This window comes from Lithobates pipiens, unplaced genomic scaffold, assembly GCF_037356315.1.
Source record: "Lithobates pipiens isolate NorthernLeopardFrog02 unplaced genomic scaffold, aLitPip1_a1.2 Scaffold_13, whole genome shotgun sequence".
Lineage (NCBI taxonomy): Eukaryota > Metazoa > Chordata > Amphibia > Anura > Ranidae > Lithobates > Lithobates pipiens.
This window is the reverse complement of record NW_027507718.1, coordinates 69,130,629-69,274,807: the sequence shown is the minus strand read 5'-3', so window position 1 is coordinate 69,274,807 and position 144,179 is coordinate 69,130,629.

Here is a 144,179-nt window from a genome sequence, read left to right as displayed (position 1 = left end):
ATCTGGAATCTCTGGGTTGGATACTCAACCTAGAAAAATCCTCCTTAAAACCATCAAGGAGATTACAGTACTTGGGGCTGGTCAAAGATACAGTACAGAAGAAGGTATTCTTACCCCAGACAAGAATCATTTCTATTATAGGAATAATTCAACTTGTCAAAACTAGGGATGAGCCGAACACCCCCCCAGTTCGGTTCACACTTTCAAACAGACCAAAAATTCGTACGAACTTTAGAACCCCATTAAAGTCTATGGGACTCGAACGTTTAAAATCAAAAGTGCTAATTTTAATGGCTAATATGCAAGATATTGTCCTAAAAAGGGATTGGGGACCCGGCTCCTGCCCCCAGGGGACATGGATCAATGACAATTTTTTTTTTTTTTAAATAGCCGTTTTTTTCGGGAGCACTGATTTTAACCACTTAAGCCCCGGACCAATTGTCAGCCTAAGGACCAGAGGTCTTTTTACAATTTCGCACTGCACTGTTTTAACTGGTAATTGCGCGGTCATGCAATGTTGTACCCAAGCTAAATTTGCGTCCTTTTCTTCCCACAATTAGAGCTTTCTTTTGATGGTATTTGATTGCCTCTGCAATTTTTATTTTTTATGATATAAAAGGAAAAAGACCTAAAAATTTAAAAAAAAAAGATATTTTCTACTTTTGTTATAAGAAAAATCGAATAAACTCAATTTTAGTCATACATTTAGGCCAAAATGTATTCAGCCACATTTAGTAAAAAAAAAAGTCAATAAGTGTATATTTATTGGTTTGCGCAAAAGTTATAGCGTCTACAAACTAGAGTACATTTTCTGGAACACAGCTTTTAATTTATGACTGCCTATCTCATTTCTTGAGGTGCTAAAATGGCAGGGCAGTACAACCCCCCCCCCAGTGACCCCATTTTGGAAAGTAGACACCCCAAGGAAATTGCTGAGGGGCATGTTGAACCTATTGAATATTTTTTTTTTGTCCTAAGTGATTGAATAATGACAAAAAAAAAGTTTACAAAAAGTTGTCACTAAATGATATATTGCTCACACATGCCATAGTTATATGTGGAATTGCACCCCACAATATATTCTGCTGCTTCTCCTGAGTACAGGGATACCACGTGTGGGACTTTTTGGGAGTCTAGCCTATGGCCCGAAAACCAATCACTACCTTCAGGATTTCTAAGGGTGCAAATTTTTGATTTCACTCCTCACTACCTATCACAGTTTCGAAGGCCATAAAATGCCAAAATAGCACAAAACCCCCCCAAATGACCCCATTTTGGAAAGTAGACACCCCAAGCTATTTACTGAGAGGCATATTGAGTCCATGGAATATTTTATATTTTGCCACAAGTTGCGGGAATATTACAAACTTTTTTTTTTTTGCACAAAGTTGTCACTAAATGATATATTGCTCACACATGCTATGGGCATAAGTGAAATTACACCCCAAAATAAATTCTGCTGCTTCTCCTGAGTACAGGGATACCACATGTGGGGGACTTTTTGGGAGTCTAGCCACGTACGGCACCCCGAAAACCAATCACTGCCTTCAGGATTTAAATTTAAAACGCTACCAAAAAAACTGTTAGCGATCGCAGGGATCAGGCCTGACTCTGTGAACGCTGTAGTTATGTGTTTTGTAAGTGACAGTGATCGATCGATGCTGCCCTTGGGTGGGCTGGGCGGAGGGGCAAAACGCAGGTGCTAGCAGGTATCTGGGCTGATCCCGTTAACAATGCGTTTTTTTGGAACCCTAAACTGCTGGGGACGCTAGTATAGATCTGATCAGATCAGATATTGATCTGTTCAGATACTATACCACTATGGGAGGTGTATGCTTTGCGCGTGGGTGTTAGCGGTACTGGCACTAACCTAGCAACGCAGACCCTATCTGACCCTAAAACCTAATTGATATCACCCGCTGGGTGATCAGGGGGTAAACCTTTATTTTTTTTAATATATATTCTTTATTTTTCAATTTTAGATATGATTTATACAAGTAGCTTACTTTCAGAACATCTTCATACAATTATATTAGACATCCATTAAACAATCCTTTCCTAACCCCTGCCCCCTCCCCCCCCCAAAAAAAAACAAAAAAACAACAACACCCCATTACCTCCTCTTCTCTCACTCACCTCCCTCTCTGTCCATATTACCCTCCAACATTGCAAGATAATCCTTTTTCAAAAATGCCACCCATGGTTGCCATTTCCCTTGGTATTTTCGCCTTGTTTCCTCTAGTTTATGTATGGACTCTTCTATTGCCCTTATCTGTTCCACCTTCCTCACCCACTCTTTTCGTTTCAATGGTTTTTATTGTAGTTTTACAGAATAACAATAAGTATTGAACAGTGTCATACATCAGTAGATTGAAAATCGGTTTACCGATACATACTTGTTATCAGAATACAAACAGTTGCAAACAATTTCAACAGTGAAGCACAGTATAAATGCTGGGAGGAGGGCTGAGAACGTTGTCAGGCCGCTCCAGACACCCCATCTGGGAACTAACTGTGTCTGGAGGCGGCAGACAACCCCTCCCCAAGTGTGCAGGATAAGTCGGTGTAGGAAAAACATAGGACTTAAAGTGGTGCTCCGGCCAAAATTACACTTTTTAAATAAAAATACCCCTATAATACACAAGCTTAATGTATTCAGTAAAGTTGGTCTGTAAACTAAGGTCCGTTTTGTTAGATTATTACAGCATTTTGAAAGTTTATAAACTAGCAGCAGACCGTGGCCATCTTAAGTGTGGGCATCTGAAGCCAGACTGTATTTCTTCCTGGATTTCAGCCTTGCAGATCTCGCACATGCTCAATGCTGCACAAGCAGTGTAATAAGTTTCAGGTCAGGCTACCATGGCAAGGGCAGTGTTAGAGGAAGTTGCCACCCATATCTATGCAAACCCCTCCTCCCTCCAGGAACCAGTAAATATACTGCATGTACAAGGAATATTATTCAAGAAACACACACACTATATATATATATATATATATATATATATATATATATATATATATATATATATATATATATTGTGTTCTGTACATATATACACACACATATCTACACTCAGCGGATACTTTTTTCTGTACAGCTTTTCATTTAAAAAGAAAAAAAAAGCACATTGCATCACCCCCAACACTTCGAATTGCATCAGCACATCGAATCGCATCGCTCCAGCAAATCGAATCGCATCTCCCCCATCACATTGCATCTCCCCCAGCACATTGCATCACCCCCAGCGCATCGAAACGCCCAAAGCACATTGCATCACCTACAACACATCGAATCACATCAGCACATCAAATCGCTTCGCCCCACCATATTGCATCGAAATGCATCGCCCAAGCACATCGCATCACCACAGCACATCGAATCGCATCTCCCGCAGCACATCGAAACGCCCCAACACATCTCATCGCATCACCCAAAGCACATTGCATCACCCCAACACATCAAATCGCATTAGAACATCGAATCGCGCTGCCCCCAACACATCGCATTGAATCGCATCACCCAAGCACATCGCATTGAATCGCCCTAGCACATCGAATCGCATCACCCCAGCACATTGCATCACCCCCAACACTTCGAATTGCATCAGCACATCGAATCGCATTGCCCCAGCACATCGCATCGCCCCAGCAAATCGAATCGCATCTCCCTCAGCACATTGCATCTCCCAGCACATCGAATCGCCCCAGCACATCGAATCACCCAAAGCACATTGCATCACCCCCAAAACATCGAATCGCTTTTCCCCACCACATCGCATCAAAACGCATTGCCCAAGCACATCGCATCGCCCCAGCACATCGAAACGCATAACCACCAGCACATTGCATCACCCCAGCACATCGAATCGCATCACCCATCGCATCAAATCGCATCACCCAAGAACATCGCATTGAATCGCCCCAGCACATCGAAACGCATCTCCCCAGAACATCAAATCGCATCACCCAAGCGCATCGCATTGAATTGCCCCAGCACATCGAATCGCATCTCCCCCAGAACATCGAATTGCATCACCCCAGCTTGTTGCATCACCCCCAACACTTCGAATTGCATCAGCACATCGAATCGCATCGCCCCAGCACATCGCATCGCCTCAGCAAATCGAATCGCATCTCCCCCAGCACATTGCATCTCCCCAGCAAATTGCATCTCCCCAGCACATCGAATTGTCCAAAACACATTGCATCACCCCCAAAACATTGAATCACATCAGCACATCGAATCGCTTTGCCCCACCACATCGCATCGAAACGCATCACCCAAGCACATCGCATCGCCCCAGCACATCGAATCGCATCTCCCCAGAACATCGAATCACATAACCCCCAGCACATTGCATCACCCCAGCACATCAAATTGCATCAGCACATCACATTGCCCCCAGCACATCGAATCACATCTCCCCAGCACATCGAATCACATCTCCCCAGCACATCGAATCACCCCCAGCACATCGCATCTCCCAAAGCACATCGAATGGCATCAGCACATCGAATTGCTTCGCCCCAACACATCGAATCCCATCGCATCTCACCAGAACATCGAATCGCCCCAAAGCACATTGCATCACCCGCAACATATCAAATCGCATCGCCCCCAGCACATCGCATCGCATTGCCCCAGCTCATCGCATCTCCCCCAGCACATCAAATCGCATCACACCCAGCACATTGCATCACCCCCAGCACATCGAATCACATCGTGCAAAGCACATTGCATCACCCCCAACATATCAAATCGCATCAACATATCGAATTGCATCGCCCACAGCAGGTGGGATGGGATGAGGTGAGGTGGGATGGGATGAGGTGAGGTGGGGTGGGATGAGGTGAGGTGGGGTGGGATGAGGTGGGATGGGATGAGATGGGATGGCGTGGGATGGGATGGCATGAGGTGGGGTGGGATGGGATGGCATGAGATGAGGTGAGGTGGGATGGGATGAGATTGAATGGGATGGCATGAGGTGGAATGGGATGAGGTGAGGTGGGGTGGGATGAGGTGGGATGAGATGGGATGGGATGGGATGAGGTGAGGTAGGATGGGGTGGGATGGGATGAGATGGGATGGGGTGGGATGGGGTGGGATGGGATGGCATGAGGTGGGGTGGAATGGGATGGGATAAGGTGAGGTGGGGTGGGATGAGGTGGGGTGGGATGAAATGGGGTGGGGTGGGATGGGATGGCGTGAGGTGGGGTGAGATGAGATGAGGTGGGGTGGGATGAGATGGGGTGGGATGGGATGGCATGAGGTGGCGTGGAATGGGATGGGATAAGGTGAGGTGGGGTGGGATGAGGTGGGGTGGGATGAAATGGGGTGGGGTGGGATGGGATGGCGTGAGGTGGGGTGGGATGAGATAGGGTGGGATGGGATGGCGTGAGGTGGGGTGGGATGGGATGGCATGAGGTGGGATGCGATGGGATGGCATGAGATGAGGTGAGGTGGGATGGGATGAGGTGGAGTGGGATGAGGTGGAGTGGGATGGGGTGGAGTGGGATGGGGTGGGATGGGGTGGGATGGGATGAGGTGGAGTGGGGTGGGATGGGATGAGGTGGAGTGGGATGGGGTGGGATGGGATGAGGTGGAATGGGATGAGGTGAGATGGGATGAGGTGGAGTGGGATGGGGTGGGATGGGATGAGGTGGAATGGGATGAGGTGAGATGGGGTGGGATGAGATGGGGTGGGATGGCATGAGGTGGGATGAGATGAGGTGGGATGAGATGAGGTGGGATGAGATGGGGTGGGATGGGGTGGGGTGGGATGGGATGGCATGAGGTGGGGTGGGATGGGATGGGATGAGGTGAGGTGGGGTGGGGTGAGATGAGCTGGGATGGGATGGGATGAGGTGAGGTGGGGTGGGATGAGATGGGGTGGGATGGGATGAGGTGAGGTGGGGTGGGATGAGATGGGGTGGAATGGGATGGGATGAGGTGGGGTGGGGTGGGATGGGATGGCGTGAGGTGGGGTGGGATGAGATGAGGTGGGATGAGATGAGGTGGGGTGGGATGAGATGGGGTGGGATGAGATGGGGTGGGATGGGATGGGATGGCATGAGGTGGGGTGGGATGGCATGAGGTGGGATGGGGTGGGATGGGATGGCATGAGGTGAGGTGGGGTGGGATGGCATGAGGTGGGGTGGGATGGGATGAGGTGAGGTGGGGTGGGATGAGATGAGATGGGGTGGGATGGGATGGGATGGCGTGAGGTGGGGTGGGATGAGATGAGGTGGGGTGGGATGAGATGAGGTGGGGTGGGATGAGATGGGGTGGGATGAGATGGGGTGGGATGGGATGGCATGAGGTGAGGTGGGGTGGGGTGGGATGGCATGAGGTGGGGTGGGATGGGATGAGGTGGGATGGGATGAGGTGGGATGAGATGGGGTGGGATGGGATGGCATGAGGTGAGGTGGGGTGGGAACGGGATGGCATGAGGTGGGGTGGGATGGGATGGGATGAGATGGGGTGGGATGGCATGAGGTGGGGTGGGATGGCATGAGGTGGGGTGGGATGGGATGAGGTGGGATGAGATGGGGTGGGGTGGGATGGCATGAGGTGAGGTGGGGTGGGATGGGATGGCATGAGGTGGGGTGGGATGGGATGAGATGGGGTGGGATGGGATGACATGAGGTGAGGTGGGGTGGGATGGCATGAGGTGAGGTGGGGTGGGATGGGATGGCATGAGGTGGGGTGGGATGGGATGAGATGAGGTGGGGTGGGATGGGATGAGGTGGGATGAGATGGCATGAGGTGAGGTGGGGTGGGATGGGATGGCATGAGGTGGGGTGGGATGGGATTGGTGTGTGTGGAATTCCTGCAGATCTCACTCATGGCCAATAGAGTAAGTGTCCCTGCTCCAAACCCTCTATCCATCTGTTACTGTGTGTTTTCTTTCACAGACCTGCTCGGTGATAAGACTCTCCACTGCCAGACCTCCCCCACCTCCTGTTCACTGCATCGCCAGATGCTTCTTTCTTTGCAGTGTACGGGGAGCGCTTGTACCTGCAAGGGAAGCTTGGGTAACAATGGCAACAAAAGCCTGGTTGCCCTTGTGTAAAATGGCGCCGGGCGTCGCCGTGCATCGCGTCATTTCCGGTTTTGAAATAACGCGATGCTACGGCCCAGCCCACACCTATTGCCTCCTGGGATTGATAAAAAACATCTCCCAGGAGGCATAGCAGATGGGGATGACGCACTCAGGCCGCGGCCGGAAGCAGGAAGTGAAGAAGAAATTTATTAATAAAACGGTGAGTTTAGAAAAAAATAAAAAAAATATGCCAAATGTGTTTAAGGGGACAGAGAAGCAGGGGATGCAAAGGACTTCCAAAAGAGGGTGGAGCTCCACTTTAACTGAAAGAAGGGAGGAAATAAAAAAAAAAAAAATAAAGCTACAAACATAGGTCCCTATGACTGCAGTTTTTAGGGTCGACAGTACATCACAGTTTATTACATAAGACTTAGAACCCGATGTTGGGTGCTTCCGCACAGTTGTTTGCAGGTAATTTGAAATACTATCCTGCTAATACAAGGGGGTGCAATGGGTTACATTAGGGGGTGCAGGAAGCCTACGTATTGTATGACCGAGAAGTCATTCTAGCTCTATGCTTCTGGGATCCTTGACCCAGGACTCTGCTTTTGTAAAATTTTCCTGTAGTCATGTGGGCCTTGGCGAAACTGTATTCCAATTTAAAATTATCGTTTAGAATTGCGATCACTTCCTGAGTGGAAGGAGGAGATGGTTTCTTCCAATTTCTGGCAAGTGCCAATCTTGCAGCTATGAGTATATGGGTGGCTACAGTTTGGCCTCACCCACTCTTTTATTGTCGGAACCTGCAGGGTTTTCCAATGGTGTGGAATCAGGGTTTTATCTGCGTTCAACAGATATGGGGTTATTGTACCTTTATATTGTGTTACCCCTTTCTCTGTGTCGTGGAACAAGCATACCCATGGATGTTTTTCAATGCTTTCCCCTGTTACCAAAAATATAATTTCTGTTATTTTCTCCCAGTAAGGTATTATTTTAGGACAGTCCCACCATAGATGTTTAAAGGACCCCAGTGCATTACATTCCCTCCGACAGGTTGACAGAACCTCTCCTCTAATCCTCTGCACTCTTTGAGGGGTCATATACCACCTCGCTAGTAGTTTGTAGGACATTTCAATCTTCTGTACATCTCTTGGGAGTGAATGAGTTATTTTAATTATTTTTTCCCTATGCTCATCATTTCTTAATGGGCCTATCTCCCTTTCCCATTTTCCCAGATAGGTCGGGAACTCGGAGTCTGCCTCCCGCCTTAATATTTTATATATTTTGGATATCCTTTTCTCTAAACATTGCGCTACCTTAAGCAATTTCTTTAATGGTCTAAGAAGTGTCATTCCTCTTAGTGGCTGGGGCAACCCTTGAGTAACATGTGATATTTGAGTATGTCTCCATCTGTCTAGTGGCTTGTGGCCCCATTCTTGTGTGATTTCCCTATAAGTGCTTATCCTATTCCCTTTTATTACTTCCGATAGTGTTATTTCCTCTCTATTTGCCCACCTACTAAAACGCTCCTCCTTTCATGGTAAAAAACTATTTGTATCCAAAAGTGACATTAGTGGGGAGTTATAATTCCAGTTGTGTCTCTTGTTAATTTTATCACAAATTTTTAATGTGTGCATTGTTAAAGTGCTAGTGCTTACTCTTAAATCCCTAAAGTGAGGTGGTATCCATATCATCTTTGCTATATCCGCCCTACTCAGCATGGTTTCCAACTCTACCCAGCTCTTCTCTTTCTTATTATGGAGCCAGTCAGCTACTCTTGAAATCACTATTGCTTCGTAGTATTTTTTAAAATCTGGCAGTGCCACTCCTCCTCTATCTTTCTCCTTCACCAAAACATTGTAAGCAATACGGGGGATTTTATGTGCCCATATAAACGTCACTGAAGGGAATGTAGATTGTCTAGAAGTGATTTTTAACCCCTTCATGTCTGTCAAAGTGTGATGTCCAATCACCCACACAGGCCTGGGAGATTAGCCCATTGAGACAATGACACAAAACAACAAAGTCTCTCCGAGCAAATCTAATCTTTATTCTTTGGTGTGAATATTTAAAGGGGGCTTTCAGAAAGTACCGCCCTTTGAACGTGTCATACAGATTATCCAATCATATACAAGTACAAGTACAGCCTACAATAAAAGTGAAACTAATGATTCCTCAAAATCATGTGCTTTCCAAGAAACAAAACAACTGAAAGAAGATAACAGTAACATGAGAAACGAAACTAGATTAGCAGAACTTGAGCATGTCTATTTGTGAAGTGGATGTTAGAGAGACACAAAATGGAAACCATATTTCTTAAAGAATGAAAGTGGTTAAGCTAAATATCCCTTCAATCCCCTCTTAGATCATATAAGATGATATCTACATTCTGTGTTGTGTTTTAATACTTCTTTGGGATTGTGGCATTGATTGCCTGATGACTCTTCGTGTATGTCATGTAGGATAGAACCTTATCAGGAGATTGAAGGCCTGCATCTATGCAAGTGCAACACTTAAAGCAGAGGTAAAGAATCAGAGCAAGGATAAATATCATAACAATAACAAGGACAATGTCTTTTAACCATGAAAATATACCTCCAAGCCCAAATCCTGCATTGGCAAATGGGCTCCATGTTTTAGCAATGTCCCTAGCTTCCTGCTGGAGCTGACCTCTAAGGGATGTCCCCTTTTATCATCCCCTACCACTCCCATGACAGGTACCAAGGATGAAAGGTAACACCATCCCTTAACATGAAGGGGCACCCAGGGATAACACACTTTCCCACAATATACATAGATACTTTTGTCCTAGTGCAAAAGGTCTCTTATCGACAATCTCATCAGTGTACTTGTCCTGTGTCACGATAAATTGTTGCAATATTTCACCTACATTTTTAGGGAAAGAAGAAAAGTTATGCAAGGAACGGTTTAGCCCTGGGTCAGATACTTAAAACAGTAGGTAGGGGCATAGACCCTGGATTCCCACATTGAGATATTAAATATTGATCTGCTGCAGAAAGAAGGGTTAGTCTGTGTCTCATTCCCTAAATTAAAACACCAATCGGGGGAATGACTTCTACCTGCTATTGGAAAGTTATTTATGTACAGAGTGGATATGTTAGTCAGGCATACAGAAGGAGTCTCGTTGAGAAAGGTGGAAATATTTAAAGGTACAGACAAAAGGGGAATTCAGGCAGTGCTAGGATGTAATTTGTTACATATCCTACATTCTTCATACCCTGATTTTTCACGAGCATAAGCGTACTTAAATTTTAGCAAAAGCATCTTATCAGTAAAACTATCTCCAGTCTCTCTCTTGATTCTAGCTTGTGTCACTGTAATGTTCTCTTGTGTGTATGTGTGTGCGTGTTCCCACAGATACTTTTAATTGCAAATCTTCAGGGTGGTAGATACAGTTAGTGATGATTCAAGTGGGTAGGAACACTGTCAGTTCAGAATCAGGAGGCAAAATGTCTTGCTAGAAGTCTGTGGTGAAAAAAGGAGGTCATCTTCTCTGGCGGGACCTGCTTTCCCAGGAACTCCTCCTTCCTCTGCTTGGACTTCTGCTTGAGGGCCTCCTGTATCCAAGATCTCCTTCCTGCTCTTGGGGCTTTGGGCAACCTTTTTCACTCTTTTGGCATGGATCCAGGACTGGCAATTTTCCACTAGGATGGCTGTTCTGGTCACTGCAACCACTGTGGTAGGAGGTCCAAAGGGATACTCTTGCTTCTTACTTCTGTTCAGCTATTGGACCACCATGGTGTCTCCCACCTTAAAGAGGTGATTAGCTTCCTGTGAATAAAAAGGAGAGGTGCGAGCAACATTTCTCTCAACTGTATCCAATGTTTCAACCAATTTCCTTACATATTCTTCCTGTATTAGGTCTAAATCTCCCTTTTCTATCATTAAAGGTGCTCTAGCCCATGGGATGGGGAAAGGTAGACCCATCAAGACTTCAAAAGGTGAATACCCTGTTCTCTTGGAAGGGGTCATTCTGTTTTTCTGCCAGGACTGCTGGGAGGACCTTCTTCCAGTTGGCAAAGGTTTCTCCTGTGGCCTTTCTTATTTTGTCTTTTTAATTGTTCTGTTCATTCTTTATATTATCCCTGAGCTTTGAGGGTGGTAGGGAATTTGAAACTTCCATTCTATCTTGAGAGTTTTTACCAAGTCCTGGCAGACCCTTGATACAAATGTAGGTCCATTGTCTCAGTTTATTTGAAGTGGGCATCCCCATCGAGGAATGATTTCCTGGATGAGGATCCTCACTATTTTTTGTGCATCTTCTTTTGTGGTTACAAAAAGTTCAACTCATCTTGAGAACATGTTCACAATTACCAAAAGATATTTCTGACTTTTGCCTAGTTTGGGCATGTGTGTGAAGTCAATCTGCAAATGTGTAAAAGGAGTGTTTGGCCTTGTGTGAGTTGCTCCTGATACATGTGATGCATCTTGTTACATAATTTTTAACCCTCCAGGAAATAAAAAGTGATGCACTAGCTACTGGTATACATGGCTTCCCCTCTTTGCAGAGAAATCCAGTTTTTGGATCTTTCTGCACACCTATTTGTCCCAATCGCTGAGATCAGCTTCTTCTGCACATCTCTGCAAATGTGAAAGAACCTGATCAAAAAAGGGCAATTTTGGGGCTAGCATGGGCATTTGGATCTATGCATTTTGTGAAATAGCAGCTTGTTTAGCAGCTAAACCAGCCAGAGCATTTCCCTTGGCTATATGTTTGTTTGCCTGTGTGTGCTCTGCAGTGCTGTGTAAGATAAATCAGACCTGGGTGATGTGTCTTGGTGAATGAGGTTTATGCAATCATGTTGTGGCACAACCTCATCCTGTTCTCATTTTAACCCTAAAGGGCATTTAAGATTGGTGCTAGTCCTGCAGTGGGAGAAGCATATTTGATGTACAATTTTGGATTAGACAGCACGATCACCTCATAGCCACTCAAACTCTGAGCAGACGTGCTGTGTATGTACATTTTTCAATAGGATTGATACATTATTGGTGGCGTGAAGTGTGGTGTCATGCCCCAGAATGAAAGAAGTGGTCATCTGAACCATCACTGCACAGGACGCGAGAGCTCTGAGACACACAGGCATGCCCTGAACCTGCACCGGAACCATCTTTGAGAAAAAAAACAATAGGGCGCAACTTGCCTCCATGCTCCTGAGCGAGGACACCTGACAAAGTCTTACAATTTTCCCTTGAAAACAAATGAAACATTTTTCCATAATTAGGGAGGCCGAGCCCTGGAGCCATTACCATAGCATTTTTCAAATACACAAAAGCATTGCACATTTTATACAGTCTGGCATGTCTGAATCTGTAGCTTGTCTCAGGAGATTGTCATAGTAGGAACAGTCAGGTATTCATTGGCGGCAGTAACCAATAATACCAAGAAAGGTAAGCATGTCTTTCTTAGTAAGTGGGCGGGGCAGACCCACAAGAACCATAGTTCTTTTGTGATTGACTTTCCTTTTTCCTTTTGAGAGTACACAACCAAGATATGCAACCATTTCCTGACACCATTGCAATTATTTCTTTGACACTTTGTGACCACTTTCAAAAAAACATTTAAAAAGATCCCTCCCATCCTCCAGGGTGGCCACCAAGTAGAACTGCAGATGAGGAGCCACATACTGCAGCAGTAATGAACAGTGTCCTGGTATCCAAGTTCTTAGAGTAGTTTGGAGGACAATAGACTGCAGAGGAGTCTACATAGCCCTGGGGCATTCTACACCATGTTAGTTAGAAAGCAAAGATTGGCTGTGTCTCCCCATCCACAGGGACGGAAATAAAAATGCATTCAATAAATCAATCACAGTAAAATACTCTGCATCCTGTGGTATGGCAGTATTGGTGACACATCAGGCACTATTGGGGCAATCGGTACCATTAGGCTATTGATGGCCCTTAGGTCTTGTACAAACCTATAGTCACCATTTGCCTTCTTACTGGGTTAATGTTAATGTAGGGTGAGACAATTTCCCTCTTTGTTGTCTCTGTGTGTAACCCCCTCTTTGTCCTTGCCCCCTCCCTTTTTTATAAAAGTTTCTCCTTTTATTTCCTGAGAAATCATTTTGATAATGTGTCTACACTGGTGTTTGCTTAAGGATGTCAAAACATCCTGCAGCATCCTTCGCTATCAGTTATTGTGCTTGTAGCCCACTCTGATATTTGCTTTGTGTCCTCATGTAATGAAGTCTTTTGTGAAACTCTTTTATCTGGTTGTGGAATGTAAGGGCGAGGAGGCAGGGCGCATGGTACAGGCATAGAGAACGTTGATTTAACCCTTAAATCCACACTCTCATGTCTCTGTTAAACCCATCGTGGACAATGTTTTGGCTAGGATGCTATAGGGAGCATCGGTCCAGCCGGGGATCTCCACAGCATGTTTATTTTCATCCTTATTTTTCCTTTCTAAACATTCTGATTTTTATTTCCTTTTACTTTTTTTTTTCTCTTGGCAAAATGCCAATTAGCACTCCTTATGGCCAGAGGTTCCCCTGATCACAAGCAAGCTTTGTGCGCTATTACTTTTCTTATTTTTATAACCAAACAATTTTTATTTATATTTCAATTTTTTTGTCAGAGTGCCAACAGGTTCAAACAGTACTTTCAATTGCTGTAGTACCAATGCCGCAAACAATTCCTCACTATCTGTTATGGTCAGTGAGATATTAGCACTAGAACCTGGAAGTTAAATGACTCACTGATCCAGGATCAGGAAATTATCAATAATATCGAAATAGGAGTTGACGACTTTTTTTGAGCTAAATGACACGGCAGAAACCTCCAAAGCTATTCTCTGGGAAACACACAAGGTAGTTATAAGAGGGATCCTGATTGGGATCGGAGCAGGGAAAAAGAAGGAAAGGGAGAAACAGAAGGCCCAACTATATAGGGAGATTAATGAACTAGAGCAAAAAACTAGACCTAAGGGGCGGCAGGAAAGGCAGGAGTTAATAGAAAAAAAAAAGAGAACTGGAGGAGTACTTAGAACAAGAAAGGAAATCAGCATTTCACAATATTAATAAGGAAAGATACCAGTGAGGAAATAGGTCAGGTAAATGGATGGCGAAAAGATTAAAGGAATATAAAAATAGGACCCATAGTCCAATGATCAGGGACAGAAGGGGTGAGATGCAGATCGCCACCCCAGAAATCGCTGAGAATTTCCATGCCTACTATAGTGCGCTGTACAGTATAGGGGGAAGAGGGGGAGATAAGGCAAAAAGGAAAGGAGCAATAGGGGAGTATCTAAGAGAGTATCAAGCTTTGAATCTAGGATCCAATTCAAGTCCCCTGCTATGATCAGTTTGCCTGCTCTAAAACCCTCCAGTCTTTTTAAAACTTTCGTTAAAAATTTGTCCGGGTTTCTGTTTGGTGCGTATACATTTACTATCTTACATTTCATATCCAACAATTTACCCTTTATAAATAAGTACCTTCCCTCTGGGTCAGCCAAACGCACCTCTACTTCAAACCTGGACATTCTGTCTAAACCAATAGCCACTCCTCTTGAATGAGCTGATGGGGTGTCCCCATAAAACCAGAGTGGAAATTGGAATGATACCAGTTTTATCCCTGATGCGTTGGTAATGTATGTCTCTTGGAGGCATACTACATTCCCCCCCAGGAATTGGAGTTCTTTATTAATTTTATACCTTTTTTCCTTCGTATTTAATCCCCTCACATTATACGATATTACGTTAATTGCAACCATCAATTACTATTTCAGAAAATAGTAGGTCCTCGTAGGCTGACCCAGAGGGCCTCTTACTGTGGGACAGAGAGGGAGTGAGGAAAAAACCCCAAAGCAAAACCCACCCACCCCCTTCCCACCCATCTCCACAACAATACCTCTAAAAAGGTTGGTCGGAGAGTCCCCCTTTGCTTGTTGATTATATGGACTAGACACATCTCGTTGGTGTCTTCTCCTTTCCATATTTACCCAGGGGCCCGCACCGGCGACCCTCTGGGGACCCCCTCCCGATCCCCTACCCCCCCTCACTCCCACGCCTTTTTATGCCCTAGGACCCCTCTACCCCCCTGTCTTACTTACTTTCTGAGACTATTTTTTGTCGCACCCCCTTCATTAGTGTCCACTCCTCTCCCTCTCTTCCATCTTAACTTCCTTTGTATGGGCCTGACTTCCTTTTCCTCTCCCCACCCCGGTAATTGGGGGGGGGGGGGATATGTCTAGCCTCTCACATAACCCTCTCAAGTCCTCGGGGAAGCGCAGAACTGCAGTGCATCAATCTTTTTTCCCTTTCAAGCAGGCTGTGAAACCCCATTGATAGGATATTCCTGAGGCAGCCATCCGTTCATTTAAGGGTTTTAATAATCTACTTCTCATTAGTGTTTCTGATGCTAAATCTGAGAACACCTGCAGATCTGCACCCTCAAAGGACACCCCTGGTAGTGTCCTCAGTTTCCCCATTATTTGCCCTTTCTCCTGCATAATGCAACCTCACAATCGCATCTCTTGGGGACTCGTCCCTTACTGCCATCTGCCGTGTAATCCTTTGCACTCTATCTATCTTTAGGGTTTCAGTGGGCTCTCTTTCTAATAACGGGTTGAATAACTGCTGCACTATGCTTCCGAGTTCCCCACTGCTATATTTCTCCAGGAGACCTTTAATACAGACATTCTTCCTTCTGCCCCGATTCTCTTGGTCCTCCAGTTTATACTGGAGGTTTCTATTCACTCTCTGAAGAGTTAGAATTTGTTCTGTTATCTCATCCAGCCTTTGATCCTGATTGTCTAATCTTTCCTCTATCTCCTCTACCCTCTCTAGGACCAAGCCTATATCTGCCCTTACTCCTACTATTTCAGCTTTTAAGGACTCCTCCATTTTAGCGAACATCTCCACCAGCATCTCCTTTATTGAGGGGGCTTCTTCTCCCTGAGGTGCAAGTTGCGAACTTCCTTCCCCTCTAATTTCCTCTTCTACCACTCTTGTCTCCTTTCCTGGTGTACTTTGGCACTACTCTGCGGGGGATTACTTACATCTTTCACCCCCCCGTCTTAGCACCGTTTACCTTCCCCCTTTACTTTCTTCTAATATCTTCTGCCTATTCAAGCCTGATCTCTGCGATGTTCCTGACTTGGGGCTGCTTTGTCCATCTTCTGTTATGCTGGTGTTGCTTGCTGAATACCTCCTGGGCTGGGTACCGACGGTATATTTTTACCCCGTTTTTGCTTTCCCTCTCATTCTTCTCTTTAGCTCCTCCCAATTCTTATCGATTCCTCTCCCCCTCGTCTCTCCTTCCCTCCCTTCTCACCCCTCCCCTCTTACCCCTCCCTTCTTACCCCTCCCTTCTTAACTTTCTGAAGGGGTCCCAGAACTTCTCACTTCCTTCCTCCAGCCTCCCACTTCTCCTCAGTCCGCCAGAGTGGCATGAGGGGTAAGGGGTCAGTAAGGGGGCAGAGAGCGGGGCGGTCACAACCTCTACCGACCCACTGGCATACAGGACACCCTCCCAATTCACCGCCCACTCCTCCCACCTGGTGTTATCCTCCCTTCTCTCTAGTCCGAGGGGGAAAGGGGGGAGAAGAAGGAAGAAAAAAAGGAAAACAATAAGTGGGGAGATAACCGCTGCTCTGGCAAAAATCTACAATGTTCTTACTGCCCGCGTCTCTTCCTCCCACTCCAGCATCCCCTTACTTAAGTATTCTACTCAGATCATTTAATACAGTAGTTAGATACACACAGGACCAAATAAATATTAGCATAATAAATTATGAAAGTTATCCTAAAGTGTCTTTGTCCATATAACTAACTTCTATCACGGGTTTGTCCTTTATCTTCCTTCCTTTGGCTTTGAAACAGAGATTCTCCAAGTGTTGCCGCGTTGCCTACTGCAGTCTCTTTGTTACAGTTCTACTACCCATCATTCAGGGCGCACTCAAGGCGCTAACAATTTGTACAATAATGTAACAGAACAGTGCTGGAAGCAGCGGCGATAATATGGATGCTGTTTCCAGGCCCTTATTTACCATAATTGACGGCCTCAACACTTTAGCCCCATAGCATTCACCCTTTCTAGATTCAACACTTGGGCTGACCATATACTTTTACAAGATGGATAATGATATGGAGAACCTTTCTTTGCTTCAATGTCTGCGTTGTCCACTGCCGTAATCTAGGGTGCCGTAATATCAGTAATGTCCCTGTTGGTGCAAACTGAACGGCTACCTCCAATCCAATGTTTATGGGGGGCTTCTAGGCTTTAACTTTAATACTCTATAACATTCCCCTCCCCACCTCATAGAATTCCTTCCGTGGCTCCTCAAGACAAACTCCTCCGTTGTTGAATACACAGGCGGTATGGCAGTATGGAGCTAATAGTTTGGGGTTGACATATGAAGTATAATGGAAGTAGAGTGATTAATTAAATTTACCAGGCTACTCTCTGGGGTATTGTCTATTACACTTTAACAGCGAGCGTAGTAGTTAAACAGAGGTGCTATTATAGCAATGATAATGCTTGAGAGTCCTTTAAGAGAGGGGGAGCTTAACAATTTCATAGAACCGCTCCTCAGATGCTATTGGAGTTTTCATTATATTAACTTGCTTAGAAAGACTTGAAGATGCTTAAGATTGGGTCTGGCTTGTAGCAGTTGCTATAATGACTGAACACATTTGCGTGCAACAAAATTTACAGCTCAGGCAATCCACTCACCGCTCCAAGCCCTATCGCAAACAGATTCTCCTCCATCCATGCATTAACTAACGTCTTGTTGATTGTAGACTCACAGTCCAGCTGCATCCAGCCTCACACGCCGGGTACACTCCCACTCTCACTGGGAATAGATGTCACTCTCCTGGCTGTATGTGGGATCTCCAGTGTGCTGTTCTGTGCTGTGCAGGAGGGTCAGGCGGACCCTGAGTAGAGCAGGGCTACCACTCCTCTGTGCGTGCGGTGGGCTCACCCCCAGGCCACTCTACCCGCTGAACCCTCGGACTGGACACCTGTCCCGGCAGCAGAGGAGGAGCCCGCCGCTGGATCCAAAGCCGCTCACTCCCACTGAGCTGAGCGGCATGCGGTGGGGGCGGTAAGAGTGGTGGTAAGCTCTCCTCCACAGGGTCCTTCAGCGTGGCATGGCTGTCAGTGCCGCTCTCCGCTCGTCATGTTCCGCTGTCACGTGGGGATTCCAGGAGGCAGGGCTGACAGGAGGACGCCCAGAGATCAGAGCGTGTCTACCTCATGGTGCTCCGCCCCACGTTAAACCTTTATTGGGTAATAAAGGTGGGTGCCCTGATGCTATAAAAAGCAAACTAACTAACCAGCGTCACCCGTAACACTTATACGGTGATCACTGGTGAAAGGGTTAACTACGGGCAATCAGGGGGTTAAAACCTTTATTCGTTATTTAGGTTCCCCGTCAGGTTTTTATATAGTGTCAGGGACCCCCATATACTACCTAACTGGCTATCCAGTGTCACCAGTGACACTTATACGGTGATCGCTGGTGAAAGGGTTAACTCTAGGGGCAATCAGGGGGTTAAAATCTTTATTAGGTAGTATATGGGGGTACCTAACACTATAAAAACCTGGCGGTGAACCTAAAAAATAACTAGCTACCTAGCAGCACTAGTGACACTAATGCAACGATCAGAAAAACGATTGATTAGTGACACTGGCAAAAGGGGGGTGAAAGGGTTACATGGGGGCAATCAGGGGGTTAAAACCTTTATTAGGTAGTATATGGGGTCCCTGACGCTATATAAAAACCTGACGGGGAACCTAAATAACTAACCAGCGTCACCAGTGACACTTATACAGTGATCGCTGGTGAAAGGGTTAACTCTAGGGGCAATCAGGGGGTTAAAACCTTTATTGGGTAGTATATGGGGGTACCTAATGCTATAAAAACCTGGCGGTGAACCTAAAAAATAACTAGCTACCTAGCGGAACCAGTGACACTAATGCAGCGATCAGAAAAACGATCGCTTAGAGACACTGGCAAAAGGGGGTGAAAGGGTTAACTCTAGGGGCAATCAGGGTGTTAAAACCTTTATTAGGTAGTATATGGGGGTCCCTGACGCTATATAAAAACCTGACGGGGAACCTAAAAAACTAAATAACTAACTGGCTAACCAGCATCACCAGTAACACTTATACAATGATCACTGGTGAAAGGGTTAACGCAAGGAGCAATCAGGGGGTTAAACCTTTATTAGGGGGTGTAGGGGGCTACCCTGGACCTAACACTAACTGCCCTGACCGTTTTTACAGTCACAACTGACACTAAATGCAGTGATCAGTAAATAAATGATCACTGCAATCAGTGACACTGGGGGGGGGGATGGGCGGGGGGTGATCAGGGGGTGACAGTGTGCCTATGTGTACCTACATGTCAGTGTAGTGTTGGTGCACTTACTATGTCTTCTCTCCTCGCAGTCCGGGCAAAAAGACCGCCCCGAGGAGAGTGACAACACTTCCTCCTGCCTGTGTTTACACTATACATGCAGGGGAAGCTTCTCATTCGCCAGGAGCGATCGAGAGGGGATGGCCAGAAACCAATGGCCATCCCCTCATCCCGGATCACTCCTGAAGCAAAACGGACCACCATAGCCAGCGGGAGGGAGTCTGATCGAACCCCCCACCCGCTGGAAGGTAGGCACGTACGGGTACGTGCATGTGCCTGTCCGTGCCATTGTGCTGAAGTATTTTTACATGTGGCGGTTCTTAAGTGATTAATGACGATTAAAGTGAAAAAAAGTGAAATATTCCTTTAAATATTGTGCCTGGGGGGTGTCTATAGTATGCCTGTGAAGTGGCACGCGTTTCCCGTGTTTAGATCAGTCCCTGCACAAAATGACATTTAACAGAAAAAAAGTCATTTAAAACTGCTTGCGGTTTTAATGTCATGTCTGGTTCCGGCAATACGGATGAAAATCATTGAGAAAAATTGCATGGGTAGCCCCCCTGCCCATTACCAGCCCCTTTGGGTCTTGTACGGATATTAAGGGGAACCCCGTACCCAAATTAAAAAAGGAAAGGCATGGGGCCCCCAGGCCCTATATACTCAGAACAGCAGTATACAGGCGGTGCAAACAAGACAGGGAAAGTGTAGCTCTAGTCAAAAAATCTATTTTTAAGCTTTATGGAAAACATAGAGAAGGGTTATCACCCCTGTATAAGTTTTTGGGCCGTCTGTCTTTTTTCATCTCCCTTCCTGTTGTCTCCTTCTGTTTGCAAGTAGGAGACATTTGTAAGTTGGATGTTTGAAAGTAGGGGCCTGCCCTATATGCTCTGCAGAAATGTGGGCCTAAGGTGTTGGTGTTGCCACAACACTGTAAGCCCTCAAAGCGACTTTTGGTGGGCGCTGGAGCGCCCTGCTGTGAATGATTATATCAAGAATTGTAATTACATGCCATTATTGAACAGTGGTAGAAAAATTGGTCCTTTGGTGGTTGTGATGGTGGTGGTGGTGCTGGTGCCACAACACTATAAGTCCTCACAGTTACTCTCGGTGGGTGCAGGAACGGGCCCTGCTGTGAAATATCATAGCAAGAATTGTAATTATATGCCCCTGTTAAACAGGGGCTGAAAAATTGGGCCTTAGGCACTGGTGCTGGTGCCACGACACTGCAACCTCTCCCAGATACTCTAGTTGGAGTGCAGGAATGAGCCCTGCTGCAAAGCATTGCATCAAAAATTGTAATTACATGCCCCTGTTGAACAGGGGCTGAAAAATTGGGCCTTAGGCACTGGTGCTGGTGCCACGACACTGCAACCTCTCCCAGATACTCTAGTTGGAGTGCAGGAATGAGCCCTGCTGCAAAGCATTGCATCAAAAATTGTAATTACATGCCCCTGTTAAACAGGGGCTGAAAAATTGGGCCTTAGGCACTGGTGCCACGACCCTGCTACCTCTCACAGATACTTTAATTGGAGTGCAGGAATGCGCCCTGCTGCAAAGCATTGCATCAAAAATTGTAATTACATGCCCCTGTTAAACAAGGGCTGAAAAATTAGGCCTTAGCCACTGGTGGCATCACCCAGAACCAAAAATGTTTTACAAGCTATCAGCAGGATCATTGAGGAGGAAGAGGATAGTCAGTCAACATAACAGGACAGTCACTCAGCATCAGCATATGCAGTCTTGAAGGGATGTGACATTTCAAAAAAAATTATTCGATTACATCAGCTTCCAGTGCTTGGTAGCTGGTGGTGATCCAAGACCGATTCATCTTTATGAATCACCCTGTAATTGGTCACAAAGCCTCCAGCAGCACTGAAGGTGCGTTCCGAAAGAACGCTGGATGCAGGACAGGCCAGTAGCTCAATTGCATACTGTGCAAGCTCTGGCCAGTGATCCATCCTTAAGACCCAGTAAGCCAGAGGATTTTCGGGATAGGTGTCCAAGTCTCACCTTGCCCCTAGGTATTCCTGCACCATGTAAATCAGAGGCTGGCGATGGTTGCTGGAACCAATCATACCTTGGGGCTGCGGACTTAAAAATTGTCTGAACGCATCGGTCAGACGGCCACCTTCTCCACCACTCCTGTGACTGACCGAAGCCTCAGAGTTTATAACCTCCCAGTCTCTGGGAACCCGTTGCACAGACCTTTCTGCAAGGCCTCCCAGAGATGTCTCATCCTCTGCGACGACAAGATGAGGTTCGCAACCTTACCCTTGTACCGTGGATCAAGGAGAGTGGCCAGCCAGTAATGATTCCTCTCCTTGATCCGAAGAATACGAGGATCCTTTCGCAGGCTTTGCAGGATCAGGGAGGCCATGCAGTGTAGGTTAGCTGAGGCATTCGGTGCATTCGGAGTCCTCTGGGTCACTAAGGACAACATGATCCACAGCCACCACCTCCCAGCCACGTACGTAAGTTGGGTTTCTTTAGACTATAAATCATCCCTAAAAGACTGCTGATGCTGAGTGCCAGGCTCCACCTCTATGCTGACACAATCCTCCTCCTCCGCCTCATCCTCTTCCTGTGTGATGGGTGGGACAGCAGGAATACTGTCTGGATAAAGAGGGCCTTGAGAGGCAAGGAAGTCCTCCTCTTCCTGCCTCTGTTCTGCCTCAAGTGCCCTGTCCATTATTATACGCAATGTATGCTCCAACAGATGGACAAGAGGTACAGTGTCACTGATGCATGCACTGTCACTGCTCACCATCCTCATGGCCTGCTCAAATGGGACAGGACAGTGCATGCATCCTTGATCATGCCCCACTGGCGTGGTGAAAAAAAACGAGCTCCCCTGACCCTGTCCTGATGCCGTAGTCACACAGGTACTCATTGATGGCCTTCTGCTGTGTGTGCAGCCACTGCAGCATGGCCAGCGTTGAGTTCCACCTGGTGGGCATGTCACATATAAGGCGGTTCTTGGGCAGGTTCAACTCCTTTTGGAGCTCAGCCAGCTGAGCACTGGCATTATATGATCAGCGGAAATGCACACAGACTTTCCTGGCCTGCCTCAGGACATCCTGTAAGCCCGGGTACCTGTCCAAGAACCGCTGCACACCAGCTTAAGGACATGAGCCACACAGGGCACATGGGTCAGTTGGCGGAGAGGAGGTTGGTGCCATTGTCACAAAACCACCATTCCTGGCTTAAGCTGGTGTGGCGTCAACCACCTCTCAGCCTGCCCCTGCAGAGCTGACAAAATATCTGCCCCAGTGTGGCTCCTGTCCCCCAAACAAACCAGCGCAAGCATGGCATGGCATCTTTTTGCCTGCGTATTTGCGTAGCCCCTTGAACGCCTATGGAGCACCGCTGGTTCTGAGGACAAAGCACTGGAAGAGGCCATGGAGGAAGAAGAAGAGGAGGGGGTGGAGGAGAGAGGTGTGTCACAACCAGTAGTAGCATTTTGGAGGCATGGTGGCGGAACAACCTCCAACACTACTGCACCTTGTCCTGCATCCTTCCCAGCTGCCAGAAGAGTGACCCAATGGGCCGTGAAAGATAGGTAACGTCACTGTCCATGCCTGCTGGACCACGAGTCAGCGGTAATATGCACCTTACCGCTCACCGCCCTGTCCAGCGAGGCATGGACATTACCTTCCCCATGCCGGTAGAGAGCCGGAATCGCCTTGCATGAGAAAAAGTGGCATTTGGGAACCTGCCACTGAGGAACCGCACATTGTACAAGCTCACGGAAGGTGACCGAGTCTATCAACTGAAAAGGTAGCAGTTGAAGTGCTATCAATTTAGCCAAGCTAGCATTCAACTGCTGTGCATGTGGATGGCTGGGAGTGAACTTCTTTCGACGGTCCGGCAGCTGGGGCAGGGAAATTTGCCTGCTACAATCGGACATTAGTGTACTGCTAGCAGAGTGCCCACAAGTACTTGGCTGTGACACACCTAATTCTACACCTTCATTCCTCTCAGTGCAGGTTTCAGAGAGGACTGAAGGTCTAGTGGGGTTGGAGATCCCAGCTGATGAGGAGCAAGGAGAGGTCTGCTTTGTTCTTTGGTGTGGGTCTTTAAGGTACGCTTGCCAACGAGCTGCATGGCAGGTCAACATATGTCTGGTCAAGCATGTGGTGCCCAAGCGGCTGATGTTTTGGCCACGCGAGATACGCTTGAGACATATGTTGCAAATAACAGTGGTGCGATTTGATGCACTCGTCTCAAAAAAGGCCCACACCAAATAACTTTTGGAATAACGCACAGAGGCAGCACGCTGCACAGGCGGAGCTCTGCGGTGTGATTCAGTCGGTGTGCTGCCCCTAAGCTGGCCCCTGGAGAGCATCCTGTCTCGTTGGAGATGTGCCTCCTCTTCCTCTCTCCTATCAGGCACCCACGTGGACTCAGTGACCTCATCATCCACTCCCTCTTCATCACTGGAGCAAACCTGGCAGTATGCTGCAGCTGATGGAACATGACTGCCAGATTGCTCTCCTTCTTGAGCATCCCCTCTCTCTGCACTCACGCTACTGCCTTCCTCTAGCTGGGTATCATCATCAGAGCCTTCAAAATGCTGGGCATCCCCTGGAGCATGTACCCAACACTGTGTTCAAACAGATTCGGGGACTCCTCAGGAGGACATGGTGGGTCTAGGGAAGGAGTGACCGATGACATTGAGACGAAGGAAGAGGACGCATTGGCAGCTGCTTTGCTAGTACCCTGAGCCTGGGTGAGAGAGGATGAGGAGGGCTTGGTCATCCACTCTACCAAGTCTTCGGCATGATGCGGCTCAACACATCCATCTGCCAAAAATAAGGACAAGCGTGTCCCATGGCCACGTGCTGATGATGATGCACCGCGTTCACGACCAGCACCGTTATCTCTAGACACAGAGTCGGCTTGCCCTCTTTTATTGGTTCGAGACTGTCTGCCTTTCCTTGTTGGCCTTCCAGACATAGTAATGGCCTGCAGGGAGATGGGAAAACCAATTGGGTAGCTTTAGGTGCACACTGAGCAGATGGCACACAACAGCCACTTTCACTGCTGCAGATGCCTGTATTACAGAAACAGAACACCAGCAATGAGGGGTATCTTCAGGTGTATACTGTGCAGGATGCACACAACACCCACTGTAAATGCTGCAGATGCCTGTATTACAGAAACAGAACACCAGCAATAAGGGGTATCTTCAGGTTTATACTGTTCAGGAGGCACACAACACCCACTCTAACTTATGTAGATGCCTGTATTACGGAAACTGAACACCAGTAATAAAGGGGTAGCTTCAGGTGTATACTGTGCAGGATGCACACAACACCCACTTTAACTGCTGCAGATGCCTGTATTTCAGAAACAGAACACCAGCAATAAGGGGTATCTTCAGGTGTATACTGTGCAGGATGCACACAACACCCACTGTAAATGCTGCAGATGCCTGTATTACAGAAAGAGAACACCAGCAATAGGGGGTATCTTCAGGTGTATACTGTGCAGGAGGCACACAACACCCACTCTAACTTCTGCACTGCAGATGCCTGTATTACAGAAACAGAACACCAGTAATAAAGGGTAGCTTCAGGTGTATATTATGCAGGAGGCACACAACACCCACTGTAACAGCTCTAGGTTCCCAAGCAGTAAAGACACTGTCCCTGCCTGAGTGGGAAGTAGCTTGGTAAGGTGTTTCTTTGCTGTGTGTGAGGTCTGTAGGTTTTTTTCTTTTTTTTTTCTTTTTATGGCAAGTGTAAAATTCTGCTCCTTCAATGTAAGGTCTTAACTCCCCCTCGAAAAGAAATCAAATATTACATTTCCTTCATAAGCAAAAAATAGACATTGTTTTACTTCAAGAACCTCATTTTCGTTCAGATCACATACCAAAAATAAATAATAGGAATTATACTACATGGATACATGACACATTTTCATATTCCAAATCAAAGGGAGTATCGATTGCGTTTCATAGGGACCTGCCATGTCAAATAGTACAAAAACATAAAGGTAAAGATGGAAGGTCCTTAATAATAAAAGTGATGCTGTATGGCAAAAAATTTACAATAATCAATCTTTACCTACCTAATTATGGGCAAATAGAGGCTGGAGTGAAAGCCCTAACGGACGCTATGGAGAAAGCGGAGGGAACAATAGTTGTGGGTGGAGATTTAAATGTTATAATGGATGTAAAAATGAATACTACTAACACTCAAATCCAAAGGAAAAATAATATTAAAATAAAGGAATTTAAAAACCTACTTGGGAAGTATCAATTAACTGACATATGGAGGGTTCAGCATCAAACGGAAAAAAATTATACATACTATTCAAATATTCATAATTCCTATCACAGACTAGATTACTTCTTTGTGAATCAATCTGGTCTGATGATGAAGCTAATAACAGAGATTGTTTTTTTTATGGTTGGACCATGCCCCAATATTTGTAGAACTTAAAATAATTGAAATAAAGAATATGAAAAGATAAAAAATGTGAAATGGAGATTCAACAAACAATAAAGGAGTTCTTAATAATCCATGAAAAAGATGAAACCTCACCTTCAATTCAATGGGAAGCATTAAAGTGTGTACTGAGGGGAATATTCGTCAAGCACGGATCAAGAATTAATAAACAGAGTATGAACTCAGCTGATAGAAAAAGATTAAAGGAAAAACAAATGGAGCTGCAATCGGTGCTTGACAAAGAGTCCCTTCGGATAAGAGATAAAAATAGAGCACAGTGGTATAAATTTGGAAATAAATCCGGAAAAATACTGGCCAAATCATTAAAAATACAGCAGTACCTGAGCCATATAGCAAAAATCTTAAAACCAAATGGGGAAATGACATATGACCCAGTAGAAATAGCTGAAACTTTCAACACTTATTATTCTAAATTATATAATATAAAAGAGCAGCAGGAATATAAGGAAAAAGGTGGTAAGGGAGAAGAGATACGAAAATATGTATAGAAAACGGCCATATCTAAATTCCCAAAAGAAAGAGTAGAGGATTTGGAGGAAGAAATCCCAATGGAAGAGATTCAACTAGCAATTACAGAGTTAGCTTTGGGGAAAAGTCCAGGCCCAGATGGGTATACTGCTAGATTCTATAAGGCATTCAAAAACCTAATTATACCTATACTTAAAAAAACATATAATTATATATCTGAAATACAACCATTTGCGGTACTAAGCACAGAGGCTCATATTGTATTGATACCAAAACCTGAAAAGATCATACATTATGCAAGAACTATAGACCTATATCTCTGACAAATATAGATATAAGAATATATTCAAAGATTATATCTAAAAGAATAACAGCGATTATATCAGAGCATATAAATTTGGAACAAACAGGATTCATGAAAGGGAGAGAAACAAGGGACAACATCATCAAAACCTGTACGCTGATGGAATACGCTCAGAGAAACGCCATCCCAGCATGCCTCCTTGCTAAAGATGCTGAGATAAGGACATCAGCTTGTGGATGAAGTTGATGACGGCGGCGAGGGCTCCCAACCAGTTTTTTCAGCAAGGGGTCGGAGGTTCAGCTACCCCAGGACAGCCGACCGAGAAGCGATGGGGCTATTGCTGGCAGTTCAACGAGGGCACCTGTAAATTTGGATCCACCTGCTGTTTCAAGCACTTGTGCTCGGGTTGCGGTGGGTCCCACCCCTTCGCCAAGTGTTTTAAGAAAGGAAAAGGGCACACTGGAGATTCTGTCCCGAAGAGGGACGACTCCAGTGCGGGTGGAAAGGATGCGGCCTTTTCTCAGTAGATATCCGGACAGGGTGGGGGCACAAGTTCTGGAGGAGGATTTTACTTTCGGTTTTCGGATCCCTTGTTCAATGTCTCTCGTGGCCAAAAATTTGAAGTCTGCATTGCAACACCCGGAGGTGGTGGCGGACAAGTTGAGCAAGGAGGTCGCGTTGGGCCGCATGGCGGGCCTATTCCTGGACTCACCCCTCCCCCACCTGGTGGTTTCGCCGTTGGGGGTAGTCCCCAAAAAGGAGCCCAACAAGTTCCGGTTGATCCATCACCTGTCCTTTCCAAAAGGGGGCTCGGTGAACGACGCCATCTCGCCGGAGGATTGTGCAGTGACGTACACCTCCTTTGATGCGGCGGTGTCCTGGGTGAGGAGGTATGGACGAGGGGCCTTAATGGCGAAGTCGGATATCAAATCTGCATTCCGGCTTTTGCCAGTACATCCGGATAGCTTTTGGCTCCTTGGGTGCTGTTGGGGTGGGAGGTTTTACGTTGATCGTTGCCTGCCCATGGGTTGTTCCATTTCATGCGCATTGTTCGAACATTTCAGTTCCTTTTTGGAATGGGCCATGCGGGACATGTCGGGCATCAACTCGGTCATCCACTACTTGGATGATTTCTTGTGCGTTGGCCCGGCCGGCTTGAATGTTTGCGCAGTCCTCTTGGGGACGTTGCAGCACTTGGCGGGCCGCTTTGGGGTCCCCCTGGCGCCGGAGAAGACGGAAGGGCCCACAGCCTGCATTACGTTTTTAGGGATTGTGATCGACTCGGACAGGATGGAATGCAGGTTGCCTCGGGACAAACTGGAGTCGTTGCAGGAGGAAGTCCGGGCGACCATCGGGGTTCGCAAACTGCAATTGCGGCAGTTGCAATCTTTATTGGGCAAGCTCAATTTCGCGTGTCGGATCATTCCGAAGGGGATCGAGTTTTCAGCCGCAGGTTGGCCTCGGCTACGGCGGGGGTCCGGTCACCTATTCATTTTGTGACTCTGAAACAGGAGCGCAAGGAGGATCTCGAGGTGTGGCAGGCATTTTTGGCCTCGTTTAACGGACGGGCCCTATGGATGTCGGGTCCCATTAGCAATTGGGATCTGGAGTTGTTTACCGACGCGGCTGGGTCATCGGGTTTCGGCGCTTACTTCAAAGGTCAGTGGTGCGCGGCACCATGGCCTACGGAGTGGGCCGTGGCCGGGCTCCTGAAGAACCTGGTGTTGTTGGAACTGTTTCCCATTGTTGTGGCCTTGGAAATTTGGGGGGAGTCTTTTAGGAATCTGAAGGTACGCTTTAATTGCAACAACTTGGGGGTGGTGCACGTGGTTAATCGGCTGACGGCGGCCTCTGGGCCGGTGTTCAGGCTTGTACGCCACCTAGTGTTGCGTTGTTTGCAGGTTAATGCTTTCGTCTATGCTGTGCATCTGCCAGGGGTGGAGAACAAGTTGGCTGACGCTCTGTCTCGTTTTCAGTGGGACAGGTTTCGGGGTCTGGCACCGGAGGCAGAGCGTCACGGGATCGCCTGCCCGGCTTGGATGTGGAGCATAGTGGTGGAGTTGCAGCATGGTTGATTGAGATGTCAGTGTGTAAGTCGACATGGAGGGCATATTCAAAGGTTTGGCAGGAATGGTCGGAATGCCTAACGGCGATCGGCACGGCCCCGGGTGAGGCGGGCATGGCTCAGGCTGTTTTTTACTTTATTTGCAAGGATATGGACAGGGGGGTTTCGGCGGCTTCCATAGACAGAAAGCTGGCTGGGTTGGCCTTCTTGTTTAAATGGGAAGGGCGTCGGGATTTTACCAAAGAGTTTTGGCTGCGGCAAGCATTAAAGGGTTACCGGAAGGCACATAGACAGAGGGATGGGCGGCGTCCGGTTTCCTTTCAGATGCTCCGGGGCCTGTGCACGGCGGTGGAGGTGGTTTGCGGTTCCTCTTACGAACAAAGCCTCTTTAGGGTGGCTTTTTCTTTGTCATTTTTTGGGGCATTCAGGATTGGCGAGCTGTTCTGCCCGGCCAGGTCTTGGATCGGGGGGTTGGATGCGGGTGATGTGGAGCTGGGTCAGGATGGGGTGAGAATTTGGTTGCGCAGGTCTAAGATGGATCAAGAGGGGAGAGGGGTTCTGGTGGAAGTGGCCCCCATTGCGGAGAGCGATATATGCCCGGTGGGGGCGGTGGTGGCTTTCTTGGGTATACGGCCACGGGTGGCGGGCCCCTTTTTTATGCATGGGGATGGTTCTTTTTTGTCCAAGTTCCAGTTCACTGCCATTTTTAAGAAGTATATGGGTATATGGGCTGGTATGATATTTATTATTTATATATATATATATATATATATATTTTTTTTTTTTGGTTTAACTGGATGGACTTGTGTCTTTTTTCAATCTGACTAACTATGTAACTATGTAACTATGTAAGTGTGTGGCGGCTGCGGGGTTTGACCCGGGGAATTTTTCATCGCACTCTTTCCACATAGGGGCGGCTACTGAGGCGTCTAGGGCCGGGCTGAGTGCTGAGGCGGTGAAGAGAATAGGAAGGTGGGAATCGGGGAGGTTTCGGCTGTACGTTCGTCCTCATTTACTGCGTTAGGACTGGGCACGCGGGGGGGGGGGGGGGGGGGATATGTACAAGTACGGGACGACTGTTGCTTGGTCTTGTGTATTTAATGGTTTTTGTTTACAGGTTATGAAGTTGGTTTGGTCTGGATTCTGGGCCATTCATACGTTATCTGGGGTTCGAAAAGAGACGACGTTCGTCCAAACGGGAGACAGCTTCGGATTCCCAGACAAGAAGCACAGGTTCGATGCATAGGGGTCCCTGGTATGCGGCGGAACAGGGTGCTGGGTGAGGTCCATAGATTCTCTCGCTTGGACCGGCCGCCTGATGTGCTGATCTTGCATGTGGGGGGCAATGACATGGGAGTCAGGTCCATGAGGGACCTCATACGTGACATTAAGTGTGATGTTCTTCGGTTGAAGGCTGCCTACCCTGGCATGGTCTTGGTATGGTCGGATATGGTCAGCAGGATGTCGTGGAGGTGGGCACAGTCTGACAAGAAGGTGAACAGGGCCCGGATAAAAGTTAACAAGGAAGTGAGCAGGTTTTTTGTTAGGAATGGGGAATTGGCAATTAGGCATCAGGAATTGGAGTTTGAGACCTGGAGATACTTGAGAAGTGACGGGGTGCATTTAAATGAGGTTGGGACAGACTTGTGGGCGTTAGGCCTGCATGAGGGGATTCAGAGGGGTCTGTGCGTGTGGCGGTGCTCGAAAGGGTAAGGCCTTACCACCTTTCGAGCTGTGGCAGGTTGTTTGGGGGGTCAGTTTAGAAGGGTAAGTGGTGCAGGTGGTAATTAGGTTGTACCCATCTATGGGGATGGGGATGGTTGGTGATGTACTTCCTGGTTACAAAGGGGTAACCGGAGGAGAAAAGGGGTAGGTCACTGCATTAGTTTGGGTATAGCCTCCGAGACAGGGGATGCCGTCTGGAGGTCAAGAGGTCGAATATATGGTGCAGTGACCAGTAGGGTCTTGGATATGCTAATGACCCATGTTCCAGTGTTAAAGGAAAGTTTACAAGTTATTATTATTAAAAGTTATTTATTGAAAGTTTATATTTTATATTTTTACATATTTTGGTTAATAAATCAAGGCCTTTGGCCCTTTACTCCAAACACAGTCTGGTCTGGTTTAATGGGGTGTGAAGGGGTTTGGAGGAAAGGGGGAAGTTGGGGGGTATGTGGCAAAATGTGGGGGGGGAAGTGTCAGACAATACAAATGTCATGGAAACAGGATGCAATTAAATATTTTGGAATTTACATTCCAAAAGATTTAAAGCATTTACAAGATCTGAATTACAATACAGCAGTATATAAGATAATTTTTTTTTTAAATATGATAAAATAACATATTCATGGTTAGGAAAAATAAGTATTGTAAAGATGGAGATACTACCAATTATGTTGTATATTTTTCAAACAGTACCTATTATACCATCAAAAAAGCTAGTGGAAAGTTTTATATGGTCCCATAAGGTTCCTAGAGTAGATAGAGAAATATTAATCAGAACAAAAAAAAAATGGAGGATTAGCACTACCTGATTTTTCTAAATATTTGCAAGCAGCCTCACTAATGAGAATAATAGACTGGCAGCATAATGCGAAAAATAAACAATGGGTTAATTTAGAGGAAGATATGATAGGGATGAAAATAAAATACCTACCATGGATAAAACCTAATTTAAGACCAAACGAGAAGGAGCTACCTATCTTTGTAAAAACTACATTAAAAACCTGGGATGTTATAATAAAAAAAGGAAACATATCTTCTATGATAGGACCTATGACCCCATTATTTTCTAATCCTGAATTTGAGCCAGCATTAAAAATTACAAAATACCTAAAATGGAATATGGATGAGCATGAACGGGTAATACAAATTCTGGTTGATGGGAAAATGCCCTGCCTCATTTCTTTGGTAAAAATAACTGAAATTAGTGTATATTATTTAGTTTGTGTGAAAACACACGTATTAACATTTAAACAAAGAATATAAGATAAATAAAATTTGTGCAAAAAGTCCTTTTCTATGCAAAAAAAGTCCCAAGTGATAAATCTAATATTAAAAATTGATGAAAGATGAATAGACCACCAGATCCACCAGATCCAAGGATGCGACGTATAGCAACCAGTGTGACAGCACCACCACCTCTGCAGTTATAGGCTTACCAAATCACTCGGACCCCCTAGAACAGTGATGGCGAACCTTGGCACCCCAGATGTTTTGGAACTACATTTCCCATAATGCTCTGGCACTCTGCAGTGTACTGGAGCATCATGGGAAATGTAGTTCCAAAACATCTGGGGTGCCAAGGTTCGCCATCACTGCCCTAGAACATACGTTCTGTGAGTCTTATACGCTGTGTAATATCCGTAGGCAACTTTGGCATCTGACATTGCGTCTCTAAATTTCTGAAATATCACTCTCCAGTAAATAATGTCAGGTTCCAATCATAGGAAAGCAGCATAAAGAGAGAGAACCATATAGCGTAATTCCGTATAACCAGTGTTGTTTATTAAAAAGTAGTATCACACTTACATTTTAAAAGAAATTTCAAGCGCTCAGTAGACTTCAAAGGGGATTAGAAATAAAGCTGGCCTTGAGTACTATCAAGGGCCAGATCTCGGCCTTGTCAGTATTTTTTCAATGGCCTCTTGCTTCTCACTCTCTGATGCATAGTTTTATTCAGGGGGGTAACACAGATTAATTCCCCTATCAAGGCACCTCTAAATCCTTGGGATTTAAATTTGGTCTTGTCGGCTTTACGGAATCAGCCCTTTGAGCCGTTACGGGAATCTTTTGACAAGAAAAATTGTCTTTTTGGTTGCCATTTCTTCTGCTAGAAGAGTATCAAAACTAGCGACTGTCTTGTAAAGAGCCATATTTGATCATTTATAAGGATAAGGTGGTTTTGTGTCCTCATCCTGAATTTATACCAAAAGTGGTGACAGGTTTTCATATAGTATATGTTCACACTGCAGCGATGCGGGAACGCTGCGAATCCGCTGTGGGTTCCCGCATCGCATGCTTCCCGGCGGCAGTTCACACTGCCCTATGCAAACTGCTGGGAGTGTCAGTGAAACGTTAATGACACCCCCAGATCAGTTCGCATATCGCAGTGTGATCTGCAAACTCGGACAGGAATCCGATTCTGCTGCCGACCAAAAAAAAGGGTCCTGTGCAAGTTTGGGTCAGATGTGATGCAAATTCAGCCATACTATCTGTATGGCTGAACTCGCATTGCACAGAGATCGGATGTGATTTGCACTGCAGTGCGGTGCAAATCAAATCCGATTCTCGTCACCGCAGCAGTGTGAACCCAGCCTTAAACCAGGATATTATTCTTCCTTCTTTCTTCCCAGAGCCTCAATGTAGGAAAGAGAAGGCACTACATTCCCTTGATGTAGTAAAAAGGATTACAGTCTATTGAAAGGCGGCCGCTCAGGTTCGCAAAACAGATATTTTGTTGTACTGCCAGAAAGTCCAAAAAGGCGACAGGCAGCATCAAAATCTACTATTTCCAAATGGATTAGTCAAGTGATTGTTCAAGCTTACGGCTTAAAGAAGAAAATTCCTCCTTTTCATGTTAAAACACACTTAACCAGGGTGATCAGTGCCTCTTGGGCAGTGCATCATCAGGCCTCTACGGCTCAGATCTGTAAGGCCGCAACTTGGTCTTCAGTTCATACATTTACCAGATTTTATCAAATCGATGTTAAAGGTCATGAGGATATTGCCTTTGGGTGTAGTGTACTGCAGGCTGCAGTATGAGTCCTCTAGACTCTTTTTTGCCCTACTTTTTTGTTGTCTCCCTCCCTTCAGTTGCCATTGCTATGGGACATCCCACATAGTAACTACTATGGCTCTGTGTCCCCTAATGTATGAAAAGAAAACAGGATTTTTAAAATAGCTTACCTGTAAAATCCTTTTCTTTGATGTACATCAGGGGACACAGAGGTCCTTCCCTTCTTGGTACACCCTTGTATTGCTTGGCTACAAAACCAAGGCACTCCCAGTAATGGGAAGGATTATATATGGAGTGCACTTCTAGTCTTATGGCATGCCAGTGTCCATCACCCATTGGTGGCCTATTAACCCACATAGTAACTACTATTTCTCTGTGTCCCTTGATGTACATCAAAGAAAAGAATTTTACAGGTAAGCTGTTTTAAAAATCCTGTTTTTTTCACACAAATATGGCTTTCCTTTAGTGGTATTTAATCACCACTGTTTTTTTTTTGCTATATAAACTGCTGCAAACCAGTAATCTTTCTTCATAAATTTAGGTCAAAATGTGGCCTGCCTCATTTCTTTGGTAAAAATAACCGAAATCAGTGTATATTATTTAGTTTGTGTGAAAGTTCTAGAACCTAAGTGTATATAGACTTACCGTCCACTTTATTAGATACACCTGTTCAATTGCTTGGTAACACAAACTGCTAATCAGCCAATAATATGGTTGCAACTCAATGCATTTAGGCATCTGGACAAGGTGAAGATGACTCGCTGAAGTTCAAACCGAGCATCAGAATGAGGAAGAAAGGGGATTTAACCACTTCAGCCCTGGAGGATTTGGCTGCTCAACAACCAGAGCACTTTACAATTTGGCACTGCGCTGATTTAACTGGTAATTGCGCAGTCATGCAATTCTGTACCCAAGCGAAATTTATGTCCTTTTTTTTTCCCACAAATAGAGCTTTATTTTGATGTTATTTGATTGCTTCTGTGATGTTTATTTTTTGCGATATAAACCGAAAAAGACAGCAAATTTCGAAAAAAAATTATATTTTCTACTTTTTGTTAAAAAATTTTTTTAATAAACTAAATTTTAGACATACATTTAGGCCTTTAGGCCAAAATTTATTCAGCCACATGTATTCAAAATGTATTCAGCCACATGTCTTTGGTAAAAAAAAAATGTCAATAAGCATATATTTATTGGTTTGCTCAAAAGTTATAGTGTCTACAAACTAGGGTAATTCAAGGGGAAAGGAGGTAGATTGAAAATTGTGAAGGTAGGGGAGATGTGATAAAGAGCTCCCTATACCAATTCCAAATTCAATCATACCAAAAGCATGTTGGACTATACCGGTACTTAATTCGATACATAAAACTCAGAAAATATATAATAAAATAGTACAAATTTTAATACAAGGAAAGAATTTTTTCACAAACAAAAAACAATATATTGATACAGCGAAACATATTATATTTAAAAAGCTAGTGTATCCCAGATTTCTTGTGTACAGTTACTCATAATCGAGTTCCGTTCTAGGAGTACATTTTGGAGATTGCTCGACTAGTTTCGCAGAATTTTATCCGCTTCATCTGGAGGTAGTCTAAGAATTAAAATATACATTAGAGAATTCATACAGTCATATAGATATACATCGCAAAATAAGCAAAATCAAAAGGAATATACAATTAAATTTACAAAAAAGAAGGGATTGTAGGGGAATTTTTTACGAAGAACAAAGGGGGAAATAAAAAAAATAAAAAAAATAAAAACACATATAATGTAAAAATTGTATTATATAACCATAAATTAAGAAAGTGAAGTTAATCAAGACTATATAGCTGTACCTGACAAGGAAAATGTCTCAATCAAGGATCGCCATCTTGAGCGTTTATGTTATCTGTAATTGCAGGGTATAGAGACTAATATATTCCCCAACTGTGCAAGGTTGGTCAGTGGGGATAAATGCTCCTCAGTTTCAGCAGTTCAAAGGCAGGCAAAATATTCCTGCAATAAGTATAAAAATTAAGTATATTATAAATGGACACATCAAGGAGCCACATACAATATGGATAGGTAGTGAGGTAAACCCTAATAGATCCAATAAGTGATCACATACCTGGTTTGCAGATGTCCTGAGTAAAACTGAGGAGTAGCAAATTTCAATCCACCATATAGAGTGCAGACCCATAACTAGCGGTCAATCCAGACCGCTGTTATATGGGATCCCCAACAGGATGTGATGTCAGACAATCAACACCCTGTCAACACCTCCACACTGAACAGGTGGACTCCAGGAAGGCGTCACACAGGAAGTGTGCTAGGGAAGGGCGGAAGACAACAGATGTACTGATGTCTAGCCCTTAGAACCTGCAAGCCAAAAGGGGAAAGAAACAAAGGTAACTGCCCCTCCTGGCCAGGAGGTGTACATGTCCGCCAGGGGGAGAAAAAGGAAGGAAACGAACGGCTCAAAACAGAGTAAATAAATTTTTTTTTTTCTCTATATCCGATTTTACCATGTTCCATCATGTGCACTATATCCCCCATGCCCGCCGGGGTGAGAAAATTTGAGGGGACTCGGACGTCTGCTTTGCTTTTTTTTTTTCCTTTCCCCCTTTGTTCTTCGTAACAAATTCCCCTACAATCCCTTCTTTTTTGTAAATTTAATTGTATATTCCTTTTGATTTTGCTTATTTTGCGATATATATCTATATGACTGTATAAGTATATGAATAGGTATGAATTCTCTAATGTATATTTTAATTCTTAGACTATCTCCAGATGAAGCGGATAAAATTCCGTGAAACTAGTCGAGGAATCTCCAAAATGTACTCCTAAAACGGAACTCGATTATGAGTAACTGTACACAAGAAATCTGGAATACACTAGCTTTTTAAATATAATATGTTTCGCTGTATCAATATATTGTTTTTTGTTTGTGAAAAAATTCTTTCCTGACAGACTCCATGGCAGCCTATGTATGGGTTAACCCCGCCTCTCCTACCTCATAGGACCCCACTCCCATAAATCTTTGCTTCTAGTCAGAGACCACGTTCCTTTTTTGTCCTCCTCCTAGGACCAAGGTTTTACCTTATGAAGTTGGATCCAGGCCGGCTGGTTTGTGCACGAATTTCAGGATGGCGGTTCTTTCTGGAGCCCAATTCCCCAGCTATTAGCAGGGTGGGCACGGGCAATTTGATGCAATGCCATGAAGAGCTTACTAACCAGCCATTGGCTGGCAAGCGGCAGTTTGGCCAAACGTCCTTGCTATTAGCGGGAGGCCCCCCCATTTATGATGCCCCGGGTGCACTATGAGTACTTCAAGCTCCCAGTACCAGGTCGGATCAGGTGTTGTGCGGGATTGGTAATGTATACACAGTTTATCTATGGCAGCAGTTTTTGTGTGTTTGTACCGTTTCTGTCTATGTCTTCCTGGTTATGGCGCTGGGACGCTCCTGCGTTCCATCTCGCTGCTTCCTGCTTCGATCTGCGCAGCTGGCGAGTCTCGATTGAGATCGAGGCTTGGTTTGCGCAGGCGCGGTCGGGGCAAGATGGCGGCGGCCGCGCATGCGCGCGGGCGTTGTACGGCGGCGTCAGTCTCGGCGCAAGTACGCTGTGGGCGCGATGATGTCATCACTCGGCGGCAGATTCAAATAGCTGTCAGAGACAGCTGTTTGATTGGGATGCTTTTGAGCTCAGGCTGTGATCCCGGTGTTTGCTCTCTGCTTTCCCAAGGTATGTCTCCCTTTTCTCTCATGGTCAATTTGTTCTACACTGTTTTATTATACTCTGCAAGCACTGTATTTGTTTTTATTGCCTAGCTGTTTGAATCTGCTGCTATGGACGTATCGCCGCCCCCCAGTGGCCAACCCTTATGCCGCAGGTAGGAATGAATCTTTTTCTTTTCATTCTGCCTGTATTGCTTGGGTTAGGATCAGGATGACTTTGTTTTACATGTTTTCTTCTTTCCAGCCCTTCCAGGTCTGAACCGCAGTTATCAGCACATAAAGATTCACATCACCATTCCACGTCAAGTTCTAGACATATTAGGTCACCATCCAGACACCGTAAAGAAAGGTCTAAGTCTGAGTCTGGTCGCCATTCTCACCGCCATGCCAGCCGCTCAGAGACAAGAGCCTGCTGGGGATGTAATGCTCAGGTCCCAGAGGGTAAATCCCTCTGTGAGCTATGTTATGGAAGAGCCATGAAGGAAAGAGGAGCTGGGGACCAGAGCGGTCAGGAGAGTAGTTCAGGAATCACTGAATAAAGCAGATTCTGTTCAACCGTTTATCCCTCCTTCCGGTACGGCTCTAGCCACTGATGTTTTTGGATACAGAGGTTCCTGGTCCCTCTCGTCATAGTCCCTCATTTTCTGGTTCTTCCAACAGTGAAACTGAAGGCTTGGAACCTGGTGCCGGCTTTGACTTTTCCTTAGTTCCGCAGTTGGTCAGGGCGGTCAAGGAGACATTGAGATGGGAAGATCCTGTAGAAGCTCCCTCTAAGCAGAGGAAATACTTTAAACATCTCAAAAAAGGAGCGCCCAAACTTGCCCTTCCTGGGTGAACTTGGCGAAATTATCATGGACGAATGGAGTAAAGTTGAGAGGAAAAACTCCTTGATTTCAAAAATTTCAAAAATGTACCCATTTAAGAGCAATGAGGTGAAACATCTAGAGTCGGCCCCTCTCATTGATGCAGCCTTGATGAGGCTAGTGAGACATGTTACACTTCCTCTGGAAGATACTGTGTCCTTCAGGGATGGCCTAGAAAGAAAGATTGATACGGACTTGAAATGTATTTATATAACAGCAGGTATGGCTTGTAAACCAGCCTTAGCCCTGGCAGCATTATCAAAAGCTATGGAGGCCTGGACGGATGAAATTGGCACAACCCTGGGCAGTATGTCCGAAGAGTTGGTCAGGAGATCACCAATACATGAGCTGAGACTCGCTTCGGTTTTCCTGGGGGAGGTGTCCCTTGATATTATTCGCCTTGTAACACGTGTTATGCTTTCCTCTGTTACGGCAAAACGTGCCCTATGGCTTCGCCCCTGGGTTGCTGATCCTGCCTCCAAACAGGCATGGTGCAGAATTCCCTTTGAGGGATCTTCCCTTTTTGGGAATAAATTGGATTCTGCCATTACACGCGCTACAGGTGGTAAGTCAGGGTTCTTACCCCAGGATAGCCGTCTCCTGGGTCAGAGGAAATCTCAATATAAAAGTCAGATCCAGAACGCGCTAGAGATGCCCGTCGCTACAGGCCTGGTCGCGAATTTAGAAAAAATTGGAGGAGAAATCAGCCCTCTGGCCAGAAGTCCTCAAAGTCAGCTACATCTGGGGGACGGGAGCCTTCCAAGTCTTTTTGATATAGAGCCTGTCCAGGCGGAGCGGGTTGGGGCCCGGTTACTCCTTTTCCAGCATGTCTGGGCAGCCTCAGTCAAAGACTATTGGACAATCAAAACAGTCTCAGTGGGCCATTCCTGGGTCTTCAACAGCCCGCCCATACACCGGTTCGTTCCGACAGTTCTGCCACACTCAGAGGAAAAGAGACAAATTCTCCTGTCGTATACAGAATCCCTGTTGGCCCAAGGAGCCACCATTCGGGTTCCAACCGAGGAAAGGTTCAAAGGCATTTACTCCCCCCTTTTCATGGTCCTCAAAAAGAGTGGTTCCTGGAGGCCGGTCATCGACCTGACACACCTGAACACATTTATAAAGAAAGAAAGGTTCAAGATGGAGACATTGCTAACAATACGCCAGACGATCCAACCAGGCGATTGGCTTATTTCCATAGACCTGAAAGACGCTTACTTTCATGTCCCTATCGCAAGGGAGTTTCAGAAGTATCTCCGCTTTGCAGTGGGTCAAACACACCTTCAGTTTACATGTCTCCCATTCGGGCTTACAACATCGCCTCAAGTGTTTTCCAAGCTCTTACTGGCTATCGTGGCTCTAATCCGGGTCAGAGGGATTCGTTTGCACCATTACTTGGACGATCTGCTCTTACTCTCTCAAAACAGAGACCATCTCTTGGCACATCGAGATCAGGTCATTTCTACCCTGATGGAGTTCGGGTGGCTATTGAACAAGGAGAAAAGTCATCTGATCCCAACTCAGTCCTTAACGTTTCTTGGAGCCCGATTCAACACAGTAAAGAGTACAATCTCCTTACCTCTAGAGAAGATTCCGGTGATTCGTGACAGAATCTATCTTGCAATGTCATCTCCCCTTCTCAGGGCCTCACAGTGTCTGATGATAATAGGTACCATGGTGGCCACAGCTCCAATGGTGAAGTGGGCGCAATGGAGAATGCGACCCTTTCAGAGGGGTTTTCTCCAACAGTGGGATCCGAACTCCCGAGATCATCTGGTTCGGATAACCCCTTCAACGAGGGAGAGTCTTCCTTGGTGGTTACAGCAGAAGAACCTTCTGAATTGCCATTCAATAGCCCCTGTCTCCTGGGTAACGGTGACAACGGATGCCAGCAGCAGAGGTTGGGGTGCTCTATGCTTGTCGGAAGTAGCCCAAGGCATGTGGGACTTCCCATCCCAGAAGGTAGTCTCAAATGTGCTGGAACTCCGGGCCGCCTTCCGTGCTTTACAGGCTTTTCTCCACCTGACATCAGGATCCTCAGTCCTTCTAAGGATGGACAATACGACGGCTGTTTCTTACATCAAAAGACAAGGGGGCACCCGCAGTCTTTCCTTGCTGAGGGAAGTAAAGCCAATCATGGCTTGGGCCCAGTCAAATCTGTTGAATCTAACGGCAGTCTATCTTCCGGGAATTCAAAATGTCCAGGCGGACTTTCTGTCAAGGTTTTCCCTGGACAACAACGAGTGGTCTCTCCACATCAAGGTGTTCAACTGGGTTCTGTCTCTGGGAGTTCTGCCAGAGGTGGACCTGTTTGCCTCCCCATGCTACTTCAAGCTGGGGAAGTATTACACAAGGTGTCGTTGTCCTCAGGCCTTCGGAGTGGATGCACTGACGGATCAGTGGAGGTTCCACAAGGCTTATGCCTTTCCCCCGGTTCCAGTCATTCTCCGATTTCTGTCCAGTCTCAGATGGGAAGAAGTCGAAGTAGTAGCGGTTGTTCCATACTGGCACAACAGACCATGGTTCCCTCTCTTATTACAACTCAGCTACCGGGATCCAGTTCCGCTCCCTCTCAGGCCGGACCTCTTGTCACAGGGAACAACCTATCACCCTTGCCCATCTCAGCTCCATCTGATGGCTTGGTTTTTGAAAGGGAAAGGCTGGAGGCACTAGGCTGTCCTGATACAGCCATTTCTACTCTACTAAATGCCAGAAGACCAGGTACCAACAAAGTTTATCAGAGGATTTGGGCAAAATTTGCGGACTATGTGTCTACATCCAACGGCTCGTGTAGAGACCCGAAGATATGGGACGTTATTGGTTTTCTACAAAAGGGTCTAGACTTGTCCCTATCTGTAAGTTCCTTGCGGGTTCAGGTCTCTACGATCTCTGCATTTTCAGGTATCTCATGGGCCAAGCATCCTCTCACTAGGCAGTTCTTCAAAGGGGCAAGAAGACTCAGACCTCAGAGAAAGCCAAGGTTTCCAAAATGGGATCTTCCTTTTGTTTTGGATTTTTTCTCAGAAATGCATATGGGACAAGCATCTATTAAGGATCTCTCTCTTAAGACTTCTTTTCTTGTGGCCATAACATCGGCCAAAAGGGTCTCTGAGATTAGTTCCCTAGGCTGCAAGGAGCCATTTCTCACCTTTTTCCCAGATCGGGCAGTCCTGATTCCTATGTTAGGTTCAAATCCGAAGGTAACAACCGTTTTTCACGAAAATCAGGAAATTGTCCTTCCAATTTTCCAGGCAGATGAAGACTCCAATATTCATCCTCTAGATGTTGGAGAAGTCTTAAAGCAATACCTAGAAGCCACAGCTCCTTTCCGGAATTCTGACCACTAATTCATCTACTTTTATGGGAAGAATAGAGGTTTACGTGCTTCTTCAAGAACTATAGCATCTTGGATTGTCCAAGTCATCCAAAGGGCGTATAAGGCTAAGGGTCTGGCTCCCCCAGAATCGGTTACTGCTCATTCTACCAGGAGTGTTTCTACATCGTGGGCAGCTTCCCGTCATGTTTCTCTGGAAGTGATCTGTAAAGCGGCCTCATGGTCGTCGATTAATACTTTTATGACACACTATTGTGTAGAAGCGGCTTCCTTGTCTTCAGTTAATTTTGGTTTGAATGTCTTATCTGTTGACGGTGCCAATTAAACCTTCTTTTCTTTAACCAGCAATTGCCCACCCGGGTGTGTATGGCTAGTCATTTCCCATACGTAGGCTGCCATGGAGTCTGTCAGGAAAACGGAAAATTTATATCATATACTTACCGTAATTTTCCTTTCCTGATGGACTCCATGGCAGCAGGAGTTCCCTCCCATTGCTGGAGTAGGCTAAGTTACGGAACGTGGTCTCTGACTAGAAGCAAAGATTTATGGGAGTGGGGTCCTATGAGGTAGGAGAGGCGGGGTTAACCCATACGTAGGCTGCCATGGAGTCCATCAGGAAAGGGAAATTACGGTAAGTATATGATATAAATTTTCCGTTTTCCTTGTATTAAAATTTGTACTATTTTATTATATATTTTCTGAGTTTTATGTATCGAATTAAGTACCGGTATAGTCCAACATGCTTTTGGTATGATTGAATTTGGAATTGGTATAGGCATCTCTCCTACCTTCACAATTTTCAATCTACCTCCTTTCCCCTTGAATTATTACTGGATGATGGTACTTTCTATATGAATAGTTATTATATGGAGGCTATACTTCATTATTTTTTGGCCATTACTATTAGGGTGGCTAACACACCCCTTCTTTTGTAGATCTTTACTGGTGGTTTCAGTAGGGATTTCTACTAGTAAAGAATTGAAGTGCCTCTTACTAACACTTATTAAACGTTGTTTCTTTGTTTTTACCATGAATGTTATTACATGTTTATGATATCTGGGACGATCCAGGAGGAAAAACACTGGTTTGTTAGATTGTTTTTTCCTTTTTCCCCCCCTTCCCCTTTTTTTTTTTCCTTACTCTTCACCATGGAATCTCAAAGGATGGAATGGACGAGCTTTATGACCAATATACAAACTACTTGCTTGAATGAATATAAGATTCAAGACGACATAAAAACATATTTCTATAAACAATATGGTCTACTGAAACATAAGTCCCATTTATATTGGCATATTGAATATCTGAAATTATATGTTACTAATTCCATCTGCCCAATGGGCCTACGGAATCAAACCTTCCCCACTATTAAAAACCCATCGGGGAATTTAAAAAAGCTTGGGAAACTATCCTTACCAACTGCAGTCTTGACTTGATGAGGACCCTTATCGAACAATATAATTCAGATATGATCTTATTAGATCAAGAAATTGAAAGGTTGAATAATAATTATTTACACCTAAAAGATATTCCAACATTTGAACCCAAATGGGTCGAATTGAAAACTCGCTTAGAAGCACTAAACAAGTCCATTATTATCAAGAAACAGATCAAATTCGGTAAGGACAAGACGGCATTTGGGGATGGATATGCATACCAATGGTTGGGAACAAGAGGTAGGGGTAGAAAGTTTTTACCTATACCTGATAATATAACCATTAATACAGGGACCGAAATTGAATCAGACTCTTCCTTGTCATCTACATATTCGACACAAGGTAATGCAAGACAGGAGACAAATGCACCCAGGAAAAGATTACGTTATACTGGAGCAACCCCTCCAGCTGACACTAAAAAGGATAAAAAAGCCCCTAAGACACCAAAGAATGCTCGTACACCTACTACACAAACCTGTAGTGACACACATATAGTGGAGGCTTCCACTAATCAACCTACTTTACACAGCACTATCCCCAAATTACTTAATTCCTCCCTTATAACAAATAAACAGACCAAAATTAATGAGGATCAAATTTTTTTAGATTTGAGAAAACACCAAGCCAACCTGGATTCATATATGCTAAAACCCCCACAAACCCCACTACACACTCCCAATCTAACACCAACCATAATATTGTAAACCTTACTCATTCATTCTCTAAAGATGAACTATCAGTACTTCACCTGGGTCTGGGCTTTTGCCCTTTAGACCGTCTTAAAATCACTGAGACTATTAAAGACCTACACCTATTTGCACGCAATCTCACATTCGAATTCATGTTTAGTAAAGATCACACTAATTCTAATTTGGAACGACAACTCACTGAAAGCACCAAACACTTCACTATAGCTGAATTTAGGGCACTTCGCAACCTCATGCTCCTATATGATGAGGGCAATACGGAGGATTCTCCTTCCCTACTGTCGTCATCTTCCCAATTTCCTGATGTATCACACCCCAATTCCCCTCATAACCCCAGCGCTATTTCCAAAAAATTTTGTTTACGTTCACGCCGATTCCCTGATCTCACTACATGCCCAGCTATTTGGACATTTCTCCAAACCACGATTAAGGACCTAAAAAAACAACAGTGGCAAAAAGTCCATCCCAATTTGGACCCCCAACAACTCAAGGCACTCAGATCTCTACAGAGACATCCAGATTTAATAGTGAAGCCATCCGATAAAGGTGGGAACATCGTTTTAATGAGTTCCTGATACCTAGATCCCCTATTGCTCCGACATTTTATGCCCCCCCGAAAACGCACAAAAACCTTGAATGCCCCCCAGGGAGACCCATTGTCTCTAGTAGGGGCTCTTTAACAGACAATGCTAGCAAACTTGTTGATGCATACTTAATGCCACATGTACGCAGGTTACCATCGTACATTAAGGACACTACCGACCTACTACAACATCTTGATGGGATCCAGGTACCTCCGGACGCCCTCCTCATGGCGATAGATATCGAGGCTTTATACTCGAGTATCCCCCATGAGTTGGGCGTCCGGACGACTGGATCCTTCTTGGACGAACAAGACCTTAACACATGGCCGTTCAATAAATTTATTTTGTCTTTATTACAATTTATCCTTACAAATTTTTTTTTATTATTTGATACTCAGTACTATCTACAGATCCAAGGGGTCGCAATGGGCACATCATGTACACCAGCGTATGCAAATTTATTTTTAGGAGGTTGGGAGAGATATGTCCACTCTTGTGACCAACTAAGCTCCTTCTTATATGATGTTCTACTCTGGTATCGCTATCTAGATGACCTGTTCCTGGTTTGGACAGGCACTAGGGAAATTTTTTTACAATTTATACAAACCTTAGGTAACAATCAATTTAATCTAAAATTTACATTCCACTTAGATCTTGAAAAAATCTCCTTTTTGGACCTTCTAATTTTAAAACATCCTGATTGTACCTTATACATGGATCTTTACCGTAAACCCACAGCAGGAAATACACTTCTCTATGCCACCAGTGCCCACCCAAGCTTTTAATAGAGTTAACCAACACTCCCGTAATACACTTTTACATCATCGCCCTAAGTCTAATGAGAATGAATCTGTTAGATTCATAACTACATATTCGGCTCACCACTCTGACCTTCGCGACATTTTAAGCAAGAATTGGTACCTACTCACAGATCATCATATACTATCTAAATTGATCCGCCCGACTCCGGAGCTAGTCTTCCGTAGAGCACGATCCCTTAGAGATCATCTCACCAAAAGCCACTATACTGCACCATCATCACTGGGACAGAATCCCCGTGGTACCTTTAGATGTAATGAATGTCCCCGCTGCCCATGGATAAAGGAGGGCTACAAGTTTGGGCTACCTAACGGTGAAACATTATATTCACGTACTTTCTCTGATTGTAACACTAAAGGTATTATTTACATGATGACTTGCCGTTGCAGAGCATTCTACATCGGCAAAACAATCCGTTAGTTCAGACAGCGTATTGGTGACCACTTATATGACTCAGGTAATGGGAAGCTGACCACGATTGGGAGACACATTGGTCTTTACCACCGGTTCGACAACTCTGTCGTCCACTTTTTTGTATTGGAGGTGGTCCCTCCCAGCCCTAGGGGTAGTGATTGGGATCGGGCTATCCTCCAGAGGGAAACCCTCTGGATTGAGCGCCTGAATGCCACCCACCCCCCTGGACTGAACGAAACCATTTCATATAAATATTTTTTATAGATTCTATTATTGAGAATAAATATAAGAATTTTTTTTTTCTTTTTTTTTTTTCTGTTCTCCTCCTGGATCGCCCCCCCCCCCTTGTTGATATCGTTGACAACCCCTAATTTGTAACAATGTAAAAGAAAAAAATTTCTTCTTTTTTTTCATCCATTATATATATATATATGTATATGAGTTATACAATTTGGTTATTATGTTGTTTATTATATTTTTTGCTTAATTATAATTGTATTTTTGGAGTCTTTGTTACGTAGACTTTTTCAATATATTTTTCCTTTTTTTTTTTTATTAATTTTTTTATTTACTCTGTTTTGAGCCGTTCGTTTCCTTCCTCTTTCTCCCCCTGGCGGACATGTACACCTCCTGGCCAGGAGGGGCAGTTACCTTTGTTTCTTTCCTCTTTTGGCTTGCAGGTTCTAAGGGCTAGACATCAGTACATCTGTTGTCTTCCGCCCTTCCCTAGCACACTTCCTGTGTGACGCCTTCCTGGAGTCCACCTGTTCAGTGTGGAGGTGTTGACAGGGTGTTGATTGTCTGACATCACATCCTGTTGGGGATCCCATATAACAGCGGTCTGGATTGACCGCTAGTTATGGGTCTGCACTCTATATGGTGGATTGAAATTTGCTACGCCTCAGTTTTACTCAGGACATCTGCAAACCAGGTATGTGATCACTTATTGGATCTATTAGGGTTTACCTCACTACCTATCCATATTGTATGTGGCTCCTTGATGTGTCCATTTATAATATACTTAATTTTTATACTTATTGCAGGAATATTTTGCCTGCCTTTGAACTGCTGAAACTGAGGAGCATTTATCCCCACTGACCAACCTTGCACAGTTGGGGAATATATTAGTCTCTATACCCTGCAATTACAGATAGCATAAACCCTCAAGATGGCGATCCACACACTGCCAATTTCTTGATTGAGACATTTTCCTTGTCAGGTACAGCTATATAGTCTTGATTAACTTCACTTTCTTAATTTATGGTTATATAATACAATTTTTACATTATATGTGTTTTTTTTTTTTTTTTTTCTCTATATCCGATTTTTACCATGTTCCATCATGTGCACTATATCCCCCCTGCCCGCCGGGGTGAGAAAATTTGAGGGGACTCGGACATCTGCTTTCCTTTTTTTTTTTCTTTTTTTTTTTTTTTCTTTCCCCTTTTGTTTTTCGTAACAAATTCCCCTACAATCCCTTCTTTTTTGTAAATTTAATTGTATATTCCTTTTGATTTTGCTTATTTTGCGATATATATCTATATGACTGTATAAGTATATGAATAGGTATGAATTCTCTAATGTATATTTTAATTCTTAGACTACCTCCAGATGAAGCGGATAAAATTCTGCGAAACTAGTCGAGGAATCTCCAAAATGTACTCCTAGAACGGAACTCGATTATGAGTAACTGTACACAAGAAATCTGGGATACACTAGCTTTTTAAATATAATATGTTTTGCTGTATCAATATATTGTTTTTTGTTTGTGAAAAAATTCTTTCCTTGTATTAAAATTTGTACTATTTTATTATATATTTTCTGAGTTTTATGTATCGAATTAAGTACCGGTATAGTCCAACATGCTTTTGGTATGATTGAATTTGGAATTGGTATAGGGAGCTCTTTATCACATCTCCCCTACCTTCACAATTTTCAATCTACCTCCTTTCCCCTTGAATTATTACTGGATGATGGTACTTTCTATATGAATAGTTATTATATGGAGGCTATACTTCATTATTTTTTGGCCATTACAAACTAGGGTACATTTTCTGGAATTTACGCAGCTTTTAGTTTAGGACTACTTATCTCATTTATTGAGGTGCTAAAATGGCATGGCAGTACAAACCTTCCCCAAATGACCCCATTTTGGAAAGTAGACACGCCAAGGAAATTGCTGAGAGGCATGTTGAGCCCATTGAATATTTTTTTTTTTGTCATAAGTGATTGAAAAATAACAAAAAATAAATAATTACACAAAGTTGTCGCTAAATGATATATTGCTCATGCGTGCCATGGTTATATGTGGAATTCCACCCCAAAATACATTCTACTACTTCTGAGGACAGGGATACCTCATGTGTGAGACTTTTTGGGAGCTTAGCTGCGTACAGGACCCCGAAAACCAATGCCAAGATAGCACAACCCCCCCCCCAAATGACCCCATTTTGGAAAGTAGACACCCCAAGCTATTTGTTGTTAGGCATGTTGAGTCCATGGAATATTTTATATTTTATAAGTTGCAGGAAAATTAAAAAATTTATTTTTTGCACAAAGTTGTCACTAAATCATATATTTTTTTTTTCCATAATAGTTTTTATTAATATTTTCAACAAAATTACACAATCCTCCTAAAGACATTTTACATGAAAGCTGAACAGGACTGTACAATTGGTCTCTGGACAATACAGAGTGAACAGAAGTCGACATATTGCTATGTATTTGTAAATCGGAGCCCACTGCTTTGGGACTTCTGGCTAGGCTGCTTTGAGCTAACTTTCATAAGATGGGTTAGTACAAATGCTTCTCAGGCCAGGTAGGATAAGCCTTCGCCAGAAGCAATGCAAATGAGAGAGGTCTAGCTTCTAGCATGGGAGGCCTAATCTTACATCTGTTGAGAAAGGTGACGTCCCGACTGAAGATTATTCCGCCGTCAGGTCCAGTCTAGACAGTGTATTTCGTATTAGGACAGTCAAGTCATCACGCTCCATTGCACAATATTGCTATTGATTGGTGGTGGGGAATGATGGATTGTATTGTAGTCTGTGTAAAGCCTCATACACACGATAGGACTTTGTACAAACTTTCCCTTGGATTTTTGTACAAAGGGCGTCGTCCCTGAACTTGTATTGCATACACACAGCAGGACTTTTTCAGCCAACTTTCACCAAATCATGTGTTTTTTCTGCTCTTTACCGCCACCTTTTGTCAACTTCTGTATTGTTGTCTGATCTTTTGCATTGGTTCTGAGAATGCCTGTTTGTACTTTGTACAAAAGTCCTATGGTTTTCTGTACACACGATCAGACTTTGCTCCATCGGACTTTTGTTGCCAGAAAGTTTGTCCATTCGCACAGCCAACAAAAGTCCGATGAAAACCAAAAAAGTTTGTCCGATGGAGCGTACACACGGTCTGATGTTGCTTCAAAACAGCTAATTTGCATGTTTGTTGTCAAAAAGTCTGATCGTGTGTATGGGCCTTAAGAATATAGGGGGGCAGAGAGAAAATCATATATTGCTCAAATATGCCTCCTTCTATAGTACTGGTTATTGACTGAGAAGTCGGCCCAGTCCTCCAGGAACCCAAACCCCCCCCCCCCCCCCCCTTACTACACCAGCTCTTCAGCTACTTGTTTACTTCCCTAATTTCTTTCTGTCTTTCTGGTGTGGCTCGATGTACCGGTAGTATTCCTGAGAATACTATCTTGGAGGTCCTTTTCCTCAATTTAGCTCCCAAGTCCCTAAAATCGTTCTTTAGGACACTCCATCTGCCTCTGACTTTGTCATTGGTACCAATGTACACCATGACAGTTGGGTCTTCCCCAGCCCCTCCCAGTAATCTGTCCACCAGATCCGCGATGTGCCGAACCTGAGCACCCGGTAGACAACATACAGTTCGGCGCTTCAGGTCTTTGGAAGAGTTCTTCCCCGGCAGCTAGGAGAGTCCCTCAGCTCCAGCAGTGCTGGTCCCTGACTGGTTTCACCAATGTCACTCAATGGAGCATACTTATTGGGATGCGCCAGCCCTCGATAGGCCTCCCTAGCACTTCCCTCTCTATCCTTCCTGACTGTCACCCATCTACTATTTTCTAGTGCCTTCACCTCTTTGTCTCCACCCACCTGTGGGCTGGCCCCTGCAGGCACCTGCCGTGTACGTTCCTGGCTCTCCTTTAGTGTGGAGGGTTATCTCAGTGCTTCCCCAGATTCAGAACCTGGGCTTCCAGGGAAACCATGTGCTTACATTTTGCACAGCAGTAATCACCCTCGATCAGAGGATCAAGGAACGCATACATGCCTCAAGATGTACACCGAGTCACCTCTCCACACCTGCCAGGCATCGTACCTATTAACCACTTGCCGACCGCCGCACGACGATATACGTCGGCAGAATGGCACGGGCAGGCATATGGGCGTATATATAAGTCCCTGCCTTCCCACGGGTGGGGGGCCCGATCGGGCCCCCCCGGTGCCTGCGGCGGTCGTTATTCGTTCGGGAGCGATCCGGGATGAGGGGGTGGCCATTCATTCATGGCCACCCCCTCGCGATCGCTCCCGACGAATAAAAATGCTCCGTGACATCACTTCCTCTCCTGTAATGTAAACACAGGAGAGGAAGTGATGTAATCTCTCCTCCGTGTCGGTATTTTTCGTTCCGGCACCGAGGAGAGAGGATCGGTGAGTTGCACCAACACACCACACGTACAGTAGAACATGCCAGGCACACTCACACCCCCCCTTTACCCCCCGATCACCCCCCCAATTACCCCTGCCCCCCCCCCCCAGTCACAGTGACACCAATTGCATTTATTTATTTATTTATTTATTTTTTTTTATTTTTTTTGCATTGGTGTCATTTGTGACTATAATAACTGTTAGGGCAGTTAGGGTTAGCCCCCTTTAGTTCTAATGTGCCCCCCTAACCCCCCCAATAAAGGTTTAACCCCGTGATCACCCCCCGTCGCCAGTGTCACTAAGGCTGGGTTCACATTGCAGCGGTTTATGAGAACGAATGTGATTCGCACCGCACTGCAGTGCAAATCACATCCGATCTCTGTGCGATTCGAGTTCAGCCATACAGATAGTATGGCTGAATTCGCGCCGCACCCGCCGCAAATTCGCACGGGACCCTTTTTTTGGTCCGCAGCAGAATCGGATCGCATGGGTGTTCACACCATGCGATCCGAGTTTGCAGATCGCACTGCGATATGCGAACTGATCTGGGGGTGTCATTAACATTTCACTGACACTTCCAGCAGTTCGCATAGGGCAGTGTGAACTGTCGCCGGGAGGCATGCGATGCGGGAACCCGCCGCGGATTCGTGGCGTTCCCGCATCGCTCCAGTGTGAACCCAGCCTAATAAGCGATCATTTTTCTGATCGCTGTATTAGTGTCACAGGTGACGCTAGTTAGGCAGGTAGGTATTTAGGTTCGCCGCAACTTTTTATAGCGCCAGGGACCCCCATATACTACCGCATAAAGCCCCCTGATTGCCCCCTAGTTAACCCTTTCACCAGTGATCACCATATAACGGTTACAGGTGACGCTGGTTGGTTAGTTATTTTTTTATAGTTTCAGGGCACCCGCCATTTATTACCTAGTCTCACTAGTGTACCCCTAAATTTAGGGGTGTCTACTTTCCAAAATGGGGTCATTTGGGGGGCTATTGTGCCATCTTGGCATTTTATGGCCTTCAAAACTGTAACGCCCTTAGAAAGCCTGAAGGCGGTGCTTGGTTTTCGGGGCCCCGTACGCGGCTAGGCTCCAAAAAAGTCCCACATATGTGGTACCCCCGTACTCAGGAGAAGCAGCAGAATTTATTTTGGGGTGTCATTTCACATATGCCCATGGCATGTGTGAGCAATATATCATTTAGTGACAACTTTGTGAAAAAAAAATAAAAAAAAATTAAAGTTTGTAATTTTCCCGCAACTTGTGGCAAAATATAAAATATTCCATGGACTCAACATGCCTCTCAGCAAATAGCTTGGGGTGTCTACTTTCTAAAATGGGGTCATTTGTGGGGGTTTTGTGCCATCTTGGCATTTTATGGCCTTCAAAACTGTAATAGGTAGTGAGGAGTGAAGTCAAATATTTACGCCCTTAGAAAACCTGAAGGCGGTTCTTGGCTTTTGGGGCCCCGTACGCGGCTAGGCTCCCAAAAAATCCCAAACATGTGGTATCCCCGTACTCAGGAGAAGCAGCAGAATTTATTTTGGGGTGTCATTTCACATATGCCCATAGCATGTGTGAGCAATATATCATTTAGTGACAACTTTGTGTAAAAAAAAAAATACATTATTTTTTTGTCATTATTCAATCGCTTGAGGCAAAAAAATAAAATATTCAATGGGCTCAATTTCCTTAGGGGGTCTACTTTCCAAAATGGGGTCATTTGGGGGGGTTTTGTACTGCCCTGCCATTTTAGCACCTCAAGAAATGAGATAGGCAGTCGTAAACTAAAGGCTGCGTAAATTCCAGAAAACGCACCTTAGTTTGTAGATGTGACAACTTTTGCGCAAACCAATAAATATACAGTTATTGACTTTTTTTTTTACCAAAGACATGTGGCTGAATACATTTTGGCCTAAATGTATGACTAAAATTGAGTTTATTGGATTTTTCTAATAACAAAAAGTAGAAAATATCATTTTTTAAAAAAAATTTGCGGTCTTTTTCCATTTATATCGCAAAAAATAAAAATCGCAGAGGCAATCAAATACCATCAAAAGAAAGCTCTATTTGTGGGAAGAAAAGGTCGCAAATTTTGTTTGGGTACAACATTGCATGACCGCGCAATTACCAGTTAAAGCAGCACAGTGCCAAATTGTAAAAAGACCTCTGGTCATTTACCAGCAAAATGGTCCGGTCTGAAAGTGGTTAATTTAATGAGGATTAGAGGTTATACCCAGTTCAATTTAGCTAACAACTAGCTTCCTGACATTAATACTCAACAAGACAGTACACAGGTACTCAACAAGAAAATACACAGGTACTCACAGACCAGCGTGCACCCACAATACACAAGTACTAACGATCCAAACACACTACTCAGACAACACTCAGGTACTCACACTACACAGGTACTATGACCCCTGTTATAACCTCCTGTTTTCAACTCCTGGTTTTACCTCACCACTTAGACCAGTTCCACTAGCACAGAGTTCCAGCAGACTCAAAGATGAACAGGCTCACAATGAGTTAGACAAAAAGTTATATAGGCCTCAAGCACCTGTGACCTATTAACCACTCCCCTTGATTAGTAGGCTGAAGGAAGCACGGAAAAAAACTGTTTAAAAGGTGTCAAAAAGCTACAAGGAAAAGCTCCTAAAAATGCAAACCAGTAATCACCAGGAGTCAAAAGCAAGACTTGTTCACTCTCCACTCAAGGTCCCCCACTGTTTAGCTTCCAACCAGCAGTTTGGCAATTTCACATGTGCTCTACACAAGATTATATAGGCCTCAAGCACCTGTGACCAATTAACCACTCCCCTTAATTAGTAGGCTGAAGGAAGCAAGGAAAAAAAACGGTTTAAAAGGTGTCTGAAAGGGGGGGTGTGGCTTGACACTGCATGGGGTAGTATGTGCTGATCAGAGCTCCAGCTATTAATCCTGCAAATTACTCCTGTGGCACCTGAATAGATCACTACATCGCCTGTAAAGGTACCTGGTCATCTTCATCATCTCCCAGCTAACTGTCGGAGGTCCTTGGTTTATCGGCGACCCGTGCGGAGCGGCAATCTCCTGCTCCTAGGAAAGTCCCCGGCTTTGGCCTACTCCTAGAGCTGGCGGCCATCTTGGTACACCCAAATCACCGGACGATGCTGTATTCTGGCCCTGCAGCCTACAGGACCACTCTGCATGTGATTGGTGTAAGGGTTAATCCTGTGTCTAGGGTGGTCCCTTCAACCTCTCAGACCTTAGATCCAATGTATTGTATAAATTCAGATATATCTGGAATCAATTCTCAAAGGACAAATAAAACCACACACACACCATGGCGTCCTTCGAGAACTAATTGTATTGAGTTATTACAAAGCAATTGATATAGGATATTAGACATGTGCATTCGTTTTCGTCCGAATGCATTTTCGTCCGAATTTCAGCTATTTTTGTTTTCGTTTTGACAAACGATAACGAAAGCACAAAATCCGAAAAACGAAAGATCCGACATAAATAAATGCTTTATTTTCGTTTTCATTGTTACAACAGTTCGATATAGAATAGGAGATTCGACATGACTCTGACAACAATCTGTGTCTATAGAACCTGTGTTCGAATGTGCCTAACCTTACCTCTATTAGTCCAAGATTATATAGAGAAAATATTCGACAGAGAAAAAAGATTTGACAGAGAGAAAAGATTCTGCAAGTTACTGTCCTAAAAAAGTGTTTGGGGACCCGGGTCCTGCCCCAGGGGACATGTATCAATGCAAAAAAAAAGTTTTAAAAACGGCCGTTTTTTCGGGAGCAGTGATTTTAATAATGATTAAAGTGAAACAATAAAAGTGTAATATTCCTTTAAATTTCGTAGGGGGGGGTTGTCTATAGTATGCCTGTGAAGGGGCGCATGTTTCCCGTGCTTAGAATTGTCCCTGCACAAAGTGTCATTTATGCAGGAAAAAAAGTCCTTTAAAATCACTCGCAGCTATAATGAATTGTCGGCTCCGTAATACAGAGAACACTCATTGAAAGTCATTGATAAAAAAATAAATAAATAAATAAATAAAAAGCGTGGGGGTCCCCCAAATTCAATTACCAGGCCCTTCAGGTCTGGTATGGATATTAAGGGGAACCCTGCCTCAAATTTAAGAAAAAATTTGACGTGGGGTTCCCCCTAAATATCCATAACCAGACCCTTCAGGTCTGGTATGGATATTAAGGGGAACCCCGCGTCAAATTCAAAAAAAAATTGACGTGGGGTTCCCCCTAAAAATCCATACCAGACCCTTTATCCGAGCACGCAACCTGGCAGGCCGCAGGAAAAGAGGGGGGGACGAGAGAGCGGCCCCCCCTCCCTCCTGAACCGTACCAGGCCACATGCCCTCAACATTGGGAGGATGCTTTGGGGGTCTGTGACCCCTCAAAGCACCTTGTCCCCATGTTGATGAGGACAAGGGCCTCATCCCCACAACCCTGGCCGGTGGTTGTGGAGGTCTGCGGGCGGGGGGCTTATCAGAATCTGGAAGCCCCCTTTAATAAGGGGACCCCCAGATCCCGGCCCCCCCCCTGTTTGAAATGGTAAGGGGGTACAAAAGTACCCCTACCATTTCACAAAGAAAGTGTAAAAAATGTTTAAATAAAACAAACACACTTTTGAAAAATTCCTTTATTAAAAATAAAAAAAAGATTCCAGCGGCGGTAATCCACTCTTGCTATCCATCGACGGACGGTCATCTCTCCAGCGATGTCTAATATCATCCAGCGCAGCGCAGCATCCTTCTTCTGTCTCCGTGGAGGAGACACTACAGACATTCCGGCGGCTGACGTTTGTTATATACGGAGGGCGGGGCCACCCGTCACCTGACCCCGCCCCCCTCTGACGCAAGGGGAAACCCGGGGTTCCCTGTGACGTAGGGGTGACCCGCACCCCTCTGATGTAACACAGGCAGGTTTCCGTTACATCAGAGGGGGGCGGGGTCACCCCTACGTCACGGGGAACCCCGGGTTTCCCCTTGCGTCAGAGGGGGGCGGGGTCAGGTGACGGGTGGCCCCGCCCTCCATATATAACAAACGTCAGCCGCCGGAATGCCTGTAGTGTCTCCTCCACGGAGACAGAAGAAGGATGCTGCGCTGCGCTGGATGAGATGAGACATCGCTGGAGATATGACCGTCCGTCGATGGATAGCAAGAGTGGATTACCGCCGCTGGAATCTTTTTTTTATTTTTTTATTTTTAATAAAGGAATTTTTCAAAAGTGTGTTTGTTTTATTTAAACATTTTTTACACTTTCTTTGTGAAATGGTAGGGGTACTTTTGTACCCCCTTACCATTTCAAACAGGGGGGGGGCCGGGATCTGGGGGTCCCCTTATTAAAGGGGGCTTCCAGATTCTGATAAGCCCCCCGCCCGCAGACCTCCACAACCACCGGCCAGGGTTGTGGGGATGAGGCCCTTGTCTTCATCAACATGGGGACAAGGTGCTTTGAGGGGTCACAGACCCCCAAAGCATCCTCCCAATGTTGAGGGCATGTGGCCTGGTACGGTTCAGGAGGGAGGGGGGGCCGCTCTCTCGTCCCCCCCTCTTTTCCTGCGGCCTGCCAGGTTGCGTGCTCGGATAAAGGGTCTGGTATGGATTTTTAGGGGGAACCCCACGTCAATTTTTTTTAAAATTTGACGCGGGGTTCCCCTTAATATCCATACCAGACCTGAAGGGTCTGGTTATGGATATTTAGGGGGAACCCCACGTCAAATTTTTTCTTAAATTTGAGGCAGGGTTCCCCTTAATATCCATACCAGACCTGAAGGGCCTGGTAATTGAATTTGGGGGACCCCCACGCTTTTTTTTTTTTTTATTTATTTATTTTTTTATCAATGACTTTCAATGAGTGTTTTCTGTATTACGGGAGCCGACAATTCATAATAGCTGCGAGTGATTTTAAAGGACTTTTTTTCCTGCATAAATGACACTTTGTGCAGGGACAATTCTAAGCACGGGAAACATGCGCCCCTTCACAGGCATACTATAGACAACCCCCCCCTACGAAATTTAAAGGAATATTACACTTTTATTGTTTCACTTTAATCATTATTAAAATCACTGCTCCCGAAAAAACGGCCGTTTTTAAAACTTTTTTTTGCATTGATCCATGTCCCCTGGGGCAGGACCCAGGTCCCCAAACACTTTTTAGGACAGTAACTTGCAAATTAGCCTTTAAAATGAGCACTTTAGATTTTGAACGTTGGAGTCCCATAGACTTTAATAGGGTTCTAAAGTATGCTATATACTAGCTCCGTCGAATCTTCTTTATACATTCGACAGACACCATAAGCCTTCAAAGACAGATTCGACCGTGATTCATGTGGATTTTCGGACGAATGCAATTTTTGAACGAAAAATGAAATAAATAAAAACGAATTTCGGGAGTAACTAAATAAATTAAGTTTTCAGACGAAAACGAAATTCCGAAACGAAATATTTTACTCTGCACATGTCTATAGGATATTTCACGTCATACAGAATAAGACATGCGCAGTAGACATCAAGACGATTACAGCTGCTCAAGACAAAAACGCTATTGTTCTTTGTTCTAAGCTAGCTGAATTAATATAAGAAAAGATACATAATTCCTTCTGTAGCTAAAAGATGCTGAGAAACAGTGTGAAGGTTATAGATAAGTGTGTGAGAACACACGAGTTAGAAGAATCTCATGTTGAGACAGTTATCTGAGAAGTTAAAGGGGTGTTCAAACTGTACATATTGTGAAATGGAAGTTTGTGAATATTAAGATGGCTGACAGAAACAAGATGGATGCTTAACATAACCTTTCAACCCCCTCTTAAGTCATGGAATGACTTCTACAGATCCGCAGCCTCCTGAAATCTACGGTTCTTGCTATGTTTGTTATATTCATTTACATAAAGCTGCAGATATTGTGTATATGCGTGAGAAGGTTGGTCTGGTGTAGTACACTTGCTAATACAAAGTAGAATAAGCTTGAAAATCAGGTAGCCTATCAATCCTAACAATAGTACTATGATAATCATAATCACTATGTCCTTTAACCATGAAAACATTCCACCTAAACCCAAATTAGAAAAGGGGTTCCATCCATAATTACCTATGTCCCTTGCTTGTTTCATTAATTCATTTACCTGTGTTCGGTGTTGACTAATAACATCATAGTAGTCTGGAATTTCCAGGCTGATATTGTGAAACCATGTACAACATTCATAATCTTGGGTCATTTCGCATAAACCTGTCAGAGCTGCACTCATGCTTTCAATAGCCAATTCGTGTAACTCTAGTTGTCTTCTAATTGCTTTGAGCTCGACATTGAGTAGTCCTATATCTTGGGAGTTTTTTTCCATAACATCATTTATTAAACTAGTGTAGTTATTTAATTTGTCCATCATGGTTATGCCCCATCCTGTCCAGGATGGAAACCATGTCCATGACTTATCTGAAGTAGAAAACATAGGTGGGGTTTCTCTCTTGTATTTATAAGTTAACCTATGTACTGGACTTGAAGTAACTTGTATGTGATGTTCCTGATTCTGGCCTAGGGCTGACATGACTGGTACCAACTGTGCTAAATAACACCATCCTTTCACTCCTGCGGGGATCCATGGGTAACAAATTTTAGCACAGCATACATATGTATTGTTTCCCAATGAAAAACTTCTTAGAGAACTACGTTGGGGCTCAGTTCCAGCCTCAAATGCAGCACTAACAAGTTTACTCACAAGTATCCCAGAGGTTGTGTTCCTGTATGTAGTAAGTTCACTAATGGTGTTGTTAAGGGATTGATTTTTGTAACTACACATATGACCTATGATAATGTTACTGGTGTGGAAGGGAATACCCTTTGAAATGTTAAATACAGACTTGGAACACATACCTATTCCGTTGGATGTATTGCCTAACTGAACACACCACTCAGGTTCATGTGTCTTTCCTAAAGTGTAAAACATAATACTCTGATTGCGGTACCCTTCCGAGACATTCTTAATACTTAAGACTAGAGTATTTTCCAATAATGACTTGAGGTTCAGAGGGACAGCTAAGAGTGGGATTTTAGCAGTTTCTGGGTGCAACTTACTACAAATCCAGCATTTTTCATATCCTGACTTTCTAGCGTAAGCATATTTAAATTTTAACAGTAACATTTTTCCAGAAAAACTTGTTTCTTTGATCAATTCATTAGAGACATCTCTTTTACTGCGATTTCTGAGGTGAAAGTCAGTATGGTTGGTGTGTATTTCGCTTTTACCACATATGAGTTTCAAGGCACCTAAGTCTTCAGGATGAAAAATACAGTTAGTTATTATCCACACTGGGACAAAGATCAGAAGTAGAAACATCACCAGAAGGCAAAAGGCCTTCCCAGAAGTCTGTGGTGAAATGAGTGACATCACTGTCCTTTATGTCTGTGCTTGTCTTTTGAGGACTTAAAACACCTGCTTCACCTCTTTTCAGCCTTTCTTGAATTCCTGGGCTTAGATCAACCTTCTTTACTCTGCTGGCATGGATCCAAGTAGGACTTTCCTCTGTAAGGATGGCGGTCCTGGTGACGGCTACCACTTTGGTCACTGGTCCGAATGGAACCTCTTGCGGCTTTCGACCTTTCTGAAGCCTCTGGACCACAACTTGATCACCGACCTGGAACGGGTGGGATGGTACCTGTGAAGAAGAAGGAGAGGTGCGAGCAACTCTTCTTTCGACAATATCAAGAGTTCCAATCAGTTTGTTTACATATTCCTCCTGTATTTGTTCCAAATCACCTTTCTCTACCATCAAGGGATGATTAGCCCACGGTGTGGCGAATGGCCTACCCATGAGTACCTCAAAGGGGGAATAACCCGTCACACTGTGAGGGGTCATTCTGATTTCAGCTAATACAGCTGGGAGAACTTTTTTCCACTTGCCAAAATTCCCACCCGTAGCTTTCCTTATCCTGTCTTTAATTGTTCTATTCATTTTTTCTACAATTCCTGAACTCTGTGGATGGTAGGGGAGGTGAAATTTCCAGTCTATTTTTAGTACTTTTACAAGATCTTGGCATATTTTAGCTGTGAAAGCTGGGCCATTGTCTGAATTTATTTGCAATGGACACCCCCATCTAGGAATAATTTCCTGTGTGAGGATCTTCACTACAGTTTGTTGGTGACAAAAATTTCGGCCCAGCGTGACATTATGTCCACGATAACCAAAAGATATTGTTGTTTCTTTCCTTCTTTGGGCATATGTGTAAAGTCTATCTGTAAATGGGTAAACGGTGTTGTTGGGTACTCAAGATGTTCATGCTTTGATTTCTTTGGGTTTGTTGGATTGTTCCTAATGCAAGTGACACATCTCCTTACAAAAGCTTTGACTAGATTAGGTAATCCTGCAATGAAAAAATCTGCATCTAGAAGTTCACATGTGGCATGCCATCCCTTGTGACCCAGTCCATGGTATTGTGCAATGAACAGGGGGGCGCTAGCAACAGGAATACACGGCTTCCCCTCTTTGCAGATTAATCCTGTTTTAGGATCCTTTTGTACCATCCCATCACAGTTCCATTGCGCAATATCATCAGGGGTGGCAAAAGCCTGTAGTTCCGTGAGCCAATGTGTCTCTTTCAGGGAACATGGCTGAGGTGTTAGCATGGGCATTTGAATGTTTGCCTTTTGTGTAGATGCAGCTTCTTTAGCTATTCTGTCAGCTAGTGCATTACCTTTGGCTATATCAGTCATTTGGCCTGTATGTGCCTTACAGTGCATGATAGCTAGCTTTGAAGGCAACTGAATTGCATCTAGTAATGCTGTGACTAGGTCAGAGTGTGAGATGCTCTTTCCATCTGCTGCCACATATCCTCTGCGAAGCCATATTACACCCTGGTCCCAAACCACACCATGAGCATACCTGGAATCAGTGTAAATGTTTACTTCTTTTCCTGCAAACAGCTGGCATGCACGGGTTAATGCTATCAATTCAGCAGCTTGTGCAGACTGATAGGGTATTGGATTGGCCTCGAGGACAGTATCCGGCAGTTGGACAACAGCATATCCTGCATGATAGACATTATCACTTGGTCTGCTGCAAGAGCCATCAACAAAAACTGTTTGTGCAGTAGGAATTGGTACTGAAAGCATATCTGCTCTAGGTGAAGTGTCCTGATGTATTGATTGTATACAGTCATGAGGTGGTGGTAAGTCATCCTGTTCTCCTTTAAGACCTAATAAGGCATTCAAAATTGGAGCTGGGCCAGAGTTTATGTTTGAACTTTTTATTTTCAGGTTTGGATTGGACAGGAGGATGACTTCATACCCACTCAATCTTTGTGCTGACATATGCTGAGTATGTAAAGTTTTGAGGAGTGTGGTAACGCTGTGTGAGGTGTATAAAGTAGTGTTATGGTCCAAGGTAAATGGTGCTGCCAACTCTGCTACCATAGAACAAGAAGCCAACGCTCTAAGACAAGCAGGCATGCCTTGCACCTGTACTGGAACCACCTTTGAGAAAAAAGCTACAGGGCGCAGTCTCCCACCATGTTCCTGGGCCAGTACTCCTGCCATGGTTCTGCAATTTTCCCTTGCAAACAAGTGAAACATTTTGCTAAAATCAGGGAGGCCGAGGCTCGGGCTGGTAACCATTGCACATTTCAACATGGCAAAAGCATTTAACATTTCATCAGACCATTTTACAATATCAGACATTTCAGAGAGTGTTGCTTGTCTCAATATATTGTCATAGAAAGATCAGTCAGGTATCCATTGGCGGCAGTAACCAATCATTCCAAGAAAGGTTAGCAGGTCTTTCTTGGTAAGTGGGCGGGGCAGACCCACTATAGCAACAATTCTTTTGTGACTGACTTTCCTAACTCCCGGAGACAGCACAAACCCTAGGTACTCAACCTCCTGTTTACACCATTGTAATTTTTTCTTAGACACTTTGTGACCACACGTATGTAACCATTTCAATAAGGATAGGCTATCAGCTCGGCAGTCCTCCTCTGAAGAACTACAAATCAAAAGATCATCAACATATTGCAACAGTACAGAACCATGAGGGGCAGTCCAAGGCCTGAGGGTGGCTTGGAGTACTATAGAATAGACCACAGGTGAGTCTATATATCCCTGGGGCATTCTACACCAGGTAAACTGGCGATTGTGTTGGTCAATCGACACAGTAAAAGCAAAGAGTGGCCTTGTCTCCTTGTCTACAAGGACAGAGAAAAAAGCATTCTTTAAATCAATCACAGTAAAACATTTGGCTGTTGCTGGAATGGAGGACAGTAGAGATGGAACATCAGGTACAATGGGTGCTATTGGGACTATGAGGTCATTTATGGCCCTCAAGTCCTGTACAAATCTGAAGGAGCCATCCGGCTTCTTTACAGGGTTAACAGGTGTGTTGTATGGAGAAATAATTTCCTCCAGGATTCCATCCTGCAGAAACTTTTTCACCATTGGCACTATGCCATCCATCTTTTCTTTAGAGAGTGGATACTGTTTGTGATAGATAGGAAATGCACCTTCTTTGAGAGTGGCCTTGTATGGTGTGCATGAAACAAGTCCTACATCCAGATCTGATGTAGACCAGACCTGGGGGTCTATATCCTCAAAATCTTCTTCACTATTTTGTTGTGACAGCATCAATGAACCTGGTTTGCATGCTACTATAGTGATTTTATCTGAGGAAATGTCTAGACCTCCTTCTGAGTTGGTTCTAATTGTGATTCCTAGTGGCCCAAACAAGTCTCTTCCCAACAAATTTACAGGACACCTTGGTATTATCCTGAAAGAATGTGTGCATATGGTGTACCCTTCATCATCTTCTATTGGTAGGGGTGGAGTCCTATATGTTTTTGTCAGTATCCCATTAATTCCCAAAGAGGGTTCCGCTGGTTCCCATTTGCCTCTGAAATGATCTTCACAAATAGTACTCCTAGTGGCCCCGCTATCAACGAGATAGGGGAGGAGTCTCCCATTTATTGAAATAGCAACCATTGGACTGTCAGTGAAATCATCTGAGACAAAAGGAAAAGCTGGGACACTACCCTCCGGGCCCCATCATTGTTGTTGATTTCCCCATTTGATTGGAAATGTTGGACCTTGTTGGATGGATGCCTGTGGTTGTTGTGTCTGGTTAGGGACAGAGCTGGAATCGGGAGTCTGAGAAGGGGTGCGGTGAGGACACTGACTCACCCAGTGATCCTCAGCACCGCAATTGAAACATCCATTGTTTCTAGAGCGACTCATCCCTCTTCCATTTCTGCCTTTAAATCTGCCTCTAAAATTTCCTCTGCCTCTAAAGTTCCCCTTCGTATTCCCTTGGAAATGTTGTGTGGAGACATCTTTCTGTGAAAGAGCTTTGCCAAAGTCAGTTCTAGAAAGTGTTGACCATTCAGTAATCATTTGTTTGACTGGGACCACTAAATGGGGTTTGAGATTACCCAGGAAAGTCTGGATCAATAATGGATCCATAGTTGGCACAACACCCAAACCGGCTTTCTGTCCATCCTGCCATATCATCCACCCAAGGGTTAACTAGATATTGCTCCGTACATTTAATTTTCCTATGAAAACAAAACAATTTACCATGCTTGACTGCCACCTAGCGGTGCAGACAATCAGACAACGGTGTGAATCAGACAATTAGACAATACCTCAACCTAGATTCCTTTACCAAAAAGAAATCAGTACTGTCCGTGATAATTTTTTGTACTAATACAGCTACAATCACTTCAAGACTGTAACAGAATACATTTGGAACAAGTTCAAGAGTATTTCAGACATACAATAAACGCACAATCTTGCTCATGGAGCTGCTGTTTTGTTTCAGACAAATTTAAATCACAGATGAATTTAACGTTGCAATGTACATTAATCTGTTTACCTTTCACAAAATAGCTTTACCCAAATTGTAACTTTATAACCTTCAGGAATACTACTCACCAAGTATGCCTTTTGGTTCTGGAAACAAAATAGCAGTTCACATATACACACTCAGCGCAATTCATTCAGCGTGATACATTTAAAGCAAAGCAGTTATACAATCATACACAAAGTTTACACAATACATTGATCATTAGTCACCAGTTCTGTCCCGAACAGAACTAAAACTCTAGAGTACTCTGTAAATTTTTCTAAGGTTCCCAAAACCTATTCTTCTAAGATCGCCAAGATCTTTTCTTTTAAGGTCACCAAAACCTTTACAAGTGTCCCCAAAACACTATATGACCTCCAAGGTCATGACCGGTCAACTTATGTATACTTATGAGAGGTTCTATAACCCAACAGCAATCTCTGTGGGATGGAAGCCAAGTCACACACCCGGACCCCGGCAAGTCAATTTCACTCAATAAGAATAGAATTCACTTACCGAGCCGTTAAAGGTAGCTGCTTTCCACGTCCATTAAGGGTAAATAAACATCCATCCCGGGACGAGCCCCCAGTTCTGTAAGGGTTAATCCTGTGTCTAGGGTGGTCCCTTCAACCTCTCAGACCTTAGATCCAATGTATTGTATAAATTCAGATATATCTGGAATCAATTCTCAAAGGACAAATAAAACCACACACACACCATGGCGTCCTTCGAGAACTAATTGTATTGAGTTATTACAAAGCAATTGATATAGGATATTTCACGTCATACAGAATAAGACATGCGCAGTAGACATCAAGACGATTACAGCTGGTCAAGACAAAAACGCTATTGTTCTTTGTTCTAAGCTAGCTGAATTAATATAAGAAAAGATACATAATTCCTTCTGTAGCTAAAAGATGCTGAGAAACAGTGTGAAGGTTATAGATAAGTGTGTGAGAACACACGAGTTAGAAGAATCTCATGTTGAGACAGTTATCTGAGAAGTTAAAGGGGTGTTCAAACTGTACATATTGTGAAATGGAAGTTTGTGAATATTAAGATGGCTGACAGAAACAAGATGGATGCTTAACATAACCTTTCAATTGGCATTGATTGCAGAGTCACCTTAGACCCCTAAGGTATGTCACCAACGAAATCGCAAAAGGCAGCAGCGGCAACACTAGATCAATTTCGCAGACAGGAAAAGAGTGCTATGGAGGCCGAGGACACTTCACAAAAGGTGAGGGGAACTGTTGGAAGCAATTACTTTATGCAGAACCTCACTTACAGCGCAAATTGAGGAGGTGAAAATGAATATTTTCCTCATTAGGCAAGACTTTCAAAAGCTCAGAGACCGGGTGACGGAGACAGAAACCAGACTGAGCATAGTGGAGGACGCTGTTCCGCCCTTGCAGTCATCCTCCAACCGCATGCAACAACAGATCCACCAACTCCAGGCTAAGCAGGATGACATGGAGAACAGGCTGAGAAGATGCAATTTACGTTTCATTGGCCTGCCAGAGGGGACTGAGGGGAGGGACACTACAACGTTCCTGGAAGAGCTCCTTATTACTGCCTACGGGCGGGAATCCTTCTCCCCATGTTTGCAGTGGAGCGGGTGCGCCGCATGCCAGCCAGACCCCCACTGCAGGGGCCCCTCCCCGCACCTTTGTAGCTAAACTCCTCAACTATAAAGACTATAAAGCAATATTCCAGTGGGCAATGTTAAAGTGGGCATTTTCCTGGACTTTGCAGCAGAGATACAACGCTACAATGTTCAGAGATTTTTTTGCTGATCTTTATAGGACAACAGCTCCCGCTGAGACAGATTCGATGTCTCTTTTTTTTAGGGATATTGATCTCCAACAGCTCTCAAATGAACAGGCTGACCTCCTGGAGGCACCCATCACTATGGATGAAATAGCGACAACCATTGCTAGCTTTGCTAGATCTAAATCCCTGGGGTCGGACGGTCTCCCGATTGAATTCTACTCCCAATATAGCGACACCCTTATTCCTAAATTACTGGCATTGTATAACCACCTCTTTGAGTCACAAGAACTGCCTTCGTCCATGACAGAGGCAACAATAGTCCTCATCCCTAAGCCAGGGAAAGACCCAGGGTACCCAGAATCTTACCACCCCATATCCTTGCTACAGATGGACATCAAAATACTAGCCAAAGTCTTGGCTCTTAGGCTCAATCAGGTCATCCTCTCCTTGATCCACGCAGATCAAGCAGGCTTCATGCTGGGTAGCAACACCTCATTCAATCTTAGGAAGTTATTTATCAACATGCAAGCCACACATGTACATGTACGTAATATAACTGGGTACTAAAATTTATAGGTAAAGTTGATCCGGGGAAAATCCGATTGCCTCTCGGGGGGTCAGGAAGGAATTTTTTCCCCTGCTTTAGCAAATTGGATCATGCTCTGCTGGGGTTTTTTGCCTTCCTCTGGATCAACTGTGGATATAGAATTGGGTATATGGGCTGGTATATTTATTATATATATATTTTTTTTTTGAACTGAATGGACTTGTGTCTTTTTTCAACCTGACTAACTATGTAACTATGTAACATGAAGAGGTGGGAACGCGGGTGGTGGTGACCCTAGATACGGCAAAAGCGTTCGACTCAATGGAGTGGAGATATCTCTGGAGATGCTTGGAGGGCTATGGCTTTGGTCCCAAATATATCCGGTGGGTTCAATTACTGTATTGGGCACCCACGGCTAAAGTGGTGGCCAATGGGTGGCAGTCTCGAATGTTTGACCTCAGTAGAGGCACGAGACAGGGCTGCCCATTGTCCCCATTACTTTATGCACTAGTGGCAGAACCCCTTGCAATATCCATCCGATCAGACCCAGAGATTAGAGGACTGAGAGTGGGCTCCTTGATTGAAAAAATTAGCATGTATGCAGATGACATGCTATTATACCTGGCCGATTCGGACCTGTCCCTACAGACTGCACTCTGCACAATCGAGCGATTCGGTCTGTTCTCGGGGTTAAAAATTAACTGGGATAAGTCACAAATCCTACCCCTCGACAGCTTCCTGCCCTCGGAACTCTAAGCCAACTTACCACTACAAAGAGTCAATGTCATCAAATACTTAGGGATACAAATCTCTAGGTCCCTCGCAGATTATATTTCTCTCAACATAGAACCCCTCATCTCCCTAGTTAAAACTAAAGTGAGGATTTAGTCTCGGCTTCCACTTGGGGTTTGGGGTTTGGGGTCCCAAGCTTCTCTGTGTACTATGGAATACCCCCGTATTTCTCACCCTGAAATACATTAAGTCTTTGGAGGCCCTGTTAAAACCTTTTGTGTGGGGTACCAATAGACACAAACTAGCGTGGCAGACCCTTAAAAATCCAACTGAGCTGGGAGGCACGGCTCTACCTGATTTCAATTTATATTATGTGGCATCCCAGCTATCGCAGCTATTCCACATTGACAAGACCGATAGTCAGAGATTTGTAACCCTTCTATGTCCTGGGTGGGCGCAGCACACCAAAGACCCACTGTGTGTGATCGCAGTGGGTGCACAGGTGTTGGAGCGAGGGGAACATAAACACACAACATTATATCAATACAGGAGAATATAGGACCTAGCCTCTTCTAAACTTGACATCCCACGACATAATGATTACACGTTGCTGTGGCACAACAAACACCTACCCGAATTAGCCAAACTGCAAGACACAAGTTTATGGGCCAGAAAGGGAGTGTTCTATTTACATCATATACTAAAAGATGGACACCTTAAAACTTTTGATTTGCTCAAAGAGGAATTTACCCTCAAAACCTAATGTTCTTTAGATTCCTGCAACTCCGCCATGCAATAAAGTCGCAGTTTCCTGACTCAATCCCAGAATCTGCCCCTAATGCCGTCATGGCAGTGATTAAGGCCCCCATAAGTTAATTTCGGCATTTTATAACATGCTCTCCACCCCCATATCTACCAAAATTGCATATAACTTGAAACCCAGGTGGGAGAGGGAGGTGGGCTTAATGACAGATGAGGAGTGGGGGGAGGCGTTGGAGACATGCAGGACAGTATCCCCTAAATTGTCAGACCGTTTGTCACAGCTTTATATTCTGCACAGAGCGTATCTTACACCCCTCAGGGTGGCAAGGTACAAACAAACTCAGTCCACAATGTGCTTGCTGTGTGGACTGGAAACAGGCATTTTTTCCATCTGATTTGGGCCTGTCCCAAGATCCAGGGACTATGGAAGCAAGTAGTAACATTCCTTCATGACACTATTGGCTCACCCCTAGCACTTGACCCAAAACAGTGCTTCCTTGGAATCCTTCCTGATACCATTGACAAGTACAGCAAAATCTTTCTGCATGAGACACTATTCTCAGCTAGGAAAATAATAGCCAAAAAATGTATTAGACAATCACCCCCAAGGATGGTAGAGTGGAAACTTGAAGTGAATACTACTTTACCGTACAAAAAATGTATATACATTAACAGAGGCTGCCCCGATAAGTACAATAAGATATGGGATCGCTGGTTACAAGAGTCTGATACCTATGTGTAGCGTAGTAAAATCACAGTAAATTGAAGCAACTACTATGCCATGTACAGTTGAATGTGATGCTCCATTTATTGTAATATATGCTTTTATAGAACTCATCCTTATAACTTATCTGAACTATGCAATGCAAAATATTCTTTGAGTATGTATATGATGTCAATATACCATGTATGCACCGTATGTTTAATAAAAACCTATGTTTAACGTTAAAAAAAAGGTGTCTGAAAAAAGGTGTTAAAAAGCTACAAGGAAAACCTCCAAAAATAACCTAAAAATGCAAACCAGTAATCACCAGGAGTCAAAAGCAAAACTTGTTCACTCTCCACTTCCAACCAGCAGTTTGGCCATTTGGGCATTCTATGTATTTAATGTTTGCTAATGTATTGTATTTATTTCATCATTCTCTAATTACCACGATTGGAATATATTGTGAATGTCCTCTTTATCCTCATGCATGCTGTAAGCTTTTAATGCTCTTTTTTGGCCTTCATGCATGTTTGCCTTCACTAACCTCCCCAGCATGCTATCCTGGGCCCATATAAACCTATAGCCTAGTCCCTTAACAATGTATTTTGTCAGCTCCATTGTAGTGCTTTGCCCAAAACACCCCCTAAAATGTGTACAAATGTTATGTGTGTCCTTAAAGTGGTTGTAAACCCTTACAAACCACTTTGACCTACAGGTAAGCCTAGATTAAGGCTTACCTGTAGGTCCAAGAAATATCTCCTAAACCTATAGGGTTTAGGAGATATTTGCCCGAAGACAGGCACCGCTGTCTACGGTGCATGCGCCGTAGACAGCGGCGTGCAGGCGCACTGAGTGCGGCATCATCAATGACGAGGATTCCGCGCGTGTCGGCTCCCGTGCACATGCGCCCGAGTGACGTCATCGCGGCTTCGCCGAATGACAGTGGTGGAGCTGCGAGACCCCACCAAGAAGATGGATGCGCCGGACTACAGGGGACAGCGGTGACTTCGCTGGCTCCTGTGTCAGGTAAGTGACACATAATGGACTACTATGCGATGCATAGTAGTCCATTATGCTTTGCCTTTGCAGGGAATGAAAGAGGAAGTAAACCCATCAGGGTTTACTTCCTCTTTAAATTCAGTCAGAGTGCTGGAGGCATTTTTTGGCTCCCAAAGTCAACTCAACCCCCCCCCTAAAAATTTTACAATGGGCCATGGGGGGGGGGGATATGATATAAGTGGACCTTAGATTTTTGTCTTGTAATACTCCTTTAAAAAATGTTATACTGATGCACCAACGTCTCCAGACTGGTGACCTGGCATTGCCACCTGATGTGGACAACGTGGAGGGACTCCCCTTCATCTTTCTTGCTGATGAAGCGTATGGTCTGGGCGAGAACCTGATGAGGCCATTCCCCCAAAGGACCCTCCCCGGAGAGGAGTGTTTTTAACTACCGGCTAGCCAGAGCAAGAAGAGTTGTTGAGAATACCTTTGGGATAATGGCCAGCCAGATCCGCCTGTTTCTGACAACAATCCATATACAAAATCAACAATATCGTCCTATCCTGCTGCATATTTCAGAATTTTTTAAGGAAAAATTCCCAAAACTATATTGCCTCATTTGGGCCTGAGGCCAGACTTCCTATTAATCCCCTGATGGCCTTAAAACTGGTTGATGACCAAAGTTTTTACTCTGTGCACATTCACACATGTGTGTTTTCAAAATGTAGGGTAAAAAATTTGTTTCTGTATTTTTCTATTTTTTTTTAGTTTTTTTCTTCAAAATAGGCATGTTTAATAACATATATCATACAAAACTCTGGAACTTACAAAGTGCAATGTAGAAAACCATAAGGCAATATGAGACATTATAGTATGTCCTAAATGTCTGGATATTGCCTTCATCAGATAGGCTGATGTCACCCCAAATTTTGAAGATGCACAGATAACGTGTGTTATCTGCCATAATGGGGGATCAATGGATGTGTTTTTGGGGTGCAACCCCTTCCTCTCACCTACTTAATTTGGAAGGAAGGGGTTGCAACCACAAAACACGTACATTGAAATCCCCTGATGGCAGATAGCCCATGTTGACACACTGTGTGCATCTTCAAAATTTGGCTTTTACTAATTACAAAAAGAAGTTGGTTTGGAACAATACTAAAAATGTTTGCATTTCAAGAACTTTTAAATTCTCCCCAACACATCAATCATGTTCTTCATTTGTTGTTCAAGAAAATTTAGTTTCTTATGATGTCGATTTCACAATTCCATATCATGATGTCCTGGAGTTGTGCACTTGCACTTTTGAATTTGGAGCGTGCTCTTCTACAACCAGCAAATCACCTAAAATTTTTGGGAAAAACATGTATTATAAAGATGCAGGCATGCATATATTACCTGAAGCTGGGGTGTCAGACACTCACCTGTTGTGGTGACACGCTCGCCCACTTACTCCACCGCTCCTCCCTCCAGATCCTCGGGGTGTGGTTTTATTTTTGGGAGTTCCCCTTCTTTGTTAGGTGGGGGGTTCCCGGTGTCCTCTGTTGAGAGGTGTCCTCCAAGTCTTTGGTCCCCTATGAGAATGAAACAAAAGGTATACTTTAGCACACAAATATTTAAGCATGACCAAATGTACTAATAAAAAGGATGCTCTTTTGCCGAGAACATTGACACCAAACACGACATGCTTTAAAATTGCGCACAAACGCGCAACTGCGACAAACTACATACATTTTTAAGCCTTTAAAAGCCATTACAGGTTACCATTTATTTAGATGTCTACTGCTAAAATTACTGCCCTTGAACTGACCTTCGTGGTGATACCTCACATGTATGGTGCAATTGCATGCAAAAACAGACCGATGCTTGCATTCGCCCTTGCACGTGAGCACGGGGGACAGGGGCACTTTTTTTTTTATTATTTATTTTGATTTTTTATTATATTTTTAATCTGTTCCTTTCAGGGTTTTTTTTTTTTTTTTTTACTGTTATCTAAGGGAATGTAAATATCCCCTATGATAGCAATAGGTAGTGACAGGTACTCTTTTTTGAAAACAATTGGGGTCTATTAGACCCTAGATCTCTCCTCTGCCCTCAACGCATCTAACCATACCAAGATCGGAGTGATAAAATGCTTTGTCAATTTCCCAATGGCGCTGTTTATATCCGGGCGAAAAACCTAAGTCATGAAATGCTCATAGCTTCTGGTTTCTTAGGCCATAGAGATGATTGGAGCCGTTCTGGTCTCTGATCAGCTCTATGGTAAGCTAGCGGAACCACTGGCTGCATTCTTGGGTACCCTGTTGGGACAGGAGAGCCCAAGAAAACCATGGAAGACAGAGGAAGGGGGGAACATTTCCCTCCCACTGTCTAGAGGCTAATTAGCAACTAGGATTGCTTTTGCATGAAAGCCGACCGCTGGCTGAAAAGAATGATACCAAGATGATACCTAAACCTGCAGGTATCATTCTGGCATAACCACTCAAAGTCTAGCAACATACCAGTAAGTTGCTGGCCCTTGTTGGGCATACATTGTAATGTTCTTTTTTTCATGCAGCCTGTGGGCTGAACAAAAAAAAAAAGACTGATCGGTGAATATGCCCACCATTAAAATACCGCCCTTCAGCCACCCACTTCTAATGATGGCCATACATGCACCATTTTCTTTTAACTGTGGTGGTGAAATCACCTCCTACAGCTCCGTAGTCGCTGATTTACTTATCGTGGGAGCAAATGATGTGGCTATCAAGATAAATAAATCAGTGCTGCAGCTTAATGGTGTACCTCCTAAGCATATAATGGTTAACAATAAAACAAAGTAACATTACAGTATAACAGTAATGCTTTGTACACACGGTCGGACTTTCCGACGGAAAATGTGCGATATGATCATGTTGTCGGAAAATCCGACCGTGTGTGGGCTCCATCTGACTTTTTCCATTGGAATTTCCGACGCACAAAGTTTGAGAGCTGGATCTCAAATTTTCTAAAAACATGATCCGATCGCATCAATTCCGATCGTGTGTAGCCTAGTCCGACGCACAAAGTGCCACACATGCTCAGAATAAATTATGAGATGGAAGCGCTCAGTCAGGTAAAACTAGCATTTGTAATGGATATAGCACATTTGTCACGCTGCAATGTTAAAAAATTGATGCAGCACAATCTCTTTTTCTTTATAATGCTAGAAGAATGAAGTTGTTTTGCTGCTCATATTCACAGACTTCTTCAAAACGTATTTCTTTATTCTTTTTCCTGATTTCATGAATAGAATATTTTTATTCGTCAGATCTCCCAAATCATTTTGTTTTTTTATCTTTTAATTTGTGTTGAAATTTTGTAGTTGCTTTTTTAATTAAGATCTCCTTTTTTAAAAATGTTGATTGTCTTTGTAATTTTTTTGGTGTGTTTTGTGTGTCAACTTACCACAACACCATTATTATCTTTTTATTTTATTTTTTAATCTCGAGGAGGTTGTTTGGTGTTGGTGCCCCTTGTTAATTTGACTATGAATTTTTGAAATGTACCTGCCTACTCACAAATAAACTGTCCTTTTTGAAGTAAAACACATAGGCAAGTATTTCTTTAACCAAAAAAAAGTTTATTAGGAGTCATAATCAAATAAAGAGGGAGGCAACACTGGAGAAACGTTATTAGGAGTCATAATCAAATAAAGAGGGAAGCAACACTGGAGAAACTGGTGAAATTGGCCAATCCTTTGGCCCCCAGGGCACACATCAAATATCAGCAGATGACATCTATGTCCCCAGGCTGTGGTCATACAAGAGCCTGCATCTTCCGGCAGACCAGACTGAACCCAGGTCATCACTCTCTGGTCTTCCTCCCACGCTTCCTTCCAGGCTCTGGCTGTGGCGTTGGAGGTGTGGCAGAAGGAGGAGGAGTATGGTCCAAATCACACAGGTGTGTTTTTGGTGTGATTTTGCCCTTCAACCCCTTGTTTAGTGTGAGGTAAATTATTTCCTCACACAAGAGGCATTGCCCCTCCTCCATTTTCTCAAGTTTGCAGGCACCTAAGGTGGCAAAGGCCTCTTGGTGAGTGGGGGTGGCTTTGAGGGCCGCAGAAGCCTCCCCAATCAGCCTGAGCGCTGACTCCTCCATGTTCCCCCCCTTTCTGGCCCTTTTGGTTGGAAGGCAGAGGGGAGGGACCTGGGATTCTGTCAGGCTCCTAGGCCTGCCCACCTCCTGGCTGCCACTAACCTCTGCCTCCTCCTGGCTGCCACATTCCACAGCCACCTTCTGGCTGCCACATTCCATGCCCTCCTCCTGGCTGAGGTCTTCCTGTGTATGAAAAAGGGACATACTTTTAGTTTTTGGTTCATCAATCACACACAATTTTCAGCTCATGACTGTTGCAAATTGAATGTTAACAAATAGAAAAGACAATCATTCTGAGCACAGCATTTTTCATTCTTGTCCCAAATATTTTGGCCACTACTGTCTATTGATATGTAAAACACTTAATGGGGCTCCTGAGCTCCTCCACTTCTTCCTGGCTGGAAGGCCCAGGTTGGGAGTTGGAAGCCTCAGCAGGGGTGGAACGAAGCGTGGAAGGAAGAGTGGAGAGTGATTCCCTGACCTCAGTCTGTTCTGACAGAAAATGCAGCCTGTCATAGTACCACAGCCTGGGGACATAAACGTCATCTGCTGCAGCTCCAGATCTCATGGACTCCTGAACCTTCTTGCGCTCTCTCAGATATGTACTCCTCAGGTCACCAATTTTCGCTTTTAAATAGGTGATTTCTGCCCTGTGGACCACCGGCTTCACCAACTCCAGTAGTTTCTCCAGCACTGCCTGCCTCTTTAATTTGTTGCTATAATGTGGGTGTTTAATTTGCCATAGACAGGGCAGCTCCCTGTACTTGTCTATGAATAGGGGGAGGAAACTGTGATTGTTGAACCCATCCATATTCTCTGCAAGACACAACACAAGACAAACCCTAATGTCAGGCTAAACTCTCCTAATCTTGTCCCAATATAAGCATCAATCTAGAAGCAGTATTGGCTAGTGATGTACCAAGTTAAAATTGTACCATAGTTCGAACAATCAGCGCTTCAGTTCCTCCTTCCTTCGCTCACAGATCGCACGTACGACACACGCATGTTACGTTTTATATACAGTGCGTATGCGTGAAACTCTGCATGCCCCTGACGTTCTTTCTAGTCTATTCCCCACCCCTTCTCTTTTGGTGCAGTGGGGAGAGCAAATGGCGGAGACACAGCAAGTGTGCGCATTATTCCAGTAACGAGGAGGAGTTACTGTGTGTCCTAGTCTGTGCAGTGCTGTACCCTACGCTAAAACTCCACACAACATTTTCTTTGGGGGGCTCGTTAGGTAGGGGTACCAGGGAGGACATTGGATAGGGGTACCAGGTAGGATTTATTTATTTATTTATGTTTACACTTTTTTTTTGTAACTGTAAGGCCTCTTTCACACGGGCGGATCAGTAATGATCCGCCCCGTGAAGATCTGCTTGCTCAGCGGGGATCGCTCCGTTGTCCCCGCTGAGCTGGCTGTGGACAGGGCGGTCTCTGCACACTGAGCAGGGACTGCCCTGTCAGCTCTCCATTCTCCTCTATGGGGATCGGACGAGCACGGACCGTCTGTCCGTGTTCGTCCGATCCGCTCTGCAGACGGATAGAAAAATAGGATTTTCCTCCGTCTGCAGAATCGGACTGTTGCGGAGGCGGACGAAATCGGGTGTCTGCGAATGCTCATCCGCAGACACCCGCTATCCCATAGGGATGAATGTATGTCCGTGTTTCATCCGCAAACGGATGGATGAAATACGGACATACCATCCGCATGTGGGCATAAAATTGGGTATCTGGATTGTACGATTATTTTTTATTTTATTTATTTGTTTTTAAGGTTGAACTGGATGGACTTGTGTCTTTTTTCAACCTGACTAACTATGTAACTATGTAACTATGTAACTATGTGTGAAAGGGGCCTAAGGGTTATAGTGGTTGTAACTGTAACGATTTCAGGTTTGGGTCTCCCAAAATGTGATTGCATCTTTGGAGACCCTGTGTGTGTCCTAGTCTGTGCAGTGCTGTACCCTATGCTAAAACTCCACACAACATTTTCTTTGGGGGGCTCGTTGGGTAGGGGTACCAGGGAGGACATTGGGTAGGGGTACCAGGTAGGATTTATTTATTTATTTATTTATGTTTACACTCTTTTTTTGTAACTGTAACGGTTGTAGTGGTTGTAACTGTAGAGATTTCAGGTTTTGGTCTCCAAAAATGTGATGGCATCTTTGGAGACCCTGTGTATGTCTTAGTCTGTGCAGTGCTGTACCCTACGCTAAAACTCCACACACCATTTTCTTTGGGGGGCTCATTGGGTACCAGGGAAGACATAAGGAAAATGCCTCCCATGCAGCCGGCTTACTGCATTTGCGTTGGGAAGTTGGGCCACAGCACCGTCTGGAAACAGAAGGGCTGTGATGATCTCTTCCTGGAATTTAAGGAGGGATCCAGTTCGTCCTGAAGCTTTGTATAGCACATAAGCATTCAGCAGAGCCAATTGAAATAAGTATACAGACACTTTTTTGTACCAGCGTCTGGCCTTACGGGGCATTAGATACGGCACCAACAACTGGTCGTTGAGGTCCACGCCTCCCATATTAAGGTTATATTCATGGACACAGAGGGGTTTCTCCACAACACCAGTCGCCGTAGGAATTTGGACCATCCTGTCTGCGGGAAGGGAGAACAGAACGAAAACATTCTTATCCCTCCACAGCGAGCAAGCTATTACACTTCAAGCAGGCTCTCTCCCCCAGCCTAAGATGGGAATCTAAGAGCCGCTGGGGTAAGCCCCAGCTATTAGATCGCATGGTGCCACATGCTCCAATTTGTTGATCAAACAAGTGACTAAAAATTGTCACTCTCGTGTAATAATGTCCACATACAAGTGGTACCCCTTTCCAAATAAGGGTGACACTAAGTCCCACACAATCTTACCAGCGCTCCCTATGTATTCGGGGCAGTTTCCAGCTCTACGACTATCTCTTCCCTCGTAAACCATAAAAATATATGTATAGCCTGCGGCCCTGTCACAGAGCTTATACATCTTGACCCCATATCTGGCACGCTTGCTGGGAGGATAGTGTTTGAAAGACAAGTGGCCAGGGGGGGCGAGTTTTGTAGAGACGATAAAATTCAGGGTCACCCCGAGGACTACAGCGTTCATTGTCGTTGAAGTGCATGAACCGCAAGATCTGCTCGTATCGTGCCCTGGCTATGGAAGCACACAGGCGTATAGTGAATTGGGTCAGTGGACCAATATGACCGCAACTCACTCTTTTTTTAGTTAAGCCCATGAGGAGGGATAGGCCCAGATAGGTCTTAAATTTGGAAACCGTAATTGGTTTCCATTCTCTGGCAAGGGTCAGCTGGGGATTAGTGGCAATGAATTGACTAGAATACAAATTGCTTGGTCCACAATAGATCTATAGCAGTGATGGTGAACCTTGGCACCCCAGATGTTTTGGAACTACATTTCCTATGATGCTCAACTACACTGCAGAGTGCAAGAGCATCATGGGAAATGTAGTTCTAAAACATCTGGGGTGTCAAGGTTCGCCATCACTGATCTATAGAGATCTTTGGTGAAAAACAGCAAACAAAAATCAAGTGATGTAAAATCAACTGTTTCCACCTGAATTCTGGGTTGGCCAGTGAATGGGGGAAGTACGGGTGCTGTAGAAGTGGTGGGTTCCCAATTAGGATTGGCGAATGCAACAGGAAGGGCACTATGGGTAAGACGGGCCTGTCTTTGTCCTGCTGGTGGCAGCGAGACACTACTCATGCTTGCAACCTCGCCAGCTTGAACTGCACTTATTGGACTCGCCACATCACCACTTGATACTGCAGTGCTGGATGTACGACCAGGGTGTACTAGGCCACTGGTGCTTGCCAGTTTACCAGAAGGATGAGCGGTAATATTACTGGCTCTCTGCTCCATATGAGAGCTCTGCTGTTGTTGCACCTCAACGACAGCAGAAGAATGGGGTCTGGTACGCCTGACCTTGGCAAGGACCACAACTTCATCGTTAGAGCTATCTGTCAGGGTGCCGCTGCTGTCTATGGGTTCATATTCTGAGCCTGAATCTGACAGATGAGTGACTTTCTCTTCCACTATCTGTCATGCTCAGAAACGTGTAGGCCTCTTCACTACTGCACCTTTGACTTGACATTTTGGTCTCTAAACGTAATAGTACACTAGTGAGACTCACAGGTAAAAAAGCTCCTGACTGTCAGCAACTGATTCAAACGCTACCAAAAAAAACTGTTAGCGTTCACAGGGATCTGGCCTGACTCTGTGAACTCTGCAGTTATGTGTGTTGTGTTTTGTAAGTGACAGTGATACTGCACTTGGGTGGGCTGGGTGGAGGGGCTAAACGCAGGTGCTAGCAGGTATCTGGGCTGATCCCACTAGCACTGCATTTTTGGGAACCCTAAACTGCTGGAGACGCCAGTATAGATGTGATCAGATCAGGTATTGATCCATTCAAATACTATACTACTAAGGGAGGTGTAAGGTGCGTGCATGGGTGTTACCGCTACGGGCACTAAACTAATGCTGCCTGGGGCGACGCAGACCCTGACTGACACTAAAACCTAACTTATATGATCAGAGGGTTAAACCTTTATTGGGTAATAACTATCATTCGTAACACTAATATGGTGATCACTGGTGACAGGGGGTGAAAGGGTTAACTAGGGAGCAATCAGGGGGTTAAAACCTTTATTAGGCAATATTCAAAAATTATTGGATACGGGTCTGTTCTCATTATACATATTGCAGTACCAACATCCCAAATAAACTAATAAATATAATAGGCTTGGAGGTAGGGGACTTTGCGGTACCAATTACAAATATAAGACACAATACAATTAGAAAAATAAATGTATTTATACATGATAAAAACACAAGCCCATGGAACCTACCATTGTTTCTATTCCTTACAGTCTATACATACAGCCTGCTCCAAGAAAACAAACAGTATTCCACCATATAAAAAGACATTATATTCTCCATCCAAATTCATTCAACATGTTTCGCCTGAGCGGCTTCTTCAGGAACAAGGGACTCGGAGTGTTCAATCCAAATAGAAAGAAGCATATTGCATTTTAAACTGTTGCATATAAAAAAGAAAACAACAATCAATAAATTAAATTGCATATAATGTTAAAGAAATATAAACAATATACAAAAAATGTACAAAAAATTTCTGCAAACATGTGGCTCAAAACCCCATGCAGAGAAAGGGCCTTATGGACAGGCCCCCCCCCCCCTGCTTTCATACGAAGCTAAATATCGCATATTACCCTTACCTCCAAAAAGGTAAAATAAGCAACCGAGGGGTAAACACCCATCAACTCAACTCCCAAATGCTCTCATCCCCCGTAGTGCCAAAAGTGGTCCAGTATAAGGCCAGATAACCCATAGAAAGGGGTGAAGTTGCTAAACTTATTTCTGAAAGATATAAATTCATACCTGGAATAGCATCAAATAGCTCAAAATCGATATTAAAGTAAGCAAATAAAGGGAAACAGAGGACGAGACCCAAGACCAGGTTAAAACTCAGGGACTATACCTACCTCTCACTCTGGAGCTTGAACTTGACAAAAAATTTTGATCACGGAACTCGGGTGAAAGGCTAAAGGCCTAAGGTTGATAATAGGCACCAAAGTCTATAAACAGAAAAATATGAATAATAATAAAGAATGATAAAATGCAAAAACTGCACCAATTAAATTGAAGGCACGCAGGGAAAAATACAGTACAGACACAGCGTCCTGAATGTTCCTCCAATACGCAAAGGGCATCCCAAAGAACCCCAAAAGTATGACCTCTCACCTGCTAAAACGCTGGGTTGCTAGTGCAGTGTGCCTCAGAGCTTCCCCAAGGGGGAGTCAGCCCCCCCTAGACGGCCACACACACCCCCAAGGGATACGAACATGAGTCCACAAGGAGAACACCATCTCCCTGCTGACACCTCCTAGACAAGGAAACTAGACCAGAAGGTGGGAAATAGCTGTAACAAGGCTGCGTACAAGCTTCGGAGAACTATATCTCATAGGGGACGTCCAAAATGGGCCCATAAGGAGGCTTACCATCCCCAAATGCGAGGAACAGTGCCCCTCCCCAAAATGGACCCTCGGGCGTCCGTACGGGCAGTTTTTGCTTTTTATCATTCTTTATTATTATTCATATTTTTCTGTTTATAAACTTTGGTGCCTATTATCAACCTTAGGCATTTAGCCTTTCACTCGAGCTCCGTGATCTAAATTTTTTGTCAAGTTCAAACTCCAGAGTGGGAGGTAGGTGTAGTCCCTGAGTTTTAACCTGGTCTTGGGTCTCTTCCTCTGTTTCCCTCTCTTTATTTGCTTACTTTAATATGGATTTTGAGCTATTTGATGCTATTCCAGGTATGAATTTATATCTTTCAGAAACAAGTTTAGCAACTTCACCCATCTCTATGGGTTACCTGGCCTTTTACTGGACCACTTTTGGCACTACGGGGGATAAGAGCATTTGGGAGTTCTGTTGATGGGAGGTAAGGGTAATATACGATGTTTAGCTTCGTATGAAAGCGGTGGGGGGGGGGGGGGGGGTGATCCCGTCCATAAGGCCCTTTTTATGCATGGGGTTTTGAGCCACACGATTGCAGACATATTTTGTACATTTTTTGTATATTGTTTATATTTCTTTAACATTATATGCAATTTACTTTATTGATGGTTGTTTTCTCTTTTATATGCAACAGTTTAAAATGCAATATGCTTCTTTCTATTTGGATTGAACACTCCGGATCCCTTGTTCTTGAAGAAGCCGATCAGGCGAAACATGTCGAATGAATTGGGACGGAGAATATAATGTCTTTTTATATGGTGGAATACTGTTTGTTTTCTTGGAGCAGGCTGTATGTATAGACTGTAAGGAATGGAAACAATGGCAGGTACCAGTGACGGCGATTGATGAACGACATTGGCTATAGGGGGTGAAAGGGTTAACTGGGGGTGATCAAGGGGTTAAACCTTTATTAGTGGTGTTTAGGGGGTAACCTAGACCTAACGGGGGCTACTACTAACTGCCCTAACACTTATTGAAGTCACAAATGACACCAGTGCAGTGATCAGTGAAAAATCTGAAAACTGCAATTAGTAACACAGTGACAGAGAGTGAAAGGGTTAACTGGGGGGATGATCTGGGGGTGATCAGGGGGTGGAAAGTGTACCTATGTGTGCTGATGTCAGTGTACTGTTGGTGCAACTCATGTTTAGATGTCTCCTCTCTCTCACTGGAATGGAAAAGGCTCCACGAGGGGAGATGACATCACTTCCTCCAGTCCTGCCTCCTTACACAGGCAGGGGAAGGTTTTCATTTGTTGGGAGCGATCGCAGGGCCAGACAATAAGTAATTGGTCTCACTCTGGAGACTGATCGTTCCTCTAATGAACCACGGGCACTATCGCACCCCCCAGCCCACAGGAAGGGAGGGTACGCCCATTTGCCCACCCGTGCCATTCTGCCAAAGTACATCTGCGTGCGGCAGTTGAGAAGTGGTTAAGTAGCTTGAACATGGCATGGTTGTTGGTGCCAAGCGGGCTAGTCTGAGTATTTAAAAAACTGCTGATCTACTAGGATTTTCACACACAACCATCTTTAGGGTTTACCGAAAAAGAGAAAATATCCAGGGATCGGCGGTTGTGTGGTCGAAAGTGCCTTGTTCATGTCAGAGGAGAATAGGCAGATTGGTTTTAGATGATAAAAAGGCAACAGTAACTCAAATAACCACGCGTTATAACCAAGGTATTCAGAATACCATCTCTGAATGCACAACACATCGACCTTTGAAGCAGATGGGCTACAGCAGCAGTGGGTGCCACTCCTGTCAGCTAAGAACTACTAGCTGAGGCTAAAATTGGCATAGGCTCACCAAAATTGGACAATAGAAGAATTGCCTGGTCCAATGAGTCTCGATTTTAGCTGCGACATTCAGCTGGTAGGGTAGAATGAGCTCAGCAACACCAAAAGACTCGGAAGACAACAGAAAACAACTGTGGTGGATGATCGAAGAATTCTTTCTGTGGTGAAGAAAACAGTTGGCCAGATCAAGAACACTCTCCAGGAGGTAGGTGTATCAAAGTCAACAATCAAGAGAAGACTTCACCAGAGTGAAAACAGACTGTTCACCACAAGATGAAAGCCATTGGTGAGCCTCAAAAACAGGAAGGCCAGAATAGAGTTTGCTAAACAACATCTAAAAGAAACCTTCACAGTTCTGGAACAACATCCTATGGACAGGTGAGACCAGGATCAACTTGTACCAGAGTGATGGGAAGAGAAGAGTATGGTGAAGGAAAGGAACTGCTCATGATCCAAAGCATACCACCTCATCAGTGAAGCATGGTGGTGGTTGTGTCATGCCGTGGGCATGTATGGCTGCCAATGGAACTGGTTCTCTTGTATTGATGATGTGACTGCTGAAAAAAACAGCAGGATGAATTCTGAAGTTTCGGGCAATATTATCTCCTCATATTCAGGAAAAATGCTTCAGAACTCATTGGACAGCGCTTCACAGTGCAGATGGACAATGACCCGAAGCATATGCTGTGAAAGAAACCAAAGAGTTTTTTAAGGGAAAGAAGTGGAATGTTATGCAATGGCCAAGTCAATCACCTGACCTGAATCCGATTGAGCATGCATTTCACTTGCTGAAGACAAAAATGAAGGGAAAATGCCCAAAGAACAAGCAGGAACTGAAAATAGTTGCAGTAGAGGCCTGGCAGAGCATCGCCAGGGATGAAACCCAACATCTTGTGATGTCTATGCATTCCAGACTTCAGGCTGTAATTGACTGCAAAGGATTTGCAACCAAGTATTAAAAAGTGAAAGTTTTATGGATGATTGTTAATCTGTCCCATTACTTTTGGTCCCTTAAAAAGTGGGAGGCACATATACAAACTGTTGTAATTCCTACACCGTTCACCTGATTTGGATGTAAATACCCTCAAATTAAAGCTGAAAGTCTGCAGTTAAAGCACATATTATTCATTTCATTTCAAATCCATTGTGGTGGTGTATAGAGGAAAAAAGATTAGAATTGTGTCGATGTCTCAATATTTATGGACCTGACTGTATATTAACTATGGGACTTTTAAGGCAATAGTGTGTAAACCATAATATTAAAATCATCAGTCTTTATTTACAAAGAAGCATAAAATTATGTTGCAGCTTGTATATGATATATATATATATATTCATAACAGCACAATGTATCAATGACACTACCCATAAGTCCCTAATTGGCAGATTATTACAGCATTTTTATAGTGCTTGACTTGTTAGCACAAATCCCCAGACTTGGACAAATCACTAGCGCATTTTGAGGTGCTTCAAATATTCTTGCTCAGGGGTAGGGATGTGACATGCCTATAATAAAATTAAACAATATAACACATAATATCACATTGTGTAACATATGTCAACAAGCACAGTATACTTACAGTGCAAGTTGTACATAGAAGCAAACCAGACAAATATTCCCAAAATGCTTCAGAGCATGAAAATAACTCACTACATTGAACCATCTGCAGGCCAAGCAAATCCGGCTCAGGAAAGAACATGCATACACTGAGGCCACAGGAGTTACAGCTGAAGAGGCAGAAAATTGTATAGGGATAATATATGGGGGTGACAAAGCCAATAAAGGAAAAAAGTATATCTAAAAAACTTTTTTTGCAATGTGCAAAAAGAAGATGTGCAAAAATATTAGTGGATAAAAGGTATACTGTATTTATCAGCGTATATACGCCGATCCCCCGCCAATTGTGAGTGGAGCGAGCTGGCGAAATGCACATAGCCGAGTGTATTCGGCTAGGCTCTGCTCTGCTCACAGTCATGCTGAGTCCCGCCATTAGACCTGTGTTTTGTCCATCATAGGGTGGGACTGGGTGGGACTGCGAGAGGAGCTGAGAGCCGCCAAGAGGTGCCGAGAGCAGCCGGCGCCATTTTTAAACTGTAATTCTACACTGACAAGGCTGCAAATGACATTGGAGCAAGGCTACACTGACAAGGCTGTAATGACACTGGAGTAAGGCTACACTGACAAGGCGGCAATGACAAGGTTGCAATGAAGCTGCACAAGGCTGCAGATGGACACCAATAAGGCTGCATTGATGGGCATTTAAATGTAAGTTTTTTTTCCTTAAAATTCCCTCCTAAACTTGGGGTGCGTCTTATATGCCGATAAATATGGTATATCCCAGGGATTAATCAGTAAAGCTTGAGAGAGACATATCCTTTATTCATAATGGATGATTCAGATATACCTAACATGTATCAGGCATAACTATATAAATTAGGATCACCCTAAGATGGGGAGGAAACTCCTTTTGTAACAATATTCCCACATAAGTATTCACGTTGGGAGTGAAAGTACCATGTACCAAAAATTACCAAATAAAGTATTATTCCCCATCATAATGATATCTATATCAACTATTAGTATAATATACTATTTTCCCCTTAAATGGTGCCCACAACCAAAGCCCACAATATGCCCTTACTGGCTACTTGTTAGCTCCTCTCCCATCAGCTTTCAAAGCTTCACATGGCATCAGAATGGCATTATAATTGACGCTTGTCATGCATAGGTGTGCATAGAGGTGATTCAGCCAAACTTCCAGCTGCTTATTACATCCTGGTAAGGTCCCCTGGTATGTCATGTGTGCCCTACCCCCCTGTGATCAACTGATTACCAAAGATAGTGGGATTATAGAGCAGAGACCCACTCACTGCCTATCCAGCCCCCACAACCAGGAAGAGAGCGAGACGTCCTCATCTCACATACAGAGCAGTAGGCGGTAGATCAGATCCTGCCAAAACACCAAGTAGCGCTCCACACGCAAATTGTGCAGCAGAGGCCCCTACCTGCCAGGTGATGCATATCCCCCATGGTACAAGGCAGCACAGCTGCCCATAGTGGTCCCAAGAAGGAAAGGCAGCCACAATATTTTACATAATAAACATTATAACACAAATATTATGAAGTACAAAGTCATGTTAACCATAATATCTGCCAAAACTGTTGCTACATTTCTCCATACCTCCAGATGTAAATCCCTCCAAAATAGGCATTAAGCTTTGTTTAAGACAGGGGGAGTAGTGGTGTTAAGAAGATGAATCCATCTCAGTTCCCGCTGGAGAAGGAACTTTTTCCAATCCCATCCCCCCCCCCTTACTCCAGGTACTGGGATGGACTCTGTCCAATGCCAAAAACATCATGTTCTGGAAAACATAATTGTGTGCATTGGCACCGTGTCAACCTGCTGGTAAGTACAACTTTACAATTTTCTGTCAGAAACCATGAAATCAGACTGAGACAGTAATACAGTTAAATCACACTTGTATAATAATAAAAGTAAAAAGAACAAAAGTAGTCAAAACATAGCCAAAGTTCAGTAACCGGAACAGATAGTCAGCCAAGCCAGAAGTCAGGGATCAACATAGAGAAACAGCAAGCAGCATCTGGAGCCAGAAGGAATGTCAGCAAAGCAAGTCTTTAAACAGGAACGCAGGAGATCGTCACTGTAATGTTGACCAAGGTGAAGGCAGAGCTTCTCTGGACTGGACGGCTTAAGTAGGCAGGACTGATGAGCAGGATATCATCAACAGCTGAGTATCTGTGGAGAGAGATGGGAGCTGACAATTAGCTGACAGCTGAATGGCCAGCTCAGAAAAGGAAGGGCTGAGCCCATCCCTACCATTTTCATACTCTGAATGTATCTGTATATTTTTGGGAAAGCTATGGCTTTGGTCCCAAATATATCCGGTGGGTTCAATTACTGTATTGGGCACCCACGGCTAAAGTGGTGGCCAATGGGTGGCAGTCTCGAATGTTTGACCTCAGTAGAGGCACGAGACAGGGCTGCCCATTGTCCCCATTACTTTATGCACTAGTGGCAGAACCCCTTGCAATATCCATCCGATCAGACCCAGAGATTAGAGGACTGAGAGTGGGCTCCTTGATTGAAAAAATTAGCATGTATGCAGATGACATGCTATTATACCTGGCCGATTCGGACCTGTCCCTACAGACTGCACTCTGCACAATCGAGCGATTCGGTCTGTTCTCGGGGTTAAAAATTAACTGGGATAAGTCACAAATCCTACCCCTCGACAGCTTCCTGCCCTCGGAACTCTAAGCCAACTTACCACTACAAAGAGTCAATGTCATCAAATACTTAGGGATACAAATCTCTAGGTCCCTCGCAGATTATATTTCTCTCAACATAGAACCCCTCATCTCCCTAGTTAAAACTAAAGTGAGGATTTAGTCTCGGCTTCCACTTGGGGTTTGGGGTTTGGGGTCCCAAGCTTCTCTGTGTACTATGGAATACCCCCGTATTTCTCACCCTGAAATACATTAAGTCTTTGGAGGCCCTGTTAAAACCTTTTGTGTGGGGTACCAATAGACACAAACTAGCGTGGCAGACCCTTAAAAATCCAACTGACCTGGGAGGCACGGCTCTACCTGATTTCAATTTATATTATGTGGCATCCCAGCTATCGCAGCTATTCCACATTGACAAGACCGATAGTCAGAGATTTGTAACCCTTCTATGTCCTGGGTGGGCGCAGCACACCAAAGACCCACTGTGTGTGATCGCAGTGGGTGCACAGGTGTTGGAGCGAGGGGAACATAAACACACAACATTATATCAATACAGGAGAATATAGGACCTAGCCTCTTCTAAACTTGACATCCCACGACATAATGATTACACGTTGCTGTGGCACAACAAACACCTACCCGAATTAGCCAAACTGCAAGACACAAGTTTATGGGCCAGAAAGGGAGTGTTCTATTTACATCATATACTAAAAGATGGACACCTTAAAACCTTTGATTTGCTCAAAGAGGAATTTACCCTCAAAACCTAATGTTCTTTAGATTCCTGCAACTCCGCCATGCAATAAAGTCGCAGTTTCCTGACTCAATCCCAGAATCTGCCCCTAATGCCGTCATGGCAGTGATTAAGGCCCCCATAAGTTAATTTCGGCATTTTATAACATGCTCTCCACCCCCATATCTACCAAAATTGCATATAACTTGAAACCCAGGTGGGAGAGGGAGGTGGGCTTAATGACAGATGAGGAGTGGGGGGAGGCGTTGGAGACATGCAGGACAGTATCCCCTAAATTGTCAGACCGTTTGTCACAGCTTTATATTCTGCACAGAGCGTATCTTACACCCCTCAGGGTGGCAAGGTACAAACAAACTCAGTCCACAATGTGCTTGCTGTGTGGACTGGAAACAGGCATTTTTTCCATCTGATTTGGGCCTGTCCCAAGATCCAGGGACTATGGAAGCAAGTAGTAACATTCCTTCATGACACTATTGGCTCACCCCTAGCACTTGACCCAAAACAGTGCTTCCTTGGAATCCTTCCTGATACCATTGACAAGTACAGCAAAATCTTTCTGCATGAGACACTATTCTCAGCTAGGAAAATAATAGCCAAAAAATGGATTAGACAATCACCCCCAAGGATGGTAGAGTGGAAACTTGAAGTGAATACTACTTTACCGTACAAAAAATGTATATACATTAACAGAGGCTGCCCCGATAAGTACAATAAGATATGGGATCGCTGGTTACAAGAGTCTGATACCTATGTGTAGCGTAGTAAAATCACAGTAAATTGAAGCAACTACTATGCCATGTACAGTTGAATGTGATGCTCCATTTATTGTAATATATGCTTTTATAGAACTCATCCTTATAACTTATCTGAACTATGCAATGCAAAATATTCTTTGAGTATGTATATGATGTCAATATACCATGTATGCACCGTATGTTTAATAAAAACCTATGTTTAACGTAAAAAAAAAGGTGTCTGAAAAAAGGTGTTAAAAAGCTACAAGGAAAACCTCCAAAAATAACCTAAAAATGCAAACCAGTAATCACCAGGAGTCAAAAGCAAAACTTGTTCACTCTCCACTTCCAACCAGCAGTTTGGCCATTTGGGCATTCTATGTATTTAATGTTTGCTAATGTATTGTATTTATTTCATCATTCTCTAATTACCACGATTGGAATATATTGTGAATGTCCTCTTTATCCTCATGCATGCTGTAAGCTTTTAATGCTCTTTTTTGGCCTTCATGCATGTTTGCCTTCACTAACCTCCCCAGCATGCTATCCTGGGCCCATATAAACCTATAGCCTAGTCCCTTAACAATGTATTTTGTCAGCTCCATTGTAGTGCTTTGCCCAAAACACCCCCTAAAATGTGTACAAATGTTATGTGTGTCCTTAAAGTGGTTGTAAACACTTACAAACCACTTTGACCTACAGGTAAGCCTAGATTAAGGCTTACCTGTAGGTCCAAGAAATATCTCCTAAACCTATAGGGTTTAGGAGATATTTGCCCGAAGACAGGCACCGCTGTCTACGGTGCATGCGCCGTAGACAGCGGCGTGCAGGCGCACTGAGTGCGGCATCGTCAATGACGAGGATTCCGCGCGTGTCGGCTCCCGTGCACATGCGCCCGAGTGACGTCATCGCGGCTTCGCCGAATGACAGTGGTGGAGCTGCGAGACCCCACCAAGAAGATGGATGCGCCGGACTACAGGGGACAGCGGTGACTTCGCTGGCTCCTGTGTCAGGTAAGTGACACATAATGGACTACTATGCGATGCATAGTAGTCCATTATGCTTTGCCTTTGCAGGGAATGAAAGAGGAAGTAAACCCATCAGGGTTTACTTCCTCTTTAAATTCAGTCAGAGTGCTGGAGGCATTTTTTGGCTCCCAAAGTCAACTCAACCCCCCCCCCTAAAATTTTTACAATGGGCCATGGGGGGGGGGGGGGGATATGATATAAGTGGACCTTAGATTTTTGTCTTGTAATACTCCTTTAAAAAATGTTATACTGATGCACCAACGTCTCCAGACTGGTGACCTGGCATTGCCACCTGATGTGGACAACGTGGAGGGACTCCCCTTCATCTTTCTTGCTGATGAAGCGTATGGTCTGGGCGAGAACCTGATGAGGCCATTCCCCCAAAGGACCCTCCCCGGAGAGGAGTGTTTTTAACTACCGGCTAGCCAGAGCAAGAAGAGTTGTTGAGAATACCTTTGGGATAATGGCCAGCCAGATCCGCCTGTTTCTGACAACAATCCATATACAAAATCAACAATATCGTCCTATCCTGCTGCATATTTCAGAATTTTTTAAGGAAAAATTCCCAAAACTATATTGCCTCATTTGGGCCTGAGGCCAGACTTCCTATTAATCCCCTGATGGCCTGAAAACTGGTTGATGACCAAAGTTTTTACTCTGTGCACATTCACACATGTGTGTTTTCAAAATGTAGGGTAAAAAATTTGTTTCTGTATTTTTCTATTTTTTTTTAGTTTTTTTCTTCAAAATAGGCATGTTTAATAACATATATCATACAAAACTCTGGAACTTACAAAGTGCAATGTAGAAAACCATAAGGCAATATGAGACATTATAGTATGTCCTAAATGTCTGGATATTGCCTTCATCAGATAGGCTGATGTCACCCCTGTAAAAGCCAAATTTTGAAGATGCACAGATAACGTGTGTTATCTGCCATAATGGGGGATCAATGGATGTGTTTTTGGGGTGCAACCCCTTCCTCTCACCTACTTAATTTGGAAGGAAGGGGTTGCAACCACAAAACACGTACATTGAAATCCCCTGATGGCAGATAGCCCATGTTGACACACTGTGTGCATCTTCAAAATTTGGCTTTTACTAATTACAAAAAAAAGTTGGTTTGGAACAATACTAAAAATGTTTGCATTTCAAGAACTTTTAAATTCTCCCCAACACATCAATCATGTTCTTCATTTGTTGTTCAAGAAAATTTAGTTTCTTATGATGTCGATTTCACAATTCCATATCATGATGTCCTGGAGTTGTGCACTTGCACTTTTGAATTTGGAGCGTGCTCTTCTACAACCAGCAAATCACCTAAAATTTTTGGGAAAAACATGTATTATAAAGATGCAGGCATGCATATATTACCTGAAGCTGGGGTGTCAGACACTCACCTGTTGTGGTGACATGCTCGCCCACTTACTCCACCGCTCCTCCCTCCAGATCCTCGGGGTGTGGTTTTATTTTTGGGAGTTCCCCTTCTTTGTTAGGTGGGGGGTTCCCGGTGTCCTCTGTTGAGAGGTGTCCTCCAAGTCTTTGGTCCCCTATGAGAATGAAACAAAAGGTATACTTTAGCACACAAATATTTAAGCATGACCAAATGTACTAATAAAAAGGATGCTCTTTTGCCGAGAACATTGACACCAAACACGACATGCTTTAAAATTGCGCACAAACGCGCAACTGCGACAAACTACATACATTTTTAAGCCTTTAAAAGCCATTACAGGTTACCATTTATTTAGATGTCTACTGCTAAAATTACTGCCCTTGAACTGACCTTCGTGGTGATACCTCACATGTATGGTGCAATTGCATGCAAAAACAGACCGATGCTTGCATTCGCCCTTGCACGTGAGCACGGGGGACAGGGGCACTTTTTTTTTTATTATTTATTTTGATTTTTTATTATATTTTTAATCTGTTCCTTTTAGGGTTTTTTTTTTTTTTTTACTGTTATCTAAGGGAATGTAAATATCCCCTATGATAGCAATAGGTAGTGACAGGTACTCTTTTTTGAAAACAATTGGGGTCTATTAGACCCTAGATCTCTCCTCTGCCCTCAACGCATCTAACCATACCAAGATCGGAGTGATAAAATGCTTTGTCAATTTCCCAATGGCGCTGTTTATATCCGGGCGAAAAACCTAAGTCATGAAATGCTCATAGCTTCTGGTTTCTTAGGCCATAGAGATGATTGGAGCCGTTCTGGTCTCTGATCAGCTCTATGGTAAGCTAGCGGAACCACTGGCTGCATTCTTGGGTACCCTGTTGGGACAGGAGAGCCCAAGAAAACCATGGAAGACAGAGGAAGGGGGGAACATTTCCCTCCCACTGTCTAGAGGCTAATTAGCAACTAGGATTGCTTTTGCATGAAAGCCGACCGCTGGCTGAAAAGAATGATACCAAGATGATACCTAAACCTGCAGGTATCATTCTGGCATAACCACTCAAAGTCTAGCAACATACCAGTAAGTTGCTGGCCCTTGTTGGGCATACATTGTAATGTTCTTTTTTTCATGCAGCCTGTGGGCTGAACAAAAAAAAAAAGACTGATCGGTGAATATGCCCACCATTAAAATACCGCCCTTCAGCCACCCACTTCTAATGATGGCCATACATGCACCATTTTCTTTTAACTGTGGTGGTGAAATCACCTCCTACAGCTCCGTAGTCGCTGATTTACTTATCGTGGGAGCAAATGATGTGGCTATCAAGATAAATAAATCAGTGCTGCAGCTTAATGGTGTACCTCCTAAGCATATAATGGTTAACAATAAAACAAAGTAACATTACAGTATAACAGTAATGCTTTGTACACACGGTCGGACTTTCCGACGGAAAATGTGCGATATGATCATGTTGTCGGAAAATCCGACCGTGTGTGGGCTCCATCTGACTTTTTCCATCGGAATTTCCGACGCACAAAGTTTGAGAGCTGGATCTCAAATTTTCTAAAAACATGATCCGATCGCATCAATTCCGATCGTGTGTAGCCTAGTCCGACGCACAAAGTGCCACACATGCTCAGAATAAATTATGAGATGGAAGCGCTCAGTCAGGTAAAACTAGCATTTGTAATGGATATAGCACATTTGTCACGCTGCAATGTTAAAAAATTGATGCAGCACAATCTCTTTTTCTTTATAATGCTAGAAGAATGAAGTTGTTTTGCTGCTCATATTCACAGACTTCTTCAAAACGTATTTCTTTATTCTTTTTCCTGATTTCATGAATAGAATATTTTTATTCGTCAGATCTCCCAAATCATTTTGTTTTTTTATCTTTTAATTTGTGTTGAAATTTTGTAGTTGCTTTTTTAATTAAGATCTCCTTTTTTAAAAATGTTGATTGTCTTTGTAATTTTTTTGGTGTGTTTTGTGTGTCAACTTACCACAACACCATTATTATCTTTTTATTTTATTTTTTAATCTCGAGGAGGTTGTTTGGTGTTGGTGCCCCTTGTTAATTTGACTATGAATTTTTGAAATGTACCTGCCTACTCACAAATAAACTGTCCTTTTTGAAGTAAAACACATAGGCAAGTATTTCTTTAACCAAAAAAAAGTTTATTAGGAGTCATAATCAAATAAAGAGGGAGGCAACACTGGAGAAACGTTATTAGGAGTCATAATCAAATAAAGAGGGAAGCAACACTGGAGAAACTGGTGAAATTGGCCAATCCTTTGGCCCCCAGGGCACACATCAAATATCAGCAGATGACATCTATGTCCCCAGGCTGTGGTCATACAAGAGCCTGCATCTTCCGGCAGACCAGACTGAACCCAGGTCATCACTCTCTGGTCTTCCTCCCACGCTTCCTTCCAGGCTCTGGCTGTGGCGTTGGAGGTGTGGCAGAAGGAGGAGGAGTATGGTCCAAATCACACAGGTGTGTTTTTGGTGTGATTTTGCCCTTCAACCCCTTGTTTAGTGTGAGGTAAATTATTTCCTCACACAAGAGGCATTGCCCCTCCTCCATTTTCTCAAGTTTGCAGGCACCTAAGGTGGCAAAGGCCTCTTGGTGAGTGGGGGTGGCTTTGAGGGCCGCAGAAGCCTCCCCAATCAGCCTGAGCGCTGACTCCTCCATGTTCCCCCCCTTTCTGGCCCTTTTGGTTGGAAGGCAGAGGGGAGGGACCTGGGATTCTGTCAGGCTCCTAGGCCTGCCCACCTCCTGGCTGCCACTAACCTCTGCCTCCTCCTGGCTGCCACATTCCACAGCCACCTTCTGGCTGCCACATTCCATGCCCTCCTCCTGGCTGAGGTCTTCCTGTGTATGAAAAAGGGACATACTTTTAGTTTTTGGTTCATCAATCACACACAATTTTCAGCTCATGACTGTTGCAAATTGAATGTTAACAAATAGAAAAGACAATCATTCTGAGCACAGCATTTTTCATTCTTGTCCCAAATATTTTGGCCACTACTGTCTATTGATATGTAAAACACTTAATGGGGCTCCTGAGCTCCTCCACTTCTTCCTGGCTGGAAGGCCCAGGTTGGGAGTTGGAAGCCTCAGCAGGGGTGGAACGAAGCGTGGAAGGAAGAGTGGAGAGTGATTCCCTGACCTCAGTCTGTTCTGACAGAAAATGCAGCCTGTCATAGTACCACAGCCTGGGGACATAAACGTCATCTGCTGCAGCTCCAGATCTCATGGACTCCTGAACCTTCTTGCGCTCTCTCAGATATGTACTCCTCAGGTCACCAATTTTCGCTTTTAAATAGGTGATTTCTGCCCTGTGGACCACCGGCTTCACCAACTCCAGTAGTTTCTCCAGCACTGCCTGCCTCTTTAATTTGTTGCTATAATGTGGGTGTTTAATTTGCCATAGACAGGGCAGCTCCCTGTACTTGTCTATGAATAGGGGGAGGAAACTGTGATTGTTGAACCCATCCATATTCTCTGCAAGACACAACACAAGACAAACCCTAATGTCAGGCTAAACTCTCCTAATCTTGTCCCAATATAAGCATCAATCTAGAAGCAGTATTGGCTAGTGATGTACCAAGTTAAAATTGTACCATAGTTCGAACAATCAGCGCTTCAGTTCCTCCTTCCTTCGCTCACAGATCGCACGTACGACACACGCATGTTACGTTTTATATACAGTGCGTATGCGTGAAACTCTGCATGCCCCTGACGTTCTTTCTAGTCTATTCCCCACCCCTTCTCTTTTGGTGCAGTGGGGAGAGCAAATGGCGGAGACACAGCAAGTGTGCGCATTATTCCAGTAACGAGGAGGAGTTACTGTGTGTCCTAGTCTGTGCAGTGCTGTACCCTACGCTAAAACTCCACACAACATTTTCTTTGGGGGGCTCGTTAGGTAGGGGTACCAGGGAGGACATTGGATAGGGGTACCAGGTAGGATTTATTTATTTATTTATGTTTACACTTTTTTTTTGTAACTGTAAGGCCTCTTTCACACGGGCGGATCAGTAATGATCCGCCCCGTGAAGATCTGCTTGCTCAGCGGGGATCGCTCCGTTGTCCCCGCTGAGCTGGCTGTGGACAGGGCGGTCTCTGCACACTGTGCAGGGACTGCCCTGTCAGCTCTCCATTCTCCTCTATGGGGATCGGACGAGCACGGACCGTCTGTCCGTGTTCGTCTGATCCGCTCTGCAGACGGATAGAAAAATAGGATTTTCCTCCGTCTGCAGAATCGGACTGTTGCGGAGGCGGACGAAATCGGGTGTCTGCGAATGCTCATCCGCAGACACCCGCTATCCCATAGGGATGAATGTATGTCCATGTTTCATCCGCAAACGGATGGATGAAATACGGACATACCATCCGCATGTGGGCATAAAATTGGGTATCTGGATTGTACGATTATTTTTTATTTTATTTATTTGTTTTTAAGGTTGAACTGGATGGACTTGTGTCTTTTTTCAACCTGACTAACTATGTAACTATGTAACTATGTAACTATGTGTGAAAGGGGCCTAAGGGTTATAGTGGTTGTAACTGTAACGATTTCAGGTTTGGGTCTCCCAAAATGTGATTGCATCTTTGGAGACCCTGTGTGTGTCCTAGTCTGTGCAGTGCTGTACCCTATGCTAAAACTCCACACAACATTTTCTTTGGGGGGCTCGTTGGGTAGGGGTACCAGGGAGGACATTGGGTAGGGGTACCAGGTAGGATTTATTTATTTATTTATTTATGTTTACACTCTTTTTTTGTAACTGTAACGGTTGTAGTGGTTGTAACTGTAGAGATTTCAGGTTTTGGTCTCCAAAAATGTGATGGCATCTTTGGAGACCCTGTGTATGTCTTAGTCTGTGCAGTGCTGTACCCTACGCTAAAACTCCACACACCATTTTCTTTGGGGGGCTCATTGGGTACCAGGGAAGACATAAGGAAAATGCCTCCCATGCAGCCGGCTTACTGCATTTGCGTTGGGAAGTTGGGCCACAGCACCGTCTGGAAACAGAAGGGCTGTGATGATCTCTTCCTGGAATTTAAGGAGGGATCCAGTTCGTCCTGAAGCTTTGTATAGCACATAAGCATTCAGCAGAGCCAATTGAAATAAGTATACAGACACTTTTTTGTACCAGCGTCTGGCCTTACGGGGCATTAGATACGGCACCAACAACTGGTCGTTGAGGTCCACGCCTCCCATATTAAGGTTATATTCATGGACACAGAGGGGTTTCTCCACAACACCAGTCGCCGTAGGAATTTGGACCATCCTGTCTGCGGGAAGGGAGAACAGAACGAAAACATTCTTATCCCTCCACAGCGAGCAAGCTATTACACTTCAAGCAGGCTCTCTCCCCCAGCCTAAGATGGGAATCTAAGAGCCGCTGGGGTAAGCCCCAGCTATTAGATCGCATGGTGCCACATGCTCCAATTTGTTGATCAAACAAGTGACTAAAAATTGTCACTCTCGTGTAATAATGTCCACATACAAGTGGTACCCCTTTCCAAATAAGGGTGACACTAAGTCCCACACAATCTTACCAGCGCTCCCTATGTATTCGGGGCAGTTTCCGGCTCTACGACTATCTCTTCCCTCGTAAACCATAAAAATATATGTATAGCCTGCGGCCCTGTCACAGAGCTTATACATCTTGACCCCATATCCGGCACGCTTGCTGGGAGGATAGTGTTTGAAAGACAAGTGGCCAGGGGGGGCGAGTTTTGTAGAGACGATAAAATTCAGGGTCACCCCGAGGACTACAGCGTTCATTGTCGTTGAAGTGCATGAACCGCAAGATCTGCTCGTATCGTGCCCTGGCTATGGAAGCACACAGGCGTATAGTGAATTGGGTCAGTGGACCAATATGACCGCAACTCACTCTTTTTTTAGTTAAGCCCATGAGGAGGGATAGGTCTTAAATTTGGAAACCGTAATTGGTTTCCATTCTCTGGCAAGGGTCAGCTGGGGATTAGTGGCAATGAATTGACTAGAATACAAATTGCTTGGTCCACAATAGATCTATAGCAGTGATGGTGAACCTTGGCACCCCAGATGTTTTGGAACTACATTTCCTATGATGCTCAACTACACTGCAGAGTGCAAGAGCATCATGGGAAATGTAGTTCTAAAACATCTGGGGTGTCAAGGTTCGCCATCACTGATCTATAGAGATCTTTGGTGAAAAACAGCAAACAAAAATCAAGTGATGTAAAATCAACTGTTTCCACCTGAATTCTGGGTTGGCCAGTGAATGGGGGAAGTACGGGTGCTGTAGAAGTGGTGGGTTCCCAATTAGGATTGGCGAATGCAACAGGAAGGGCACTATGGGTAAGACGGGCCTGTCTTTGTCCTGCTGGTGGCAGCGAGACACTACTCATGCTTGCAACCTCGCCAGCTTGAACTGCACTTATTGGACTCGCCACATCACCACTTGATACTGCAGTGCTGGATGTACGACCAGGGTGTACTAGGCCACTGGTGCTTGCCAGTTTACCAGAAGGATGAGCGGTAATATTACTGGCTCTCTGCTCCATATGAGAGCTCTGCTGTTGTTGCACCTCAACGACAGCAGAAGAATGGGGTCTGGTACGCCTGACCTTGGCAAGGACCACAACTTCATCGTTAGAGCTATCTGTCAGGGTGCCGCTGCTGTCTATGGGTTCATATTCTGAGCCTAAATCTGACAGATGAGTGACTTTCTCTTCCACTATCTGTCATGCTCAGAAACGTGTAGGCCTCTTCACTACTGCACCTTTGACTTGACATTTTGGTCTCTAAACGTAATAGTACACTAGTGAGACTCACAGGTAAAAAAGCTCCTGACTGTCAGCAACTGATTCAAACGCTACCAAAAAAAACTGTTAGCGTTCACAGGGATCAGGCCTGACTCTGTGAACTCTGCAGTTATGTGTGTTGTGTTTTGTAAGTGACAGTGATACTGCACTTGGGTGGGCTGGGTGGAGGGGCTAAACGCAGGTGCTAGCAGGTATCTGGGCTGATCCCACTAGCACTGCATTTTTGGGAACCCTAAACTGCTGGAGACGCCAGTATAGATGTGATCAGATCAGGTATTGATCCATTCAAATACTATACTACTAAGGGAGGTGTAAGGTGCGTGCATGGGTGTTACCGCTACGGGCACTAAACTAATGCTGCCTGGGGCGACGCAGACCCTGACTGACACTAAAACCTAACTTATATGATCAGAGGGTTAAACCTTTATTGGGTAATAACTATCATTCGTAACACTAATATGGTGATCACTGGTCACAGGGGGTGAAAGGGTTAACTAGGGAGCAATCAGGGGGTTAAAACCTTTATTAGGCAATATTCAAAAATTATTGGATACGGGTCTGTTCTCATTATACATATTGCAGTACCAACATCCCAAATAAACTAATAAATATAATAGGCTTGGAGGTAGGGGACTTTGCGGTACCAATTACAAATATAAGACACAATACAATTAGAAAAATAAATTTATTTATACATGATAAAAACACAAGCCCATGGAACCTACCATTGTTTCTATTCCTTACAGTCTATACATACAGCCTGCTCCAAGAAAACAAACAGTATTCCACCATATAAAAAGACATTATATTCTCCATCCAAATTCATTCAACATGTTTCGCCTGAGCGGCTTCTTCAGGAACAAGGGACTCGGAGTGTTCAATCCAAATAGAAAGAAGCATATTGCATTTTAAACTGTTGCATATAAAAAAGAAAACAACAATCAATAAATTAAATTGCATATAATGTTAAAGAAATATAAACAATATACAAAAAATTTACAAAAAATGTCTGCAAACATGTGGCTCAAAACCCCATGCAGAGAAAGGGCCTTATGGACAGGCCCCCCCCCCCCCTGCTTTCATACGAAGCTAAATATCGCATATTACCCTTACCTCCAAAAAGGTAAAATAAGCAACCGAGGGGTAAACACCCATCAACTCAACTCCCAAATGCTCTCATCCCCCGTAGTGCCAAAAGTGGTCCAGTATAAGGCCAGATAACCCATAGAAAGGGGTGAAGTTGCTAAACTTATTTCTGAAAGATATAAATTCATACCTGGAATAGCATCAAATAGCTCAAAATCGATATTAAAGTAAGCAAATAAAGGGAAACAGAGGACGAGACCCAAGACCAGGTTAAAACTCAGGGACTATACCTACCTCTCACTCTGGAGCTTGAACTTGACAAAAAATTTTGATCACGGAACTCGGGTGAAAGGCTAAAGGCCTAAGGTTGATAATAGGCACCAAAGTCTATAAACAGAAAAATATGAATAATAATAAAGAATGATAAAATGCAAAAACTGCACCAATTAAATTGAAGGCACGCAGGGAAAAATACAGTACAGACACAGCGTCCTGAATGTTCCTCCAATACGCAAAGGGCATCCCAAAGAACCCCAAAAGTATGACCTCTCACCTGCTAAAACGCTGGGTTGCTAGTGCAGTGTGCCTCAGAGCTTCCCCAAGGGGGAGTCAGCCCCCCCTAGACGGCCACACACACCCCCAAGGGATACGAACATGAGTCCACAAGGAGAACACCATCTCCCTGCTGACACCTCCTAGACAAGGAAACTAGACCAGAAGGTGGGAAATAGCTGTAACAAGGCTGCGTACAAGCTTCGGAGAACTATATCTCATAGGGGACGTCCAAAATGGGCCCATAAGGAGGCTTACCATCCCCAAATGCGAGGAACAGTGCCCCTCCCCAAAATGGACCCTCGGGCGTCCGTACGGGCAGTTTTTGCTTTTTATCATTCTTTATTATTATTCATATTTTTCTGTTTATAAACTTTGGTGCCTATTATCAACCTTAGGCATTTAGCCTTTCACTCGAGCTCCGTGATCTAAATTTTTTGTCAAGTTCAAACTCCAGAGTGGGAGGTAGGTGTAGTCCCTGAGTTTTAACCTGGTCTTGGGTCTCTTCCTCTGTTTCCCTCTCTTTATTTGCTTACTTTAATATGGATTTTGAGCTATTTGATGCTATTCCAGGTATGAATTTATATCTTTCAGAAACAAGTTTAGCAACTTCACCCATCTCTATGGGTTACCTGGCCTTTTACTGGACCACTTTTGGCACTACGGGGGATAAGAGCATTTGGGAGTTCTGTTGATGGGAGGTAAGGGTAATATACGATGTTTAGCTTCGTATGAAAGCGGTGGGGGGGGGGGGGGTGATCCCGTCCATAAGGCCCTTTTTATGCATGGGGTTTTGAGCCACACGATTGCAGACATATTTTGTACATTTTTTGTATATTGTTTATATTTCTTTAACATTATATGCAATTTACTTTATTGATGGTTGTTTTCTCTTTTATATGCAACAGTTTAAAATGCAATATGCTTCTTTCTATTTGGATTGAACACTCCGGATCCCTTGTTCTTGAAGAAGCCGATCAGGCGAAACATGTCGAATGAATTGGGACGGAGAATATAATGTCTTTTTATATGGTGGAATACTGTTTGTTTTCTTGGAGCAGGCTGTATGTATAGACTGTAAGGAATGGAAACAATGGCAGGTACCAGTGACGGCGATTGATGAACGACATTGGCTATAGGGGGTGAAAGGGTTAACTGGGGGTGATCAAGGGGTTAAACCTTTATTAGTGGTGTTTAGGGGGTAACCTAGACCTAACGGGGGCTACTACTAACTGCCCTAACACTTATTGAAGTCACAAATGACACCAGTGCAGTGATCAGTGAAAAATCTGAAAACTGCAATTAGTAACACAGTGACAGAGAGTGAAAGGGTTAACTGGGGGGATGATCTGGGGGTGATCAGGGGGTGGAAAGTGTACCTATGTGTGCTGATGTCAGTGTACTGTTGGTGCAACTCATGTTTAGATGTCTCCTCTCTCTCACTGGAATGGAAAAGGCTCCACGAGGGGAGATGACATCACTTCCTCCAGTCCTGCCTCCTTACACAGGCAGGGGAAGGTTTTCATTTGTTGGGAGCGATCGCAGGGCCAGACAATAAGTAATTGGTCTCACTCTGGAGACTGATCGTTCCTCTAATGAACCACGGGCACTATCGCACCCCCCAGCCCACAGGAAGGGAGGGTACGCCCATTTGCCCACCCGTGCCATTCTGCCAAAGTACATCTGCGTGCGGCAGTTGAGAAGTGGTTAAGTAGCTTGAACATGGCATGGTTGTTGGTGCCAAGCGGGCTAGTCTGAGTATTTAAAAAACTGCTGATCTACTAGGATTTTCACACACAACCATCTTTAGGGTTTACCGAAAAAGAGAAAATATCCAGGGATCGGCGGTTGTGTGGTCGAAAGTGCCTTGTTCATGTCAGAGGAGAATAGGCAGATTGGTTTTAGATGATAAAAAGGCAACAGTAACTCAAATAACCACGCGTTATAACCAAGGTATTCAGAATACCATCTCTGAATGCACAACACATCGACCTTTGAAGCAGATGGGCTACAGCAGCAGTGGGTGCCACTCCTGTCAGCTAAGAACTACTAGCTGAGGCTAAAATTGGCATAGGCTCACCAAAATTGGACAATAGAAGAATTGCCTGGTCCAATGAGTCTCGATTTTAGCTGCGACATTCAGCTGGTAGGGTAGAATGAGCTCAGCAACACCAAAAGACTCGGAAGACAACAGAAAACAAGTGGAGGATGATCGAAGAATTCTTTCTGTGGTGAAGAAAACAGTTGGCCAGATCAAGAACACTCTCCAGGAGGTAGGTGTATCAAAGTCAACAATCAAGAGAAGACTTCACCAGAGTGAAAACAGACTGTTCACCACAAGATGAAAGCCATTGGTGAGCCTCAAAAACAGGAAGGCCAGAATAGAGTTTGCTAAACAACATCTAAAAAAAAGCCTTCACAGTTCTGGAACAACATCCTATGGACAGGTGAGACCAGGATCAACTTGTACCAGAGTGATGGGAAGAGAAGAGTATGGTGAAGGAAAGGAACTGCTCATGATCCAAAGCATACCACCTCATCAGTGAAGCATGGTGGTGGTTGTGTCATGGCGTGGGCATGTATGGCTGCCAATGGAACTGGTTCTCTTGTATTGATGATGTGACTGCTGAAAAAAACAGCAGGATGAATTCTGAAGTTTCGGGCAATATTATCTCCTCATATTCAGGAAAAATGCTTCAGAACTCATTGGACAGCGCTTCACAGTGCAGATGGACAATGACCCGAAGCATATGCTGTGAAAGAAACCAAAGAGTTTTTTAAGGGAAAGAAGTGGAATGTTATGCAATGGCCAAGTCAATCACCTGACCTGAATCCGATTGAGCATGCATTTCACTTGCTGAAGACAAAAATGAAGGGAAAATGCCCAAAGAACAAGCAGGAACTGAAAATAGTTGCAGTAGAGGCCTGGCAGAGCATCGCCAGGGATGAAACCCAACATCTTGTGATGTCTATGCATTCCAGACTTCAGGCTGTAATTGACTGCAAAGGATTTGCAACCAAGTATTAAAAAGTGAAAGTTTTATGGATGATTGTTAATCTGTCCCATTACTTTTGGTCCCTTAAAAAGTGGGAGGCACATATACAAACTGTTGTAATTCCTACACCGTTCACCTGATTTGGATGTAAATACCCTCAAATTAAAGCTGAAAGTCTGCAGTTAAAGCACATATTATTCATTTCATTTCAAATCCATTGTGGTGGTGTATAGAGGAAAAAAGATTAGAATTGTGTCGATGTCTCAATATTTATGGACCTGACTGTATATTAACTATGGGACTTTTAAGGCAATAGTGTGTAAACCATAATATTAAAATCATCAGTCTTTATTTACAAAGAAGCATAAAATTATGTTGCAGCTTGTATATGATATATATATATATATATATATTCATAACAGCACAATGTATCAATGACACTACCCATAAGTCCCTAATTGGCAGATTATTACAGCATTTTTATAGTGCTTGACTTGTTAGCACAAATCCCCAGACTTGGACAAATCACTAGCGCATTTTGAGGTGCTTCAAATATTCTTGCTCAGGGGTAGGGATGTGACATGCCTATAATAAAATTAAACAATATAACACATAATATCACATTGTGTAACATATGTCAACAAGCACAGTATACTTACAGTGCAAGTTGTACATAGAAGCAAACCAGACAAATATTCCCAAAATGCTTCAGAGCATGAAAATAACTCACTACATTGAACCATCTGCAGGCCAAGCAAATCCGGCTCAGGAAAGAACATGCATACACTGAGGCCACAGGAGTTACAGCTGAAGAGGCAGAAAATTGTATAGGGATAATATATGGGGGTGACAAAGCCAATAAAGGAAAAAAGTATATCTAAAAAACTTTTTTTGCAATGTGCAAAAAGAAGATGTGCAAAAATATTAGTGGATAAAAGGTATACTGTATTTATCAGCGTATATACGCCGATCCCCCGCCAATTGTGAGTGGAGCGAGCTGGCGAAATGCACATAGCCGAGTGTATTCGGCTAGGCTCTGCTCTGCTCACAGTCATGCTGAGTCCCGCCATTAGACCTGTGTTTTGTCCATCATAGGGTGGGACTGGGTGGGACTGCGAGAGGAGCCGAGAGCCGCCAAGAGGTGCCGAGAGCAGCCGGCGCCATTTTTAAACTGTAATTCTACACTGACAAGGCTGCAAATGACATTGGAGCAAGGCTACACTGACAAGGCTGTAATGACACTGGAGTAAGGCTACACTGACAAGGCGGCAATGACAAGGTTGCAATGAAGCTGCACAAGGCTGCAGATGGACACCAATAAGGCTGCATTGATGGGCATTTAAATGTAAGTTTTTTTTCCTTAAAATTCCCTCCTAAACTTGGGGTGCGTCTTATATGCCGATAAATATGGTATATCCCAGGGATTAATCAGTAAAGCTTGAGAGAGACATATCCTTTATTCATAATGGATGATTCAGATATACCTAACATGTATCAGGCATAACTATATAAATTAGGATCACCCTAAGATGGGGAGGAAACTCCTTTTGTAACAATATTCCCACATAAGTATTCACGTTGGGAGTGAAAGTACCATGTACCAAAAATTACCAAATAAAGTATTATTCCCCATCATAATGATATCTATATCAACTATTAGTATAATATACTATTTTCCCCTTAAATGGTGCCCACAACCAAAGCCCACAATATGCCCTTACTGGCTACTTGTTAGCTCCTCTCCCATCAGCTTTCAAAGCTTCACATGGCATCAGAATGGCATTATAATTGACGCTTGTCATGCATAGGTGTGCATAGAGGTGATTCAGCCAAACTTCCAGCTGCTTATTACATCCTGGTAAGGTCCCCTGGTATGTCATGTGTGCCCTACCCCCCTGTGATCAACTGATTACCAAAGATAGTGGGATTATAGAGCAGAGACCCACTCACTGCCTATCCAGCCCCCACAACCAGGAAGAGAGCGAGACGTCCTCATCTCACATACAGAGCAGTAGGCGGTAGATCAGATCCTGCCAAAACACCAAGTAGCGCTCCACACGCAAATTGTGCAGCAGAGGCCCCTACCTGCCAGGTGATGCATATCCCCCATGGTACAAGGCAGCACAGCTGCCCATAGTGGTCCCAAGAAGGAAAGGCAGCCACAATATTTTACATAATAAACATTATAACACAAATATTATGAAGTACAAAGTCATGTTAACCATAATATCTGCCAAAACTGTTGCTACATTTCTCCATACCTCCAGATGTAAATCCCTCCAAAATAGGCATTAAGCTTTGTTTAAGACAGGGGGAGTAGTGGTGTTAAGAAGATGAATCCATCTCAGTTCCCGCTGGAGAAGGAACTTTTTCCAATCCCATCCCCCCCCCCCTTACTCCAGGTACTGGGATGGACTCTGTCCAATGCCAAAAACATCATGTTCTGGAAAACATAATTGTGTGCATTGGCACCGTGTCAACCTGCTGGTAAGTACAACTTTACAATTTTCTGTCAGAAACCATGAAATCAGACTGAGACAGTAATACAGTTAAATCACACTTGTATAATAATAAAAGTAAAAAGAACAAAAGTAGTCAAAACATAGCCAAAGTTCAGTAACCGGAACAGATAGTCAGCCAAGCCAGAAGTCAGGGATCAACATAGAGAAACAGCAAGCAGCATCTGGAGCCAGAAGGAATGTCAGCAAAGCAAGTCTTTAAACAGGAACGCAGGAGATCGTCACTGTAATGTTGACCAAGGTGAAGGCAGAGCTTCTCTGGACTGGACGGCTTAAGTAGGCAGGACTGATGAGCAGGATATCATCAACAGCTGAGTATCTGTGGAGAGAGATGGGAGCTGACAATTAGCTGACAGCTGAATGGCCAGCTCAGAAAAGGAAGGGCTGAGCCCATCCCTACCATTTTCATACTCTGAATGTATCTGTATATTTTTGGGAAAGCTATGGCTTTGGTCCCAAATATATCCGGTGGGTTCAATTACTGTATTGGGCACCCACGGCTAAAGTGGTGGCCAATGGGTGGCAGTCTCGAATGTTTGACCTCAGTAGAGGCACGAGACAGGGCTGCCCATTGTCCCCATTACTTTATGCACTAGTGGCAGAACCCCTTGCAATATCCATCCGATCAGACCCAGAGATTAGAGGACTGAGAGTGGGCTCCTTGATTGAAAAAATTAGCATGTATGCAGATGACATGCTATTATACCTGGCCGATTCGGACCTGTCCCTACAGACTGCACTCTGCACAATCGAGCGATTCGGTCTGTTCTCGGGGTTAAAAATTAACTGGGATAAGTCACAAATCCTACCCCTCGACAGCTTCCTGCCCTCGGAACTCTAAGCCAACTTACCACTACAAAGAGTCAATGTCATCAAATACTTAGGGATACAAATCTCTAGGTCCCTCGCAGATTATATTTCTCTCAACATAGAACCCCTCATCTCCCTAGTTAAAACTAAAGTGAGGATTTAGTCTCGGCTTCCACTTGGGGTTTGGGGTTTGGGGTCCCAAGCTTCTCTGTGTACTATGGAATACCCCCGTATTTCTCACCCTGAAATACATTAAGTCTTTGGAGGCCCTGTTAAAACCTTTTGTGTGGGGTACCAATAGACACAAACTAGCGTGGCAGACCCTTAAAAATCCAACTGACCTGGGAGGCACGGCTCTACCTGATTTCAATTTATATTATGTGGCATCCCAGCTATCGCAGCTATTCCACATTGACAAGACCGATAGTCAGAGATTTGTAACCCTTCTATGTCCTGGGTGGGCGCAGCACACCAAAGACCCACTGTGTGTGATCGCAGTGGGTGCACAGGTGTTGGAGCGAGGGGAACATAAACACACAACATTATATCAATACAGGAGAATATAGGACCTAGCCTCTTCTAAACTTGACATCCCACGACATAATGATTACACGTTGCTGTGGCACAACAAACACCTACCCGAATTAGCCAAACTGCAAGACACAAGTTTATGGGCCAGAAAGGGAGTGTTCTATTTACATCATATACTAAAAGATGGACACCTTAAAACCTTTGATTTGCTCAAAGAGGAATTTACCCTCAAAACCTAATGTTCTTTAGATTCCTGCAACTCCGCCATGCAATAAAGTCGCAGTTTCCTGACTCAATCCCAGAATCTGCCCCTAATGCCGTCATGGCAGTGATTAAGGCCCCCATAAGTTAATTTCGGCATTTTATAACATGCTCTCCACCCCCATATCTACCAAAATTGCATATAACTTGAAACCCAGGTGGGAGAGGGAGGTGGGCTTAATGACAGATGAGGAGTGGGGGGAGGCGTTGGAGACATGCAGGACAGTATCCCCTAAATTGTCAGACCGTTTGTCACAGCTTTATATTCTGCACAGAGCGTATCTTACACCCCTCAGGGTGGCAAGGTACAAACAAACTCAGTCCACAATGTGCTTGCTGTGTGGACTGGAAACAGGCATTTTTTCCATCTGATTTGGGCCTGTCCCAAGATCCAGGGACTATGGAAGCAAGTAGTAACATTCCTTCATGACACTATTGGCTCACCCCTAGCACTTGACCCAAAACAGTGCTTCCTTGGAATCCTTCCTGATACCATTGACAAGTACAGCAAAATCTTTCTGCATGAGACACTATTCTCAGCTAGGAAAATAATAGCCAAAAAATGGATTAGACAATCACCCCCAAGGATGGTAGAGTGGAAACTTGAAGTGAATACTACTTTACCGTACAAAAAATGTATATACATTAACAGAGGCTGCCCCGATAAGTACAATAAGATATGGGATCGCTGGTTACAAGAGTCTGATACCTATGTGTAGCGTAGTAAAATCACAGTAAATTGAAGCAACTACTATGCCATGTACAGTTGAATGTGATGCTCCATTTATTGTAATATATGCTTTTATAGAACTCATCCTTATAACTTATCTGAACTATGCAATGCAAAATATTCTTTGAGTATGTATATGATGTCAATATACCATGTATGCACCGTATGTTTAATAAAAACCTATGTTTAACGTAAAAAAAAAGGTGTCTGAAAAAAGGTGTTAAAAAGCTACAAGGAAAACCTCCAAAAATAACCTAAAAATGCAAACCAGTAATCACCAGGAGTCAAAAGCAAAACTTGTTCACTCTCCACTTCCAACCAGCAGTTTGGCCATTTGGGCATTCTATGTATTTAATGTTTGCTAATGTATTGTATTTATTTCATCATTCTCTAATTACCACGATTGGAATATATTGTGAATGTCCTCTTTATCCTCATGCATGCTGTAAGCTTTTAATGCTCTTTTTTGGCCTTCATGCATGTTTGCCTTCACTAACCTCCCCAGCATGCTATCCTGGGCCCATATAAACCTATAGCCTAGTCCCTTAACAATGTATTTTGTCAGCTCCATTGTAGTGCTTTGCCCAAAACACCCCCTAAAATGTGTACAAATGTTATGTGTGTCCTTAAAGTGGTTGTAAACACTTACAAACCACTTTGACCTACAGGTAAGCCTAGATTAAGGCTTACCTGTAGGTCCAAGAAATATCTCCTAAACCTATAGGGTTTAGGAGATATTTGCCCGAAGACAGGCACCGCTGTCTACGGTGCATGCGCCGTAGACAGCGGCGTGCAGGCGCACTGAGTGCGGCATCGTCAATGACGAGGATTCCGCGCGTGTCGGCTCCCGTGCACATGCGCCCGAGTGACGTCATCGCGGCTTCGCCGAATGACAGTGGTGGAGCTGCGAGACCCCACCAAGAAGATGGATGCGCCGGACTACAGGGGACAGCGGTGACTTCGCTGGCTCCTGTGTCAGGTAAGTGACACATAATGGACTACTATGCGATGCATAGTAGTCCATTATGCTTTGCCTTTGCAGGGAATGAAAGAGGAAGTAAACCCATCAGGGTTTACTTCCTCTTTAAATTCAGTCAGAGTGCTGGAGGCATTTTTTGGCTCCCAAAGTCAACTCAACCCCCCCCCCTAAAATTTTTACAATGGGCCATGGGGGGGGGGGGGATATGATATAAGTGGACCTTAGATTTTTGTCTTGTAATACTCCTTTAAAAAATGTTATACTGATGCACCAACGTCTCCAGACTGGTGACCTGGCATTGCCACCTGATGTGGACAACGTGGAGGGACTCCCCTTCATCTTTCTTGCTGATGAAGCGTATGGTCTGGGCGAGAACCTGATGAGGCCATTCCCCCAAAGGACCCTCCCCGGAGAGGAGTGTTTTTAACTACCGGCTAGCCAGAGCAAGAAGAGTTGTTGAGAATACCTTTGGGATAATGGCAAGCCAGATCCGCCTGTTTCTGACAACAATCCATATACAAAATCAACAATATCGTCCTATCCTGCTGCATATTTCAGAATTTTTTAAGGAAAAATTCCCAAAACTATATTGCCTCATTTGGGCCTGAGGCCAGACTTCCTATTAATCCCCTGATGGCCTGAAAACTGGTTGATGACCAAAGTTTTTACTCTGTGCACATTCACACATGTGTGTTTTCAAAATGTAGGGTAAAAAATTTGTTTCTGTATTTTTCTATTTTTTTTTAGTTTTTTTCTTCAAAATAGGCATGTTTAATAACATATATCATACAAAACTCTGGAACTTACAAAGTGCAATGTAGAAAACCATAAGGCAATATGAGACATTATAGTATGTCCTAAATGTCTGGATATTGCCTTCATCAGATAGGCTGATGTCCCCCCTGTAAAAGCCAAATTTTGAAGATGCACAGATAACGTGTGTTATCTGCCATAATGGGGGATCAATGGATGTGTTTTTGGGGTGCAACCCCTTCCTCTCACCTACTTAATTTGGAAGGAAGGGGTTGCAACCACAAAACACGTACATTGAAATCCCCTGATGGCAGATAGCCCATGTTGACACACTGTGTGCATCTTCAAAATTTGGCTTTTACTAATTACAAAAAAAAGTTGGTTTGGAACAATACTAAAAATGTTTGCATTTCAAGAACTTTTAAATTCTCCCCAACACATCAATCATGTTCTTCATTTGTTGTTCAAGAAAATTTAGTTTCTTATGATGTCGATTTCACAATTCCATATCATGATGTCCTGGAGTTGTGCACTTGCACTTTTGAATTTGGAGCGTGCTCTTCTACAACCAGCAAATCACCTAAAATTTTTGGGAAAAACATGTATTATAAAGATGCAGGCATGCATATATTACCTGAAGCTGGGGTGTCAGACACTCACCTGTTGTGGTGACATGCTCGCCCACTTACTCCACCGCTCCTCCCTCCAGATCCTCGGGGTGTGGTTTTATTTTTGGGAGTTCCCCTTCTTTGTTAGGTGGGGGGTTCCCGGTGTCCTCTGTTGAGAGGTGTCCTCCAAGTCTTTGGTCCCCTATGAGAATGAAACAAAAGGTATACTTTAGCACACAAATATTTAAGCATGACCAAATGTACTAATAAAAAGGATGCTCTTTTGCCGAGAACATTGACACCAAACACGACATGCTTTAAAATTGCGCACAAACGCGCAACTGCGACAAACTACATACATTTTTAAGCCTTTAAAAGCCATTACAGGTTACCATTTATTTAGATGTCTACTGCTAAAATTACTGCCCTTGAACTGACCTTCGTGGTGATACCTCACATGTATGGTGCAATTGCATGCAAAAACAGACCGATGCTTGCATTCGCCCTTGCACGTGAGCACGGGGGACAGGGGCACTTTTTTTTTTATTATTTATTTTGATTTTTTATTATATTTTTAATCTGTTCCTTTTAGGGTTTTTTTTTTTTTTTTACTGTTATCTAAGGGAATGTAAATATCCCCTATGATAGCAATAGGTAGTGACAGGTACTCTTTTTTGAAAACAATTGGGGTCTATTAGACCCTAGATCTCTCCTCTGCCCTCAACGCATCTAACCATACCAAGATCGGAGTGATAAAATGCTTTGTCAATTTCCCAATGGCGCTGTTTATATCCGGGCGAAAAACCTAAGTCATGAAATGCTCATAGCTTCTGGTTTCTTAGGCCATAGAGATGATTGGAGCCGTTCTGGTCTCTGATCAGCTCTATGGTAAGCTAGCGGAACCACTGGCTGCATTCTTGGGTACCCTGTTGGGACAGGAGAGCCCAAGAAAACCATGGAAGACAGAGGAAGGGGGGAACATTTCCCTCCCACTGTCTAGAGGCTAATTAGCAACTAGGATTGCTTTTGCATGAAAGCCGACCGCTGGCTGAAAAGAATGATACCAAGATGATACCTAAACCTGCAGGTATCATTCTGGCATAACCACTCAAAGTCTAGCAACATACCAGTAAGTTGCTGGCCCTTGTTGGGCATACATTGTAATGTTCTTTTTTTCATGCAGCCTGTGGGCTGAACAAAAAAAAAAAGACTGATCGGTGAATATGCCCACCATTAAAATACCGCCCTTCAGCCACCCACTTCTAATGATGGCCATACATGCACCATTTTCTTTTAACTGTGGTGGTGAAATCACCTCCTACAGCTCCGTAGTCGCTGATTTACTTATCGTGGGAGCAAATGATGTGGCTATCAAGATAAATAAATCAGTGCTGCAGCTTAATGGTGTACCTCCTAAGCATATAATGGTTAACAATAAAACAAAGTAACATTACAGTATAACAGTAATGCTTTGTACACACGGTCGGACTTTCCGACGGAAAATGTGCGATATGATCATGTTGTCGGAAAATCCGACCGTGTGTGGGCTCCATCTGATTTTTTCCATCGGAATTTCCGACGCACAAAGTTTGAGAGCTGGATCTCAAATTTTCTAAAAACATGATCCGATCGCATCAATTCCGATCGTGTGTAGCCTAGTCCGACGCACAAAGTGCCACACATGCTCAGAATAAATTATGAGATGGAAGCGCTCAGTCAGGTAAAACTAGCATTTGTAATGGATATAGCACATTTGTCACGCTGCAATGTTAAAAAATTGATGCAGCACAATCTCTTTTTCTTTATAATGCTAGAAGAATGAAGTTGTTTTGCTGCTCATATTCACAGACTTCTTCAAAACGTATTTCTTTATTCTTTTTCCTGATTTCATGAATAGAATATTTTTATTCGTCAGATCTCCCAAATCATTTTGTTTTTTTATCTTTTAATTTGTGTTGAAATTTTGTAGTTGCTTTTTTAATTAAGATCTCCTTTTTTAAAAATGTTGATTGTCTTTGTAATTTTTTTGGTGTGTTTTGTGTGTCAACTTACCACAACACCATTATTATCTTTTTATTTTATTTTTTAATCTCGAGGAGGTTGTTTGGTGTTGGTGCCCCTTGTTAATTTGACTATGAATTTTTGAAATGTACCTGCCTACTCACAAATAAACTGTCCTTTTTGAAGTAAAACACATAGGCAAGTATTTCTTTAACCAAAAAAAAGTTTATTAGGAGTCATAATCAAATAAAGAGGGAGGCAACACTGGAGAAACGTTATTAGGAGTCATAATCAAATAAAGAGGGAAGCAACACTGGAGAAACTGGTGAAATTGGCCAATCCTTTGGCCCCCAGGGCACACATCAAATATCAGCAGATGACATCTATGTCCCCAGGCTGTGGTCATACAAGAGCCTGCATCTTCCGGCAGACCAGACTGAACCCAGGTCATCACTCTCTGGTCTTCCTCCCACGCTTCCTTCCAGGCTCTGGCTGTGGCGTTGGAGGTGTGGCAGAAGGAGGAGGAGTATGGTCCAAATCACACAGGTGTGTTTTTGGTGTGATTTTGCCCTTCAACCCCTTGTTTAGTGTGAGGTAAATTATTTCCTCACACAAGAGGCATTGCCCCTCCTCCATTTTCTCAAGTTTGCAGGCACCTAAGGTGGCAAAGGCCTCTTGGTGAGTGGGGGTGGCTTTGAGGGCCGCAGAAGCCTCCCCAATCAGCCTGAGCGCTGACTCCTCCATGTTCCCCCCCCTTTCTGGCCCTTTTGGTTGGAAGGCAGAGGGGAGGGACCTGGGATTCTGTCAGGCTCCTAGGCCTGCCCACCTCCTGGCTGCCACTAACCTCTGCCTCCTCCTGGCTGCCACATTCCACAGCCACCTTCTGGCTGCCACATTCCATGCCCTCCTCCTGGCTGAGGTCTTCCTGTGTATGAAAAAGGGACATACTTTTAGTTTTTGGTTCATCAATCACACACAATTTTCAGCTCATGACTGTTGCAAATTGAATGTTAACAAATAGAAAAGACAATCATTCTGAGCACAGCATTTTTCATTCTTGTCCCAAATATTTTGGCCACTACTGTCTATTGATATGTAAAACACTTAATGGGGCTCCTGAGCTCCTCCACTTCTTCCTGGCTGGAAGGCCCAGGTTGGGAGTTGGAAGCCTCAGCAGGGGTGGAACGAAGCGTGGAAGGAAGAGTGGAGAGTGATTCCCTGACCTCAGTCTGTTCTGACAGAAAATGCAGCCTGTCATAGTACCACAGCCTGGGGACATAAACGTCATCTGCTGCAGCTCCAGATCTCATGGACTCCTGAACCTTCTTGCGCTCTCTCAGATATGTACTCCTCAGGTCACCAATTTTCGCTTTTAAATAGGTGATTTCTGCCCTGTGGACCACCGGCTTCACCAACTCCAGTAGTTTCTCCAGCACTGCCTGCCTCTTTAATTTGTTGCTATAATGTGGGTGTTTAATTTGCCATAGACAGGGCAGCTCCCTGTACTTGTCTATGAATAGGGGGAGGAAACTGTGATTGTTGAACCCATCCATATTCTCTGCAAGACACAACACAAGACAAACCCTAATGTCAGGCTAAACTCTCCTAATCTTGTCCCAATATAAGCATCAATCTAGAAGCAGTATTGGCTAGTGATGTACCAAGTTAAAATTGTACCATAGTTCGAACAATCAGCGCTTCAGTTCCTCCTTCCTTCGCTCACAGATCGCACGTACGACACACGCATGTTACGTTTTATATACAGTGCGTATGCGTGAAACTCTGCATGCCCCTGACGTTCTTTCTAGTCTATTCCCCACCCCTTCTCTTTTGGTGCAGTGGGGAGAGCAAATGGCGGAGACACAGCAAGTGTGCGCATTATTCCAGTAACGAGGAGGAGTTACTGTGTGTCCTAGTCTGTGCAGTGCTGTACCCTACGCTAAAACTCCACACAACATTTTCTTTGGGGGGCTCGTTAGGTAGGGGTACCAGGGAGGACATTGGATAGGGGTACCAGGTAGGATTTATTTATTTATTTATGTTTACACTTTTTTTTTGTAACTGTAAGGCCTCTTTCACACGGGCGGATCAGTAATGATCCGCCCCGTGAAGATCTGCTTGCTCAGCGGGGATCGCTCCGTTGTCCCCGCTGAGCTGGCTGTGGACAGGGCGGTCTCTGCACACTGTGCAGGGACTGCCCTGTCAGCTCTCCATTCTCCTCTATGGGGATCGGACGAGCACGGACCGTCTGTCCGTGTTCGTCCGATCCGCTCTGCAGACGGATAGAAAAATAGGATTTTCCTCCGTCTGCAGAATCGGACTGTTGCGGAGGCGGACGAAATCGGGTGTCTGCGAATGCTCATCCGCAGACACCCGCTATCCCATAGGGATGAATGTATGTCCGTGTTTCATCCGCAAACGGATGGATGAAATACGGACATACCATCCGCATGTGGGCATAAAATTGGGTATCTGGATTGTACGATTATTTTTTATTTTATTTATTTGTTTTTAAGGTTGAACTGGATGGACTTGTGTCTTTTTTCAACCTGACTAACTATGTAACTATGTAACTATGTAACTATGTGTGAAAGGGGCCTAAGGGTTATAGTGGTTGTAACTGTAACGATTTCAGGTTTGGGTCTCCCAAAATGTGATTGCATCTTTGGAGACCCTGTGTGTGTCCTAGTCTGTGCAGTGCTGTACCCTATGCTAAAACTCCACACAACATTTTCTTTGGGGGGCTCGTTGGGTAGGGGTACCAGGGAGGACATTGGGTAGGGGTACCAGGTAGGATTTATTTATTTATTTATTTATGTTTACACTCTTTTTTTGTAACTGTAACGGTTGTAGTGGTTGTAACTGTAGAGATTTCAGGTTTTGGTCTCCAAAAATGTGATGGCATCTTTGGAGACCCTGTGTATGTCTTAGTCTGTGCAGTGCTGTACCCTACGCTAAAACTCCACACACCATTTTCTTTGGGGGGCTCATTGGGTACCAGGGAAGACATAAGGAAAATGCCTCCCATGCAGCCGGCTTACTGCATTTGCGTTGGGAAGTTGGGCCACAGCACCGTCTGGAAACAGAAGGGCTGTGATGATCTCTTCCTGGAATTTAAGGAGGGATCCAGTTCGTCCTGAAGCTTTGTATAGCACATAAGCATTCAGCAGAGCCAATTGAAATAAGTATACAGACACTTTTTTGTACCAGCGTCTGGCCTTACGGGGCATTAGATACGGCACCAACAACTGGTCGTTGAGGTCCACGCCTCCCATATTAAGGTTATATTCATGGACACAGAGGGGTTTCTCCACAACACCAGTCGCCGTAGGAATTTGGACCATCCTGTCTGCGGGAAGGGAGAACAGAACGAAAACATTCTTATCCCTCCACAGCGAGCAAGCTATTACACTTCAAGCAGGCTCTCTCCCCCAGCCTAAGATGGGAATCTAAGAGCCGCTGGGGTAAGCCCCAGCTATTAGATCGCATGGTGCCACATGCTCCAATTTGTTGATCAAACAAGTGACTAAAAATTGTCACTCTCGTGTAATAATGTCCACATACAAGTGGTACCCCTTTCCAAATAAGGGTGACACTAAGTCCCACACAATCTTACCAGCGCTCCCTATGTATTCGGGGCAGTTTCCGGCTCTACGACTATCTCTTCCCTCGTAAACCATAAAAATATATGTATAGCCTGCGGCCCTGTCACAGAGCTTATACATCTTGACCCCATATCTGGCACGCTTGCTGGGAGGATAGTGTTTGAAAGACAAGTGGCCAGGGGGGGCGAGTTTTGTAGAGACGATAAAATTCAGGGTCACCCCGAGGACTACAGCGTTCATTGTCGTTGAAGTGCATGAACCGCAAGATCTGCTCGTATCGTGCCCTGGCTATGGAAGCACACAGGCGTATAGTGAATTGGGTCAGTGGACCAATATGACCGCAACTCACTCTTTTTTTAGTTAAGCCCATGAGGAGGGATAGGCCCAGATAGGTCTTAAATTTGGAAACCGTAATTGGTTTCCATTCTCTGGCAAGGGTCAGCTGGGGATTAGTGGCAATGAATTGACTAGAATACAAATTGCTTGGTCCACAATAGATCTATAGCAGTGATGGTGAACCTTGGCACCCCAGATGTTTTGGAACTACATTTCCTATGATGCTCAACTACACTGCAGAGTGCAAGAGCATCATGGGAAATGTAGTTCTAAAACATCTGGGGTGTCAAGGTTCGCCATCACTGATCTATAGAGATCTTTGGTGAAAAACAGCAAACAAAAATCAAGTGATGTAAAATCAACTGTTTCCACCTGAATTCTGGGTTGGCCAGTGAATGGGGGAAGTACGGGTGCTGTAGAAGTGGTGGGTTCCCAATTAGGATTGGCGAATGCAACAGGAAGGGCACTATGGGTAAGACGGGCCTGTCTTTGTCCTGCTGGTGGCAGCGAGACACTACTCATGCTTGCAACCTCGCCAGCTTGAACTGCACTTATTGGACTCGCCACATCACCACTTGATACTGCAGTGCTGGATGTACGACCAGGGTGTACTAGGCCACTGGTGCTTGCCAGTTTACCAGAAGGATGAGCGGTAATATTACTGGCTCTCTGCTCCATATGAGAGCTCTGCTGTTGTTGCACCTCAACGACAGCAGAAGAATGGGGTCTGGTACGCCTGACCTTGGCAAGGACCACAACTTCATCGTTAGAGCTATCTGTCAGGGTGCCGCTGCTGTCTATGGGTTCATGTTCTGAGCCTGAATCTGACAGATGAGTGACTTTCTCTTCCACTATCTGTCATGCTCAGAAACGTGTAGGCCTCTTCACTACTGCACCTTTGACTTGACATTTTGGTCTCTAAACGTAATAGTACACTAGTGAGACTCACAGGTAAAAAAGCTCCTGACTGTCAGCAACTGATTCAAACGCTACCAAAAAAAACTGTTAGCGTTCACAGGGATCAGGCCTGACTCTGTGAACTCTGCAGTTATGTGTGTTGTGTTTTGTAAGTGACAGTGATACTGCACTTGGGTGGGCTGGGTGGAGGGGCTAAACGCAGGTGCTAGCAGGTATCTGGGCTGATCCCACTAGCACTGCATTTTTGGGAACCCTAAACTGCTGGAGACGCCAGTATAGATGTGATCAGATCAGGTATTGATCCATTCAAATACTATACTACTAAGGGAGGTGTAAGGTGCGTGCATGGGTGTTACCGCTACGGGCACTAAACTAATGCTGCCTGGGGCGACGCAGACCCTGACTGACACTAAAACCTAACTTATATGATCAGAGGGTTAAACCTTTATTGGGTAATAACTATCATTCGTAACACTAATATGGTGATCACTGGTCACAGGGGGTGAAAGGGTTAACTAGGGAGCAATCAGGGGGTTAAAACCTTTATTAGGCAATATTCAAAAATTATTGGATACGGGTCTGTTCTCATTATACATATTGCAGTACCAACATCCCAAATAAACTAATAAATATAATAGGCTTGGAGGTAGGGGACTTTGCGGTACCAATTACAAATATAAGACACAATACAATTAGAAAAATAAATTTATTTATACATGATAAAAACACAAGCCCATGGAACCTACCATTGTTTCTATTCCTTACAGTCTATACATACAGCCTGCTCCAAGAAAACAAACAGTATTCCACCATATAAAAAGACATTATATTCTCCATCCAAATTCATTCAACATGTTTCGCCTGAGCGGCTTCTTCAGGAACAAGGGACTCGGAGTGTTCAATCCAAATAGAAAGAAGCATATTGCATTTTAAACTGTTGCATATAAAAAAGAAAACAACAATCAATAAATTAAATTGCATATAATGTTAAAGAAATATAAACAATATACAAAAAATTTACAAAAAATGTCTGCAAACATGTGGCTCAAAACCCCATGCAGAGAAAGGGCCTTATGGACAGGCCCCCCCCCCCCCTGCTTTCATACGAAGCTAAATATCGCATATTACCCTTACCTCCAAAAAGGTAAAATAAGCAACCGAGGGGTAAACACCCATCAACTCAACTCCCAAATGCTCTCATCCCCCGTAGTGCCAAAAGTGGTCCAGTATAAGGCCAGATAACCCATAGAAAGGGGTGAAGTTGCTAAACTTATTTCTGAAAGATATAAATTCATACCTGGAATAGCATCAAATAGCTCAAAATCGATATTAAAGTAAGCAAATAAAGGGAAACAGAGGACGAGACCCAAGACCAGGTTAAAACTCAGGGACTATACCTACCTCTCACTCTGGAGCTTGAACTTGACAAAAAATTTTGATCACGGAACTCGGGTGAAAGGCTAAAGGCCTAAGGTTGATAATAGGCACCAAAGTCTATAAACAGAAAAATATGAATAATAATAAAGAATGATAAAATGCAAAAACTGCACCAATTAAATTGAAGGCACGCAGGGAAAAATACAGTACAGACACAGCGTCCTGAATGTTCCTCCAATACGCAAAGGGCATCCCAAAGAACCCCAAAAGTATGACCTCTCACCTGCTAAAACGCTGGGTTGCTAGTGCAGTGTGCCTCAGAGCTTCCCCAAGGGGGAGTCAGCCCCCCCTAGACGGCCACACACACCCCCAAGGGATACGAACATGAGTCCACAAGGAGAACACCATCTCCCTGCTGACACCTCCTAGACAAGGAAACTAGACCAGAAGGTGGGAAATAGCTGTAACAAGGCTGCGTACAAGCTTCGGAGAACTATATCTCATAGGGGACGTCCAAAATGGGCCCATAAGGAGGCTTACCATCCCCAAATGCGAGGAACAGTGCCCCTCCCCAAAATGGACCCTCGGGCGTCCGTACGGGCAGTTTTTGCTTTTTATCATTCTTTATTATTATTCATATTTTTCTGTTTATAAACTTTGGTGCCTATTATCAACCTTAGGCATTTAGCCTTTCACTCGAGCTCCGTGATCTAAATTTTTTGTCAAGTTCAAACTCCAGAGTGGGAGGTAGGTGTAGTCCCTGAGTTTTAACCTGGTCTTGGGTCTCTTCCTCTGTTTCCCTCTCTTTATTTGCTTACTTTAATATGGATTTTGAGCTATTTGATGCTATTCCAGGTATGAATTTATATCTTTCAGAAACAAGTTTAGCAACTTCACCCATCTCTATGGGTTACCTGGCCTTTTACTGGACCACTTTTGGCACTACGGGGGATAAGAGCATTTGGGAGTTCTGTTGATGGGAGGTAAGGGTAATATACGATGTTTAGCTTCGTATGAAAGCGGTGGGGGGGGGGGGGGGGGTGATCCCGTCCATAAGGCCCTTTTTATGCATGGGGTTTTGAGCCACACGATTGCAGACATATTTTGTACATTTTTTGTATATTGTTTATATTTCTTTAACATTATATGCAATTTACTTTATTGATGGTTGTTTTCTCTTTTATATGCAACAGTTTAAAATGCAATATGCTTCTTTCTATTTGGATTGAACACTCCGGATCCCTTGTTCTTGAAGAAGCCGATCAGGCGAAACATGTCGAATGAATTGGGACGGAGAATATAATGTCTTTTTATATGGTGGAATACTGTTTGTTTTCTTGGAGCAGGCTGTATGTATAGACTGTAAGGAATGGAAACAATGGCAGGTACCAGTGACGGCGATTGATGAACGACATTGGCTATAGGGGGTGAAAGGGTTAACTGGGGGTGATCAAGGGGTTAAACCTTTATTAGTGGTGTTTAGGGGGTAACCTAGACCTAACGGGGGCTACTACTAACTGCCCTAACACTTATTGAAGTCACAAATGACACCAGTGCAGTGATCAGTGAAAAATCTGAAAACTGCAATTAGTAACACAGTGACAGAGAGTGAAAGGGTTAACTGGGGGGATGATCTGGGGGTGATCAGGGGGTGGAAAGTGTACCTATGTGTGCTGATGTCAGTGTACTGTTGGTGCAACTCATGTTTAGATGTCTCCTCTCTCTCACTGGAATGGAAAAGGCTCCACGAGGGGAGATGACATCACTTCCTCCAGTCCTGCCTCCTTACACAGGCAGGGGAAGGTTTTCATTTGTTGGGAGCGATCGCAGGGCCAGACAATAAGTAATTGGTCTCACTCTGGAGACTGATCGTTCCTCTAATGAACCACGGGCACTATCGCACCCCCCAGCCCACAGGAAGGGAGGGTACGCCCATTTGCCCACCCGTGCCATTCTGCCAAAGTACATCTGCGTGCGGCAGTTGAGAAGTGGTTAAGTAGCTTGAACATGGCATGGTTGTTGGTGCCAAGCGGGCTAGTCTGAGTATTTAAAAAACTGCTGATCTACTAGGATTTTCACACACAACCATCTTTAGGGTTTACCGAAAAAGAGAAAATATCCAGGGATCGGCGGTTGTGTGGTCGAAAGTGCCTTGTTCATGTCAGAGGAGAATAGGCAGATTGGTTTTAGATGATAAAAAGGCAACAGTAACTCAAATAACCACGCGTTATAACCAAGGTATTCAGAATACCATCTCTGAATGCACAACACATCGACCTTTGAAGCAGATGGGCTACAGCAGCAGTGGGTGCCACTCCTGTCAGCTAAGAACTACTAGCTGAGGCTAAAATTGGCATAGGCTCACCAAAATTGGACAATAGAAGAATTGCCTGGTCCAATGAGTCTCGATTTTAGCTGCGACATTCAGCTGGTAGGGTAGAATGAGCTCAGCAACACCAAAAGACTCGGAAGACAACAGAAAACAAGTGGAGGATGATCGAAGAATTCTTTCTGTGGTGAAGAAAACAGTTGGCCAGATCAAGAACACTCTCCAGGAGGTAGGTGTATCAAAGTCAACAATCAAGAGAAGACTTCACCAGAGTGAAAACAGACTGTTCACCACAAGATGAAAGCCATTGGTGAGCCTCAAAAACAGGAAGGCCAGAATAGAGTTTGCTAAACAACATCTAAAAAAAAGCCTTCACAGTTCTGGAACAACATCCTATGGACAGGTGAGACCAGGATCAACTTGTACCAGAGTGATGGGAAGAGAAGAGTATGGTGAAGGAAAGGAACTGCTCATGATCCAAAGCATACCACCTCATCAGTGAAGCATGGTGGTGGTTGTGTCATGGCGTGGGCATGTATGGCTGCCAATGGAACTGGTTCTCTTGTATTGATGATGTGACTGCTGAAAAAAACAGCAGGATGAATTCTGAAGTTTCGGGCAATATTATCTCCTCATATTCAGGAAAAATGCTTCAGAACTCATTGGACAGCGCTTCACAGTGCAGATGGACAATGACCCGAAGCATATGCTGTGAAAGAAACCAAAGAGTTTTTTAAGGGAAAGAAGTGGAATGTTATGCAATGGCCAAGTCAATCACCTGACCTGAATCCGATTGAGCATGCATTTCACTTGCTGAAGACAAAAATGAAGGGAAAATGCCCAAAGAACAAGCAGGAACTGAAAATAGTTGCAGTAGAGGCCTGGCAGAGCATCGCCAGGGATGAAACCCAACATCTTGTGATGTCTATGCATTCCAGACTTCAGGCTGTAATTGACTGCAAAGGATTTGCAACCAAGTATTAAAAAGTGAAAGTTTTATGGATGATTGTTAATCTGTCCCATTACTTTTGGTCCCTTAAAAAGTGGGAGGCACATATACAAACTGTTGTAATTCCTACACCGTTCACCTGATTTGGATGTAAATACCCTCAAATTAAAGCTGAAAGTCTACAGTTAAAGCACATATTATTCATTTCATTTCAAATCCATTGTGGTGGTGTATAGAGGAAAAAAGATTAGAATTGTGTCGATGTCTCAATATTTATGGACCTGACTGTATATTAACTATGGGACTTTTAAGGCAATAGTGTGTAAACCATAATATTAAAATCATCAGTCTTTATTTACAAAGAAGCATAAAATTATGTTGCAGCTTGTATATGATATATATATATATATATATATATATTCATAACAGCACAATGTATCAATGACACTACCCATAAGTCCCTAATTGGCAGATTATTACAGCATTTTTATAGTGCTTGACTTGTTAGCACAAATCCCCAGACTTGGACAAATCACTAGCGCATTTTGAGGTGCTTCAAATATTCTTGCTCAGGGGTAGGGATGTGACATGCCTATAATAAAATTAAACAATATAACACATAATATCACATTGTGTAACATATGTCAACAAGCACAGTATACTTACAGTGCAAGTTGTACATAGAAGCAAACCAGACAAATATTCCCAAAATGCTTCAGAGCATGAAAATAACTCACTACATTGAACCATCTGCAGGCCAAGCAAATCCGGCTCAGGAAAGAACATGCATACACTGAGGCCACAGGAGTTACAGCTGAAGAGGCAGAAAATTGTATAGGGATAATATATGGGGGTGACAAAGCCAATAAAGGAAAAAAGTATATCTAAAAAACTTTTTTTGCAATGTGCAAAAAGAAGATGTGCAAAAATATTAGTGGATAAAAGGTATACTGTATTTATCAGCGTATATACGCCGATCCCCCGCCAATTGTGAGTGGAGCGAGCTGGCGAAATGCACATAGCCGAGTGTATTCGGCTAGGCTCTGCTCTGCTCACAGTCATGCTGAGTCCCGCCATTAGACCTGTGTTTTGTCCATCATAGGGTGGGACTGGGTGGGACTGCGAGAGGAGCCGAGAGCCGCCAAGAGGTGCCGAGAGCAGCCGGCGCCATTTTTAAACTGTAATTCTACACTGACAAGGCTGCAAATGACATTGGAGCAAGGCTACACTGACAAGGCTGTAATGACACTGGAGTAAGGCTACACTGACAAGGCGGCAATGACAAGGTTGCAATGAAGCTGCACAAGGCTGCAGATGGACACCAATAAGGCTGCATTGATGGGCATTTAAATGTAAGTTTTTTTTCCTTAAAATTCCCTCCTAAACTTGGGGTGCGTCTTATATGCCGATAAATATGGTATATCCCAGGGATTAATCAGTAAAGCTTGAGAGAGACATATCCTTTATTCATAATGGATGATTCAGATATACCTAACATGTATCAGGCATAACTATATAAATTAGGATCACCCTAAGATGGGGAGGAAACTCCTTTTGTAACAATATTCCCACATAAGTATTCACGTTGGGAGTGAAAGTACCATGTACCAAAAATTACCAAATAAAGTATTATTCCCCATCATAATGATATCTATATCAACTATTAGTATAATATACTATTTTCCCCTTAAATGGTGCCCACAACCAAAGCCCACAATATGCCCTTACTGGCTACTTGTTAGCTCCTCTCCCATCAGCTTTCAAAGCTTCACATGGCATCAGAATGGCATTATAATTGACGCTTGTCATGCATAGGTGTGCATAGAGGTGATTCAGCCAAACTTCCAGCTGCTTATTACATCCTGGTAAGGTCCCCTGGTATGTCATGTGTGCCCTACCCCCCTGTGATCAACTGATTACCAAAGATAGTGGGATTATAGAGCAGAGACCCACTCACTGCCTATCCAGCCCCCACAACCAGGAAGAGAGCGAGACGTCCTCATCTCACATACAGAGCAGTAGGCGGTAGATCAGATCCTGCCAAAACACCAAGTAGCGCTCCACACGCAAATTGTGCAGCAGAGGCCCCTACCTGCCAGGTGATGCATATCCCCCATGGTACAAGGCAGCACAGCTGCCCATAGTGGTCCCAAGAAGGAAAGGCAGCCACAATATTTTACATAATAAACATTATAACACAAATATTATGAAGTACAAAGTCATGTTAACCATAATATCTGCCAAAACTGTTGCTACATTTCTCCATACCTCCAGATGTAAATCCCTCCAAAATAGGCATTAAGCTTTGTTTAAGACAGGGGGAGTAGTGGTGTTAAGAAGATGAATCCATCTCAGTTCCCGCTGGAGAAGGAACTTTTTCCAATCCCATCCCCCCCCCCCTTACTCCAGGTACTGGGATGGACTCTGTCCAATGCCAAAAACATCATGTTCTGGAAAACATAATTGTGTGCATTGGCACCGTGTCAACCTGCTGGTAAGTACAACTTTACAATTTTCTGTCAGAAACCATGAAATCAGACTGAGACAGTAATACAGTTAAATCACACTTGTATAATAATAAAAGTAAAAAGAACAAAAGTAGTCAAAACATAGCCAAAGTTCAGTAACCGGAACAGATAGTCAGCCAAGCCAGAAGTCAGGGATCAACATAGAGAAACAGCAAGCAGCATCTGGAGCCAGAAGGAATGTCAGCAAAGCAAGTCTTTAAACAGGAACGCAGGAGATCGTCACTGTAATGTTGACCAAGGTGAAGGCAGAGCTTCTCTGGACTGGACGGCTTAAGTAGGCAGGACTGATGAGCAGGATATCATCAACAGCTGAGTATCTGTGGAGAGAGATGGGAGCTGACAATTAGCTGACAGCTGAATGGCCAGCTCAGAAAAGGAAGGGCTGAGCCCATCCCTACCATTTTCATACTCTGAATGTATCTGTATATTTTCAGAGTTCCAACTTTGTCTTCCCAATATAAAAGGACCACAGTAATATAAGTAGTTATACCACACCTGTAGTCCTACAATTCATGAAGTGTGTGGGTTTTAAAATATCTCCTTATTGGGTGGTATAATCTGCCTACCCACTTACATATATCCAAAATATGTGCATGTGTCACGCATGAATGTTCCCTTGTCTCTGCAGGGATCGCATTTCTTCTCCTTCTTATATTCACTGTGAACGTATCTATTCCTAACAGATCTTGCTCTTATATATGTTACAACATAACATTGCCAGGGACGGACCACCACACCATTAAATTCAAAATCGCTACCAACATCACCCACGAAAAATGGAAACATGTAACAACAACGCACTGGACCAGATCACATAAAAAACTGTACTCCGAATCCTTCAAAACCACTCTAGCCAACAAGATAACTACAATAATCTTAAACCACTCTGCGGAGGAAACACTCAACTCCCTAAACAGGGCATTACTGCAATCAGCAGACTCGGTAGCTCTAAAACGCAGGGCTCTCATCAGGAAGAAAAATTCTGGATGGTTTAATAGCTCACTCTCCCTACTAAAACAAGAACGCAGAAGAGCGGAAAGAACATGGAGAAGAAATCCCACCGAGGAAAACCACTTTAACTACAAAGGTCTCACAGAGAATTATCGGAAAACAATCTTTAAAGCCAAAAAGGATCACTTCTCATATACAATCTCAATGGCCACAAACCAACCACGGGAAATGTTTAAACTAGTCAATCAATCAATGAATCCGGTGTGCCTAGAACCCCCAGAAAATGAATCCCAGGATTACTGTGACAATCTGTCGGATTTTTTCATCGATAAAGTCAAAACCATCAGGGAATCAATTTGGCAGAAGAAAACATCCAACCTTAGCCAGCAAATACACAAAGAGGATGTCTGCACCAACATTCCGCAACCGCCGAAATTTTCACTAACCCCAATTACCGCAGACACCACAGAAAACATCATTAATAAACTTTTGACAGTTTCTCACCAATTGACATCATCCCCACAAAACTACTGAAAGAATGCTCTGACATTGTGGCTCCAACCATAAACCCCCTCATAAACCGATCATTTCAGGAAGGGATCGTTCCCAGCATCCTCAAACAAGGCATCTTCAAACCTCTACTCAAGAAACCAAATCTAGACCCTCAGGACCCAAACAACCGTAGGCCAATTACGAGCCTCAACACCATTTCGAAGATCATGGAGAAAACAGTAGTACATCAGCTACAACTCCACCTGGATACTCACAAACTCCTGGACCCGTTGCAATCAGGCTTCCGCCCGGGTCATGGAACAGAAACAGCACTCCTTAAGATTTGGGTCGACACCCTCGAAGCAGCAGATGACGGAGAGCCGTGTCTCCTCGTACTGTTAGACCTAAGCGCAGCGTTTGATACAGTAGACCACAATACTCTACTCGTCCGCCTCCCGGAAGTAGCCGGAGTGCAATACATAGATCTTCAATGGTTCGCTTTCTTCCTAGGAAATCGGTCACAGACAGTGAAACTAGGAAAATTCCTCTCTGAATCCCGGGCAGTCACCTGCGGAGTCCCACAAGGCTCTCCTTTGTCCCCTATTCTCTTCAACATTTACATCCGCCCACTCCTCCAAATCATCAGATGCTCAGATCTCTGCTTCCACTCTTACGCTGAAGACACGCAAGTTTATTTCCGGATCAATGGAAAAAAAGATCACCAACAACAACTTGAAAACTGCCTCAAATCAATAGATGACTGGATGACCACTAACTCCCTCCAGCTCAACGAATCAAAGACAGAGCTGCTTATCTTACACCCAAATCATAATCCCGTAACCAAAACCTCCTGGTCTCCACCCACCGTCTTTGGGCAGACGATCTCCCCAAAGACCAAGGCCAAGAGTCTCGAGGTTATTTTAGACTCACAAATGTCAATGGATGCGCAAATAGGAGCAGTAGTGCGTTATACAAGTATTTCATTCATTCATTCATTCATTCATATATATTAGTCTTATAAATACAGTATATTAGATGGCTAGTCCATAATGGACTATCCAGAGACTGGGTCCATGGATAGGAAATACCAGTATTTTTGTACATTATTCCTAAGCTATACATGCGGTCTCAAAAATCTAGTAATAATGCTAATTTGATTGTTTTGTTTCGAGTTTTTTTGAGAATAGAGTAGATCCCCCCTTGATTTTTTCACCACTTTATTGCATACCTTTCTGAGGCACATCCTAGTATAACCTCTGTCCAACAGTCTTAATCCTAAATTGTCAGCTTTTATTTTGAAAGTTAGATCATCATAGCAGTTGCATCTCACACAAAGGTATTGGCTGTAAGACTTAGATGACACCAATAGCTCAGGGTGGAAGCTTGTGGTGTGTAAAATAGAGTTACAAGTCGTTGGCTTACAATAATGCCCCCTAGAGAGACTGCCATAAGACTCTTTATATATTTCCACAACCAATTAGGTAATGTTGGACAAGTCACGAGCCATTATAATTTTTGGAATTAAATTGTTCAAATTCGTTTGGGCCAGTCATTCTTTTAGAATGGCTTTAGGGCCTTTCCATATTATAAAAATGTCGTCAATGTATTGGTACCAAGCTGAAATAGGGTCTGTATACATTGACAACCCCTGATCAGATAAAAAAAGGCATTCCCACTCTCCCAGGTACAGATTGGCATAAGATGGGGCACAACAAGTCCCCATCACTATGCCCTGTACCTGGAGGAAGTGGTAACGATCAAACATGAAAACACTGATCAGAACAGACTTATTAAATTGCCACTCTTGACTTTTTTGTGACAAAATATGTTTAACAATGGATACACGCTTATCATGGGAGATCGGACTGTAAAAAGTCAACAAAAAGGCTGGGACATGGAGGCCATTAATAATTTCTAAAAAGTGGATGGTGTCTTTCGCATAAATTTGAAGATTATAATTTTTTGTTATATATATATTTTTCATACATAAAAGTACGAAAAAATGCAAGAAAATATTTACTTAGTCCTATCACCAGTATGCATAAGAAAAATTAAGTTGCACACATCTTCATCTGTATTATTTCATAAACCTTTGTCATCTTTGCACGGTTAGTCTCACCCCCACCTCATCTACTCCAATCCCTTTACAAGTGATGTTTTACATTTTTTTACAGTTACCAGGTTAGAGTTATAGAGGAGGTCTAGTGCTAGAATTATTGCTCTCGCTCTGATGATCGCGGTGATACTTCCATTTTAGCTGCGACATTCAGCTGGTAGGGTAGAATGAGCTCAGCAACACCAAAAGACTCGGAAGTCAACAGAAAACAACTGTGGTGGATGATCGAAGAATTCTTTCTGTGGTGAAGAAAACAGTTGGCCAGATCAAGAACACTCTCCAGGAGGTAGGTGTATCAAAGTCAACAATTAAGAGAAGACTTCACCAGAGTGAAAACAGACTGTTCACCACAAGATGAAAGCCATTGGTGAGCCTCAAAAACAGGAAGGCCAGAATAGAGTTTGCCAAACAACATCTAAAAAAAGCCTTCACAGTTCTGGAACAACATCCTATGGACAGGTGAGACCAGGATCAACTTGTACCAGAGTGATGGGAAGAGAAGAGTATGGTGAAGGAAAGGAACTGCTCATGATCCAAAGCATTGGACACTGGTTAACCCCAATTAAGGAGAATTCCTCCCCTATATAACCCCTCCCACATGGGAGGCACCTCAGTTTTGTAGCAAAGCAATAAGAAACCATGTAAAACCCAAGAGGGGCGGGAGCCCTGTGTCCCATGATGTACTCTCAAGAAAAGGATTTTACAGGTAAGCTGTATATAAAAATCCAATTTTCTTGATCATACATCACGGGACACAGGAGCTTCATTACATAGTGGGATGTCCCAAAGCAATGCTCAGATTGAGGGGAGGGAGACACAGATCATAATTATAGTCCGCCAGGGACCGGAGGACCTAAACTGCAGCCTGCAGTACACTGCGCCCGAAGGCGATATCCTCTTGCCCTCTGACATCCACCTGATAGAATCTGGTGAATGTGTGGACTGATGACCAAGTTGCAGCCTTACAGATCTGAGCCAGGGAGGCCTGGTGATGCACTGCCCAAGAAGCACTTACAGCCCTAGTAGAGTGCGCTTTCACTTGAAAAGGAGGAATCTTCCCCTTTATACTATAGGCCTGAGAAATAACCTGTCTAATCCACCTTGAGAGAGTGGATTTTGACGCCGCCTGGCCCTTCCTAGGGCCTTCTGGCAAAATAAATAAACAATCAGTTTTCCTTATCTGAGCAGTTGCCCAAAGATATATACTGATTGCTCTAACCACATCCAAAGTGTGCAAAGATTCTTCCTCTGCGGACTGTGGGTCCGGAAAAAATTATGGTAGGATTACGTCTTGATTCAAATGGAATCCCGAAACCACCTTAGGTAGAAAGGACCTGTTGGGGCGCATGACCACCCGATCCTTATTAACAATTAGATACGGCTCTTTGCTGGAGAGAGCTGCTAGTTCTGACACTCTTCTAGCCGTGGAAATGGCTACCAAGAAAACCAATTTTTTGGTCAAAAGAACTAATGAAGCCTGATGCAAAGGTTCAAAAGGTTGCCCCTGCAAAGCCGAGAGAACCAAATTCAGATCCCATGGGCATACCGGAGGTTTGACTGGCGGCCTTATCCGCATAGCCCCCTGGATGAAAGCCCGCACCAGGGAATGCGATGCAAGTGGCTTCTGAAAAAACACTGACAAGGCCGAAATCTGCAGCTTGATAGTGCTTACGGCCAAATTCATTTCTAGGCCTGACTGGAGAAAGGCCAAGATCCTGCTAATGACATACTTTCTAGGATGCCATTCCCTGAGTTCACACTAGGAAACATATGCCCTCCAGATTTTGTAGTAAATAAGCCTGGAGGCCGGCTTTCTGGCATTAACTAGAGTAAAAAGGACTGGCCCCGAAAGCCTACGGTCTCTCAGAATGTGGGTCTCAGCAGCCAAACCGTCAAATTCAGACTGTGTAAAGCAGGATGGTAAATTGGACCCTGTGAGAGCAGATCTGGCCGGAGAGGGAGGATCCATGGCCTGCCTACTGCCAACTTCATGATCTCTGCGTACCACGGTCGCCTGGGCCAAGCCGGGGCTACCAAAAGAACCGATTTTGTCTCCCTCTTGACTCTTCCCAGGAACCGCGACAGAAGCGGGCACGGGGGGAAGGCATAAATCAGATTGTACTGATCCCAGGGAACTGTCAGAGCATCTGACCCCTGAGCAAGTGTATCTCTTGTTCTTGACACAAATTTGTCCAGTTTTCTGTTGAACCTGGATGCAAACAGATCTACGCCTGGAGTACCCCACCTGCGACATATGTCCAAAAACACGTTGGGGTGCAGTGCCCATTCTCCTGGGCACAACTGCTGGCGGCTCAGAAAATCTGCCTGCCAATTTTCCACTCCTGGAATGAAGACTGCAGAAAGGCATGGAACATGCTTTTCTGCCCAGACAAGTATGCGATTCACCTCCTTTTGCGCAACCAGACTCCTGGTACCGCCCTGGTGATTGATATAGGCCACTGCTGTGGCATTGTCAGACTGAACCCTAACAGGGAGACTCCGTAGTCTGGAAGACCACTTTATGAGAGCCATATAAACTGCCCGGATCTCCAAGACATTTATGGGCAAAAGCTTCTCAATCGCAGACCATTTCCCCTGTGAGCACGTCTCCTCTAACACTGCTCCCCAGTCTGTCAGGCTGGCATCTGTCGTAATAACCTTCCATGGAATAGGAAGAAAGGTTTTGCCTTTCAGCAAATTCTCGGTTTGTAACCACCAGACGAGACTCTTGCGTGTCCCTGGGGATAGAAGCATAGGAAGATCCAAGGATTGGGGCTTCCTGTTCCAAGCCGCAAGGATGCATCTTTGCAGAGACCTTGAGTGGAACTGGGCAAAAGGAACGGCCTCGAAGGAGGCGACCATTTTCCCTAACAGTCTCATGCACAACCGAATGGGGGAAGATCTCCTGCCCAGAATTAGGCGCACCAGATCCCTGATGGCCAAGGCTTTTGGCCTCGGAAGAAACACCTTGCCCTGAGCGGTGTCGATAAACATACCCAGGTAGTCCAACCTGGTAGCAGGCTGTAGGGACGACTTTTCTAAGTTTATAATCCAACCTAGGCGTTCCAGGTGTTCTAGTGTTCTGGAAACACTGTGGTTCAGGAACGCTACTGTTTTCTCCCTGAGAAGCAAGTCGTCTAGATAAGCCATGACAGCTATACCCTGAGCTCTTAGGTTTGCCAAGAGAGGGTCCAGAATTTTTGTGAAGACTCGAGGGGCCGTAGCGAGCCCGAACGGCAAGGCCACAAATTGAAAATGGTGCCGCTCTACCGCGAACCTTAGATACTTTTGGTGTGCGGGAAAAATTGGCACATGGAGATATGCATCCTTGATGTCTATTGATGCCATAAAATCTCCCCCTTGCAGGGAGGAGACCACAGTGCGAATTGACTGCATTCGGAAGGACCGGATGTGTAAAAACCGGTTCAGATCCTTCAGATCCAAGATAGGTCTGACACTTCCATTTGGCTTCGGAACAGTGAAGAGATTCGAGTAAAACCCTGAACCCTGTTCTTTTGGGTCCACTTCTACTATCACCCCTTGGGATAGTAAGTGATCTAAGGCCAAAAATAGCGGTTTTTGCTTTACTGGATCCCTGGGGATCCTTGACCTTAGAAAGCGAGAAGGTGGAATCTCCTGAAACTCTAGCTTGTAGCCCAGAGATACTGAAGAGATCCCCCACTTGTCCTGGATCTCTTCTTGCCAGGCTTCCGCAAACTGCCGAAGCCTTCCCCCCACTTGGCCGAGTGGGAGCGCCCCTTCACAAGGAAGTTTTGGGCTTTGCTTGGCAGGCTTCCGCCCCCAAGTCTTTTTCTGCCCCTGGGTCCGGCCCTGAGCCTTTCCTGTAGAGGAGGGTTGAGAAGGCCGTCGCCACTGCTTAGAGCTTGATGCTCCGGGGAGAGAGAGAACGCCTAAATGATGGACGTTTGCTCTTTTTGACTGGAAGGAGAGTAGATTTACCCCCTGACATTTTTTGGACGAATTTGTCTAATTCTTCTCCAAACAGACGTTCCCCTTTAAACGGGAACCTAATCAAATGCTTCTTGCATGATAGCTCAGCTGCCCAATTCTTTAGCCATAGGGCCCTTCGCATGTGTACCAACAGGAGAGACAAACAAGATGCTTGTTGGACAGAATCCAAAATCGCATCAATCATGAAACACAGAATTTGAGGTATTTCTGCATAATTCTCCACTTCTTCACTGGGAAGGAGGCCAAGCATCCGCTTAACCTGTTCCTTGAGGAACTGACACAACCCCACGGCTGCGACTGTAGGTTGCACTACAGCGCCAGTCATGGAAAAGGAGGCTTTTAATAATGTTTCCAACCTCTTATCAGTTGGATCTTTAAATACCTGAGCATTATCCAACGGACAGGTCTGGTTTTTATTCACACAAGAAACAGCCGCATCAACAGATGGGACCCCCCATTTCTTGGTGAAACTTTCCTCCAGAGGATAATGCATAGAAAACCTTTTAGGAGGAGTAAACAGTTTATCGGGATGTCCCCAATCCTCATACATCAATTTATCCATTAAGGGATGAATTGGAAAGGAAAAAGCAGTCTGTGGGACTTTCCTGACTCCTAGGGAAGAAACAGAGGACGTAGCGACTTCAGCAGCAGGCATTCTGAATGTGGTACGCACCAATTCAGTATAATGCTGCACCTGTTTTCTGAGCGCCTGGGAGGAGGGGACTCTCTCCTCTTCCTCCGATTCCTCCGACTGCTCAAGATCCCTGTCCCAAGATAGGGATCTTTCCTCATTGTCAGAAGAATCATCTGAAAGAGGAATCTCAGCAGAGGGAGGGGATCTACCCCTTTTCCTGCTATCTTTCAGGGAAGCAGAAATAAAATTCATGATTCTCCCTTCAAAACCCTCCAATGTAGCCCTAAGGGAGTCCTCAGTGACATATACCGGGGCTGAGACATTAGGAGAGGCTGCAAAACCTGACAGGGGCACTGACTCGTCCTGTGAGGCTGGCTCCAGTCTTGCAGGGGGGGATGGTAACTTACAGGCATTTTTAGAACCCCTGGACCTAGGCGGTGATTTACCAGTGCCCTTGTTACGTCCCCCTGGGACCCTCTTACGAGGAGACATAGTCCTAAGCTACAAGCAGAGGTACTAGTATAAAGTGCAATCACTGTTGTGCTTAAAGTCTCACAATAAATATATATGCTTAATACTGCACAACCGGATGCTGAGTAGGTGTCTAAGGTTTGCCTGGATCCAATCCCCTGGGATGCTTACTGCCCACAGCTCCTGTGTCTCACACTTACAGCCCCCTGACGCTCTGGGCTTTTAAAACTGCCGCCTGGCGTCTGCGCAGTACAGTGCTGTGCACACCAATGTGCACGGCTCACAACCACACTCCCCCCTCCTCCATTAGCCCGGGAGCGTGCTCGGCACGCGTGCATGCGCGCAAGCGCGTGCACGAGGACTGCCGGAATCCAGGGGGGGGAAGGAATCTCCATCAGAGCTGCGTGGGACCCCCAGACTACGAAGGGCCCCTGTATTACCTTGTTGTGGCAGGGACTGCAGTGGAGATGTGAGACCTCTGGAGAACCAGGCTTCACTGAGCATGTATACTGAAAGGCATGTAAGTATGCATCAGGCTGCTCTTACTCCCTCTAGTGGTGGAAACCAGGTAAGACATACTACTACTCAAAATGAAGAAATCCATAATATAATTATATATAGGATTAACTTCCCTTACCTGTCCTCGCTGCAGGAATTGCTGAAACAGACAGATTCCAGCCTTCACCTATCACGGCGGGCAGAGTTTGCCAACCTTCAGGTTTATCTGGGGTTCTTTCTCAGAAGAACCTCCTACCTGGACCTTGTAAAAGACTCTGCCAGAAACTTTCGTGCCACTATGTAAACAGTACACCAAGTCTGGTTTTCCCAGAGCCCAGTCTTCCAATAGGAGAGGACTTACAGGCCAAACCTCGTTTCTTCGGATGACGAGGCCCGGGTAACATACCATCTTGGGAGTCAAATATCGGCCCGAGATATGGATCTGGTTTGTTGTAGCCCTTAGGCCCCCACAGGGACCTGCACAGAGCTTTCTTCATAGCACATGTTTTACGTGACCAACCACCATAGACACTGGCGAAAAAACTGAGGTGCCTCCCATATGGGAGGGGTTATATAGGGGAGGAATTCTCCTTAATTGGGGCTAACCAGTGTCCAATCACCAGAGGTGCCTATATTACCCACTATGTAATGAGCTCCTGTGTCCCGTGATGTATGATCAAGAAAATGTTTTATTTTTTGCTATTTTTTTTTGTATTTGCTTTGCAGGTATGGTAAGTACTACTGTCAGGGCCGTCTTTAGCGCAGGGCAAACGGGGCACTTGCCCTGGGCCCAATGTTTGTAGGGGGGCCCGCGCTGCTACCCGCGAATGAAGGTTTTGCAGAGTGCGCAGAGGACACGGGACCGGAGGCTGTATTCCCGTGCTAGCCAGCTGAGAGGGGGCGGGGCTGGGAGCTCCACTGACGCTCTGAATCCGCCCCCGTGCAGCCTGTATGCTCAGAACAGAGCGGCTGTAGTGAGAGACAGTGATCGGAGTGGGAGCGTCAGTGGAGCTCCCACTCCGATCACTGCTCTCACTAAAGCCGCTCTGTTCCGAGCATACAGGCTGCACGGGGGCAGGGTCAGAGCGTTAGTGGAGCTCCCAGCCCCGCCCCCTCTCAGCTGGCTAGCACGGGAATACAGCCTCCCGTGTCCTCTGTGCACTCTGCAAAACCTTCATCAGGGCCCCAATTCACGGGTAACGGGGCCCCCTACAAAGCATCAGTGGAGCTCCCGGCTGTTGTAGTGAGATCTGAAAATGGAAGCCCCGCCCACATACCTCTAAATGTATGTAGTGTGTTTGGCTGCTCAGGTATGTCCTTGCACCCATAAAATGCCTGACTGCTTAAACCCTGAGCTGTACTATTCACCTGTCAAGCTGTGCATTGCTAAAAGTTCTCTGACCATCCCCTGTAGCATGTCCGCAGTCTCTGATTGTCTCCTGCAGTATGTCCACAGTCTCTGATTGTCTCCTGCAGTATGTCCGCAGTCTCCGATTGTCTCCTGCAGTATGTCCGCAGTCTCTGATTGTCTCCTGCAGTATGTCCACAGTCTCTGATTGTCTCCTGCAGTATGTCTGCAGTCTCTGATTGTCTCCTGCAGTATGTCCGCAGTCTCTTATTGTCTCCTGCAGTATGTCTGCAGTCTCTTATTGTCTCCTGCAGTATGTCCGCAGTCTTTGATTGTATCCTGCAGTATGTCCGCAGTCTCTTATTGTCTCCTGCAGTATGTCTGCAGTCTCTGATTGTCTCCTGCAGTATGTCTGCAGTCTCTGATTGTCTCCTGCAGTATGTCCACAGTCTCTGATTGTCTCCTGCAGTATGTCTGCAGTCTCTGATTGTCTCCTGCAGTATATCCGCAGTCTCTGATTCTCTCCTGCACTATGTTCGCTGTCTCTGATTGTCTCCTGCAGTATGTTCGCAGTCTCTGATTGTCTCCTGCAGTATGTTCACAGTCTCTGATTCTCTCCTGTAGTATGTCCCCAGTCTCTGTCTCCTGTAGTATGTCCCCAGTCTCTGATTGTCTCCTGCAGTATGTCCACAGTCTCTTATTGTCTCTTGCAGTATGTTCGCAGTCTCTGATTGTCTCCTGCAGTATGTTTGCAGTCTCTGATTGTCTCCTGTAATATGTCCCCAGTCTCTGTCTCCTGCAGTATGTTCGCAGTCTCTGATTGTCTCCTGCAGTATGTTCGCAGTCTCTGATTGTCTCCTGCAGTATGTTCGCAGTCTCTGATTGTCTCCTGTAGTATGTCCCCAGTCTCTGTCTCTTGTAGTATGTCCCCAGTCTCTGATTTTCTCCTGCAGTATGTTCGCAGTCTCTGATTGTCTCCTGCAGTATGTTCGCAGTCTCTGATTGTCTCCTGTAGTATGTCCCCAGTCTCTGTCTCTTGTAGTATGTCCCCAGTCTCTGATTGTCTCCTGCAGTATGTCCACAGTCTCTTATTGTCTCCTGCAGTATGTTCGCAGTCTCTGATTGTCTCCTGCAGTATGTTCGCAGTCTCTGATTGTCTCCTGTAATATGTCCCCAGTCTCTGTCTCCTGCAGTATGTCGCCAGTCTCTGATTGTCTCCTGCCGTATGTCCGCAGTCTCTGATTGTCTCCTGCCGTATGTCCGCAGTCTCTGATTGTCTCCTGCCGTATGTCCGCAGTCTCTGATTGTCTCCTGTAGTATGTCCGCAGTCTCCGATTGTCTCCTGCAGTATGTCCGCAGTCTCTGATTGTCTCCTGCAGTATGTCCGCAGTCTCTGATTGTCTCCTGTAGTATGTCTGCAGTCTCTGAACCTCTCCTGTAGTATGTCTGCACTCTCTGACACTCTCCTGTAGTATGTGTATTAATGTGCCCCTTTACTTGCTCAATTATTTAGGATTGCTCCACTGCCCAGTGAGAGGTAATGATGTGTATTAACTTGTAGCAACCAATCAGCGAACAGTAGTGATCTGCTTTAATCTCTAGCAGCCAATCAGTAAGTGGTAATGATGTGCATTAACCTTTAGCAACCAATCAGGAAGCAGAAATGATGTGTTGTAACCTCTAGCAACCAGCCAGCGAGCAGTAAGGATAGTCTGTAACCTCTGGCAAACAATTGCAATCACTGCGTGATCTGCTGCAGTAAACTGATTTTGAGTCTACCTGCTATTTTTTGTATGTCTCAGAATGGAGGGGGGGCCCCAAGAAAATGTTTGCCCAGGGCCCATTCAAAATTAAAGACGGCCCTGACTACTGTTATACTGTAATGTTACTTTTTTTTATTGTTAACCATCATTTGCTTAGCAGGTACGCCATTCAGCTGCAGCGCAGATTTATTTATCTTGACAGCAACAGCGTTTGCTCCCACGATACATAAAGCCATGACTCCAGCGCTGTTGGAGGTGATTTCACCACCACAGTTAAAAAAAGAGCATATATGCCGAAGCATGGGGGCATCAGGGGTGGAGGAGCGATTTGCTCCTACTCTTTGGGGTGGATGCCCCCATGCTTCGGCATATATATATATTTTAGGCACAGGTTGCGTTAAAAAATGCTTTATTTTTTACTATTTTTTTTTGTATTTGCTTTGCAGGTATACTGTATACAGCAGTGGTGGAGGAGCGATTTGCGTGCATGTATGCCCACCATTAGAAGTGGGTGGATGAAGGGAGGTATTCTAATGGTGGGCATACTCACCGATCAATATATTTTTTTCATTCAACCCACAGGCTGCATAAAAATAAAGATTACAATATATGCCCAACAAGGACCAGTGGTTATACCAGAATGATGCCTGCAGGTTTAGGTATCATTTTGGTATCATTCTTTTCAGCCAGCGGTCAGCTTTCATGTAAAAGCAATCCTAGCAGCTAATTAGCCTCTAGACTGCTAGAAGGAATGCCCACCCACCCCCCCCCCCCCCACCGTCTTCCGTGGTTTTCTCAGGCTCTCCTGTCCCAACAGGGAACCTGAGAATGCAGCCGGTGGTTCCTCCAGCTGACCATAGAGCTGACCAGAGACCAGAATGGCTCCAATCATCTCTATGGCATAAGAAACCGGAAGCTATGAGCATTTCATGACTTCGATTTTGCTGGATGTAAACAGCGCCATTGGGAAATTGGGAAAGCATTTTATCACACCGATCTTGGTGTGGTCAGATGCTTTGAGGGCAGAGGAGAGATCTAGGGTCTGATAAACCCTAATTTTTTTCAAAAAAGACTACCTGTCACTACCTATTGCAATCATAGGGGATATTTACATTCCCTGAGATAACAATAAAAATGATAAGAAAATATATAAATGGAAGGAACCATTTAAAAATAAAATAAAAAAAGCAAAATAAATAATAAAAAAAAACAAAAAAAAACACCCCTGTCCCCCCCCGCTCTCACACAAAGTCGAACGCAAGCGTCGGTCTGGCGTCATATGTAAACAGCAATTGCACCATGCATGTGAGGTATCACCGTGAAGGGTACTAATTTTAGCAGTTTGTAAAGGTATTTAAAGTCTTTTAAAAATGTATGTAGTTTGTCGCCGATGCACGTTTCTGCGCAATTATAAAGCATGTCGTGTTTGGTATCCATGTACTCGGCCTAAGATCATCTTTTTTATTTCATCAAACATTTGGGCAATATAGTGTTTTTTAATGCATTAAAATTTTAAAAAGTGTGTTTTTTCCCCAAAAAATGCATCTGAAAAATCGCTGCGCAAATACCATGTGAAAAAAAAGTGAAACACCCACCAATCTGTAGGGCCTTTGCTTTAAAAAAATACTTAATGTTTGGGGGTTCAAAGTAATTTTCTTGCAAAAAAAAATATTTTTTCATGTAAACAAAAAGTGTCAGAAAGGTGGTTAGAACAGTGAGTGATGTGTGACATAAGCTTCTAAATGTTGTGCATAAAATGCCAGGACAGTTCAAAACTCCCCAAATGACCCCATTTTGGAAAGTAGACACCCCAAGCTATTTGCTGAGAGGCATGTCGAGCCCATGGAATGTTTTATATTTTGACAAAAGTTGCGGAAAAAATACATTATTATTTTTTTATTTTTTGCACAAAGTTGACATTAAATGATATATTGTTCAAACATGCATGGTTATATGTGAAATTACACCCCAAAATACATTCTGTTACTTCTCCTGAGTGTGGGGATACCACAAGTGTGAGAACTTTTGGGAGCCTAGCCGTGTACGGGACCCCAAAAATCAAGCACCGCCTTCAGGCTTTCTAATGGTGTAAATTTTTGAGTTCATTCCTCACTGCCTATCACAGTTTCGGAGGCCATGGAATGCCCAGATGGCACAAAATCCCCCCAAATGACCCCATTTTGGAAAGTAGACACCCCAACCTATTTGCTGAGAGGTATGGTGAGTATTTTGCAGACCTTGATCTTTGTCATAAAGTTTTGAAATTTGAAAAAAATATAAATTTTTCTTTTTTTTCTTCATTTTCAAAAACAAATGAGAGCTGCAAAATACTCACCATGCCTCTCGGCAAATAGATTTGATTGTCTACTTTCCAAAATATTGTCATTTAGGGGGGGGGGGGGGTTGTGCCATCTTGGCATTTTATGGCCTTGAAAACTGTGATAGGTAGTGAGGTGTGAAATCAAAAATTTACGCCCTTAGAAATCCTGAAGTTGGTGCTTGGATTTCGGGGCCCCGTACGCGGCTAGGCTCCCAAAAAGTCCCACACATGTGGTATCCCCCTACTCGCAAAAAAAAAATCACAGAGTCAATCAACTACCTTTAAAAGAAAGCTCTATTTGTGGGAAAAAGGACGCAAATTTAGTTTGGTACAACATTGCATGACCGCGCAATTACCAGTTAAAGCAGCGCAGTTGCAAATTGTAAAAATTCGTCTGGTCATTGACCAGCCAAATGGTCCGGAGCTTAAGTGGTTAATCCGGCCCTGGCTGTTCGGTGCACTCCCAGCAAAAAGACAGATATGCAGATATGAGCCCCCCCCCGGAAAAAAGCCCAATCCATTGAGGCTGAATATCTGTGAAACTGTCAGTATCAAGGGGTTAAGCAATGGTGACAGTTAAAACATTGTTATGTACTCATCTAATTCAATCCAATTTTTTTCTGTATAAAGGAGAGCCTAGCACTTGACAGTGATCATTTTTGTCAGTCAAGGCATGAGAAGCTAAAATGAAACTTGTATGAAGAGAGATATGAGGGCTGCCATTACTGACCTCTTTTTAAAGTTCACCTTTTGCCAAAAAATTATAAATGCACATTTAAAAAAAAAGAAAATTTATTATTTTTTTGTTTTGGGAGCCTGTAAAGCATTACACCAGCGATTAGCAGATTTCTGATGCCATGCAGGTCTCCTGCAGACCTGTCAGTGTATCGGCTTGCTTGTACCTCGTACGAGGAGGCAGATACATTCTGACAGGAAGACTCAATGGTTCATTGAAATTTACAAGCCAATAGCCTCAAAGGCTACCGCACCTTGTCGTTTTTCATTCACAAAGAGGACTGTGAATGAGTGATGTGGCCGGGTGGGTGGAGCATCTTTTTTAAATGTGACAGCAGACACGGGGAGAAGATCCCCAGTCTGCTGTCACAGCAGAGATCAGGGGGCGTAGGGGCCAGTGCATTCATTATGAAAGGTGAACTTATCCTTTTAATGTTAGTTACCAGGTTATTTGTGGCCTCTGTACATTCTAAAACATTGAACTGGAACAAACATACATGTTAGAAAGTCAGGGTGAAGTCAGAATGCCTGATTGGTATACCTGTGCTTGGTCAGTGTCTCAAATAGTACTGCAGAAGCAGAAGAGGTATGGCAGTCAGTCAGTTAGAATTTTTAGAAGGATGTTAAAAATTGCAGCTTCAATTTTTTTCTCAGTGGAGATTTACTTGAAGGCTATTTTATCTTTAGGTATGAAACCAATCATCTAAGCTACAATCCAGGAAACCATCAGTATTTCTTCCATAAAGCATACCTCCAGTATTTAAGATGAAATGTGACAGAATATATCCGAAGGCAACATATCAAAAAGACAAATGCTGGATGTTTCTAGGCATGAAAAAAAATCCTATGAGCTTGAAATCCTGTCCAGTTGTATGCCATAGTTTTTGTCTTTACAGCTATCGTATTAGAAACACTAGCTTGGCATAAGGAAACTTACCAATAAGCTAAACCATTTGTGCTGGCTCCTACTTATTTTTTAGTTTCTCATAAATATGTAACATATGTTGGTGCATGTTTGTAATTCAGAGTCTCTATGGAAACTATTTTTGACGGTATCAATTTAGATAGACGATTATTTCCCAGTTGGGATTAATGAGGATATTGTTTGTTTTCATGATTTTTAATGCAAAAAGTGAAGGCAACCACTTAGCATATGATGGCTGAATCCAATCCAACTTTGATGGAATAAAGAAAAAAGAGGACTCCTTCACTGCCTTTATCATTTTCTTAATTTAAAGAGGAAAATGTGTAAATGTGTAAAGTAATACAGAACCGTATTTGCTTTGGCTCAGGAAATATGGCAAATTGCCCATGGGATAGCATTAAGTAAAAGCACATGGAAAAGATAAAGAATAATGTATGTGGAGCAATAAACAGGATTGCATTTCCAGCCATGGTTTACAACCTCCTGAACAAGGCCTAGAAGTGAAGAAAAATGTTGTTCTGATACAAGAAGATTTTAGTGCTGATACAAGATAGTGGAATATGACTGTATATGTTTAATTAGCATGTTCCAAATATTTAATAAAAGACAAAAGTAAAATTAGGCCAAATGCAAGTTAACTGGATTTTTTTTTTAAGCTATGGCATGGGCAAACAGATTGCTAAAGTGGAATTAGCATCAGATATATTTTTTCATTGTGCATGCATGCTAAGCTGTGTTTAAGGGCTTTTTCACATGGGCAAACCTGAAAAACTGACAGGCGGACCCGATCAGACCCTCCAGTCTCCTCTATGGAGTGGCAGGTGTCAATGGACAGTGTTCGTTGACATCCGCCAACATCCGATCCAATCCTGTCCACTAAAAAAAAAAGATAGAAGGATATCCGTTCCCCATCCATCTGGCGTATCGGATTGGATGGCAGTTAGGTGTAAACAGACAGGTGGTTTGTTTACATCTGACCACCCATAGAGGAAAGCGGACACTGACCAGCCACCTGCCTGCTCAGCGCTGTCAGCGGGAATCGGCAGGTGGACTTCAATGGAGCCTGCCCCATGTGGAAGGAGTCTAAGTGTAAGTATTTATTATTTCTCATAAAGAAAACGTAACACTGTCACTAACAATGCCTTCATCTGCATTTCTTTTTCTCCAGAATGCTAGTGCCATCTTTGTTCACGCATTATCCAGGGTCAGCACGAACTTCCTGGACTAAAATGCTGGTTCAGAGATGACACAATCATGTAAATCTGGGTGTCTGTGCATTTCCTGGTGTTTCAAATGACTGACACATAACAGTGTCTGCTTCAGTCTCTCACCTTGTGACTTACAACAAAGTTATAACACTGCAATGTGAGCAATTACTGTCGGGGCATAGAATGAGAAAACGTTTACTACTGGCTGCTGCAAACTGATGGTATCATCTCACCCTATAGAAAGTTTTTGAGAGCTGTTTTGTCATTTCAAAGATAGAGCTTCCTTTGAAAAAAATATATACTGTTGCTTTATATTGTATATGAAATATGTCAGGAAATAGGAATTAGCAAGTCAACCTGGGTATGGTTAGTGGGCTAGTTGCTGAATACATCTTAAAGTCTGATAATGGCAAACTTTAATTCAAACCCCTTTAAAGTCTATAGGGGGAAATACTGAAAAAGAATTTCTGGACGCTTAGTTTAATTAAATGTATCTCTCCCTAGAAACTAGGAAATACAATATGGATAATTGGTTGCCATAGTGGCAAACAGTTGCATTAGTTTGAGATTTTTCAAAAATGAATGACTTGCATTGGGGTCAAACTTGTGGTGGACCCAGACAAAAAGCTCATTGCTATGCGGAACATATTCATGCAAAGTTGTAAAGTTAGGGCCACTTTAAAGAAACACATATTGTAAGGTTGACTTTAAACATACTTGTTTAAACCCTGCAAAATGCTTACTATGTATTTATTTATTGCACCAAATATATACCTTCAATGTAAATAATTTGTGTTATGATTGCAGTTTGGTAACATCTCTACATCAAATTGTTGAGAAAGGAAAGAGTGACATCTTTTTACTGGGATATTTAGTCAAATGCATGCTATTTTCAATCCCTCATAAAAACTAAAAATAAATAATATGCAGAAAACACATTTTCATGTATTCATACATTTTCAGATACTTGTATGGTAAATTGTAATAAATGAACCAAGAAAAGTTTGGTTCATTTTAGATTTGCAGAACACTTGAAAAAACTGCAAACCTGAAACATAGCGCTAAAACTCTATGGAAGCCTATGGCATTCTTCAAAGCCAATTTGGAAACTTTAGCTAAAAAAAGACATAAGTAGCTGGGTACTGCCATGGGGTTGTGTACAGATACAAAAAAAAAAAATGACTTGGCGCACTAAGGTTATGGCTGCCTGATCTCTAAGCTCCTCTGCAATCTGGATTTACTGAAGGGCCGCACGTTACTAATATTCAGCATAGAGAGTCCTGGATGGCCAAGGCACTTGTGCACAGTGCTGGATCGAGATAGGGCTCAGGTAAGTATTAGGGGGGCTAAAGGGGGCTGCTGCACACAGAAGGTTTTTTATCTTAATGCATAGAATGCATTTGGGTAGAGAAGTACAGATTCACTAGGCAGAAGCGTGGTCAGTTGTCCAAGAAGTGGAAGAAGACAGAAAACATGAGCACATAAGGGTAATCTGAGAGCAAGGTTAGAGAGGTAGCTGGGTCAGTAACTGGATCAAGGATACAGATCAAGACTGACACATCAACATGACCCAAATGTTGCCGACTTCTGCCTATTCCTGACTCTGATCCTGCTTACATCTTGGTGTCCTCCCACTCAACTGTTGCTTAACCAGGTGTGGAATCTGACTCCACCATCAACTGAACTTAGTGTTTCCACAGTGCATTACCAGATATACCTGTACTTGTCAGATAGCAGCTCTCTCAAGCTCCTGCTCACAAGGGTTGATTTACTTAAACTAGAGAGTGAAAAATCTGTGCGTGGTAGCAGCTTCTAACTTCTGCTCGTTCCATTAAGCTTTGACAAAAAAAAACTGGAAGCTGATTGAATTCTATGTAGAGCTGCACCAGAGTTTGTACTTCCCAGTTTTAATAAATAAACCCCACAGTGTCTACACCTTGGCACTTGTGCCTTTCCTTTGCCCCTGTAGTTCCTGTCTCAACATTCAAGGTTGCTCAAATGGGAACCGTGCAAGAGGCCACTCTCATCATCTCAGGCTCCTGGTCTTTGTAGTTACCTTGTCCCAATATTGAGGACATCCAGTCCCCATAAAATAATATAGGAGTTTGTGAAAGGGGTAACTTTGGGGGCAGAGAATAGGATAAGTACAACTACCTTTCTCTATCGCCTATATGTAAAAGAGCATTTTTTTTTTTTTTTTTTTTTATAACTATTACCACAATCATTCACCAGATGAATTCTAGATGCTTACCACTTCTTTTTCATTTGAAAACTCTGAATTTCTTTAAATCATAATAATCTTGTGGAATGGTGATATCTGCCAAGGCATGCTCCACCTGATTACAGGCTGAGGTAAGAATAAAGGCCAGCTTTACAGACTCGCCATATGCCTATCTGATTTTGTGTGTGATTGTGTTATATCCCATCTGCCTTTCAAGCAGTTAATATTCTTATATATCGACATTCATAAAAATTCTGAGGTGAAGCATAGCAAAACATAGCCAGGTGTGCAGATTCAAAATATTTAACAAAGACTACAAAAATCTATGTATTGTATATCCAACTGTCACTGAGTGTTCTGTTGAAATAAATAATAAAATATCATTTGCACAGACTGTCTTCAATTACGAAAAAGTTATGCTCAGGAAATGTTTATACATTCATTTCGGTATTGTGTGTTTTGTGTACAGAAAACATATGGTTTGATAGCAGGGCTAGCCAAGAAATACTTGCTCTTTACTTTAAGAAAATGATATATATGCTTTAAAATCTGTGTATATTTGATCAGCTCTTCCCAGGGAATGTATTGCATTAACGGAATAAAATAATTTTACTCTTTTGCCACAAGGAGTCAGTATCACATTTGTAACCCAAGAAGATAAGTCACAATGTATGTTACGTTGTCATGTGTTCAAGCCCAACTCCAGCATAAAAGTATGTCTTTTGCCTTATAAATATCCTAATGACAACAATCAGACTAACTATACAACAACCTGAAAAAAAAAATACTTTTGGGGACCTTTCAGAGGAAACTGTATATCCTATATAAATATATGTATATATGTAATGAGTAAGGATGAGCCGAACATCCCCCTGTTCGGTTCGCACCAGAACCTGCAAACAGACCTAAACTTTGTGTGAACTTTAGAACCCTATTAAAGTCTATGGGACTCGAACGTTCACAATCTAAAGTGCTCATTTTAAAGGCTAATATGCAAGTTACTGTCCTAAAAAGTGTTTGGGGACCCAGGTCCTGCCCCAGGGGACATGGATCAATGCAAAAAAAAGTTTTAAAAACTGCAGTTTTTTCAGGAGCAGTGATTTTAATAATGATTAAAGTGAAACAATAAAAGTGTAATATTCCTTTAAATTTCGTACCTGGGGGGTGTCTATAGTATACCTGTGAAGGGGTGCATGTTTCCCGTGCTTAGAACTGTCCCTGCACAAAGTGTAATTTCGCAAGGAAAAAAAAGTCTTTTAAAATCACTTTCCATTGTCGTCTCCCGTAATACAGAGAACAATCAATGAGTGTTCTCTGTATTAGCCGACAATTCATTTATTGATAAAAAAAAAAAGCGTGGGGGGTGCCCTAAATTCAATTGCCAGGCCCTTCAGGTCTTGTATGGATATTAAGGGGAACCCCCGCATCAAATAAAAAAAAATTGACGTGGGGTCCCCCTAAAAATCCATACCAGACCCTTTATCCGAGCACGCAACCTGGCAGGCCGCAGGAAAAGAGGGGGGGGGGCGAGAGAGCCCCCCCTCCTGAACCGTACCAGGCCACATGCCCTCAACATTGGGAGGATGCTTTGGGGGTCTGTGACCCCCTCAAAGCACCATGTCCCCATGTTGATGGGGACAAGGGCCTCATCCCCACAACCCTGAGTGGTGGTTGTGGGGGTCTGCGGGCGGGGGGCTTATCAGAATCTGGAAGCCCCCTTTAACAAGGGGACCCCAGATCCTGCCCCCCCTGTTTGAAATGGTAAGGGGGTACAAAAGTAGAAAAAGTAGAAAAAATTCAAAAAAGATTCCAGCGGTGCTAATCCACTCTTGCTATCCAGCGACGGATGATCATCTCTCCAGGGTCCAGCGATGGCTGATCTGATCCAGCGACGGGGGATCTCTAATAGCAATTGGATCGGCTTAGTAGCCACTTGATTGCTATTACAAGCAGCAGGAGGGGACGCCCCCCTCCATCGCCTTCCACGGCTCGCTCGGGCTCTGCCATTCCACTGAGAGACCCAGTACGTCCACTGGCTGGCTGGACAGCCAAGCCAGGACCGGTTTTCATCGGCTGTTCATAACAGTATACTGGAAGCGTTGATATGACATAATTTCCTATTTACTCTGAAAACAACGGCACCAGTTTTTAAAAATCAAAAGCATTCAAAAACACTGTTCTTGGTGTTTTGAAAGCCTTTAATTGCAGAGGAGGGATTTGGGGCCCTTTAGACTCCAGATCTTTACATAAAGAGTACCTGTAACATGCATATTGCTTTAACCAGGATGTTTACATTCACAGTGAAAGCAATTGATACAAAAATAAAAAAGATAAAGCAGCAATTTTAAAGCGGCTGGGATGGGACAAATTTAGATGGGGGGGGGGTGCTTAATTTTAGTCTTGCCTAGGGCAGCACAAAATCAAAATACACCACTGGCCCAGGGTAGAATATTTTTACAGGATTTAAGCATATTTATGTCATTATCATGAGAAAAGAAAAATCTTCCTCCAATTTGATCCTATGCACAACTGACAAACATTTCCTTACTGCAGCTGAAGAAATTCCTATTCTCATGACTGCCTTATGATTCGCTGGCTAAGCTTTTTAGAGACAGCTGTGATAAAGCTAAGAGGAATTCTGTCCTATTCCCTGGAAAAAGTGCTATGAGGTGGACTGACACTCGTTTCAAATAACAACTTAAAAGTCTAATTATAAAAAGATGAAATTGATATTTCACTATTTTGAGTGGGATGAAAAGATTCCACAGTATTCGGTTTCAAATGTCGCTCTATATAATTTCTAAGACCCATTCTTTGTTGAAATAAGTGATGTATGCAAGAAGACACATTATAAGTAGAATGTAGTGTACTTTGTGTACAAGAATGACCTGGAGTATTATAATTATATTATTAATTATATATTATATTTTAGGTATATGTAGCACTAACCACTGAAGGAGCTGCTGGTTATTTACGTAGGAAAACTAAGCTTCAGAACACTTGTAGAATACCTGGATCTTTCAGCCTGCTTGGCGATATCCACAAGACTGGATTGTCTCGATTACTTCAGCCCTTCCAGGCTCTTGTTAACAAAACCAACCTGTACATGGTGTTGTTCTAAAGAGTCCTCCCCCGGAATGCTTGAAGTACACTGGGTCTCTCCCGAACCGGAGACGGCACCCAACCACCTCAGAATCCTCCTTTAATTTTATTGCCCTGGGCTAGTCAGCCCCAAGACATTAAAGTCGGGTGGATCCGCACCCCAGGCCATAGCCTTCCTGGGGGCTGGTCAGGAGGACCAGGACCATGTAATTAGCACATCA